Source organism: Sprattus sprattus, assembly GCF_963457725.1.
Source record: "Sprattus sprattus genome assembly, chromosome: 18".
NCBI lineage: Eukaryota > Metazoa > Chordata > Actinopteri > Clupeiformes > Clupeidae > Sprattus > Sprattus sprattus.
The window spans coordinates 5,475,919-5,620,097 of NC_137916.1; the positions used below are offsets into that span (position 1 = coordinate 5,475,919).

General features: G+C 40.9%; 3 protein-coding genes across 5 annotated transcripts in view; all 3 read right to left on the minus strand.

Annotated features, from left to right (window-relative positions):
• Positions 1–5,367: 5,367 nt before the first annotated feature.
• On the minus strand, positions 5,368–75,811 carry LOC308379280 (uncharacterized protein). 2 transcript variants are annotated; one of them, XM_080856358.1, is made up of 11 exons: positions 75,735–75,811; positions 75,406–75,465; positions 56,936–56,992; positions 56,716–56,853; positions 51,006–51,096; positions 49,766–49,789; positions 48,339–48,389; positions 24,475–24,540; positions 19,717–19,845; positions 10,266–10,331; positions 5,368–5,630 (listed from the first exon to the last, which is right to left on the minus strand). In XM_080856358.1, the coding sequence occupies exons 1-11, from the start codon at positions 75,804–75,806 to the stop codon at positions 5,608–5,610; spliced, it is 777 nt and encodes a 258-aa protein (XP_080712484.1). In that variant the 5' UTR covers positions 75,807–75,811; the 3' UTR covers positions 5,368–5,607. The 2 variants fall into 2 exon arrangements, with proteins under 2 accessions (XP_080712484.1, XP_080712485.1); XM_080856359.1 differs by lacking the exons at positions 56,716–56,853; positions 56,936–56,992.
• Positions 75,812–108,323: 32,512 nt separating this feature from the next.
• Positions 108,324–136,351, minus strand: cpt1a2b (carnitine palmitoyltransferase 1A2b). Its single transcript, XM_080857242.1, has 19 exons — positions 136,247–136,351; positions 133,659–133,801; positions 133,314–133,453; positions 132,446–132,617; positions 130,316–130,417; positions 129,716–129,853; positions 124,206–124,283; positions 123,127–123,234; positions 120,334–120,421; positions 119,826–120,021; positions 117,931–118,119; positions 117,641–117,746; positions 116,691–116,807; positions 113,981–114,145; positions 113,401–113,529; positions 112,185–112,340; positions 111,784–111,897; positions 111,574–111,666; positions 108,324–109,651 (listed from the first exon to the last, which is right to left on the minus strand). The coding sequence occupies exons 2-19, from the start codon at positions 133,797–133,799 to the stop codon at positions 109,535–109,537; spliced, it is 2,349 nt and encodes a 782-aa protein (XP_080713368.1). The 5' UTR covers positions 133,800–133,801; positions 136,247–136,351; the 3' UTR covers positions 108,324–109,534.
• A 3,792-nt stretch (positions 136,352–140,143) lies between these two features.
• The window catches only part of brsk1b (BR serine/threonine kinase 1b), a gene marked incomplete at both ends in the record, with an annotated part of 18,577 nt that continues 14,541 nt past the window's right edge, over positions 140,144–144,179 (minus strand). The window contains 3 exons of one of the 2 annotated variants that reach the window (XM_080855867.1): positions 140,144–140,313; positions 140,954–141,043; positions 144,010–144,179. The exon at positions 144,010–144,179 is cut by the window's right edge and continues 44 nt beyond it. In XM_080855867.1, coding sequence (XP_080711993.1) covers positions 140,144–140,313; positions 140,954–141,043; positions 144,010–144,179 — 430 coding nt within the window. Of the gene's footprint in view, positions 140,314–140,932; positions 141,044–144,009 lie in introns of both variants that reach the window. The other variant, XM_080855866.1, reaches the window with a different exon arrangement.

Below are 144,179 nucleotides of genomic sequence, written 5' to 3' on the forward strand. Positions count from 1 at the left end.
AATTTAGTGGGGCTGCCAGGTCTGCAAAATGGTCCACAAACTTGTGGTACCATCCCACTAACCCTAAGAAGCGCTGCAGGCTTTTGAGGTTTGTGGGGGTCGGATAGGCTGTGACTGCCACGGTCTTCTCGGGGTTTACCTGCACACCCTCCCCTGACACTACGTGACCAAGGAACTTAAGCTCTTGCTGGAAAAAGACGCACTTTTTTAGGTTTAGGGTCAAATTGGCCGCATGGAGTTTGCGCATTACAGTGTCCAGGTCTTTAAGATGTTGTTGGGGCGTGGCTGAATACACGATGACATCATCTATGTAAACACAGCATATCGCTCCCCTAAGCTCACCCAGGACCTTCTCCATCAACCTCTGAAATGTCGCCCCAGCATTCTTAAGACCAAACGGCATGGACTTGAATTGGTATAGGCCCATTGGAGTTATAACAGCAGTCTTGGCCTTGCTTTCTTGGGACATGACTACCTGCCAATAGCCGGACTTTAAATCAAGCGTACTGAACACTGCTGCTCCATGCATTGATTCCAAGAGATCATGTATGAGAGGCATGGGGTAGGCATCTGCATGAGTCTTGGTGTTGAGTCGACGAAAGTCAACGCAGAATCTTAAGGAGCCATCAGGTTTGTTCACTAGCACCACAGGAGCACCCCAAGGAGATTGAGAAGGCTCAATAATGTCGTCTTTGAGCATTTGCTCCACATGATCAGCAATGATCTGACGCTTGAAAGGGGAAACGCGATATGCCCTGCACCGGACAGGCACCTCATCTGTTGTCAAGATCTTGTGCACTTCAACAGTGGTCTTCCCCAGTTGTCCTGAGCACACACGCGGCCAAGCTTGCAGCAATTCTCTGACCTCTGGGGGAAAATCCGAGAACGAGGGTGCTGCCACGGTTATCGAAGGAGGTAGGGTAGCAGGCACCACAGATGGAACGGCCACATACAGTGTAGCCCTAGAAGTGGTCTCCGTGGTCGGCTTCAACCCACGCACAAGTGGGTGGGAGATGAACGGATGGAAGGTATACCCCCTAGGCCCTTTCACCCCATAGGTTTGTTCACCCAAATGCATAACAGTTGAGGTCTTACTCAGGAAATCTAAACCCAGAATGATGGGGAATGCCAGATGAACGTCAGCCATGATATACGTTTCAAGTGACCACATCATCTCATGCCAGTCATACAGGATCTGAGCTTTTCCTATGGCTACATATGTCTTCCCATCTGCGAGGGCAAAGCTTTGGTTGTCACATGGCTTCAGTTCTTCATCCTTCCGAGCCACTTCCAGCCACATGCTTTGTCTCATCAATGAGTAAGTACATCCCGTATCAAATACAGCATAGTGCTGCTTCCCTCTCACGCCAACTGGAACATGCAGGAGAGACAATGGATCCTTATTTACCTGTCTAACCACAGTTATCACATCAGCGGGCTTCTTGACCTTTTCCAGGGTCTTCTTTTGACTCCTGTCTTTTTCTTTGGCTTTTTGTTGATCCACCTTCCCCCAGTATTCCTTGAATGAGGTGCAGTCCTTCTCCACCATGCTACCAATCCGGACGAGTTGTTCCACGTCAGATACAGTGCCTCTTAGACATCCAGCGATCTTAGGATTACAGTTATTGAGGATCTTACGCACTAACTCTTTCTCTGTGATGTCCGGCTTCCACCGGAGACAAAGAGCTCGGTAATCATACGCAAAATCCCGCAAACACTGTTCAGGCAGCTGAACCATGACCCTAAGCTTTTCTTCTACCTCTAAAATGTAGTCAGGAGGTAGGAATGCAGCCGGAAAAGCTTCCTTAAACTCTGGCCAATTATGCACTTTATTCTTCTCCACACTCCACCAGCTGTGGGCTGGTCCTTTAAGAACACCAGACAGGGCACCAATAATTTCAGTATCCGCCAATGGTCGGACCTCAAGAAAGGTTTCACAGCGGTCAATGTAATTAAGAATGTCAGACACCTCCCCCGATCCATTGAAAGTGGGGAAATCCATCCGGATTAGAGGCTTGGAGAAGACGACATTAGGCCTGGCAGTAACCTGGCTGTAGGCACCGCCCCCAGGTGTGGAGAGGCTTGTACTAGTGGTCAATGAATGCATTAGCGGCTGAGTTCCGGTCACAGTGAATGGTGTCTGCGACTGGGTCACCGGTACTGAGAGAGAAGGTTGGCTTTGAACGTTGGGTGTGGTAAGCGGAGCAGGAAACTGGGAATCCCTAGCACCGGAAGGGGCTGCTTCAGGAGAAAGCATAGAGGAGACAAGATATGTTGAATCTCCAGTAGCTGTTGGTTGAATGGAAGAAAGAGGAGCAGGGCTGTGCGATCTACCCCCAGAAAAATCTTGGATGGTATGGATACCATGAGACACATGAGGAGGAAGGAGTGAATGGTGGGCTGGAATATCACCATAAGTAGCATGAGTGCCATAAGAAGCCAGGGAATGACCCTTAAATGAATGTTGTGGATGGAGAGGCCGGGAGACAGAAGCAAGACTGGCGCGCTTCAGGCCTTGTAGTTCTGCCTTCCATTTTTCATCTCTCCGTTGCAAGCACGCAACCAATTTCTCCTCAAATTGCTTCAGAGTTGAAATTGTACTTTGTTCTATGACATCTAGGCTCCTATCAATGTACTTCCTTATATTGGCTTCTCTGTTTAAAGCACTGTTAGCAGAATCAGTGAAATCTATTTCCAGGCTATTTAACCTATCGGTAATGGTAACTAATTCAGTGTTGATAGACGTTATAGCAGGTAGTGTGAGGTAAGAGGTGTTATTTTCCTCTGCGGTGCTTACGTCATTCTCCTCTGGGTCAGAGAGGTAAAGAGAACTAATTAATGAGGTCACTTCCCCAACAGGATTTCTTCTGGTGACCCATTCATCTCCCCTTGGCTGACTATTTGATTCTTCAGCATGCTCTCCAGGATTCGGGGTTGAGGCCCTGGTACTCCCATCTGCATCTTCTATCTCCTCTTGTGACTCTCCTAAATCCAAAAGGGGCAGTGCTCCCATTTCAGCCAGCTCCATTTTGTCTTATAGTTTGTAAATTTGACTACCCTGTTTAATGTTTTCCCAATACCAATTACATTTTTAAATGTTAAGGATGAATAATTCTGACTAAATAAAAAGCCTACTTAATGCAATTTGTTTTTCAATTATAAAGCAAAGATACTGCAATGGCAGATAATGAGGCCTAAATTCAAGACTCAGTACAACAGTTAAATGATAATGCAATGCACATACAGTGACATACTGTCTCAATATAGGGCTATTCAATAAAATAGTTCAACAGATAAATGCCTCATAGATACAAGAGACACAAAGACATCTCAATATATTCCGTGCAATTGTTCAACTCAAAATGAATGCAGGACGTCTAGAATAATGTTGACAGCAATGTTAGAAAAATAAACGAAATCAAAACAGCAATTCATCCCCGTACTGGCCACCATCTGTAACACTCTGCCTATTCTAATGTAAGACAAACGTTACTAAAAACCGCACAAGAGGTTCTTTAAGAGATGGATGAATTGCCGAAAATAAATAAAGCTCCGCCTTATTCGGAGTCACGCTAAATAACAAAGGGAACACCAAACTTAGATCATTGCGCGCGCATAAGGCCCTGTATTAGTCAACACAAATTATCACAATCATAATTACACACAAACCCCATACATTTCCCCAGCCCTTAGTCCACAAAATAAACTCAAAAAAGTCTAGCTCAACAGAGCAATGTCCATGCGCAACTCAGGCGCAGATCCGAGGAAGGAGGCCTGTACCTCGTAATTCCCACGGTGTGGTACAACGTGAGCCAAAAAAACCAAATAATCCAGCACACCGTCAAAAAAGGCAACAAGAGGAGCAATTGCACCCGCCGGGTATATCCACCACAAAAAAGGAACGAAAAAGTTCGGTCTCACCGGATCACAGGTAAATGAATCCCCCCAGATGAACGCTTCTTCTTCCTGACTCCCGCAAATGCCGTTCAGTGCTGTGTAATGATCTCCACACTCAGACGCGATCATATATTTTTTCTGCCGTCTGGAATGTTTTTACATTTCAATGGCTGCAACATTCAAATGCTGGCGCCACTCTCACGCACACACTTCCTACTCCAAACTTTGGAAGAAGGGGGCCGCCCCTAGTCAGACGCGCACCTCATATACACCGTCAGGTGCGCAACTATAGGTGCCATAGCAACAGAAAATAAAAGGAGCATTTTAAACGGACAGACCCCCCCACCTTATTATACATATACAGGTATTTGACAGACACCAAAGGCAATTTAGTACATACATTCAGTACTTTACATATACATCATATGTAATTTTAAAACCTTTGGGATCTTTTATATTTCTCATGTTGTAATATGATTCATTAATGTGACGGTGTCACAGTGTCTGTACACATATTTTCTGTTTCTGTGCTATGAATATTTACATCAGGAAATACGTCTGTTGTTACTTGGGTGTTCAAGGTATCGAAGTTGCGTTTCCGTCTACACCTGTGTAGTGGTTTGGTGTTTATGTTGGGTTCGTCTTCACATGGAATTGTTACGCTGATTCCAGTTACCTCAAAAGGTTTTTCAAAGGCATTCATTGAACTTGCAAGCCTGTTAATGTGCTGATTGTGCATATCCTCAAAAGTCTGAAAGAAACACACAATACTTTTTCCTCTTGAATGAACAAGGCCATCATTGCTGCGTGCGTGGGAATCAAAGACTGCGTAACCACTGGTGGCACAAGTACTTGTATGCATTGTCAAAAAACAGCTGTTATCTCCTATTAGGACCCTCTGCAGTGCTTCATAAAGGCTTATTGACATATCTGCCAACCCTGGATCATAATCATGAAGTTCTATTATGCCACTGAATGCTTGGCCAAAATTAATTGTAAAATCAACATGGCAAATCACTTACCAAAAGATGAGTATGATTTACCTGATTGCAGTTTTGCACTGATGTGTGAAGCTTGTTTCCATTCACAAGAATATTATCAACGTCACTAGATTGCCACGTGCACACATCTTTTAATTAATTCATCAAAATTGCTGTTAAACTGTTTGGCCCACATTGTACACCTGCATTTTATCCAAACATCACATGTCCTTGATGAAAAGATCCTTGTACATATCTTTTATTAAACTTTGGATACATGGTGTTGCATAACACAGCAGAAGGTATTGGTTCAATATTCTCAAAGTTGAGTTCAGAGCTCAGCTCACAGTGCAGTTCAGAGTTTTGTTCAAAGAATGTTTCAGACTGTTTGTCAAAGAATTGTGCATTGTTTTCACCATATGATATTTCATGATGAGAATCACCATAAGAACAGTGTGCTTGTGTCGCACACCTTACAGATTTAGGCAGAGGCGGTGTGGTGGCCTTTGAATGAGATTGCGGTCTTGTAGGTGTCTGGCAACTCGACAGAGGCACAGACTGTGAAAGAGAGTCACAGGGCCGAAAGACAGATGACTGAGATTTCGGAAGAGGAGGAAAATCAGAGTACATGAAGCTTGGGGTGGGGGATGAAGAAGAAGATGGGATATGACAAGGGGAAGAAGGGGGATCAGTGGATAGAGAAAAATCAGATAAGGCAGCATCAGTCTTCTCACTCCCTTTCGGCCTTGGTATCTGAAAAACAGGAAAACAATATCAAGAAACAATAACAACACATCTGGGTACTGTTCAGCGTCACTCGCTAAGCGGTTTAGCGAGCTAAATTCCAGGCTAAAAAAAGTAAACAACGCTTTAGCGGATTCGGCGTAGCAACTTTTGCTCAATTTCCATGGTAATTAATCGCTTAGCCCTAGCCTGCTCCAGGGCAGGCTAAGCAAAGTTTAGCTGGCTAAACTTGCCACACCCACGCCAAAAGGAGGGATCCCATTGACAAGGAGTCAGTTTGATTAGCGTAGGAAGAGTTCTTTGCGATCGCCAAGAAGATCCATTTTTCCATCATGATGAGTTCTTGTATGAGCGCTACCGATCCACCCGACAAGGAATAATTAATTTAGAAGACCTTCTTGAGTCATTTATTGCATACACCACCGTCAAACATTGAATTTCATCACTTTCTTGCGAGTGGTAGCCTTCATTTTTGTAATATCGGCGATGCGGAGAACAAAGCACTCATAATTATATGACAGTGGTAGCCTATAGTACAGTTGAGACATTGGTACAGTTGATAAACCCGAAATAACTTTCATGTGCAGCCTGAGACGTGATTTTTAGTTTGCACATGAATACTAACGTTTTCTTTGATCCCAGGAAATTTGAGCACATAACCCAAATAGATATTGGCTAAAGTTGTTTTACCTACTTTAACTTACATCATTGCAAACGTTTAGTTTTGCAAACGTGTCTAGTGTTTGTGCGGTAGTGAATGGTGGATGGTGGAGGTGGATGGTAAGGTGGGTGCATGATAAGAAGAGAGAAATAGACACAATTTCTTTTCATTGCTTAAATGTATTGAATCTCTTAATACATTCACATTTAGTCATTTAGCAGACGGTTTTATTCAAAGCGATACAATTCCTACGAGGGTGAGGGGAGTCGAACCAGTGATCTACAGCATGCAAGCCATATGCTAAACCCGCCGCACCATAGTACCATTCTGTTCAGGGAAAAGATGTCACGTATTATACATCTTATAGACAGTTTCTTATATTGCTGTGGTAGCCGCGGGAGTGTTGAATTTTGACATGATTATGGTCTTGAAATCTTCATAACGCGTTCATGATCATATCCTGCGTTATCGGTTATCTTTGAGTTTAGACCATTGTACCTTTCAAAAAAATCATGGTTTTGGGGATCGACCTTTCTGGCCTTTTGAAGCAAGACGTGCACGCGCAATTTAGCTGACGAGATAAATTAACTTGAGGTTAAAATAAATTAGCGCCCGTCGCCAGACCGGCTTGGCCTGTTCTCATTTAGCGAGCTAGTTAATCTCCAGTTGCGAGCTAAATTAATTATCTTAGCTTCAGTCGTACGCCGAACAGGGCCCTGCAGGACTAGTCTTCATAAAACAACATTGTTATGTTTCTGAAGTGTCCAAACTGCTATAAGCACTCAAAGCAATTTTGTTTTTCATATTGGTCATCAACAATACATGGTTCTTTACTATGGGGCAGAAAAAAGGTAAAAATATTTCATACACATGGTAGTGTTTAAATAAGTAACAACAACCTGAAGACAATTACATTTTAAACAATACAAAACAGAAACATTTGGAATGCAAAGTAGTGTCATAGTCTGTATTGTGTCCAATGTTAAGAAGAGTGCTCCACCAGCTGCATCGAAATACAATTTACACATGCAAAAAAACAAGCGTTAAGGAAATCAAGTGATGTCTCTGCACACAGTTTAATGACAAAGTGTAGTTTGTGTATTTTTATGGACTCTACAGTTGACATTAGAAAATACATCTGTAACCCCAACCCTTACTGCAGACATAAGTCAGTACCTGTTATGACCCTCTTTTCCTAACACAGAGGGAATGTCAATGCGTGACACATTAATTAGTTGTGTACCTAAAAGATGTTTATGTCATAAGAGAAAACAATATTAATTCAATTTTATATAGCGCTTTTCTAAACACTCAAAGACGCTTTACAAATGGCAAGCAAACAGGACAAGACAAGGCAAGCAAACAAGACAACACAACACAACACAACACAACACAACTGAAAAATAAGAAAGACAACAGATCAAACCAAAAAACAAACAGACAACCACAAGTTAGAAAAAAGAAAACGGGACATGTGAGTAGAGGAGGGGAGGGAGCAGGGGAAATTATCAGGTGAAGGCGAGGTTGAAAAGGTGAGTTTTGAGGGACTGTTTAAACAGTGTTATGTTGGGGGCCTGACGGATGTGGATGGGGAGGTCGTTCCAGAGGGAGGGAGTAGCAGCAGAGAAAGCCCTGTCACCCCAGGTCCGGCGCTTAGTCCTGATGGTCTTGAGAGTGGTTGCACTGGGGGACCTGAGGCAACGGGTAGGGGCGTGTAGGGGAGGAGGTCTTAGAAGTAGGGAGGGGCCAGGTTATTTAGGGCTTTGAAGGTGGTGAGCAGTATTTTGAAGATGATCCTGTGTTTGACCGGGGGCCAGTGAAGGTTTTGGAGGACCGGGGTGATGTGTTCATAACGGCGGGTGGAGGTGAGTAGACGAGCAGCAGAGTTCTGGACATATTGAAGTTTATTGAGGACAGAGGTTGGGGAGCCGTAAAAGATGCTGTTGCAGTGGTCCAGTCTGGAGGTTATGAGGCCATGAATGAGAGTTTGGGTGGTGGCAAAGGACAGGGAGGGTCGGAGGCGTGCAATGTTCTTGAGGTGGAAGAAGGCGGTTTTGGTGACGTGATTGGCGTGGGGTAAGAAAGAGAGGGTGGGATTTAGGATGACACCAAGGTTTACGGACCTGTGTGGAGGGGGTGATGATGGAGCCGTCAATGTTGAGGGAGAAAGACTGGGCTGAGTGGGTGAGGTGTTGAGGGCCGATTATAAGCATTTCTGATTTGTTGCGGTTGAGTTTCAGGAAATTTCTTGCATCCATGATTTTTTTTCAGCTAGACAGATGGTGAGAGTGGAGTGCTAAACAATACCAAACAAAAGCAAATGGCAAAAAATGTATCTAATGTAGTGAACACATGCACTAGGCAAGACTAAACATACATGGGGTGTCACCCATTCCTTCCCTCCTGTGTTACCAGAGGTTTGCTGTGTCATCAAGTGTATGTTGAACAGTTTACAAATTTCAAAATCCCCATGTGCAAGTGAACAAACAAAACACACTAACAAAGCACAATCTGTGTATCAACATGAACAAAATACCTAATGTAGTAAGGGAGTGCACTATGAAGCAAACCATTTTAACAAAATATTTACAACATTAACAATGATTTAAACGTGCAGTCTCTGTGAAAAACTGTAAAGAAGCAAATGTCTGCCCAAACACCAGACGACTGAGAATTTCATGTGAAACTACACAGCTGATTAGAAGAGGGCAGCTGATTGCCGGTCACAAAATTAGCACATAGGAAGAAAGTGGGGACAATAGAAAAGAAAAAACACACAACGACAACTATACAAACACTTACTAAAGTAGGAAAATTACACCTATGGATCTGTAACAATGAAATAATAATACAAAATGCTCATTCACATTAATTTTTCTCAATTAATCTTATTACTTATTTTCACAAGGAAGTCAAACCTTAACAGTGGCCTGTGCAGCGTTCATGTTCTTCGCTGCTGTCGATCGCTTGCTGGACCGTGGCATTTATTAATACATGACTCAGACAGTGACTGTAGCCATAAAAATTCATTTCCCTCATGCTATACAATTTACAAATGCACAAAAACAAGTGTAAGGACTAAAGAAGTGAGGTGTCTGCACACAGTTAAATGACAAAGTGTAGTTTGTGTACTTTTATGGACCCTACAGTTCACTTTAGAAAATACATCAGTAACCCCAACCCTTACTGCAAACATAACTCAGTACCTGTTATGACCCTATTTGGCTAACACAGAGGGAATGTCAATGTGTGACACATGAATTGATAATTGTGTACCTAAAAGACATGTTCATGTCACAATTGTCACAAGAGAAAAACAATGGAATGCTTAACAATACCAAAGAAAAGCAAATGGCAAAACATTTATCTGATGTAGTAAACACATGCATTAGGCAAGACTAAACATACATGGGGTGCCACTCATTCCTTCCCTCCTGCGTTACCAGAGGTTTGCTGTGTCATGGAGTGCATGTTGAACAGTTTACAAATTTTTTTGCAAGTGCACAAAAAATACTAACAAGGCACAATCTGTGTATCAACATGAACAAAATAACTGATACAAGGCATTACACTAGGAAACAAACCATTCTACCAAAATATTTACAACATTAACAATGATTTCAACTAGCAGTCTCTGTGAAAAACTGTACAGAAACAAATGTCTGGCCAAACGCCAGACGACTCTGTGAATTTCATGTGAAACTACACAGCTGATTGGAAGAGGGCAGCTGCTTGCCAGTCACAAGATTGGGAAACACCAACAACAACACCGTACCAATATGTAGCACATAGGAAGAAAGAGGGCACAATAGAAAAGAAAAAAAGACACAACCACAACTATACACACACTGACTAAATTAGGAAAATAACACACATGGGTGTGTAACCATGACGTGTTAAGAAAGCTCATTCACGTTCATTTTTCTAAATTTATCGTATTACTTAAACAAGCTGGTTGTGCTATTTTCACAAGGAAGTCAAACCTTGACAGTGGTCTGTGCAGCGCTCCTGTTCTTGGCTGCTGTTGATCGCTTGCTGGATCGTGGCATCTAAAAGCACATAAAAAAAAACACTATCAACCACTATATAATGTAACACACCACATGTGAAGAGGTTGGGTGTTGGCACAAGATTCATTTTGTTGTCACCATGGAATGTTGATAAGAACACAAAAGCAAGGCACGGGCATTTTTCATGTATTTTACTATAATAACTTGTCTATATGTTTGTTTGTCTGTGGTCTAAAACAACACAAATATACAAACTTTTAAAGTTTGTATAAAAACAGGAATACTTTACTGTCATCTCAGTTACACTATCAATGCTTGGCAATACAGTGACTTGCTTAAGTAAGTTTACCTTATCTAAGTGGGCAAAGACCATTTCTTTTCCACTTGGCCTAAAAAAAACACTTGTCCCAAACAAGCGGACAAACCGTAATAATGTCAACCGCTAAAAAAGATACTGCTCTGATCTATTGCCATTCCATACTGAATATTCTGTCAAGATCAAAAAATGTTGCGACATACCATGCTATTTCAGATGAAAGTTGTGTGGTAGCCTGGCTACACCAATGTGTAAACATTACAAAAACGGTGACTGCGATTGTTTGGCAGAACGCGTTAATTCACCGAACAAATACTTTCAAATTACTCTTCGGCCACTTGTTAGTCATGAAATCCATTCATATAGCTGTGAATCAATCAATTCCATTCATATAGCTGTGAATCAATCAATTCCATTCATATAGCTGTGAATCAATCAATATTAATACAACTTTAACTGTGATGTGTGAAATGAAACTAAAACACGTCATTTACTGTATAATCAACGGTAGCACATAACCGCTTGTCTATGGAGGACTGAAAGTGCCAAAATTCAATAAATAAATACACCATCAATAATTATTTAAATGTGTCATTAATTAATTTAAATTGGAATTAAATAAATAAATGTTTCAATAAATGTGTCATTAATTACTTCAAATTGGAATTAAATACATAAATGTTTCAATAAATGTGTCATTAATTTATTAAATACCAATTCATTTTATGTAAAAAAAAAAAACACATTTAATTATTTCACTATTAAATAAATTATGTCATGGTCCTGTGTTGCAGCGCATCAATAATTTATTTTATCTGTCAAACTCACCCATCAAAGTCAGTGGGCGGGGCTAACGCTGATTTAGTCTGATCCATTGCTTTAGTCTGAAGTGCCTGGAGAGAGACATTTTTCCACCGGTTCCAGCACCAAAACTTAACGTTATGGAATCTTGTGACATGTTACTTTGGTTAAAATTGTGAGTTATTCACGAGTGGTCTTCTTCCAGCGAGAACGCAAATTCATTTCGATAAAACTTAAATTTTGTTTAACTTTTTAATACCATGGACCTAAAGTTAAAGTTCTGTTTACTTGATCACTTTAGACTAGAGTTTTTGAGATGCTCCATGGACCAGCTCAGCAGTAGTTAATTCCTCTGAAATAAACCTTTCAGCATATTCACACCTATTTGCCTTGAGAAGTTTCTTGAGAACTCTTAGAATTTTCCACGACATATAAAAGTTCTGTTTACTTGGCCATGGCTTTCTATATTTTCTCACGTAGATCAGACGAGTGGCAATGCAGTTCATGACGGGAGTTGACTAGCTACTTAACAACTGTAGCAGTAACCTACAGCAGCTAGTGCTAGTTACTACACGAACGTGCTTAGTCAAGAGCTTCTTTTTTTTCAAGTGGCAAGTCTTCTACAGTACACACAATACAAAACCAGCACTACATCACGGTCTCAGTTAATGATGCAACTACGGGTTTTCTACGAGCAGGCAATGCAGCTCATGATGGGAGTTGACTAGCATAGTACCTCACGACAGCTAGCAGCTAGCTGCTACAAGAACTTGCTTAGTCAACTGTTAATATCAAGTGTAATATCACACAAAAACAACAAGCCAGATTGAAAGAGATAATGTATACAAAGCAGACAAACCAACACATTTTGATGGATGAAAGCCCTCTTTATTATTTGTAATGTGTTTGTTATTAGGTCTGTTGTCCTATTGAACCCTGTCCTTTTGAATCCAACTCTCCTCGTATTTCCCCATACATTTTAGCTTTCCTTACTGACTTTTCAATTTTGTTTTGCATTTCTGTTGATGGCTAAATTGCTTTCGAGGTATTTAATCCATGGTCCACTACTGGATCGATTTTCCGTTTTCTTCATCTCGCACGCTCTGGATTTTTAGCGTTTAAGAAAAAGTTTTGTTTGACACAGCGTTTAGGAATGAGGCCTGCGTCAATCCAAATATCTTGAATCGGTAAGCCTTGACTTGATGTGCAGGGTAACCAATCAGGTTTTAGGAATCCGCCCACTGACTTTGATGGGTGAGTTTGACAGGTAAAATAAATTATTGATGCGCTGCAACACAGGACCATGACATAATTAATTAAATAGTGAAATAATTAAATGTGTTTTTTGACATAAAATGAATTTGTATTTAATTAATTAATGACACATTTAATGAAACATTTATGTATTTATTTCCAATTTGAATTAATTAATGACACATTTAATAAAACATTTATGTATTTAATTCCCATTTTAATTAATTAATGACACATTTAAATAATTATTGATGGTGTATTTATTTATTGAATTTTGGCACTTTCAATCCTCCATACTTGTCAACATTCCACATTCAATTTAAACTAACTACGTCAAGATCTAGATTTGTCACTGCCATAAACCCTGAGATAGAGCAGTTGCCCCCCATGGATAGAGAACCTCGACTTTAGCCAATATCGGGTTTATGCCATCATGTAAACGTACTGAATGCTCAAGACACATCATCACTTGCCTATAACCAACTGAAAACAATAATTACCACGAGCATTAGTAACTATAAAACATCGCACACCAATTTACACACATCTGTTGCAGCCAATGTAACCAAACACTAATGCAAATAAATGTACTTATGGTAACTACCAACCGCATGTCCAAAGATTATCTCTGTTTTGCAAGATATTAATTATAGGCTTACATCCACAACACGATACGGAACCACAAAGCGATGCTGGAAGATGTCAATAAAACACTTACTTTTTATTCATCAACGCAGACGAACTGTGTCAAAGTTCTATCCTTTGGTTAAATCACTTTCTGAAAACAATTCATCACATATCTAGCTATCGCCTCTCTTTATTGCCTTCTAGTCGAGCCCTGCAACTATGCTAATATTTAAAGCTTACACAATTACCTGTGCAAACACATGAACATCAAAGCATGAATGGGGCCGAACTTTTCTGTCCAAGCCCGATCAGCGTCCAACAGAGTAATAACCAAGCCCGTCCCAAGTCCGCCAGCCACTCAAATATGATCTTCCCAACACAATTCTTCACACATCTAGCTATCGCCTCTCTTTATTGCCTTCTAGTCGAGCCCTGCAAGACTATGATAATATTTAAAGCTTACACAATTACCTATGCAAACACATGAAATTGCAGTATGGATGGGGCCGAATTTCTCTGTCCAAGCCCGACCACCGTCCAACATAGTAATAACCGAACCCGGCCCAAGTCCGCCAGCCACTCAAATATTATCTTCCGAACCGAGCCCCAGGGAATCCATTTCTCAACTGTTTACACTAATGCCAAATTTACGTATGGCTTTATGAAACTCAGGCAACCAATAAATGCTCACTCACACAAACAAGATCTGTTAAACGCACAAGCGTGCACAAAAACGCCAGTTGGCCACCTCGTGCTGGGTTTCTGAGGCATGCCTGGACATGCCTCTCAGCCCCTCTCTCACCTATATAAAGACAACCCTTCAGCACGTAAAGGGTGGGTATGGTACAGCAACAGAGAGATTATAGTTTGGATGTTGCGAAGGGAGCCAAAAACGTATGTGCTGTACAAGTGTGTCAAGAATACAGTCGCCATTTATTTACTAACCAGCAACAGACGGGAAGGAAAGAAATTAACCGCGAAGTTACAAACATGTAATACTCCACTGCTATCTCCGACTACGGCTAGACGCCAGGAAACTTTAACAAACGGAATTAAATAGCCTACACATTACACACGCCATCACCAAGTGAGAACAATAATTACTACGAACAATAGTAACAATAACATCTCACATGAATTTACACACATCTGTCACAGCCAATTTAACCAACCAATACCGCAAATACATGTGCTCACAGTAACTACTAACCGCATGTCGAAAGACTGTCTGTGCTAGCTAGCTAGCTACCATTTCGACCAAAAACACGTGCGCTGTAAGAACTACCGCAAATAAATGTGCTCACAGTAACTACTAATCGCGTGTCGAAAGACTGTCTATGCTAGCTAGCTACCATTTCGACCAAAAACACGTGCGCTGTAAGAACAGTCACAAAAAAATACTTGGAATGCAGAAATTTAAACAACACAATGAGCTACATGACGAACAAATAACCCATCCGTACAGGCACATACGTTACATTAACTTCATACGCCAAAATGTCAAAAAAGTCTAAATGTTTTATAGCTTGCTATGCTAAAATACATAGCCTATTGCTTACGAACACACATGAATTCAGTACCTCAACTTTACACAGTAACCAAGAATACAAACACAATACAATCGTATTGAATTTATCATACGAATTAAACAGTAGTAGGTATTCTTCCATTGCTTCAATGTAAACGAGAACCTTCTGGACTAAAACATGTTCCTCTCTCAGTGACAAAATGGATCTAACTTTCTGTTCACCTTCCAGCGTTGTCATGGGTACCATGTGACGTCACTGTGTCTACACCACGCGGAGCAAAGGCACACATTCCTTTGAAAATTACCCTAGCTATTTGTCAAGCATGCGTATTTCAAATATTCACCAAAAATCTACTTTACATCTTACAGTCAACTTTTTTTCAGATTTGTGTTATGAACATTCTCAAGAGTCTTCATATGAACTTGTCATTGAATCAGAGTATCACTTTTTGACCTGCGGATGTGTAAAGCATTATTTTAGCGTTAACAATGTATCCAATTTGCTTTATGTCAATCATTCTCAAAGATTATCTGAGATATGACTTCACTTCCTGTTTTGGACGCTTTTCTGCTGAATTTGAGTGGTTGTACCGGACAAACGGTTGTGAGGATCAAAATTCTGTTTGAAAACTGTTGTGAGGCTAGGTCTGAAGAACATCTCTGGTGATTTTGAAAAAGATTTGCCAAAAATTGTAGGAGGAGTAGGCTTTCAAAGGTTTTTGATAAAACCGGAAATTGCGGAAAATCTATAAACCGGAAATTGACGCCATAGGGTGGGTTTAATTTGTCTTGATCCAGGGAATCTAATGGTGGTGATATTTGAAAATCGGTCATACGGTTCAAAAGTTGCGTGTGTTAACACAAGTCCAACTTTGGCCTGTTGGTGGCGCTAGAGTGGTGTAATGAGAGCCATGAAACTGGGTGTGAATGAAGAAGGGACTGTCCTTAATGAGTGTGCCAAAATTCACAAAAAGTAACTTTATGGTTCTAGGCGCTGCCATTGACTCCCATGGTACAAGAATTCAAATAATAATACCCACAATAACAATAGGTTACCTCCTTACGGAGGAAACCTAAATATAGCTGCAAGCAGCGATGTGGTGGCCAAGCTGGTCAGATGACCCTGATATACTTAGCAGAGGCTGGATTCGAACCGATGACCCACACCAATCACCAACTCACTTACCTGGTGAGCTATTGTCGGTGATGAAATTCTCAGAGTTCAGTTACTGTGAAAAAAAAAAGTTTTTTTTCCTGTGGCAATGGTTGTCAAATTTGGACCAAGTTTAAACAGCTGTAATTCAGTCCTATTTTGACAAGTCGAGGTGATTGTGGTCTGAAGATAATCTGTGCCAAATTTGATGAATATTTGTTATTCACCAAAAACCTTATATTCATTCATTCAAAATGGCAGCCACATCAATTTGATTGACTGTAACTAACAAACAGTTGCGAAAATCAAAACGCCAAGGGATAACTTTTGTGAGGCTTGGTCTGAACCAATTTTGAAGAAGATTCGACAAAAATTGTAGAAGGTGTTGCGAAAAAATGCTTTTCCTTAAAATTCAAAATAGCGGAGAATCTATATACAGCCGCGGAAAAAATTAAGAGACCACTTCAAAATTATCAGTTTCTCTGGTTTTACTATTTATTGGTATGTGTTAAAGTAAAATGTACATTTTAGTTTTATTCTATAACCTACTGGCAACATTCCTACCAAATTTCAAATAAAAATATTGTCATTTAGATCATTTATTTGCAGAAAAATGACAATTGGTCAAAATAGCAAAAAAGATGCAGTGTCTTCAGATCTCGAATAATGCAAAGAAAACAAGCTCATATTCATTTTTAAACTACACAATACTAATGCTTTAACTTAGGAAGAGTTCAGAAATCAATATTTGGTGGAATAACCTTGATTTAAAATCACAACTTTCATGTGTCTTGGCATGCTCTCCACCAGCAGGACCCTTCTCAGAGTTGGGGAACATTGTCAGAGCAAAAGGAAGCAAGTTTTTCTTCCGGGACAACGTTGTACTTTGCCTGGCTGTAAAAGACCATAAGGATTGAACCAAAGCCGACTGGAGGGTCTCCTAGTTCTCCTTTTGCTCTGACAATGTTCCCCAACTCTGAGAAGTGTTTTTTCCAGCAGGGCAATGCTCCATGCCACACAGCCAGGCCAGTAAAGGTGTGGATGGAGTATCACCAGATCAGGACCCTGTCATGGCCAGCCCAATTTCGAGACCTGAATCCCATAAAAAAAACTCTGAAATGTGATCAAGAGGAAGATGGATGGTCACAAGCCATGAAAAGAAGCCGAGCTGCTGGAATTCTTGCGCCAGGAGTAGCATAAAGTCACCCAACGGCAATGTGAAAGACTGGTGGAGAGCATGCCAAGACACATGAAAGTTGTGATTTTAAATCAAGGTTATTCCACCAAATATTGATTTCTGATTCAATGGTTCAATCCTTATGGTCTTTTACAGCCAGGCAAAGTACAACGTTGTCCCGGAAGAAAAACTTGCTTCCTTTTGCTCTGACAATGTTCCCCAACTCTGAGAAGGGTCCTGCTGGTGGAGAGCATGCCAAGACACATGAAAGTTGTGATTTTAAATCAAGGTTATTCCACCAAATATTGATTTCTGAACTCTTCCTAAGTTAAAGCATTAGTATTGTGTAGTTTAAAAATGAATATGAGCTTGTTTTCTTTGCATTATTCAAGATCTGAAGACACTGCATCTTTTTTGCTATTTTGACCAATTGTCATTTTTCTGCAAATAAATTATCTAAATGACAATATTTTTATTTGAAATTTGGTAGGAATGTTGCCAGTAGGTTATAGAATAAAACAAAAATGTACATTTTACTTTAACACATACCAATAAATAGTAAAACCAGAGAAACTGATAATTTTGAAGTGGTCTCTTAATTTTTTCCGCGGCTGTATATATATAATTGATCTCTCTTATTTGACGAAGCAGTGAGTTAGCTGTCTTTCAATGTCTCTTGTTGAATGATCTCACATGTTTATGGTGGTATGTGTTTAAAAGTTTTAACTTAGGCTATGTGTAATGTTCCTAACTTATATATTATTATTTCACCTTAATGTTCTTGAGATTTGTTTCTGGCATGTAATTATACAGAGTCAGGCTTACTCTGATAACAGTCATTAAGAGTCGTTAACAGTCGATAAGCAACTTGGGCCATGGTTGCCACTAGTGGGGATCGAACCTGTGACTTTCAGGTTTTTGAAAGGGGATGATAAACAAATGCGGTCTGTTTTTTTTTTTTTTTTGCCATACTGAGTCTTTTCATTTAGCTCACTCTTTTGACAGAAACATACCTTGATTCGATTGAAATTCTACGTTAACCCTTCGTATTTGTGTGAGAAAAGTATATCGCTCGAGTCCAGACAGTTTTATTCTTGGTCATTAGTTTAATATTCTTCCTTTGGGGTTCCATATTAAGCAGGAGTGGATTAAAAAAAAATAAACATCACAGAAACGTACCAAATCTGTTGGTGGCGGCCATTTGTAAACTAAGAGCAGATGCAACAAGGTAACTTTATCCATCAACGTCAACAGTAAATAGTCTTCATATAGCGATCAAACACATTCCCAATCGCTTGTGCGCGCTTAAATAGATTACAATGAACCGAGCTTCCTTATTGGTTTCTGTGTCGTTGCAGCTATAATATCGACCAATCAGCGCAAGCATATCACGTCTGTCAATGCCAACAACAATGGTGGCCTCCGTGTTGGAAAGCAGGAGGCAAAATCATGACATATTTTTGCTTATTTCTCGAGGTACCGCAAATATTCTATTCATTGAATAATTCGTTTGAATGAGTCATTATATTAGATTATTTTCGTATTAATACGGATCAATTCGTACGAGTTGGCATTACTGCCAGGTGTCCTCTAGGAGTCGCCACTGATAAGAGGTGATACTATATAAAAAATAAAAAGCATTTGAGAATGTGTAAAAAAAAAAAATAGATATATGTATTTTGTCTTTTGTCTAATCCTAATAAGCAGCTTCTGGTTGATATGTTGCGTCTTCTTTAAGTTAGTAAACATTTGACTAACTTTAACTTCAGATGGTAGTAGTTAACCCTAATCCAACCCTAGATTAAGATATGTGGAATAATTGGGCAAGGCAATTTATCTAACAATTGTTTTAAAGTGAAATCAATTTTTGCTAATTTTCAAGTTTAATCAACTTATTTATTTTTTTAGGCAGTTGGTTTCCTAATTTTTTTAAGTAAATTTAACTCATCCAAGGTAACAGTGTACACTGTGTCAGAATGTAGTGATTTAAGAAGTGAATCTCTGTACGAATACACATGTGAAATGTACTTTCACATCACTATGTGTCAATAATGCACATAAACACAGTCCATTGAGAGCAAATCAAACTTACACATAGAAATAAGAAAACCTACCTGAAATAAGCACAAACATCTGCAAAACAACCACCCCTTTCAGTTTCCACACTGTTTCATTCTTTCTCCTGTTCTCTCCATCTTTGAACTTTGAACTCAGTCTTTACACTCCTCCCTCTCCTTCATGTATGCCTTCATGGTCCTTGTCTTGTAAATATGTAATGCCTCTCTATGCATATATTGAATTGCAAATGTTCAAATATTTATATTGATTTAGATGTTTTTGTTTTGCATGTACTGGTATTTCCTTTAATCTAGTTAATTAAAGATGTGTTCCTGTAGGTTACTTTTAATGAAAATAAAAAGAAATTCTGTCAGTGAGAAGGACACTCTTTTGAGGCTCGAGCTCCTGTCCCCAAAAATGTGTGTGCATGGCCCTGACATTCACATACTCACACACGGACGGACATAGTAACATATACACAATTGTATATATATACAAAAGAGTACTAACCATCGTCTAGACTTAGGTTTCTGGGTTGCTGTTTGTGGCGGCTTCTCTGCTTCAGTAACAGCCATAACAATGTTAGGTTTAAACCCAGAGATGTCAACAGTATGGACAGCATACCATATCCAGATGTCGCTGAAGTACAAAACACATCACACAGAGATAACAAAGGTCATGAGTGTGTTGGGAGATATTCAAAACTGCTGCAAGTGCCCTGCAACAGAGTCATTGCAAAACCACTTCCTCTTCTGTTAAGACGTTTGCTCACCATCTCACCATTCGCCTTAAAGTCACAGGAGCTCTGATAGAGTGTTTCAGACAGAGGTTAAATAGATACAGTGGGGGAAAAAAAGTATTTGAAGTTTGCCATCTTGCAAAGAAATGTGTGATCTATAATTGTAATGGTAGGTCTATTTTAACAATCAGAGTCAGAATATCAACAAAAACATCCAGAAAACTGCATTTGATAACAGTCATTAATTGATTGGCATTTGTTGCGGCAAATAAGTATTTGAACCCCTAGCAAAACATGACTTAGTACTTGGTGGACAAACCCTTGTTGGCAAGCACACACGTCAGACTGTTCTTCTTGTTGGTAACCAGGTTAACACACATCTGAGGAGGGATTTTGGTCCACTCCTCTTTGCAGATCCTCTCCAAATCCTTTAAGGTTACGTTTTCAATGGGAGGGAATGAGGTTCAAGCGCAATATTCCATGGTACATGGCCCTATCCATAATCCCCTCGATGCGGTGGAGTCGTCCTGTACCCTTGGCAGAGAAACAACCCCAGAGCATAATGTTTCCACCTCCATGCTTGACGGTGGGGATGATGTTCTTGGGGTCATATTCAGCATTCTTCCCCCTCCAAACGCGGCAAGTCGAGTTGATGCTTAATGTCGAGCTTGATTTTGGTCTCACCTGACCACATCCTGTCTCCCAATCCTTCTTAGAATCATTCAAGTGTTTATTGGCAAACTTCAGACGGCCCTGTACATGTGCTTCCTTGAGCAGGGGGACCTTGCGAGCGCTGCAGGACTGCAAACCATTACGACGCAGTGTGTTGCCAATGGTTTTCTTGGTGACTGGGGTCCCAGCTGCCTTGAGATAATTCACAAGCTCCCCCTGTGTAGTTCTGGGGTTATCCCGCACGTTTTGGATGCGGGATGCGGTATACTGCACAAGGCGAGATCTTGCCTGGAACCCCAGACCTAGGGCGATTGACAGTTGTTTGGTGTTGCTTCCATTTGCTTTTAATTCACTGCATGAAATGTGGGATTTACGACAGTCGCCGACCCTGTGTATTGCCATGGAAGCGCAACTGGTGTGAAAGGCCCCCCCTTCCCTTTGCCCAGCTGGCTGAGGTTTTCATATGTTAATTGAATTGACCTGGATTGAAAACAACGCCACCCCCCGATACTTTGGGCGTTAAAAAGAGCGCTAAAACTAGCCGCAAGAGCGTAGCCCTTTATATGTTGGTGCCACCAAAAAAACGTACTGAAACGTGTATGAAAGATTCCATCCTCTACCAGTCTTACTACCGTGGAAAATAGAAGCCAGGCGGCAATATGTGAGATAATTCGATAAGAGATATTGAAAGACAGCTAACTCACTGCTTCGTCAAATAAGACAGATCAACTATATATATATATATATATATATATATATGGAAACCACTTACAGATTCCGATTAGCTAAGTTTGCTTCTGGATGGAAAGATGTTATCTTTCCCCATCCCACCAAGCCATTTTTTGGGGGGGATTTCTAGCATAACCTGCGATCTACCGTGGAAAATAGAAGCCAGGCGATTTTCTATCAGTTCTCACCACACAACGACGTCTCATCTTTGCTCCTTGAATGTCGATATGTAATGGTATGGTGTTATTGGAACTTACTACGTGTAAAAAAGACTAGAAATTAAACATTTATTATTCGAGTCTCAAGCCTCTAATGTTGCCTCTGGCGCCTTTAAGTGAACATAATTAAAACTTCACATAAGTCCACTAAACAAGTCCCACTTAAACTAACTATAACTAGATCAGAAGCTCCAGTAACATAAGAGAAATACCCCAGGAGGGGGGAATGATATGATAAACCAGTGACTTGATCGCACCGACGCGCGGAAATCTGTACCAGCACGGTGGCTCAGCGGCTAGAGCACAGCACCATAAACCTGAAGAGCTCAGGTTCGATGCTCGCGCAAGAATTCAAAAACTACCTGTGTTTAAATACTCACGAGTGGCAAACATGTCCTAAGTTGCGAAATGACTACCCCAGTATCAGAGTAAGCCCGACTCTGTATAATTACATGCCAAAAGTGAATCTCAAGAACATTAGAGAGGAAGCTCTGGAATATGAGTGGAACAGCATTGAAAGCAAATTGTGATCCTCCACCTCTGAAAACGAAAGGCAAATCAAGAATTGTGGCAACCCCGGAGCAAAACCCTAAAGACAGAATATCAATTAGTATTATCTAAGTATTATCAAGTCAATTATTCATTTCGTTTTTATGGGGCAATAGCTGTAAATGGGAAGGGATACGTTTTTGTCAGTTGAAAGCTGACCAATAGACAGAATCTCATTCATAGACAGAATCTCATTCCGTCTCATCACAAGAGGTTTTAATTCAAATCCTTGTCGTTTTCAACCAATGGCTGCAGCAGGGTGTGTGAGGCTAGACTGCTGACAGTCAATATGCTAATATAGGTGGTGGGCCGAAGCCTCGTATCTGTTCAACTTTGAAATTACATTTTGGAGGACCTCAATTTTTAAAGTTTGGATGATCATATCATTTCTAAAGATAAACCGGTTGTTGCAACTATGTACACCATCACTCACGAATGAAAAAGACGGTTTAGAAAACAAACATGTTTTGAAACGGTCTAATACTGATCAAATTATTACTTACAGCACGTCTCAGTTTCAAAGTGTTGGAGCTGTCGCGGCAGCAGTGAAATGTCAATAGCTGATTAATCGGGGAAACGAGTGTCAATATGGCTGCATCTGATTGGTTAATAATGTTCTTACGCCAGTTTAACGTTGTGTTATTGGTACGACTGATTTAGTAGACAACTGCGTTTGCCAGCGAGTTTTACAAAACTTTACACTATGAGTTTGACAAAATGAAACAGACTGTTTACTGGCAACAACTGGTTTATCTTTAGAAATGATATGATCATCCAAACTTTAAAAATTGAGGTCCTCCAAAATTAAATTTCAGCGAGAGGTGAGAATGCTAAACACATCGCCCCGCCCCGCCCCGCCCCGCCCCGCCCTGCCCTGCCCTGCCTCCCCTCGCGCATTCCTTCCCGGGAATTTTCGTTCATATGCGGCAAACGGATATTTCGGGGGAATGTCCGCGATCGATCAGGAATGCTGATCATTCACTGCTGTATCACAGCGTGTACGGGCCCGATAATCTTGGTTTTCGTGCAGTGATTGCACCAACAGTTGTCTGCTCTCACCCAGCAGCTTGCCGATGGTTTTGTAGCCCTTTCCAGCCTTGTGCAGGTCTACAATCTAATCTCTGACGTCCTTATGGTGGTGAGGTTGAAGGCGTGTAGTATGATTCTTTGGACAGGTTTCTTTTATACATGTCACCAGTTGAGATCAGGTGTACCTTGTTAGGCCTAACGGGGACTTATCTGTGTGGCTGTTGGAGTCAGAATTCTTGCTGTTTGGTAGGGGTTCAAATACTTATTTGCCGCAACAAATGCAAATAAATAAAGTTTCTCACTGTGAAAATAGACCTACCATTACATTTAAAGATCACGCATTTCTTTGCAAGTGGCCAAAGTTGCGAAATCGACAGGGGGTCAAATACTTATTTTCCCCACTGTTTGTATGATGAAAAAAGTAGTTTTTGTAACACTGAAGCATGTAAATCTATTCTAAGAGACCAAAATTAAATTATGATGCATAATGGGTCCTCTTTAAACAGACAAAAGAGTAAGCTATGGGGGGCTTTCTATAGTCCTTCCTATGCAGGTCTTCACCTGGGTACATGGTAAGAAGACCTTGTGTTAAACCATGACAGAAACATCTTTTTGAAGTACATCTGGTGGGTACTGTAAATTGATTATGATCCATCTGTTTTGGTCTTGTTCAGAAACAGAGCTACCGGGTTTGAACTATATTAACCCCAACATCAAGTTGTCTCTGGAGTACACCAGAGAGAGCGTACATTTTTTAGATCTTATGAGGACACTTTATATCTTATCTTTAAATCGAGGGATTTTGTTTATAGGAGAGCAACAAAGAAGAAGCTTCAATACCAGTTGGCTAAAAGGGAACATGAAATATCTCAAACGAGTGGAGAATTTGTGACCAAGAGTTTGATGCCGAATCTAAAGACATGGTATCACGCCTTTAGGAATGGGGATATAAAAACACTAAACGGCCAAAAACATCACTAACACTCTGGCTTAGTGACCTGATGTTATTCCTAAAATTAGAACAAATAAGAGGATCATCTAAATCACTAAATCATTCCTGAAAATCTGGATCCCCTGATGTTGTACATAAGAGTCTCCCATCAGATGAAGAGAGTCAATGGTAAAGCAGTTGACCTGACTGTTTTGCCCACTACACAAATGTATTATCCTCCCGCTCTTAGTAGTGGGGGTAGTATGTGTTGGGGTGGGATGGATAACTTAATGTATCTTGAGTGAATGTTAAAACATTACAGAGCCATTCTTGATTTAAAAAATATGATAACAAAAAGAGAGTGTCTTGGAGTTGTTTGACTGCGATTGAGAGGTACTTACCACTAAATTGTTCTGAGGTGTGAGAGGGTTGGGAAGGCGTTGGGGACGTTGTACTATCTGTGATGGCTAATACAAACATCGATAAACACATCATATTAACCCTCTACAATCACAAACGTGAAGTCTTCAGAACTATTAACAATAAAACAATATGTAATGCCTTTCTAGCTCATGATTTTGTAGTAGCAAGCTAAGAAAACTAATACTAATGAAACAATGCTACAAAAATGCAACCAAGCCTCCAGTCAGTCCTGGAACAGTTCTGAGGCCATGGCGCAAACACACACACAAACACTGGAACATTATTTTTTCTCTTTAATCAGCCTGTAACTGCTGAAAATGTTCAAAAAGAACTGACACACAAACCTCACAAACAACCTCTTCCCTGCAGCTAGATTGGATCATGTGGCGAAGAGCAAAGAGTTGGGCTGGTTAGATGGACATTGACGGCCTTTTTGTTAGTTTCCACAAACTTGCTGAACATTTTTAAACATTAAACCTATTCCGATACTGTCCAGTCCGACCTTTAGTTCAACCATCCCCCATCTTACCAGCAATTTTCAGTTTTGGATATTGCCTTAAAACTAGGGCTGTGAAACGATTTACATTTTTAATCAAATTAATCACAGGTTTCTGTGGGTTAATCATGATTAATCACATATTTTTCTCTGTATATTTTTGTGAGAAAAAGATGTATGACAAAAGACTAGGGTGACCAGACGTCCGGATTTAGGCCGGACAGTCCGGATTTTCAATGCCCTGTCCGGCGCAGCATCAAGCAGGACGCATATTTGTCCTCCTTTTTGGAGTTGCACTGGGCCTAAAGAACCGCGCTCTAGAATATTTTGCTGGAACACAGTCTAACACATGATTTGCTTAAAGCGGTGTCTGATTAATATCTGATAGGCTTCATGTAAATTCTAACCCTATATCATTGGTTAAAAACGTAAACAAGGCTCCATGTGCTGGCTACGTCATACATATGCTGCTGGCTACATTGACTTAACACACATAGAAGAAACATGCCTAAACGCCAGACGTCTTTCAATCCAGAGTGGGCAAAAGAACACGACTTTATATCAAAAAGCAGTCGAGACTCCTTGCATGGCTTCTGCACTTACTGTCGCTGTGACTTTGACATAAGCAGTCAAGGTAAATGCGCACAAACTTTCCTCTTCTTTCTCGTGCCAGCTCTGCTACTGCGAGTGGACGTGCTTTCAATGTATCATGCTAGCATACACTTAACGTTGTGTTGCCGTGTGCGTTACTGACAATGTAAGTGTAATTCATGTATCTGCTAGCTTTACTTTCTTTATATTAATGGTTACAAGCAATAGCTGCTATAACTAGTCATTTCTTGCATACTTGTTCTAGACTGTGTATATGACGCTAATACGGAGATCCATTTGTTTTGATATTGCTGGTAGCTTAGAGTTCAGACTGCCAGGCCATTTGTGGTCTTAAAGTGCCACCTTGTGGTATAGTAATGTAACAGCATTGCAATTACAGTGTTGCTGATACACTGATATGCATAATAGTGAATTATATAATACATGATTCATAACTGATAGGTAATTGTGTATATTGTTCAGATATTTATATATTTACGTATATTAGTACAGATTGGGAGTTATGAATATTTGTTATATTCTGTATTTCTTTATTCTACAGAAACCACACAAACAAACAAATACTTCTTTTAATGTATGATTATTTCACTGCAAGCACTTAATCAACCCGCTAGAGGTTAAACACAAATAAACCTGTTTCTACTACACCTGAAGGTTGTGGCTACTCTCCGACCGGAGTACGTAGTTAGATAAGGGCAAACCAGTGTGTAACGCATACGGACTTCACATACATCATATATCAATTACACAAGTTTTATTGTAGAGGGGAGCACGCCAGAGTCCTAGGTAATTATTCACAGCACCACGAAATTCCGTGATTCCGAAATTTCGTGTTCCGAAATTCCGCATAGTGTCCTCCTTTTTGGTGTTATGGATATGGTCACCCTAGTTGGGGATGGTTGTCTCATAGCTTGCGGGGTTGGTTGTCACATGTGACAACCAACACCGCAAGTATTAGAATTTTTTTTTTTCAACTGAGGATGGGCAGAGAGTGATATCTTTTGTGTCTTTGTTGGTAGAATGGTCAGGAACTTCAAGAGAAAGACAGACAGGGGCAGCACACCAGCTGACATTATGCTTTTGGCTGTGAGGCAGGTGAAACTAGAAGGGAAAAGCAGACGTAGAACAGCTAAAGAATTCGCCATTAACTACAGGACATTGACACGTTACTGTCAGACAATGTCAAGTAATGACATCTATGGTGGAGCTATATCAATTACACAAGTTGTATTGTAGAGGGGAGCACGCCAGAGTCCTATGTAATTATTCACAGCACCACGAAATTCCGTGATTCCGAAATTTCGTGTTCCGAAATTCCGCATAGTGTCCTCCTTTTTGGTGTTATGGATATGGTCACCCTACAAAAGACGGATATATACATTTAAAATGTTTTCTTTTTTGTATTCAAAGCAGTAATCTTTGCTATTCCATATTGGACATCAATACATCTAAAATAGTGATCCTTATGTAATGATATGGCTTTGTATCAAGTCACCGGTTATTACTCTCAGGTTGTGCCTTATGCATTCCTTGGGATTCTCTGGAGCAGGTTGCCCTTTCACAAAATGCTACAAAGAATACAATTTAAAAAAGTGAATAATGGTCTTTGGGACGTTCAAAATTGATACAGTATATTAAGCTCCTTGCAACTTGATGGGGTTTGCTATCGCTAGCTAGGATAACTAAGTGTGCAACCTTACAGACGGTAACATTAACATTTTGACAGTAACATTAACATTTTTGTTTTAACATTAACACATTTGTTGGAGAGACTAGTTATGTACTTGTAGTCGTTACAATACTAGTTGACATGAACCATAACTGTTTGGGGGTGTTTTTTCAACTAGATAGTTAGCTAGATAGCAAAGTTTGCTAGCTGGCTAGCTGCAAGAAGCTACTTTGGAGCAGACATGTGTGTTTGTTGATCTTTGATGCATTGAGTTGGGAGCGGGGTCTCCCACACTGTTAAATCCACAGCCAGCTCCTTTCCTCCTTTGTTTTGGGCTTTAGAAATGCGGGGAAAAAACAACGTGTCACTCTAAAATCTCAGGGTACCTTGAATCAGATCTACAAGCCCCGTATGAACGTTTCACCATGCTCCTCAGACCTCAAAGTTGTCTGACGTTCTCTTAGAAGAGGTTGCTTAGGTAGGTTTGGACGAGGGCCGTTGTAGGGAGGAGTTTCGCAAACGGTCAATTGTGGGTTTATTGGAAGCTCATTCTGCACATGCGTTAAATGAGTTAAAAAAAAATAACGCATTAATCCTGTCATTTAATCATAACGCGTTGACGCGTTATTTTTCACAGCTCTACTTAAAACTCTTCTGCAATGTAAAGCAGAACTAAACTGGCTGAAGAGCTTTGGGTCCAGATGTCTGATGCAACATGGAACTGCACTCAAAATAGTTTTATGGAACAACCTTGTGTACCTGTCTCGAGGGGCGGTCTTGCCTACAGGCGGTATTCAGAGGGGGGAGCAAAAAACTGCGGCCAGACAAAAAAAAAAAGGGGCATGTGCCTCCTTGGTGTTGTCAGAACATGCTAGCACAGTGAGGCGTTTGGTTAGAGTGTGTGTGTGTCTAATGAAGAGGCTAAAGCCATCCGGGGCGCAATTTAAGAAGAAAAGAAAGCAAGAAGAGAAACGTGCCAAGGGAAAAAGTACATTTTCAATGTGTCATGAAATACAAATTTAAGTAATCATAACAACGTTAGTTTTGGTAGAGCGAGCTAGCCAGTTTAATTAGACATGATTTAAAAAAAGTATGGCAGGCTGTCCAAATACACCAAAATGCTTAATAACTACATAATAGCTACATTTAACAAATAATGATAATACATACTGTAACGTGCCGTGATAGTCGCCCCATAATGCAGTGCGGCAGGCGCATACTTTTCAGTGTGTGATGCACTAGCGCTCAACGATGTTCCCTAACAATGTTCCTTACTGTTCTTATTGATAGTTTTCACGTGACGTCAGAATGACCAGCTGGCGGGCAAGAAAAGCATTCCACAGCTGTCTAACACTGGCGTTTATACAGGAACCAACCACCTTTCATTCAAGATAATTAAATATCTCCGCTTTAACATTGTCTGACTTAGGTAGTAAAATGCTAGACAGTTGTTGCTCGGTTGGCTGTTCAAATCGCGAGGAGACAAGCCCGGATTTTGTTTTTATCACATTTAAGACCCGCCCACGTTGCTGCCAACTGATTGTAGACGTATTCTGGGTCAACTTTTCTCGGACACACAGTAAAGTAGCCTTACTTTTGGAGCTGCCAATAAAAGCAGTCACCCTGTTCTGGTCGTCTCATTTATCAGAATAACTACCAAAAACGGGAATAGATCAAGAAATAAAGCCAAGAAACATGATTCAAATTGGATTACCCGGTTTCTGCTCTGAGATTGCGACAAGTAGTATGATAACTAAGCAAGTAGGCTAGGCTAGTGAATCTTGTCATCCAACTGGTAATACTGCAATACCAGTAGAAAAAATATAGTAGTTGAGTGGAGGTGTGTGTGTGTCCATAGAACACTCTTTAGCCTACACACTCTCCACGGAGATCAACCGGTTTGTTTGTGCATAAACAGTTGAAAAGGCCAGAGCGTAGGTCAGCACAGCAGGCCTGACATTTTCTCAATGATTTTGTTCTTCAATTAATGTTTGTTCATCGTTGCGCTCGTTGTTGTGTTTATATGAAAGAAATGCAGTCTTTAAGGGCAAAATAGCGTTTGAAAGTTGCAATTCCGTTTTCGTGGGGAACTGTCTCAACCTGTTTAAAGTCTTTCATCGAATTTAAATTTATCATACTAAATCAAAACAGACAAAAATTTTCCCTGATATTGATGACAGCTGTGACTGGACATGGCCCATATGGGGTGGTGGTAGTAGGGGAGAGCGGGGTAATGTGAGACACCGGGTAATGTGAGACACCCCCTTTATCTAGGCTAAGGAACACATTTGTGGTCAAGTGACAATTATGTTTTCAAGCCATTCCCATTCCCCCCTTGCCATGAAGGAGAGGTTGGTGCTGGTGCTGTGGAAAGTATGTTTTTGCATAAAAATGGGTTTTATGCATGTAAAAGTACATTTTCTTGATGTGAACTTAATCAACTGTTGTGTCAAAGCAAATTGATTCAGGTAGAAAAACTTATATCATACATGTTTATGAACTTCCAACATATAAAACCATGTGATTGATGTTGGTGAAGATTAGCCTGAATTGCTTAGAGATGTTTGTTTTTTCTAAAAAAGTGGCTGCGGGGTAAAGTGAGACAAATGCTGTGGGGTAAAGTGAGACACTGTTTAGAGAGCTCTAACCCTGTCAAAACACTCCCCATCTACCAGATTGCAGGACTTGTGAATGAGGCCTTCTTGTCAGCAGTGACCCAACGGAATATCTCTTCTGGATTCAAGTCCACTGGGATTTTCCCATATAACCTAGCTATTTTCCCTGAGGAAGTGTTTGAATCATCTATGGTGTCAGACCGGCCAAATCCTGAGCTGCACTCCACTGGTCCATCCACTTCAGATGACTGTAACCTTTGCGTCGGGGTGCTGTTGGGGCTTATTTATCTCCCTCTGGAACGAAATACTGTTTTCTGATTGGCTAATGGGGTGTACATTAAGGGCCTGATTTACTAACATGCGACCGCTGCTTAATCTGCGTTCGCACATTAACGCACTGTGTTTTTGCGCATTTCCCGTGGTATTTATCAAACCAGATCGCGCTGGGCAATCTGTGTTTACCCCGCCCTATATAGGGCCTGATTTACTAACACTGCGACCGCTGCTTAAACTGCTGTCGCACATTAACGCACGGCGTTTTTGCGCATTTTCCGTTGTATTTATTTAGGAAGAGAAAATGAAGGTTCAGCGAAGTGGAGATATATATATATTGGTTCACGTTCGCTCAATCACTGAACCTGATTCAATGTGTGCGCTGCTATATTGTTGTTCTGCCCGCCATCATCTACAGCGAGATGTTTAAAAGAACACGATTATAAAGAATATGCTATTGGTGGCATTAATGCATAAACTGTCTATTATAACAATATAGATGTGTACATGGAGAGATTAATACTTTCTACAAGGGACATGGGTTCACTACAATATATATGGACGTGGGTGCAATCAATGGTTCCGATTACGTTCGTCCTGTTTGATGTCTCTAATTTCAGCTATGGCAGTGGGGAAATGTATTGACCAATGCACCGTAGCAATGCGTCGAGCACCTGGGTGAATATTTGGCTGAGTGAAGGCTGAGATATACCAACTGCAGATGCTATAACTGGTTGAAATTATCCGGAGGCCAATATTTGCAAATTAGTTTTAACAACTGATGGAATGGAATGTGATCGCCGGGTGGAGGGTTAGATGTCTCTCTGATCTGGTCCAGTAATTGAAGTATTGCGTGGCTGGTTAACCTGTGCCGTCTAATGATTTGTGGTTCGCTTAACTGAAAATGTGTTATACGAGTTGAAAAAAATTATTTCTGTGCGCTGACTCTTTCTGTGTGCGCTGTCTTTCTTTGCCTTGCTCTTATAACTGCTGCCATATCACGTTTTCAGACTCAATGGAAATGCGCTTCCTGGTTAAGACGTGCTTTTATGAGGCGGAGAATTAGCCCGCAAATCAGGGACGTGCGCTCGCCAGGCAGTTTAGTAAATACCACGCAATACTAGCCTGGATACCAGCCCAACCCCGCCCACAACATTTTTGGTCAGGGAGATTTGGTCTGGCTCTGGGCTAATTGGGAGAGAGTTTCATCGGTCGGATAAAACCAGACCAATCAAATTGTCAGGGCGGGCTTTATACGTTGATGGACAGATACCAACGCTTGAGTTGAATTAACCGGTAGATTCGAACTCCGACCAAGATGGCCGCGTCTCGGGTGCTTAGTGGGGAATATTTTATGTGAATTAAGCTATCTACACGACTTTTTAATGTCTACATTGACTCGGTTAGTTGTGCATGTGCAACACGAATGTTGCAGAGTATTGTTTGTCTTAACTAAAGCTCTCTAGACCATTATTGTTAGATCATTGCTAACGTGTACACAAAAAACCCATTGAAACAAACTGTAGCTTGTAGCCTTAATGCTAATTAATTAACGTGAGCAGGCATATCTCAACAGACATTGACAGCGCATTCATTTTGAAAGAGGAACAGAGAAACTCGATCAAGGCATTTGTCGATTGAAAAGATGTTTTTGCCGTCCTTCCTACGGGATCAGGTAAAAGTTTAATCTATCAGATGGTAATAGGCTACTACGTTGCTCTGATTGGTTCTAGGTATCCAATTCAGCGAAAAGGCATTTTCTTTCCTGGTTCGTTGAAACACACCCCATAATCACAGCCCAATGGTTCGGTATCAGACTCATATTCTGACTAAAATCATGAGTATGACATCGTCAGGCTAACGCAATACATCATTAGGCGCACTCCTCCCATTAAAGTGCGCTTCACGCCTACGTTACCACCCACGTCTCCGTGCCATCCCACCTGTTGGCAGGTACACACCCTAAAAGCGTTAATATGCGACTCTACTCAAATGCGCCCCCTTAGTAAATACCGTTTTATGTTTACGACCGCTATTTTACGCCAGAAATGGGCGCAATCCTGTTAGTAAATCAGGCCCTTAGTTCGTATAACCGGACACCTTGGACGTAGTCCCCGTAGAAAAATTAAATCGCCGTTCCATATCAATGCTCTTGAATGGTTACCATTGACAACCAACGTAACGTTTATTTTTTGACAGCTAGGATAATTAGAACAAAGATGGCGGGGTGTTGGGAGAAGTTAGTGGGAAATGTTTTATGTGAATTAAGCTATCTACACAACTTTTTATTTGTCTAAATTGACTTGGTTAGTTGTTTATGTGCTACACGAATGTTGCAGAGTATTGTAAGTCTTAACTGAATGTCTCGAATATTATTTGTAGGCGGCTGCTAACGCTTAGACCAAAAATCCATTCAAACAGATAGTAGCTCACACGGCTAACTCGCCGGCTCGATTGTGAGCCTTCGACCAAAATCAGCAAACTTGACCTCCTTGTTGCTCTGTCCAACTTCACCATCAACGGAAACATGGAGTTCAACTTTAAATAGTGAAACCTTATGAACAACACCTGTGTCCGTGTGTCCGTTTACAGAGGTGAGCTCATGAGTGTCACTTTGCAGCAATGCCCGGGGAAACTAAAGGTCATATGATAAGACCAGTTCCACGCACTACTTTCTCTAACGGGAGCACTAGGCTTCAAATCAAGAATTCATCAGGGTATTATGCAAATTAAGTTTCCTAAAGATAAAGGAAATTCTAAATAATAATAATAAATATAGCTGCAAGCAGCGATGGCGGTTTCCTCCTCCAGACATTGCAAACCAGGGAAAAATGTATTTTTGTGACAATTTGTCACTGTATAGAAAGATCCATGCTGCAGACTTGCCAATGGGATATTGCATTTCAAATGCATTACTTTGAAGATCCTCAAGGGCCATAGCTTCAAGCTAAGAGTGAGAAGGGGTGTGGTCATCCCTACATTTCCTTAAATGTGTGTGTGTGCTTGCGTGTGTCAAAGGAGCCTGTCCCTGTGTGTGTGTGTGTGTGTGTGTGTGTGAGAGAGAGAGAGAGAATCTGGAGCGCACGCGCGGAGGAGCAAAGGAGCAGAGAGAGAGACCTTCTACTGAAAATCACCCTAGAAATTAGCCAAGCATGCATGTTTCAAATATTCAGCAAAAATCCACTTTTCATCTTACAGTCAACTTTTTTTCAGATTTGTGTACTAAACACACTTTTTGACCTGTTTATGTGTAAAGCATTATTTTAGCGTTAACAATGTATCCCATTTGCTTTATATCAATCATTTTTCAAGATATGAAGTTGCCTTTGCACATGAGAACATGTTGTAGTGTCTTCCAGTGACATATCAAGTTTGGTGTTGATTTGTCAAAGATTTGCCAAGATATGACTTCACTTCCTGTTTGGCGACTTTTCGGCTGAATTTGAGTGGCTGTACCGGACAAACGGTTGTGAGGATCAAAATTCTGTTGATAACTTTTGTGAGGCTAGGTCTGAAGATCATCTCTGGTGATTTTAATGAAGATTTGCCAAAAATTGTAGGAGGAGTAGGCTTTCAAAGGTTTTTGGTAAAACCGGAAATAGCGGAAAATCTATATAACCGGAAATTGATGCCATGGGGTGAGTTTAATTCGTCTTGATCCAGGGAATCCAATGATGCCTCATTTTTGAAAATCGGTCACACGGTTCAAAAGTTGCGTGTGTTTCAAAAGTCCAACTTTGACCTGTTGGTGGCGCTAGAGTGGTGCTATGAGAGCCATGAAACTTGGTGTGAATGAAGAAGGGACTGTCCTTAATGAGTGTGCCAAATTTCACAAAAAGTTACCATATGGTTCTAGGGGCTGCCATTGACTCCCATGGTACAAGAATAATAATACCTACGATAACAATAGGTTACCTCCTACCGGAGGCAACCTAATAAAAACATTTTTGGATGTTGTAAACGGGAGATAAGAGGGATAACGGCCTCCGAGCTGTACAGTTCTACAAAGGTAATGGACTTCGCTGCGCGTCGTGGAGTTCTTTGCCCCGCAGCGTCCATTACCTTTGTAGAACTGTACAGCTCGTCGGCCGTTATCCCTTACATAATGACCGGCGTTCTATACATTATCCCTTACAAAATGAGTACGAGGCTGATCTTCTAATCCAGCTGTGTCTAGTCCTGTGTTCTGAGTCCCAGGCTGTTCTAGCTGGTTCTGATTATGGTCCTATGACTGTGTTCTAATCTAACTGGTTCTATCTGTCATTTGAATGTTAACAAAAACATTTTGAATTATATTATGTTGTATATGATTTTGTTCGGAGTTACTTTCAAGTGTTTAAAAAAAAAAAAATGCTTAATTTACCAATCCCCTTGATTCTGTTACTAGTGTTTTAAAAAAAAATGCTTAATTGACCAATTCCCTTGATTCTGTTACTAGTCCGATATAAGTTTTGGAATGTATAGTTGTCAATCTAGCTGTCAGGATTCTTACTGTTGCAACATGTGTTGTTATGGTAGTTTTAAAGTAGAAAAAGTAAGTGGATCACTTTACCCCTGGGGTAAAGTGAGACACAAGACCACTTTAAAAAAAAAAAACAATCATATTTTCACTGCCCTTTGTCTTGAAGACATTCTGATGATTTCAATTGCTAGGAAACATCCTGAATAAATGGGATATGTGTACATTTTACTGATGTATCAATTAAGCTCGCCTTGAGGAGACCAAATGTAAAAAAATGTCTCACATTACCCCGGTCTGTGTTGGGGTGGGATGTGAATCTTAATGTATCTTGTGTGAATGTTAAAACATTACAGAACAATTCTTGAATAAAAAGTATGATAACAAAAACAGAGCATCTTGGATTGGATGTCTTTGACTGCAGATGAGAGGTACTTACCACCAAATTGTTCTGGGCCCAGTTTCCCGAACGCGCACTTAGCCTAAAAAGCACTTGAAATCGCTCGTAAGAGGATTCCTACGTTGCAGACGGGTTTCCCAACGCCACACTTAGCTTAAGTGTATCTTTCATTGAGAGGAATTCTACGTGTGGTCAGGACCAGTAGTAACTTCACACTTAGCGATTTAATCCACCAGGGGCGTCGTTCGACCGTCGTTCGGAAGAAACGGGAATTTAAAAAAAAAAACATGGCTACTTGAAGCGAGGAATATTTTACATGAATAAAGCTATCTACACAACTTTGTATATGTTTATAATGACTCGGTTTGATCGGAAATGTGCTACGCGACCAATGCAGAGTATTTAGGTCTTGACTGAAGCTTTCAAACAGTAGTTTGATGGCACATTTAGCGCTTATGCCACCACTCCATTGGCTTATATGGTAGCTTCTAGCTAGATGGTTGTATACATATATATTTGCAATGTTCTTCATTGAAACTTTTTTTAAATCGCTAGTTTCATAGCTCATACAGTCACGCATGACGTACGCTTCAAACCCCTCGACACCTTATCCAGGGGTGTCGTTCGGCCTATTGTAGAAGAAATCCAAACGATGTTTCTGTGTATAGCACATCATGAGAATGTCATTGTTTCACCTGCCTATTCCCATCAAAATAGAAATAAAGAATATTGAGTAGGCCTATTTGAAAATAAAGATTAGGCTATACAAAACTAGTGCAGTGCCCGTAGGAATTATGCATTCTGTAGTGTTAGCAGACGTAGGGCTGTTGGGTAGTGTAATGGCAAGACATATTTGCACTCCACATAGGTACAGGTTACACTGAAGTATTATTGTGATGCATGTTTCCTTTTCATTAAGAAATGTGTTAATGGTAGCCTTTTTGGAGAGTTACCAACAAATAAAGTTTGAGATTATGTAGTGGATGCAGTTGAATATACTGTAGATGTCAACGTTGCTGTCTAAACTATAAACTAAATGTCAACGATGTCGCGAAAATCCACGTAGAACGTTAAGATACATCGTTATCGGGAAACGAGGCCCTGTGTAAGAGGCATGGGAAGAAGTTGGGGGCAGTGTACTATCTGTGATGACTCAAACAAACATTGATAAACACATCATATTAACCCTCTACAATCACAAGGTACAAGTCTTCAGAACTATGTACAATAAAACATCAATATGTAATGTCTTTCTAGCTCATGATTTCCTGTCAGATGCCATCTCCTTTGTTCATTTCAAATACTTTTTTTTTTTTATTGAATGTGAGAAACTTGTCTTCCTGGTGTTGTGCTTTTGAAATACTTTAACAGAGTTTCTAAGTGTTGTGTGCTTTAAAATACTTTAACAGAGTTTCTAACTGTTGTGTGCTTTTAAAATACTTTAACTGAGTTTCTAAGCATTATGTACTTTTAAAACACTTTTACAGAGTCTACTATCGCACGTTGGGCCCGTCGTATCTACGTTAATTACAGCTAGGTTCGCTGACCACATGCAGCAGGGTTATTCTGGGTTGTTATGACGGGCTTAATTGCGTCACAATTGACCCTTCCGCGACCACTCCCCAAAACGGTAACTGATCAATCATAGCATAGCAACGGTTACTAAGCTCGGGACCTCAGTCAAGCGAGCCATTTTGATGAATGGAAGTCAATGAGAGAGACGTCTACTCGAGAAGAGAAAATGAAACGTTGCGCTTATGGAGTGTGTAATTCTGACAGCCGATATCCAAAAAGGGTGGAGGGAGGGGTAACATTTTATCCCTTCCCGAAACCCAAGACCCAGAGAGAGAAATGCCTGCTGTGGATCAAACAATGTGGACGACCCCCCCCATCAGCTGAATGTCAGCAACGTAAACAGAAGCACCTACGTTTGTTCCAAGAAGCTATGTCGCTAAAATCTGCCCCCTGCATCGAAAATGGGAGAAAACCCTTGCTTAAAATACGATTCAGTTTTACCACCTTACATGTTTGCGTAGCGGCGACTGTGTGTAGATAATAGAACACATTAACATAGCTGGAATGAACCTGTTAGCCTTAGCATTTGTCTGTCTACAAACAAGGCATGTAATGTCGTGGTTGTAGCCTATATAAGCATATTGCAGACCCTTTTGCCTGCTTCGTTCTGAGATCTTGCCGTTTTTCCAAAAAATGCTTGTGATTTCTTTGGGTAGAGCTGAAATTGACACGGTTGAAAACATGTTGCCACGCCATTCATACCAATGCTGAGAACCTGGGAAACGTAAATGCTTGACTGATATAGCAACCGTTGCTAAGGGGGGCGGAGTTTGCGGAAGGGTCCATTGGATCAATGAATCTTCCACCCGCTCTTGAGGCTCCGGATGGTATATTAAATGAATAAAGTGTAATAGTGTGTAGAAAAATATATATATGTAGCATCCATGGACCATCTTCTTTTTGTATATACTGTATGTCTATGACAGAAACTGAACTGAAGTCAGAAAGTAAAGTTCTATTTGTGTGAAGTACTGTTTATTCTAAGCGGAATTCTTATTTGCAACAAAATAATTAAAAAGAGGTTTTTTTTGGTCTTTGGTTTTTGAAACTCTCTCAGAATGCATTGGTGAGGATATAACCATCAGATCTTGCCCGTTCATGGCCATTTTTGGTGCCTCTCCCCAGACCGTCTTAAATCGTCAAAGACACAGTCAGATTCCATTGCTTTTGTGTCTTTTATTGCCAGACGTTTAATCTTACTCAAGTGGAAAGATCCCCATCCTCCCACTTTTACACACTGGATCGAAGATGTGCTGTATTTTCTTAACTGGAAAAGATAAAACACTCTGTAAAGAGTTTTTTTGAGTTATGGAACCCATTTATCACTCATGTCAGAGATAAAATCCAGCCACCTACAATGTAAATCATCTTTACGTAAATCAGCTCAACTTAAAATTCACGCTCTGTAGGAACAATCATCCTGTGTACTCATTGCCTAGTCCTGTGTTGTCGTGCCCATTTAAAAAAAAAAAAAATACATATATATATAAATATATATTAGGGCTGTCAATAGATTAAAAAATATTTACTAATTAATCTCACATTTTGAAATTCATTAATCTAGATTAATCGCGATAAAATTATTAGTGTTTGACCCTGAAAACCGGCAAAAACGCTATAGTTTACATATGCACGGCGAATTTTAAATAAAGACGGCGCAGCCAGTATATTTGAATCAGCGTTTCCGTTGTCCGGTAATTGCCGGTCTTTGTCCGAAAAAAAAATGAAATGTCCGAAAATATTAGAGCTCACCGGTCAAATTGTCTGATTGGAATTTCTTAAAAATCCCGTCTCCCAAACACAATCTGAATTTGACAACAATCCTAATATTTAGGCCTATAAAGCAAACGTGCACTGCCCTTAGGCCTATGTTTTAAAGGAACAGGCTAATCTGCCGTTAGAACAACTACACGCATATGCTGCATTTTAAATAAAGCGCAAACCGTCGGTTTCAAACAAGGAGCGAACTGATGAGTATTCAGCACCCTCCGCGGCAGATGCACCCCCTGTGAAACGCCGTGTCAAATACATTCAACTTGTTCAAAACAAAATTAAGTTAATTCATTTTGTAGTCATGGCTGGGGTAGGCTATATTTCCACAGAACAAAAAGGTGTTCTTTTGCGTTCGCTATTATCCGAGTTTTTTGGAAGAAAAAAATCGGTTGTTTGTAGGCTACTCTTTAGAACAGTTTTAAAGACTGTAATCACTTGAGTTCTTCTCTCCCATCTCTTTCATAAATAATTAAATCGTAGTATAGTATTTTCCCCTGCGTTTGTTTAGGCGAACTGCTTTCCTTTCCAGTCAAGCGAGTGGTGCGTGCTCCCGCGAGGGGGTGCATCTGCTGCGGAGGGTGCTGAATCGGGTACAGCACCGGTGCGAGGTAATTGATAGTCACATTAAAATGTCCTGTTAGCACTGCGAAAAGGCAGGACGACGCAGCGGATTCACAAGAGGGTCGAATAATTTTGAAATCTCTACTCTCATTGAACATAGGCAGAGCAATGACCATGTTGCGGCGCTCAATTTAACGCCACAGCAGGTTGCGATTAAAGGCCACTTATTGACGCGCATCAGACATTAATGTTTTTTTTCCCCAATGTAAACTTTGGCAAATAAACATGTTGCATTCTAAACTACCTGATTATGTTATTATTTAAGCTACGCATGCCGTCAGTTTTCTTCAATAGGCTAATTTAGAAGCAGAACTAGATATTTGGCCGGCTTATCATTAAAATGTCCGGCAAATGAAAACTCTGCCGGTCATTTTGACCGGCAACATTTTTCTCTAGCGGAACCTCTGATTTGAATCCAGCGATATACATGTAATGCTTAATGCTCTGGTTTCTCTCATGTAAGTTCAAATTTCTTAAATCTGGGCTCTTTTTAAAGGTAATTCGATGGTGCATGGAGCCAGCTAGGTGTCAGTTTTGCTGTGTTGAATCTCGATTCTTAAAAATGAGTATATATTCATACAGTGTAATGTCAACAGATAGCTCTATTATAATTATTATTTCTGCATGCTAACTATTAGCACACTAGCTTAGTCAGGAGAGTTTAGCTCTGATAAGGCACAGCAATTGTTCACGATTGTAGTAACGTGCTGCATTTCACTTAACATGTCAGTCACTCCCAGGTAGAGGTCTGCGCGGGACACATTTTTCAGTCCCGCTCCCGCCCGCTCCCGCAAGATTATGTCCCGCTCCCGCCCGCTCCCGCAAGGAAAAATATGTTTTAGTCCCGCTCCCGCCCGCAGCTGTAGTAATATATCCCGCTCCCGCCCGCGAGAATCCCGCGCAAGACAGTCCATGCAAGATGGATATTCATTTCCGCTCTCTATTACACGAAGTGATTGTCACATGGCCCATTGGAAGTAAATGCACACTACTCCTTACCGTTTTAGACCAAATTTAATGGCAAGACCATTTAAACAAAGGCAATAGCCTTGGTTACAAAACAAAAAAATTTCCATATTAATAAAATAATAGTAGCCGTTTGCTGGAGAAATCTTGAAGACTAGGCTACCTCACTTCATTACCATAATTAACTAACAAAACAAAATGATGGCGACTTGATGAAGTTTTTACATATTCAAGCATCAGTTAGTGCTGCTGTAATCATAGAATTCCAGCATAACATTAATCATGTACACATACTTTATTACCTCCAGCAAGGAGGTTATGCGATCGGGTCCGTTAATTTATTTATTTATTTATTTGTCCGTCTGTTTGTCTGTCTGTGGACAAGATTTCTCAGAAACTACTGGGCGGATCTTTCTGAAATTTTCACAAGAGGTGGATCTTGCACCTGGGACATCCCCATTAAAATTTCAGATTTCAGGATGATCCGAATCTGGAGCAATCCGAGATTTCGCCAATGATTCACATTGTAGTATGGGTGAGGATTTTGGTTCGTGGAAAATCCCAATGAGGTTATTTGTCAAAACAAGGAATGATGTTTAGACTAATACACGATCTTTCTCTCAATGTCCCAATACGATATTGATCCTACCATTGCTTCGCGTGACTAACTAAACGTAGGCCTATGTGATACGTTGTCACTGTAATCGAAAACTGTGCATTGGGATCGAGCAAGTGCTTGATACAAGATTTACACTGAGTTTTGGGTGTATACAACGTTACTTTGTGAATACAACTTCGTTGAAACGCAGTACTGCAATAAATTAACGGACCCTTGCTGGAGGTCAGAAATCTCGGATTGCTCTTGTTCATTCATAGTTTTATTTTTGCGCGCATATTCAATTTGCGGGAGTGATGCATTTTTCTTTTTATCCCGCATCCCGCGGGAGCTCTCCCTTGTCCCGCCTGTTCCCGCACAGAGGTTTTCAAACTTGTCCCGCGTCGCACAGATTTGCATCGCAGCCCGCGGGTCCCGCGGGATTCCCGCGGGAGTGCAGACCTCTACTCCCAGGCTCTGAACACAAAATCAACATCTCCATGGATAGTGGTGCAGGAAAATACAAAGTGTTGATTGTACAATCGGGAGTTAGCTGTTGCGGCGCTATCTGTATTATGGTGATTAATTCCGCACACCGGAAGTAAACAAAGTTGCGTTAACGGCGTTAAAATATCTTAACGCGTTAATCACGGTCACATTAATCTCATAGATTAACGCGTTAACGCTGATATATTAGGGCTGTGAAATGATTACAAATTTCAATCAAATTAATCACAGGTTTCTGTGGATTAATCATGATTAATCACATGTTACCGCTTTTCTCTGTATATTTTTGTGAGAAAAAGATTCATGACAAAAGACGGATGTATACATTTAAAATGTTTTCTTTTTTTATTCATAAAAAAAAACAACGGTGCTGCAACTCAGCAGTTCTTTTTTGCTATTCCATATGGAACATTAATATAATATATATGATATACGTTATATTATCTAAAATGATGATCCTGATGTAATGCTATGGCTCTGTATCAAATCACCAGGTTATTGCTCTCAGGTTATTATAGTTTTGCATTTTTCACTATTTTTTATTTTTATTTCGTTTTAATTTTTTTGTTTTCAATTTCAGTTTAGTTTTTTTAATGGATTTGCTACTTTAGTTTAGTTTTTATTTTCTGAAAATCCTTAGTTTTAGTTTAGTTTTTATTAGTTTCAGTAATAGTTTTAGTCTTTAACGCAGAATGCAACAGACCAAGGGAGGGCCAGTCAGGGAAGCTTACAAAACAAAATGCTCAAAATTAATAGTAGATAGGCCTACAAGGTATAATAAATATTAAGTAATAAAAACTCAACAAAACATACCATTACCAATTTGCATGAATTGATAGCTAGTTATCTAGCTGATGTTATAGTCACCTCTATTTAACTCTTAAAATTATAATAGGAAAAGGTAGAAACCCTCAGGGTGCCTGTGCAACTTCGTATGAAAGAGTTCATATTCATGAGTAAATATTCACACAAATATTAACACGAACTCATCACAAGCAAACAGCTGCCAACTGTATGTACCTTACCTATGTTTGTGTAAAGAATGGTGATATGAAAAACAACAGTAGTCAATGTGCAAGCTGCCAATTGAATGGTGATTTAAGATACTCTACTGGGGTTATATATTTGTAAATCTGACTCTGAAAGAGTCAATGCCTCACCCGACACAACCAACCCGCACGTCACTGACAAGTCATTTCAAATAGGACTCTCGCTTTCTCCCGACTTTTGCCGCCATGATAGCAGGCGAGGGGCGTGTACTAAAAAAGGTATAGCGGAAAATAGACTAGGCTTCATATGAAATAAATTGACATCTATGAAATCCGTTGACAAAGACGAAAACTAAAGACATTTTTTCTGTAATTCTATTTTATTTTAGTAAGTTTTATAAAGACACAATACAGTTTCAGTTAGTTATTGTTTTTTTATTAAGCCTCGTTTTTATTTTTATTTCAGTTAACGGAAAAAAAAAAATCACACCTCGTTTTCTCGTGAGTTTTCGCTTACGATAATAACCTTAGTGCATACCTTGGGATACTCAGGAGTAGGTTGCCCATTCACAAAATGCTACAAAGATCAAAAAATCACACCTCGTTTTCTCGTTAGTTTTCACTTACGATAATAACCTTAGTGCATACCTTGGGATACTCAGGAGTAGGTTGCCCATTCACAAAATGCTACAAAGATTAAAATAAAAAAAAGTTAATAATGGCCTTTTGTTCAAGATTGATACAGTATATTAAGCTCCTTGCAACTAGATGGCGTTTGCTATCGCTAGCAGGGATAGCTTAGTGTGCATTTATTTTACAGATGGTAACATTAACATTTTGACGGTAACATTTTATTTTGACGTTAACACATTTATTGGAGAGACTAGTTATGTACTTGTAGTCGTTAAAAAACTAGTTGACATGAACCATAACGGTTTGGGGTTATTCTCTCAACTAGATAGCACAGTTCGCTAGATAGCTAGCTGCAAGAAGCCTCATTTACTTTTGGAGCAGACATATTTGTGTTTGTTGATATTTGATAGATCTCCCACACTGTTAAATCCACAGCAGGCACCTTTCCTCCTTTGTTTAGGGCTTTAAAAATGCTGGAAATTTTATTTTTTTTGTCCGCCGGTTTGGGTAGACCTATTTTGCATGCAAATGACATGAATATCTTTAAATAAAAATCCATATTGTAAATTAAATAATTTATTTATAACCAAATCCTACCAAACTGATGGGAAAGTGAAAACAGAATTAAAGAATGGAATAGAACGTGTGGCTGATATACGAAAGCTTTTTGTCGGTACTGCAAAAGCGAGATTTGCGCGCACCAGGAATCTCCCAAACCACAGCAAAACAGAGAAACATTCAAAATGCTGCTCCGTTCTCTGGTTGTCGAGTGTGTACATAGTTTGACAGTGGCATAACTACAGTGAGAATTGACCGCTCTGTCAAGTTACCCAAGCTCAAAATGGCAGCGCACATTGCTTGCCATTCCAGCATTTTGACCATGGATCACCTGGGACAGCTTGTTCGTGAAATTGCACAGGAGGACATCAAACTGCACAGTATAAAATGCTCTGCACTCATATTAACTACAGTAAATGCATATGAAGTCAAAACAGTACATTCATTTTGTCCAGGCAGGGAGGAAGAGGGAAAAGGGAAGAGAAAGCCAAAAGACAAAGCAACAGGTAAGTTTGTCCGTCAGTGAATTGGTCCACACGTTCACAGAACTATATTTGGTTTATAATAGGCTAATATACTGTGTATCTAATTGCACAAGGCCATTTTAGGACCAAGGTGAAATAACTGTTTAGGGAAAACTGCTTTAATGCTGGCATACTAAACATTTGGTGTTACTTTGTAGATATAACAATACATTTGGCAATGATAACAATGCTGTTGGACTTTAAAAGCAGTGTATGGTTTGGCAGGGGCATATTTTGAGTTATGATATTGTGCTGGTTTTGATTGGCCATTGGGCTGGTTTTGGGCTGTTATTGATTGGCCATTGGGCTGGTTTTGTCACACAGACCTGGCAACCCTGCTTGTGTCAGGTAGGATTGGACGAGGGCCGTTCTAGGGAGGAGTTTCGTGAACGGTCAATTGTTGGTTTATTGGAAGCTCATTCTGCAAATGCGTTAAATGCGTAAAAAAAAACATGTTATTTTTCACAGCTCTAATATATATATATATATAGTTATTTTTGGGTCGGGGCTGGGCATTCTGATAACCTTGAATTTATTGTGTTTGTTATTAAATGTTATGTTGATCTTGACTACACCAATTATGCAACAATGTGTATTGTGCTGTATAATTCTTTGAAAAAAATTAGGTATTTTGGAGGAATGTCTTCTATCGTTCTGGAAAGTAACTAATAATAAGCGGGATAATGCATGGCCCGGCGGTCATAATCGAAAAATAAACCTAGCTTTGTGTCAAAGGCAAAAGTTTCATTGCGTATTCTGTGGGTCTGGATGAGAGCACTGACATACTGTAAATGATTATGAGGGGTGTTAACAACCAGTTTGAAGTGATAGAGGAATTACTATGTGTAAAAACAATGCAAGGCCGTACCACATCTAAGGATGTATTTGAGCAACTGTGTGGCGCAATTGAGCAGGCTGGTCTGTCATGGAAGTCGAAATATATGTGTAGTTGTCGATAAAGACATTATCCCACTATAACTGCTGTATATGTAAGTCATGGGCTGTCAATGAGACAAAGTGATCCAAAAATGAAACTATAACAAACACCTTTATCCAAAGAACATATTGCATTGCCCAGGAATTGAAACTCAGGTCAACTACTTGTTATTCAACAACACTAAACACCATTGTACCACTGATCACAAATGGTACATTTGCCACACTCAAAAGTGGTATACAGTATTGTGATAGGCAAGCCAACAGATCAAAAATATCTGCCCATCTGGTTTGGATGTTGTTAAGTATAGAGTATGGTAGAAGCTAGACTGCCTACGGAAAAGAGAAGCATCCAGGAGAGAGAGAAGCAGCTAAAAGACGCAGCAAAGGGGAGCACATATTTGCAGAGTTGGTTACAAAGAAGCAAACCAGCAGGTGAGACAGAGTCATTGCATTGTGATAAAGATGACAGTGTGTAGGCTAATTAATTAATGTGAAACAGGCTCATATTTTCAGAATCATATTTTTACCATACTAATGGAAATGTATTGTAATAACAATATATTTAAGATAAAGAGCAACCACAAGCCTCCAGACCAGAGGAAAATGTGGACCAGGAGACACATGTTAGGATTGGTAGGCCTAAGTGCTGATCACCAAATATGAGATGAAAGGACCATGCTAGAAAGTACAGGGATAAAGAGCAACAAATAATTGTAATCTTAGAAAAAGTAAAGGCTATTTTAGAGATCCTTTCAAAGATCTTGCCTGAGCAGAACAAAAATAACATACCACTGTTTCTAATGGGCCTTATAATAGTAATGATAATGGTAATAACAATAATATATAACTGGACAGATGATGAGCCCAGTACATCAACTGCAGTCAAAGAGCCAGACCCGGATGAGAACAGAACAGACTTGGAAAACAGGGAAAGGAGAGACGACACAGAAAGTCAGGACAGGATTCCAACAAGGGAGGATATTGAGATGGCATAATCCATGAATACAGATTTTAGTACCATCAGGCCTTCATAAAATGTTCAATCAGGCCTTCATAAAATGTTCAATCAGACCTTCATAAAATGTTCAATAAGGCCTTAATAAAATGTTCAGTCGCAGGGTTTTTCCTGCATAGAGAAAATTTTGGCGCGCGCCTCAGACGTTTTCCCGAGCGCCTATGAAAAATCCAGAGCGCCTAAGAAAAAAAAAAGAGTCTGCGATAAAAAAAAAAAATCCAATTCAGTTTAATGGTGTTTTGAGCACTCACGTTGAATTCAAGAATCCAGCCTCCCACCCCCTCAGCCAATCATTGAACAGAGGCTTCTCCAAGCTTGCCAGTTTAGAGAACACGTTAGTTTGATTTTTTTTAAGCGAGCAGTTGCATACATTAACTAGCTAGCTAGCATGTGCCTACATTATCTTAAAAAAACAATACTTTGATAGTAGGCTTAGAGTTTTATTTATGCAGTGTGTGTGTGTGTGAACCTATATATCCTATGTGTGATGGTAAGAATAATATTAATGCCATGTATACAATAACTGACTTATGAGAGCTATCCAAAGACTCGTTGCTGCCGATTTAGCAGTCAACCTACCTTACTCTGTACGTTTAGATGCTTTACAGGTAGCTGTAAGCCATTAGATGCCTGGGAAATATTTATTATCTATAAATAACAGCTCACCTTTATCTTTTTAACCAGATTGGTTAACAGGTTGCGATCAACAGGCTCAATAGAAGGCTCAAAATAGAATACTATAGGCTACCTTGGGGAAAAATCGAATTACGGTAGAGTCATGCTAGCATTGCGCTAAATAATTAGACAGCTAACATTAATAAGTGGTGTTTACATAAAGTCACTTATTGTATGGCATAAATATTATTCTAAAACACCTTCACTAGTTGTTTTAAGCAGATTTGTAAGCAATTAATCACGTATGCAATGCACGTCAGCGAATATGTTCTGAAAAGTATGTTTCAAGTAGGCTACAGCCGAGCCCTTGTTCTGTTTTGATCAATAGTAATCGAGTTGATAAGTTTGATCTATACGCAACTGTGAGGTGCGCGAACGGACAGAGCGGCCAGCTGACAATCATTTAATTACTCAACCTGCGTACGCATCCTGACTTCATCAGTCGGCGGTTTCAATATTCATGGCTTTCAATTTATAAAAATATCTGCTCGGTTGAGAACTTACACAGGTGTAGGCTATTACTTGATTTGTCTACCCATTTGAACGAGTACCAGTAGAACGCGGGGCCTCTGGAAGGCAGACAACAGCATTGGTTAATCGATGAAAGCCCAACTCGTTTGTGTTGCATCTCGAATATAATAATATTAATATTATTATTAATAAACCGGTGCGGTTGAAAACTGTCGTTCCACTGCGAGGGCCAGCCCGACGTGCAAGAATACACCTGTACAAATGCACATTAAATGTCCTCAAAATGCTGTCAAAAGTTTGATTATCGATTTCCAACGCAGCCTCCATTGGTGAAAATAATGGTCTGTAGGTAAGGGATAATGTATAGAACGCAGGTCATTGTCGGGAAAATAAGCCCCGGCAGGGCGAACAGCACCCCGACGGGTTACCATTAGTATTAAAAAGCGGAGAAAGCAGAGACATAGTTCGTCAAAGACGTTGAACTTCAAACATTTAACAAACATTCTTTAGAACACAGCTGCTCAACCGTCCGCTGAAACTCCATTGATAAGTTATCGGACTACTTGCGGAGTGCTACGAAAGACGTGAATCAGAGGCAAAAAGGCCACTTTCCTTGACAGCGGTCATTATTGCATAGCAACGGTCCGCTATCGGTTAATAACGGACCGCTGAACTTTGGGAAGCCCCATTCAAGTGAATGAAGCATTCTACAGCATTAAGAAGAGCCGTGTAATACGTTTGTATAATAAACAGTAATAATAGATAAACTTGACTTTCATAATTCGTGTGTTCCATTTCTGACCACTGGTTAGTTCTAGATTCTATTGATATAGTTTTCAGTAGTTTGCATGTAGTATATGCTTAAACCTTGATAATCTTTGAACCATACATGATAGCACCATGGGGCTTGGACTATTGTCAATATATTAGCCTATCTATTTTGATTTAAAGTGGAAGTGATAACCTCAAGCATAGCCTCCATTATAATTTATTTATGAAATGTAAAAAAAAAAAAAAAAAAAAACTTTTTTGGGGGGGGGGGGGGGGAGCACCGAAGAGCCATTTTGACCCAGGAAAAACCCTGAAGCTCACTGGAATGATGATGTCCCCTGGCTAGAATATTCTTCACATAACGATGCAATGCTCAAATGAATTGCTGTATTTGAGTGTTTTATGTATTAATATGAATAAAGACCCTGTTTTTCTCAGTTTTCCATACAGTCCGTGTGATTTAAAAAGGTTTGCCCATCAAAATTCCTGTGCATGTCCCTGCACACACACACACACACACACATACAGGCACACTTAAACATAGACTTATTTCATGTCAGCCAGTTTACAACTGCTACACTAATCATGTAAGATGATGTGCAAGAGTATGTTCTTGAACGCAGTGATAAAATCAACAATACATTAGTCACCAAGAGAAACAGTCTATTTCAAATCAATTAAGCAATTTCAAATCAATTAGACTTACTAGGAGATGTTGTGGTGGTGCTCAAAGTACAGGTGGTGGATGCTGTTGTACCTGAGAAGATTATTGGTGATTAAAGATCATAGTATATTGATTGTGAATTGAGAGATCTGTAGATAAGTTAAGCTTAATATAGACATACTCTGTGAGCAGAGCAGAAACCTCTCAGAAGCTTTCCATATGTGGCAGGTCCTATTCTGCAATGCACTCTTTTGTCTTAACTATTATTAGTGAAACTTTGAAATTAAATTCCTTTCCAGCTCAGTGAGTCTACAAAAATTGAGGCTATCTTATTAACAGGTCCCTTGTGTATGCAGCCATGCATCCAGTCATTCCTGGAACAATTCTAAAGTCATAGAGCTTTGGTCACTAGATTGATGGCATATTGGTTCAGAGTTCAGAGATCTGGTAAAACAGAATCACAGCCACATGCAACAATTTGCCACTATCAGAGCTATATTTTTTATAGGTAACTAACATATCATAATCATGGCAACATGTCCACAGATAGAAGATGAACAGTACTATGTGTACAACTGATTTAATGGAACACAAATAAAACAGGTGCTGATAAACTACCTGCCTAGTATAGGCCTACTTTATGATATTTCAAGTTTCTTGCCAATGTTCTTGTTTTCTCATGCTTGTTAACTAACCAAAAAGGGCTCACTCCCTTGCACATGGTATCCTTGTCATCCCCTTTTTTTCTTTCACAGTCCAGTCAGAGCGAACAAAACTCAAAGGTGTTTGGCAAATTGTTCTAAAGAAATTGAGTGAGAGGAGGTCAAGTGGGTGTGAACCTAGTTTGTCCCCTCTTCAGCATTAAAGGACAATACTAAGGGACAACTAACGATCAAAATCGGTCCAGTATTGAGTAAGAACGGCAAGCGCAAAATGGGGCAAGCATCTGGGTCAAAGTAAACCGCTTGTTTTCACCACTGACATGCTCATGATATTAATATGAATATTAATATAGTGTCTGTCTGACAACATGATCCCTATAGAGACAGACCTGAGACTTCAATAACTAAAGAAACTGTAGAAAATGACTGTATGCCCCATGAATGTACGTGCAAGTCTACTGTCAAGCGATAAGCTGTCAATTTGACATTGAAAAGCTTTCCTGTTCCTACAAATATACTGTGCATCATCAACATTTATATATAATGATGTGAAAAGTTTCATTAAAGTTTATTTCACAGGTGTGTTGTTATTGCAATTTCCACGTCTCAAGTTTTTAAATCCATTTTTGTAGTCATATGAGACCAAAATAGAGCTATCTGGCTAATCCTCAATGTCAGATGGCATAAATCTAACACTGCCAATGCCAATTCCATCCCAATGGTGAAACATGGCAATAACAACGTCATGATGTAGGGATATTTCTTGTCTGCAGAAACTGGGAAAGTTCAGAAATAAATTAATCTTACCCGGCACCTTGTCCATGAGACAACCTGAAATGAAAAGACCAATGTTAATTATGAACTAAACCCCTCAAAAGAAGTTTGGAAAAGTTTTTTTCGGTCGATTATTCCTCCCCTTTGATAATACCAATCGGTATTGTATTGTACATCGTTGGAAAGCCTGATTAGTCACCTTTACAACGAGGTACGACTTGTAAGGATCGTGCATTCGTGGAATGAGCAACACAGCTAACCGTGTGGATAGTGGCCCATTTTTTTTGTTGCCAAAACCCCTGTAATATTCCTCTGTTGGTATTCACTCTTGTTTTGAGTTGCTTGGTGGATTGGATGATTCTTCCACAGTATTAAGGAAAAAACAACACATATTGACCATTTTTACACTTTATTCATTTTACACTGTCAGGGACCTCAGTAGCATGTTGATCGTGCATTCGTGGAATGAGCAACACAGCTAACCGTGTGGGTAGCAGCCCAAAACATTTTGCCAAAATCCCCTGCAATATTCTTCTGTTGGAATTTAGTGAGATATCGGAATGAGATTCTGGAGCCAGTGGCGATCCCATACCTCCAGAATCTGGGACCTAACTCCATCCTCCAGGATGACACCGCTCGCCCCACAGAGGCAGGATCCTCACAGATAACCTCCAGAACTTGGGAGTGGAGAGGATGGAATGGCCTGTCGTGAGTCCAGACCTTAACGCAATTGAATACTTGTGGTATCAGCTTGGGCGTGCTGTACGTGCCAGAGTGACCAACGCAACCATGTTGGCTGACTTGCTACAAATTCTGGTTCAGGAATGGGATGCCATCCCACGAGAGGTGCCAAGCTGTTGTGGCTGCGTATGGATCTTCCACATGTTACTGAGGTCCCTGACAGTGTAAAGTGTGAAAATGGTCAATATTTGTTGTTTTTTCCTTAATACTGTGGGAGAATCATCCAATCCACCAAGCAACTCAAAACAAGAGTGAATACCAACAGAAGAATATTGCAGGGGATTTTGGCAAAAAAATGTGGAACGCTACCCACACGGTTAGCTGTGTTGCTCATTCCACGAATGCACGATCCTTACAAGTTGTACCTCGTTGTAAAGGTGACTAAGCCGGCTTTCCAACGATATACAATACAATACCAATTGGTATTATTAAAGGGGAGGGATAATCGACTGAAGAAACGTTTCCAAACTTTTTTTGAGGAGTTTATTTAAATGAACAATGTCAGATCTGTAAATCCTGTTTGGTCACTAACCTTGAATCTTAGGGATAAAATCTCTATCATTTACTAACATGTATATCCTTTGGTTTTGAAACCCTAGGGCCTCCTGGCAGGAGATAGAATACTATGGAAGTCCAAAAGGTAAAAGAAAGGAAAGTGGTTAGCAAAAGTTGTTTGCACATACGCACATATCTGACAGCATCTCTATTCTAGCATCATTCAAATGGACCTACCAACATTTACCCTTATTTGATTAGAACACTGTACAGCAATTTATATCTGACCATCATTTTTAGATGTGATAGAACTGCATCAGTAATACCAGAAAGTGAAAACTAGTGGAGTTAATCATTTTTTAAATTAATGATTTATTTGATTACTGTAAAACATTCCGTAGGGGGAGCTGTGGCGCAAGCAGCAGCAGCCCTGTACCATGAATGGGTCAGAATACCCATAGGGACCCGGTTCGAGTCCGACTGGCAGTCATTTCCCAATCCCTCCCGATCTTTCTCCTGCTCACTTCCTGTCTCTCTCTACTGTCCTATCTGACTAAGGGCATAAAAGCCCAAAAACATTCCAGCTATTCCCATGAATACACGTTGCAAATTATCCCTAGGGTTTGGATGTTCTAATTACAGTGCATGAAATGCCCTGTATTGTTATTCCTAGGCTTCTTATTCTTCTTATTCTTTTTACTGACTTCTGCGCTTAATTTAGCTCGAACCGCTTAACTTAGAAACTTGGGCGTAGGTCTTGTAAAGGACACTTATGCTATGTATTTTTCACTTTTCTAAACTTTATACTTTTTAAGATATTAAATAAAAACCAATACAAATTTTCCCACTAGGTGCGTTTCCATCCCATGTCTTACTGCGCATTATCTCTATGCGAATATTTAATCCTGGTTGGAAACGCGTGCGATGCGCATTAACTTCTCCAATGCGCATAGAAATTCGATTTGCCAGAGGGAGGTGGATTAACTAGTTATTCGAATTTAGTTAATGCGCTTACCGTAGATGGAAACAGTTTATTCAAGCGATTCACGTCTTTTGTGTATTTGTTTATGTTGGGAGTTGGACTGTAGACTACGTCCTGTTGCAGTGAGAGACAACCGTGCTGCTGTCTGCCCGAATGTGATGTTCCTCTACTGCTTCTCAAACTGCCAGCTAATACACCACACCTCATGCAGCATATGCACTTGCTGTTATATACTATAATATGGTTGCTGTTTGTTGTTTCCCCTGAACATCATCATCATTACCTACTTTATTGTAGGCTAACTGATTAACTTGATTTACGTGCAAACTACGTGGACATGTTATCTCCCCAGACGTACTTTTTTGTTGTTGTTGTAAATTATTGTTTTTTTGTTTTGTGATCATTGATTTTATTCTATCTACCACCTGCAGACCTGGTGTGCGCGGTTGTTTTGGTGCGCAATGTCTTGCGCCTCGCCCAGGTATGGTAACTTAATATATTTCTTTGCTTGTACTCGGATGGCAAAGCATACTGCATATAAACATCTATGTACAGTGGTCTTGCTGACGCCGAACGTTTCGCCCACAACACGGTATTCTGCGCATTTCTGTTGCAAGTTTGTAAAGCGCAATTGCAATGCGCTCGTCGGTGGGGACAGGCTTTCGGCAGCAAATACTTTCAGGCAACACAGCAGGGCCTATCCATTGGCACAATTCTTGAAATCCTGACCTGGTCAGCCTGAAGTTTTAGACCCACAGCTGGTCAGTGAAGTGGGCCTTCACCAAATTAAAAAAATCCCTAGACCGTGTTCGTTCCCAGATGTACGGACGTCTGCGGGGTACGGAATTCCCTGCTATGTGAGTTTGTAAAACATTTAAAAACCTTCTACGCCTTCTCCTTCTAGCAACTATTAAGGCAAACAACTCAAATGATACAGCCTTAAAAGTCCTGACGGCAGAGAGGAGGGCGTCCATTCTAGCGTGCACAAAACTCTTCCTCCAAATTAGACTAAAGACTCGGGTGAATGGAAACGGTCGCTGATGCGCATTTGGTTTATGCGAATTACCGTGAATGCGAATCGTTAATGCGAACGAGCTGAATGGAAACGCACCTACTGACTTACAGCTCACTCACATTGTTGCGTTGGAATGCGTTGATGCGTCAGGGTTAACGCATCCCCATTCACTTTGAATGGGGTGACGTCACCCTTTGCCGAACTGAATTGTGGCTCCGTTTGGTTCGTGTGCGTTGCGTTTTATGCTTTGCTTGCGACAAGAGTTGAAGAAGGTTGAACTTTTCGACAGGCAATGCATACGTCAGCCAATCATATTGCCTTTCATGCATAACTGACAGCACAGGCACGAGCCAATCATATCCCGTATATGCTCATGTCTACAGAACGGCAAACTCAAAAAAAAAAAAAAAAAATTTTTTGTTAGATTTTTTAAAAGTTACCGAGAAATAGACACTGTACAATGTAAAAAACCCTTTATTGTAACTGAAAAATACGTATCATAGGATTTGCGAGGTGTCTGAGCACCCTATCTAATGATGGCATGCTACTACTCACAGGGTAAAAGCTTGCTAGTGACGTGATTGGTTTGTTGACCTGTCAATCTCACTATAACGTCTCCGGTATCAACAGAATCCCATGCGCCAGACTCCTCCTCCGCCTTACGTTGGATCAACGCATTCCAACGCAACAATGTGAGAGAGGCGTTACAATGGGCCATTATGACATCATAATAGGGTCATTAAACTGGCTTGCACCTGTGCTTCACTGACACCTGCGCCAAGGTTCCAATCAGAATCAGAATCAGAAAAGTTTTTACTGCCAAGTAGGTTTTCACCTACCAGGATTTTTTTGTGGTTTGTTGGTGCAAACAATAAACATACACAATAAACAATAAACAATACACATATTAAGTTATTATAGACATATTAAGTTATTAAACATGGGAAAAAAACTAAATATAAAATATATAAAAAAATGCACAGAATATGTCAAATAGAAAATGCAGGAGTGTGCAGTTTAGAGTTCAGGATTAGAGTCCATGTTGGGGGGCTGGGGTCCCGGGCCTTGTTGATGAGGCCAGCCGCAGACGGGAAGAAGCTGGTCTGGTGTCGCGAGGTTTTGGTCCTGATGGACCGCAGCCTTCTGCCAGAGGGGAGGGTCACAAAGAGTTTGTGACCAGGGTGGGAGGGGTCGGCCATAATCTTCCCGGCACGCCTCAGGGTCCTGGATCCATACAGGTCCTGGAGAGATTGCAGATTGCAGCCAATCACCTTCTCCGCTGAACGAATGACACGCTGCAGTCTGCCTTTGTCCTTAGCAGTGGCAGCCGCGTACCATATGGTGATGGAGGAGGTGAGGATGGACTCAATGATGGAGGTGTAAAAGTTCAACATCATTGCCTTTGGCAGGTTGATGGCTCCTCTCAAGGCTCCTCTTCTCTCTGTCCCTCTCCATTCAACTGTATAAGGAATATTAAGAGACACCTTCCATTCTCTACTTGTTTTCTATCTATCCCTCTCACTCTACTTTCTCTCACACTCCATCTCTGTGCTTTAGTCCATTTTCTCTCAGTCTTTCATTTTTTTCCATTTTTACTGTCTTTATCCAAAGCCACTTTTGTTTCCTCTTCTTTCTTTCTTCTTCCACTCTTCTTTCCTACTTTTACTCTTCTTTCCTTCTTCCACTCTTCCTTTCTTATTTTACTCTCCTTTCCTTTCTTCTTTCCTTCTATCACTCTTTTATTCTTCCTTTCTTAACTTTTGCATTTTATGCACTGGTATTTCCTCCAGGAAATGCATTTTCTAGTTAAGCAATAAGGTTCGAGAGGCAGTACTGTATCGTAAATAATTTACTTGTTCAAGGCCCGACACGCAGCGGAGGGCCAGCAAACCCTCGAACAAGTACAGTATTGACGATACAGTACTGACTCGAGTACCTTATTGCTTTTATAACACGGTTGCCAGCGACATTATAAATATTAAGTACAATTAAATTATAAATAGTAAGCTGCCTTTCAGCACAAAAAAGTTGTAGCCACCAAACATTGTGTATCGCATTTCAGTAGCCTAGAGAAAATAGTTCCCCTTTGTGTGGCTGTTGCTATGCAACAGACAAACAGCATTGGGAACTTCACGTCTGCCTAGAACCAACAGTTTGTTGATGATTAGCTAGGAGATCGACATTGATCTCGCACCATTTTATTCATTCACATTGCTCATTTTTTAAATTTGCCATTAAAATAACAAAAACGACAATGGGACACTGTCAACTTTGTTAATATTTGTTTATAATGATTTGGATATCGCCACTAACTCTGCCTGAGGGGGAGGCGTGTGAGAGCAACGTTATACTTGAGCAGCGAGGCTAGCTAGCTACTATATATTTCAATTGATTTTTGGTCTAAGCATTAGCAGCCGCCTACAATTAATATTTAAGAGCTTAAGTTAAGACATACAATACTCCGCAACATTCGTGTAGCACTTACCGAGTCAATGTAGACGTATAAAAAGTCGTGTAGATACCTTAATTCACATAAGATATTTCCCACTAACAGGCTCCCAACACGCCGCCATCTTGGTTCGTTTTTTTTTTTTTTTTTAATGCGCACTGATATGGAACGCTCGGGTAAATGTAAACAGGTCGTACAGTTACTTTATTGCTGATTAAAGCACACCCCGGAACTCCCTCTCAGAATGATTGATTTCATCTACCGTGATATAATTATCCTTAGGGTCTGGATGTTCAGTACAAATTCCAACCCAATCCAGTGAAAAATAAGCAGTTGGTGAGGCTACACATACAAAATATGGCAAAAATGATTCAATTCAGCTTCAAATGACAACAATTATTTTGGGTAGAGTTATATGATTTTGCATTATCTCATGAATTAAATTTTAGACGTTTTCACATAATTTGTTTTCAATAAAACCCATGACATGTATGGAATGACCCCAGGCCTGAGTGTAAGTCTTAACATGTACCTACATTTGACTTTGAAGGCAAACGTTTTCGATGTAAGTAAGTAAATCTCGATTTTGTATGCACCTTTGGTATATTGTTGGTGTCATACAGAAAGACAGCCAGAAGAATGTTCTAGAGCAAGGGTTTTCAACTGGTTTTGTCCCAGGGACCACTAGTCTGACTAGAAAGAATTTCGTTGCCCACTGATGTGACTGCACGTGCGTGCATGTTTGTAACCACCGCCACGATGCTCCCTCCCCCTATAGGATTCTGCCTATAACACTTAAATATGTCAAATTATCAGGGTACATCACTAGCTGCCGCCAGGCTCCCTCCCACTGCACAGATATTCTGCCTATAACACTTAAATATGTGCAATTATCAGGGTACATCACAAACCGCCGTTGCCACGCCCCCTCCCCTGTGCACAAATTCCGCCTGTAGCACTTGTCAGTGGGATTTCTTCGATATTTTTCATGATATTCAAGAGTAATCTGAAAATGTGTTGAAATATCAAAGCGAATTTATAAAAAAAAAGATATCAATGGTGAACTGATCAACATAGCCTCATGTGGCGGACCACCTGCAATGCCGCCGCGGACCACCAGGGGACCACGGACCCCCGGTTGAAAACCCCTGTTCTAGAGTCAAGTTCACTGAAACAATGTTAAGCATTCTATAAATAGTCCTACAGTTCCATGTATGATAGCTCAATTGTTGTCAAGTGCTGACATGTTTTTTTAAGGACACACATTGATCTAATTCTATACAAATTATCAAATAGCATACATTATCATTCAAGCAGTAAATCAACTTCTTTGTGTTTTCATTAGTTTCATTGCAAGACGTATTGGGCGTATCAGCACTGCAATTCCTGTTCATGCAGTAGCTGTTAACAAGGGCCCGTAGGAGATCGTCACAGCTGATCTGGAAATAAACAAAACCATCTGTAAGTCTTTTAGCTTCTCGTCTAAGTACATTGTAAAGCAGTTGCACAGAGACATATCACCTTATCACCACAGCCGAGTGGAATCTCTAATCGATAATCTTTGGGGATGCTTTTAGCCTGAAAATGATAGGACATAATCATGTCAAATGTATTTGTTTATTTATTTGTGATGGCCACAGAAATCCATTGTAGAAATGCATAGTTACATTCAGTGATGAAGAATGTTTCCACTGTGCAACACTGAAGCCTGACAAGCTTTAAAAAGTTTAATGTGCTTCCACACAACCTCATATAAGATTTAGATTTACTAATAAAACTAATAGATTATTTTAAATCACCATTCAATTGGCAGCTTGCACATTGACTACTGTTGTTTTTCATATCAGCATTCTTTACACAAACATAGGTAAGGTACATACAGTTGGCAGCTGCTAGCTTGTGATGAGCTTGTGTATACAGTCCTGCTCACCATTATTGGCACCCCTAGTGAAAATGAGCAAACAGGCTATAAAAAAAATATGTCTTTGCAGTTTATCCTCTTGGTCTTCCACTCAAAATATTCACAAAAATCATACCTTTTCATTGAAGTAAAATTATTGAAAGAAAAAAAAAAACTGCTGACATTAAATACATATTTTTCCCCAAAACATGTGTGCCACAATTATTGGCACCCCTAGGAAAATCTTATAATTGAAATCTAACTGAAGTATATTTCCAGTCATGTTTTACATTTTTAAGTTCACCTGTTTGATTAGGAACTCTTAAAAGGTCGACCATGACTTCCTGTTCCACTGGCGTACAAATATGAGGTGACACAGGCCAAATTCCATTAGTCATTCATCACTATGGGATAGACTCAAGAACACAGTGACGATGTGCAGTGAAAAGTTGTTAAGCTCCAAAAATCAAGAAATGGACACAAGAAAATCTCTAAACAGTTGAAAATACCCATTTCCACTATCATGGAAATAATAAAGAAGTTTAAAGAGACAGGAGATGTTAAGAATCAGCCTGGAAGAGCACGTGTGTTTACATTGACCCCAGGCACCGTGAGGAGGATGGTTCGACTGGCAAAATAATCTCCAAGGATAACAGCTGGAGAATTGCAGACATTAGTTAAGTCTTGGGGTCAGAAAGTCTCCATAACTACCATCAGACGCCACCTACATCACCACAAGTTGTTTTGGAGGGTTGACAGAAAAAAGCCTGCTGTCAATCAACAACAAACTAAAGTGCCTACAGTTTGCCAAATGTAAGTCAGACTTTCAAAGGGGCCGAGTTATATGGTAAGATGAGACCAAAATAAAGCTTTTTGGAAACAAACAACAAAGGTGGGTTTGGTGTAGACAGAAAGATAGCCATACAGAAAAGCACCTCATACCCACTGTGAAGTATGGTGGCAGATCTTTGATGTTGTGGGGCTGTTTTTCTTCCAAAGGCCCTGGACATCTTGTTACAATACATGGTATCATGGACTCCGTCAAATACCAGCAGATATTAAATGAAAACCTAACAGCCCCCTCCAGTAAGCTTAAAATGGGCCGTGGTTGGACCTTCCAGCAGGACAATGATCCGAAGCATAACTCAAAATCAACACAAAAATGGTTCACCGACCGCAGCATAAAGGTTTTGCCATGACCATCTCAGTCCCCCGACCTAAACCCCATAGAAAATCTGTGGGAAGAGCTGAAGCCGAGTCTACAAGCGTTGACCTCAGAATCTGAAGGATCTGGAGAGATACTGTATGAAGGAATGGTCTCCGATCCCGTGCCATGTGTTCACCAAACTCATCAGGCATTATAGGAGAAGACTCAGAGCTGTTATCTTGGCAAAGGGAGACTACACAAAACATTTAATTAAGGGGTGCCAATAACTGTGGCACACATGTTTTGGAGAATAATATGTATTTAATGTCAACATTTTTTTTCTCAATGAAAAGGTAAGATTTTTATGAATATTTTGAGTGGAAGACCAAGCGGATCAACAGCAAAGAAATTTTTCATAGCCTGTTTGCTCATATTCACTAGGGGTGCCAATAATGGTGAGCAGGACTGTATATATGTGTGAATATTTACTTATGAATATGAACTCTTTCATACGAAGTTGCACAGGCACCCTGAGGGTTTTTACCTTTTCCTATTATAATTTTAAGAGTAAAATAGAGGTGACTATAACATCAGCTAGATAACTAGCTGTCATTTCATGCAAATTGGAGTCTTCCATTTAAAGCGTTTAAGGTTATTAAGTGGCCTTAGCTAGCTAATTAGCTAGCATAGCAACTAGATAACCATAGCAACCAGGAAACACAACTTTAGCTGCAAATTAATTTCTCAAAATCAGCTCACCAATAAAAAGCAATCTTGGGTTTAAAGTGATCACAACCACTTGTGTGATGTTTAATGGCCTCACGTAGACATTAAACAATCCTAAGAGAAATAATGGGAAATCAACGGAGCAAGGGCTCTGATATCTGGGCCATTCTACCGAATTCGTGTAATATGCAGTCCCTCAACAATAAAAACTATTTACAAAACAATTAGGTATTAAGGCATAGATATTTACTAAGAAAATGTTATGGTCTATATAAACCCAATGCATTAAATGAGATAGTGATAAGCTAAACATATACAAAATCATCATTTATAGGGTACTTTCTATTGGGAAGTAGCTGTCCCCAACACTGACATCTAAATTTCAATACCTTCAAGTAACACTTTTCAATTTTTTTAAAAAAATTTCAATTATTTAATTTCAAAGATCTTTATGATTGGGTTGAAACAGAACTTGGAATATTTAGATTTATTGTGGGTTACATTTTTAAATCAATTAACTATACTCAAAAAATCATGTCCCTAGTTTTCATGTCATTACCGAATCACAAGAGTTTTAGTCCATTGGCTGGCCTGTGTTTTAGCCACGACCCTGCATTTTTGACCATGCAGTGACACTGCATCCCTGTCCCTCATGGTTGAATGGTAAGTAGCTAAATCCCATAGTTTTTATACAAATGTGTTCCAAAGTCTGAAAATCAATGTGTACAAGAATTGTCACTACCGAAACCCATGTTTTCTTCAATTAAGTAAACCGTTTGGGGTTTCATGCAAAATCTTATGTTTGTATGTGTGTACACCACTTTAAAGATTTGTTCGTAAGCCGTGTGCTTGCTAGAATTCTTTATTTATGCTTAAAGTTAGCTAGAATTGTCACTACCGAAACATATGGTAGTGACCAGGGGCCGGTATTTCAAAATGATCCAACAGGATTAATCCTCCTGGAATGGATTAAATCCTGATCAGATCCTAAAAACGGGTATTTCAAAGCAAATCTGATCCTGAAGATTCAGATTCAGGAATCCAATCCTGCCAATCTGGATTAAACACTGCTGTTGAGTATTTCAAAACTTTAGCGGGAAATCTGGATCAGTTTGATCCTAAAAATCAGGATTACCCTGATCCCACCTCAGAGGTGGATTTGAGGGAGATTACATGTAAATGTTTAAACAGCGTAAGTGTAACTGCTCCTAAAGTTCTTTGTTTGATACAGTGGCTACACTTTACTGCTGTTTGATCAATGTTTATTTATTTGCACATTCCTTTTTTTCCAGCAAACACAGGGAAAGTTTGAATATGAATGCCTTATTTAAGTAACAGTTTTTTGTTAAATTATACCCACTGATAAAAGCCTCCACTGAAAATCAGTCAAATGTATTTATTAACATGCATTCAGCACACACAATTAATTTTCATAGCCAAAGCTCAAAAGGTTATGCCATTTACAGCAGAACTGTGTTAACTGCCTGACTTCTCTTTCCACAAACATCTGTGTAAAGTAAAGCAAATATTAAGGTTTTAGGGCTGTCCCTTTGGTTGACAACTGTTTCCTAAAAAGATATGTACAACACATTTTAAAATCTACACACAATGCCTTGATGCATTAGAATGTGGTCTGTGGACCGAGACATACAGACGCTAGCCTATTTACCAACTGTTTAGCTCCTTAACACAGAAGTCAATGGAGCAGCGTTAGCTCGCATTAGCGCGAACTCTGCTTAATTAGAGATCGCCGAGCTCTTCTTTCAACTTTGTGCTGATTTACGTAATTGGTTAACTCAATATAATGATTGCCTTTCATCTAGTCTAAGAACGCATCAACACTGACCAAGATTATACTTTAATTTAGTGACAAAAGTTGTGTTAGCTTCTCCTTTTTCTAGTAAAAAGTTCGCTCCATTTCCTGTTTCCTGTCTGTGATCCAGGGGGCGGGACGGATTTGGACATCCCAATCTGCCGGTATCAGGATCACTCTGATCCAATCCAGCAAAGTTTTGAAATACCGGGATAGATCAGGTTGATCCGTGGCTGAGGACAGGGGGATTTGGTTATCCGGATCATTCTGATTACAAGTTTTGAAATACCGGCCCCTGATGATTTCGGTAGTGACAAAATGAAATGGTAAGTAGTTCAATCCCTTAATTTTTAAATAAATGTGTTGTGTGGACTAAAGGGCGGCCCAGAGCACCTTTTGGAAGATTTTGGGAGATAAATGAACATCCATCCAACAGTGCAGTCACTACCGAAACACTGGATGTCACTACCGAAACAGTGCAGCACTACCGAAACACTGGATGTTTTGTAAAAAATTAAGTATATTGAGTAATCAACTAAAATGTTATGATACTGATTGGATTAATGTATGTTCAATTTCATCAATCAACAACTCTGGAATCAATATGATCAGTATTTTGCATTTTACAAAGAAATATTGCACTTAGATTTTGATGAATTGTATAAATTGAACGTGAAAATTTGGTAAAAATTAAATTTTTATGGATTTCATTGTGAAAACCTTCAAGAAATATTTGTAAAAATACTCTTCAGAGAAGGGAAGGAAACACAATCTGAACAGGTCAATGATAATACTTTTTTACTATAGTAAATGTGATGTTTCGGTAGTGACCATTTTTGGAAGAGGAAAAACATTCCAACACATTCTGAAAATACAATATAAAAATTGACTGTTCTTTTACTAGATATGTGTACTTTAGATATGGTACAATATACATACAGACAAAGTTTTGGGAATAAAACATAAAAAAATTCAAAATATTTCCGACCTGACTTTGCACCAATTCGGTAGAATGGCCCATATAAGCATATTGCAGACCCTTTTGCCTGCTTCGATCTGAGATCTTGCCGTTTTTCCAAAAAATGCTTGTGATTTCTTTGGGTAGAGCTGAAATTGACACGGTTGAAAACATGTTGCCACGCCATTCATTCCAATGCTGAGAACCTGGGAAACGTGAATGCTTGACTGATATAGCAACCATTGCTAAGGGGGGCGGAGTTTGCGGAAGGGTCCATTGTCCTCTGCTCTCTGTATCACGCAAGGCGGAGTTCTGCCCCGGTGTGCACACGTTACTTTCTGTTTGAAGATAGAGTGCTCACTGACTTTCCTCTTGTTGTACAGAATTTTCATATTGTAAAATAAACATCTAAAATGCATATTTTGCACGCAATATATTTAGAAATACTGTCCGATTTGAATGGGGTATTTATTCATGTATATTTTTTCGTCACTCGATCTTGAGAGATGTCTTCAAGTAATGTTAATGTTCCAAACATGAAACATTCTAATGTGTGCACCCAGAGAGTTACTAGCCAGACTACCAGTAGCTACTGAAAGAATGCCATGGATCCAGCAAAGCGTAAAGCTAAACGAAAATATGAAGATGAACATCGGACGTTCTTGCCTGAATGGGAGGAATTATTTCCGGAGCGAAATGGAAAACCCCTCTGCTTAATATGCAGACGTAGGGCCAATAGTTTTCTGCGAAAACGGAAAACGGACGGAATTCGCGGAATGGACCATTGAAAACGGAATTGCAACTTTTCAAACGGAAACATCATTTTGTGCATCAAAATCGCCCAAAACCCCCTGTATTTTACCCTGTAAGACTGAATTTCTTTCAAATAAACACAACAACGATCGCAACAATGAACAAACATTAATTGAAGAACAAAAGCAGTCAGGGAATTTCACGTCTCTATCTATCACAGTAGTAACTTCATGAAAACCCTTACTTTCATTGGGTACGCACATAATGCCTAACATACAGGTCGAACAATGATGATTTAAGCATTGGAAATGTATGAGGCACATAGCTAGTACGGTCAACTACTTGGCCACTGAATTGGCGACAAACTGAACTTGTCACTATCTTAACTGAGGGAGTTGTACGCACGCAGACAGCGTTGCTAGGCAACATCACTATCAACAAAGAGTTTTTCATACAGTTAACGTGCGGAAAGGCATTCTACGGCTGGTCTCTTGATTCTCCGCCATCGTGCCACCCTAAATATTTGAATGCATTACGCGCCAGTATTTTATTCACCAAAATGTGCTTTTTTTTGACACGGAAAACAACTTTGTTTTGATCACAGTCATTGCAAAGAAGGAGGCCTCACATAAATATGAGGAGGCAAAGGGTATTAGCTGCTCCTCAGCTTTCTCTCCCAGGTCAGGGTGCTCCTGCTTCACACAAATCCAAAACAGCTATCGCTAGTTTCTACTGTTTTGAAACCAGCCTCCGTGATTTGTTGCAATTATTCAACCAAAGTTTGAAGCTGTAGTTTGAAGCCAAGTGTTTTGTATGTATTTATATGCATAATATACTTTAAACATTTAATATATTGTTCAATTTGAAGAAAATTAGCCTGGGCAATAAAAAAAGCCTTTCTTTAATGTCGTCAATCCTCGTTTTGTGCTTCTTTTTTTATAAAGTATCGGTTCAGGCACCGGTATCATTTTAAAAGTATCGGTTAAGCACCGGTATCGGAAAAAACCCAAACGATACCCATCCCTACCCCAGACCCCCCTAATTTTTGCTGGGTCACAGGAAAATGAATAGGGGTTATGTAGGGGCTTATCCCCCCCAAAAGTGGGAAGCTTCCACAAAATCGAAAACATTTAAAAAGCGGTGAACCTAGGGGAAACACTGAAGCTGCCAATTTAATGGTGATTTAAGCAACTCTATTGGGTTCAGATATTTGTAAGTCAGTGCACTGGGGCACATGCCTTCTCGCTACGTTCTTGTTCGGGAAACATGTGAAAACTTGTTCGAAAACAAATGTCCATGAAATCACTCGCTAGTAGGCCTAGAGAACGTAGTTATCAGGAAACTGGGCCAGTTTTTTTTTTATTGCATGCACCAGGGGTGTTTCTAGGATTCAAAGAAAGGGGGGCTTAGCCCCAAGGGGATTTGGATATTTGCATGCGCATAGGGCGCAGCAATTTTTTGGGGGCCGCAGATATCAATTGTATCAGACAGTTCATAGATGGATTTAATCAGAAAGATTGTGATTTGACATTCAGTATATGATAACACAAGAGACAGAATTTCAGGGTCACAGTGAAATTTGACAACACAAATATGAACCTTTCTCAAATAAAGAGAGAAATAATTGTCCTGCTTGTAAAGGAAAGACAGATAAACTAGCTTTCATATAAACACTCCCAAATCCTAATTCTTAAAAGGAAAGTATCAACTTTTGAGCTGTTAGCCTACTTGTTTAATTGTGAGCAGAAGGGAATATGATTTGACCAACATATACATATATTTTGCTGTCTGGGTACTTTTAACATACCAGTGATATTTTATGCTCATTTGGATAATTTGGGTGGAGAATGGACCTGACCGTGTCAACTTTTGAGTTGTTTACTTGTTTTTTATGGGCAGAAGGGAATACAATTTTGATCAACATTAATATCTATTTTGTTGTTTGTGTACTTTTTACATACCAGTGATATTTTATGCTTATTTGGACACTATCACTATGGAATCAGATCAATGCCCTAAATATTTTGTATCTGTAATAGATTTTGTATCTGTAATATAGATTTTGTATCTGTGAAACCATCTACACTTTCAAAACCTATCTACAGATACGGATTTCAAATACGAAATGTATCTACCCTTTCAAAAACTATCTTCACTTTCAAAATCTATTTACAGATACGGATTTCAAATACAAAATGTATCTACACTTTCAAAAACTCTCTACAGATACGGATTTCAGTTACTTCTTCTTCTTCTTCTTTGTTGTTTTATGGCAGCCGGCATCCGATAGGTTGCATTGCTGCCACCTAGGGTTTTAGCACCTAAGTGCACTATATTCGCTTGTACAGCCCAGTGTCCTTCAAGAACTTGAAAAAGAAACGCCTTCCCCTCCCGCTCAGCCCTACTTCAAAAATACCCTTCAGTGAAATCTCTTCCAATCCAATCTCTCCCAGTTCTCTCAGAAAATCTCTTCTCTGCTCCTCATATTTTCCACAAGAAAACAAAACATGTCGCACCGTCTCGTGTTCTTCACAAGAACACAATCCATTTTGGTGTTTTCCCATAATAACCAAGGTGCTGTTCAGGAATGTGTGACCAATCCTCATTCTAGAAATGATGACTTCTTCTTTACGTGTACCCCCACCTATTTTGCACACATTAACTGAATCTGTTACCCCTCTAGATAATGAGAATAAGTGTCTAACTTTTGTTTCCTGTTCCCAGAGCTGTTGCCATTTTAAAATTGTTTCCTGCCACACAATACTTTTCCCCTCTGCCTTGGAGAGATTTAGGTTCACATCTATGGTATCCTTTTGAGTAGCTTTCTTGGCCAATTTATCCACCTTCTCATTCATTGCAATGCTTACATGAGCAGGGACCCATATAAATGCAATTTCAATCCCTTTCCTTCCAACATCTCTAATTGCCAGCAGAATATCATATATAAGGTCCTGACGGCTCTTTGACGACCCTTTCCCAATACTATTGATAGCTGACACTGAATCACTACATACCAATACTTTCCGGTTCTGAATCTGATCAGCCCATTGCACTGCCATCAGGATCGCATATAATTCCACTGTGAAAACAGCTAAGAAATTTGAGGCTCTTTTTTATGCTTGAGCATTCCACCCCTGAACAGCAAAAGCTGCGCCTGTGACCCCTGTTTCCTGATCCTTTGACCGATCAGTAAAAATGAATATGTGTTCCGGATACCTTTCCCTTACATGACAATGGAACTCGCGCACTAAATCTGATTCAGGTCTTTCTGCCTTAATCCTAAGGATCTCTAAATCAGTCTTTGGGACCTCCAGTTGCCATAGAGGAACTGATGGCCACATTACTCCTGGACAAAAGTTCTTATCAAGTATTGACATTTCCTGTGCTAGAGCCTCCCCTGTCCATCCAAAGCTTGGAATTCTTGCCACCTGTCTTTCCCAGCTTGACTGAATTGTTATTTTAACTGGGTGATCACATCTTTGACCCATCAAGTTGACCCAATAGTTAGCCTGAAGCTGCTTTCTTCGCAAACAGAGTGGCATTTCTCCTGTCTCTACCTGCAATGAACACAGTGGTCAGTGGAGAAGAACGTACAGCTCCTGTACGTATTCTGAGCGCTTTTGTTTGGACTATATCCAATCCAGTTAACACTGACTTGGCTGCAGATCCGTAAACCAAACACCCATACTCAATTCTTGCTCTAATTAAATATATATAAATTTGCTTCAGGGAATTTACATCTGCTCCCCATTCTGTTCCAGCAAGACATCTCATTAGATTCATCACCCTTTTACATTTATCCACTAATGCTGAAATATGATCCCTCCATGCAAGTCTTGTGTCAAATAATACACCAAGAAATTTAAAACTTTTAACCCTCTCCAAATTCCTACTATATAGTTCCAGTTCCATATTTTCATCTATTTTCTTCTTAGTAAAAAACATAACCTTAGTTTTCTCAATAGAGAATCTAAACCCCCATTTCCTTCCCCAATCCTCCACTATGGTTAGAGGCTCTTGTACTTTCTTAAGGGTATACTTGACATTTTTCCCCCTTTTCCATAGGCTACCATCATCTGCAAATAGTGACTTTCCAATTCCTGCCAGGACATTGGAGAAAACATCCTTATTCATTATGTTAAACAATAATGTACTAATTACACTACCTTGTGGTGTCCCAATTTCTACAAAGCACCTTGTAGATGTTTCTTTCCCTATTTTAACCTGAATACTTCTGTTATTTAAAAAGTACATTACCCAGTTAAACATATTTCCTCCAACTCCAAGCATATGCATTTTAATTAGAAGGCCTTCTACCCAAAGCATATCGTATGCTTTTTCCACATCTAAAAATACTGCCACAACAGTCTCTTTCTTAACCTGTGCTTTTCTAATCTCATCTTCAAGGAATATGATTGAATCAATAGTACTTCTCCCCTTTCTGAATCCACTCTGACAAGCTAGCCATCAACCCCTTTTCCTCAATAAAATGCACAAGTGTCCCCTTCACCAACCTTTCCATTAACTTGCCTTAGTGAGAGGTTAACGCTATTGGTCTATAATTTGCAGGCTTACTAGCATCTTTTCCCGGTTTTCTTATAGGAACAATAACTGCCTCCTTCCATGCTGAAGGAATCGTTCCTTCCTCCCAGACTTTATTAAATGTATTTAGCACCTTTTGGATACCCTTATCAATCAAATGTCTACACATGCTATAACAAATTTCATCTTTCCCTGGAGGGATTTCAGTTACGAATTATGACAGTGTTTTTACGTTCTTTCTAAAGAGCCAATCAGCGCTTTTGGCAGATTTTCTAAAGCGCCAATCAACACATTGTACCCTGTACTGACTAGCCAATCAGCGCAAGCTTGCTGGGCCCTGGATGGCTCGAATATACTGGGTAGTTCAGTAGATCATCTGTTCCATCAACTTCCATGGATCTAACTAGTGTCTTTGCCAAAAACTCGCTTCCACAAAAAATACACAATAAAGCGTTTTAAAGGACTTCAGAAAATGGTTACAAATAGGCTACCCCAAAGTGCCATGAAAAGAAACAAAAATGACATTGCAAGGTGGTTTTGAAATCAGGTTGGTCATTATCCAGTTGTTGAGGATGCATATGCACTTAACGTTATACCCCCACCACCACCTCTGTATGTGTCTGGAGAACAAGACAATAGCAGTCTGTCTGCTAAATGTTCTCATCGTGATAATGGGTCATATGAATACTGTTCATGGTTAACTTCATTAAGTGTGAATAGGCGATCGGTCACAAAAATGCTAACGTTAGCTTTCGTTAGCTACCAAAGCAGGTCATAATATCTTCCATACAACGACAAGGATCTGAGAAACAGGTGGAACGAAATGTGGAGTGAAAACCACTGACTGTGATTGTGTGTTTTACAATGACCTTATTAACTCCAAATATAGGCCTTCTTACTTGTGCCATTTCTCGGTCTCTGTTCCGTGACTGCTGCATACACCATTTCACTCAACTCTCCCAGGCCAGCAGTTGCCAGTTTCAGTCCCGGTATATTCGAGCCATCCAGGGCCCAGCAAGCTAGCGCTGATTGGCTAGTCAGGACAGGATACAATGTGTTGATTGCCGCTTTAGAAAATCTGCCAAAAGCACTGATTGGTTCTTTAGAAAGGACGTAAAAACACTGCCATAATTCGTAACTGAAATCCGTATCTGTAGAGAGTTTTTGAAAGTGAAGATAGGTTTCGTATTTGAAATCTGTATCTGTAGATAGGTTTTGAAAGTGTAGATGGTTTCACAGATACAAAATCTATATTACAGATTGTGAAATAATGTGTTGAGTGGCAGAGGCAGTTACCAGGAGATTGTAGTTTTTGATAATCCAAAAAGTGCAGATGTATTAGGCTGCCGGCAGGTGACAGACAAGACGCACATTTAACATTTAACAGAACTAACTTTTCCAGGACAAACCGTTACACAAACAAAACAAATAGTATTTATACTGATTAGCAATAAACAGCTTAGAAATTCAGTTCAGGCATCCTCTCACCTCAGAGGCCAAAGCTAGACTCCCTGGCATTATTTGGTTTCAGGTTGTATGCACCCTAACTCCTCCTCCCAGGAGTTAACCATTATATTTTAAACAATCATCTAACCAGACACATTCTTTCAGTTTTAAACATGTATTATGCATACAATATTTAATAGTTGTCATCTTCCCATGCACAAGTAAGGGATAACGGCCGACGAGCTGTACAGTTCTACAAAGATAATGGACGATTCGGGGCAAAGAACTCCACGACACGCAGCGGAGTGGAGTTGCTCCGCGAAGTCCATTATCTTTGTAGAACTGTACAGCTCGTCGGCCGTTATCCCTTACTTGTGCATTATTCCGCTTATCTCCCGTTTACAACATCCAAAAATGTTTTTATTATTATTACTAGTGCAGTGCCCGTAGGAATTATGCATTCTGTAGTGTTAGCAGACGTAGGTGTAGGCTAGCTGTTGTTCAGTGCAGAACTGGGAGGATAACATGACGACGTGGCCCGGCATAACTTACAGCGAGAATTGCGCGTATTTCGTGGACTCCATAGCAACAGATGGGAAAGCAATGTACAATCTGAAAGCCTCCGAGGCTTATCAATATAAGCTACCATTTGTAGCGGCCACTCTTGCGTTGTGATTTTGATTGGCACCCAGCCGTTTATTCATACACTCTGACAGGTTTAATGAACACAGAGCAAAGGCGATCACACACAGTATCTTCCAAATGACAGCCTCTCCCAGCCAGGGTAAATGCAGACTGAGGTTTATAATATTGCAATAATGAGAAAACAAAGTCTACACACGAATTACAACAGATACATCGGGACACATCTGAAAACCTCTCATTGCGTCAGTAGATGCATGAACGCATGGTCACTGGTCTAGGCTTACCATCAACATTGAATAGAAAGCTAACTCTTATACAAATACATCAAATTACAATATACTACTTAACATGGTAATGAGAGTTGGTTCCATGCGAGGCCCATACGCATCAACTTTGAAACGTAATATAAAGAAGCTTAAAAATAAACGAAACGAAATCAATCACTGTCTTTAGATTATAAAGAAGCTTAAAAATAAACGAATAGATAAAATCAATCACTGTCTTAAGATTACCTGAGCAAAAGTCTGTATCTGTTCACCAAGAAGAATTTGAATGCGGACCTCACCTCCTCTATCCAACGGTATTCTGAACTTTGAGTGAAGGCAGGATAGTTTAATAACGCTACGCGTTTGATTGTGACGTCACTACCCATAGTGCCGACGGGACGGGAGACGATAACCCATTGTTTCCTACGGGAAACGGTAAAATACAAATATCTCGAAAACTATAAATTCAAAAATCTTCAAAATCAAGGATGCACAGGTTCATGACATGCGTAAGCTACATGCGAAATCTCATAACTAACGGAACTACCGTCAGTGAGGAACGCCCTAGACAGACAGACACACAGAGTTCCTGGATTTATAGATAGATGTATGTAGCCTACTGTACTGTATGACTTCGATGATGCTAGCTTTGACAGCCCACTCTCAGACAGACAGACACACAGAGTTCCTGGATTTATAGATAGATGTATGTAGCCTACTGTACTGTATGACTTCGATGATGCTAGCTTTGACAGCCCACTCTCAGACAGATCGTAAGCTAATAAATGTCCTTACAATGGGAACACAGTTTAAATACTCTGACTGGAGATGGCGTTACTATCCCCCACCCGAATTCAGTGCAGGACTGGGAGGATAACATGACAACGTGGGCCAACATAATTTACAGCGAGATTTGCGCTGACTGGAGATGGCGTTACTATCCCCACCCGAATTCAGTGCACAGTGCACGTTCGATGCACGTCAATAGGCTAGCTAATTTCACAGCAATTAACGTGAACAGGTTAATTTTACTTACAGATGAGCAGGCCTACTCCAGACGTCGCCAAGAAGAATTTGAATGCGAACCTCCTGTATCATATCCATATCCTCCTGTATCATATCTGTATCATATCCAACGCTATTCTGAACTTTGAGTGAAGGCAGGATAGTTTAATAACGCTACGCGTTTGATTGTGACGTCACTACCCATAGTGCCGACGGGAGGGGAGACGATAACCCATTGTTTCCTACGGGAAACGGTAAAATACAAATATCTCGAAAACTATAAATTCAAAAATCTTCAAAATCAAGGATGCACAGGTTCATGACATGCGTAAGCTACATGCGAAATCTCATAACTAACGTAACTACCGTCAGGGAGATACGCCCTAGACAGACAGACAGACACACAGAGATTCCTGGATTTATAGATAGATTAAGAATTTCCTTTATCTTTAGGGGACTTAATATGCATAATAACCTGATGAATTATTGATTTGAAGCCTAGTGCTCCTGTGGCATACCCCCAATTTTGTCTTTTCTTTGGTCCCATTTTATGATTTTGTGGCCTTTTATTTTATTGACTTACGATGCTGTTGCATGTTTTTGCCTGTAGATGGCGCTGTTAGACCACAGTTGATGCAGTTTGCAGGACTGTTAGGAAAGAAAAAGAGCTAACCGGTGGAGAATTGTCGAGAGAGAAAAAGGAAACAGTCGTAGATTGTGAAGTGAGCTGGAATATTTGGAAATGTATTAATAAATGAAGACAATCTTTCCCAGCACACTGTTGAGAGTGTTACTTTCTTCAAGTGTGCAACACTCCCTTTAGAGAAAGTAGTGCGTGGAACAGACAGATTGCTGCAAAGTGACACTCATGAGCTCTCCTCTGTAAACGGACACACGGACACAGGTGTTGTTCATAAGGTTCATAAGGTTTTACTAGTACTCCACGTTTCCATTGATGGTGAAGTTGGACAGAGCAACAGGGAGGTCAAGTTTGGTCATTTTGGTTGAAGGCTCACAATCGACAGCAAGGAGTTGAGGAGCAGGCGAGTGAGCTGGACCACTGGCCGTTAAAATTACACTCCATCGCTTCCTCTCAACTACACTTGGGGTCCAATAGTTTTTCAGGCTGGACTCGCACCGATGCCCAGTGACTGCCATTAAAAAATAACAAAAACTACAATGGGACACTTTCAACTTTGTTAATATTTGTATATATTGATTTGGATATCGCCACTAACTCGCGTGTGAGAGCAACGTTATATTATTAGCAGTGAGGCTAGCTAGCTACTATGTGTTTCAATTAATTTTTGGTCTAAGCGTTAGCAGCCGCCAACAAATAATATGCGAGACTTTCAGTTAAGACTTACAATACTCTGCAACATTCGTGTAGCACATAAACAACTAACCGAGTCAATTTAGACATATAAAAAGTCGTGTAGATAGCTTAATTCACATAAAACATTTCCCACTAACTTATCCCAACACGCCGCCATCTTGGTTCGATTTATCCTAGCTGTCAAAAAATAAACGTTACGTTGGTTGTCAATGGTAACCATTCAAGAGCATTGATATGGAACGGCGATTTAACTTTTCTACTGGGACTACGTCCAAGGTGTCCGTCTATACGAAGTTAATGTACACCCCATTAGCCAATCAGAAAACAGTATTTTGTTCCAGAGGGAGATAACTATACTTAATAGACTTTTGGCAGCCAGATAAAATGTTAGTATTTCCAAACGGAAATCACCCGTCTTAGTTGGACCAGTCCAGTGTTTGGCGCGAGTGCGTGAATAAAGACGTTGTTTCAGATGTGCTCTGCTTCGGTTAGGAACTGGATATGCTGCAGGTGAGCTCCGCGATTTAAATGTCCTTTCAGTTTGGTAGTCCATACGTGATCCTTCTCTCAGGCTCACCCAGCAGGGCGCCATGCCGGTTCACCCGCGAATTGGGTTCACGTTGGTCCTACAGTTCCGCACGCATTTACCTTCAACCCACTGCACATTCATTTAGCCCCGACAATATCTCCAGCGCCTCTCACTATTTGTGACGGCGCAGAATTAGCTCTGTCACACAGATACAAAATATTTATGGCATTGATCTGATTCCATACTATCACTAACATAAAGATGAACTAGTTCAGTCAAATATACCATTCAATGGGGGGAAAAAACATGAAAAAAATATTTAAAAAAACAATTCAAGTACATCTTAATTATCAAGTGATAAATATTGTATGATGGGCTGAAATGGAAGGCACCCAATGCATTCACTATAATCAAGACAAACAAGGATTCACTAGCAGTAACTGATTATAAACAACAACATTCTATAGGGACTGATATTACTGTTTTTCGAAAAACTACAAAGATATATTAATGCAAAGAATAGAGAGGTGTCGATAGTTATTTCTTGTATTTCGAATTTGCTCGTTCACACTCACTGCGACAGTTTCTAACAAAATAGCTGGCTAGCTAGCTAGCTTAGTGTTAACATAGCCCACTACAATATTCCCTTCCATTTACCTCAAGTAAACCTAAATTTAAGCAGTTAACAATCGTTGACAACTACAGATAGCCACATTTTGTAACTCCCTTTACTTACAATTTCACTCCTTGCATCATTTACTTTGAGCTAAACTCCTTGGCTATAATCATGGATGGTGTTGAAGAAACCTTACTTGCAGGGGTTAAATTGGGATTTTCTATGTGGGGGGGCTCTGATCCAGAGGGGCAAATTTCACAAATCTTTTGTGGATTATGCAGTAAATAAATTGCCAAATTAAACAAAAAACACATCACCGTTAAAGTTGTATTAGTATTGATTGATTCACATCCATATGAATGGATGACATGACAAACAAGTGGTGGGAAATGGAAAGTATTTTTTAGTAGGTTACTTTTCTCTAATCACATTTTTTTTATTTAAAAAAAATATTCACAGGGTCAATGCTAAAATACACTACTCACCCAAAAGCCCGATATCCCTAACTTTTTGTGAGTAGTGTATGTTTAAGGACCAATGCATAGCCAGGAGGAAGATTCAGATGATGAGCAACCATCCACAAGCAGTGAAGCAAGCAGCCAACAACTCCAGCATTTTTTATATGTTGCTTAATATGTACTCTGTAGATTTTGAGTGTGTTTGATGAGGTCACATTAAGAGCTGATTCATAGATACAAATACGTTTGAAATTCATCCAGCTAGGAATGAGAAATGTGATTCGGAGATCGCATAGACTAATTGCTAAATCATTTAGAATTAGCAGCATTGTTCTTTTTAACTAGCGCTTGCGAGTTGACACAGCAGGCTATCCCTGCATGTCTAAGGTTAATAATCCTGCTTAATGAAAATGCAAGCCCATATTTAATGATATTAGCCTATTGGTGATGATCGACCTCTTTCAAAATACCGTGCCCCTTTAATTGTGTTTCTCTTACCTCGCCATTCACCTGTCTACTTCGATATGTCTGATGATGACCGATTGACGTTGTGTGTCTGATCGCGAAGGAGGAGCTGCTGCGCAAGTTTCGTGCGCGATATGCCTACTTCTCAAACTTGCTCCAGATGTCTAGGCCAGCCTTTCCCTACCATTATTTAGATTTGTGTTTTAAAACAACATAGATTTGGCAATGCAATAGCAATGGAAAAGTTGTAAATGAGTAGGACAACATTGCTCGTGAATGGACTAGGCAGACTGCCAAAATCGGCTGGAGCTGCTGAGCAGATCTGCTTTGCAGAACTCCAGACCCGGCAGCTTATGTGCCGGGGCTCCGCCCCGGACAGCCCCGGCCCAATTTAACCACTGCTTACTTGGCAGAGTGAGTAAACCAGCGCAACAGCCTCTGCGAGATCCCCAGGGTTTGTAGCGTTAATGATATGCTATTGCATTGTTTTTTGAAGGGGGAGAAAACAAACAAACCAGAATGCACGCACATATGTAGCATTTTAGAGTTATAAATAACGTGTCCATGTGAGAAACAATAGTTTAATTTACTATACAGCTCTTCAGAATGTTCCAAAAACTACCGTTGATTTGAATGGGCCATCCCTACGTCATACCCTACATTAATTCCTGCTAACAGACCGCTGCGAAAAGATAATGACCGCTGTCATTGGCAACGGGTTTTGTGCTTCTAATTCACTTCTTCCATATCATTCCGCAAGAAGTCCAGTCATTTTAACGTAACAGACTCATGGTAATTTGAAGTCAGCAAGTAATGGGTTGCTATGCAACACCTGAAACTTCAAAGTTCTAGTTGCTTGAAGAACTATTTATTTCTAAACGGGACTCATGAAACGGCAACTAAATCTTTAAAAAGAGGTATGTTGGAGGAATGTCTTCTATCATTTTTGGCAAGTAACCATATAATAAGCAGGATAATGTATTGTCCGTCGGTCATTCTCCAAAAATAATTCCCGACGGGGCGAACAACACCCCGATGCACAGCGGAGGGTGTTGTTTCGTCCTGAAGGGAATTATTTTGACCTCCGGACAATACATTATCCCTTACTTTATCCCTTATCCCTTACTTAATGTCATCACCAAAAAAATAAATAATTATTTAAAGCCAATCATGCCAAATCATGCACGGCATGCACGGACAGCTAGAGAAACATCTGGACATTTTTGGTGATGAGAAGTGTAATGGATTATAATCAAGGACAGCACCTTTAACGTCATTACATTTATTTTACAGTGTCCACTGCTGAATTTCATTTTTTATTTTACAGTGTCCACTGCTGAATTTCATTTTTTGTAACAGCACCTTTATCAGAACATAAAAGCTTACCCACTCCATGATGATTCTCCTATACGGACAGTTGTCTACAAATCGACAATGTAGTATTATCTGTGCAACATATTATCAATACATTAACACCCCAAAACACTATATTAGACAGTGCATGTCAAAAAGATAAATATAATAAAAAAGAATAACAACATAATGTATAATATAAGTTATAATGAAGTGAAACAAAAAGAAAAACAAGTTTGGATTGTGTGGCATACAGTTGCAGAACCTGATAAACATGATATTGCTACAGATAAATAGCGTTACACTTTATGAGACTGTCGGCTAAGCATCAGAAATGTTCAACAATTTGGCAATCTACTCACAATTAGCAGTGTTTTTATGGTGGATGATTTCCCACTCATCACGTGATGTGACACATGTAAATCAACAATCATCTCCTCATGAAATACCTTACACAGAGAGAAACGCATGGGATTCAGTGAAGAGTTTTAAAACATACTGTATCAATATCAATCTGATGATGACTTCATATCATTCAATCTGATCTTCTGATCAATCCAGTTCAGCCAGCCTCTTTCCGAAAGAAGAGCTGGATCATAGTCGGTATTCTTTTATTGTATTAATTATAAATGTATTATTTATCAACCATAGTAGGGGGGAGACATGCGTGACAGTAAATTATGATCAATCGTTGTAGCAAAAGCAGTCATATCATAACTTTATGGTTTATTGCTGACTTACTCCTCATGTGATTCATTGTAGTTTTGTGGTCAACCCCACAAAAGGGCCACTGTCTCAGCAGTTTACCATTTTTATTGTATACGCTCTCAGCCAGAAGGGAAAGGGGGACAGGGTGGGAAAAAATGAATAGGCTTAAATATGGGAGGTACATTGCGAAATCTGATCGTTTTCAAGATTTTAAATTTAAGTTGGCGTGCGCAGCCCTTCAGGCATGCGGTCTACTGCCCACTAGAGGCCACATTGACACACTGACAACACAAAACTTGTTAGGCTGGGAAAACAAAAATCTGTATCCCTTCTATGTATGCGTTGAATATGTTTGTTAGAAGGTGTTGTGATGAGACATAGCTTTTATTTTGATACGGTCTCAGTCATTACTTTAACTGTCTAAGCTCTATATCCCTCGTCCGGGATATTTTTATTTTTTTGTCAAAAAAAATGTTAAGCTCCGCGAGTTTTCGTCTTAGAGACATAAAAAGAACAACCACGGAAACATTGAACCCTTTTCTTTTATAATATATACAGTTCAAAATTTTAAAATAAATAAGCACTTTGTCAGGGGAATAGAACTGATGTGTTGCACTTTCTAGTATCTGAGTGGGGTTTCTGCTGCTAAGGACCCACCCATTAGCAAATGACAGCTATTCATATGATAAGGGAATGGTGATTCAGTGATCTCCATTGGGTCATGGTGTGGCAAGATTCACTCCGGGGGTTTTGGGCCACAAAGACATTCTAGGGCCATTAGGATATGGCCTTTGTCTTTGCGAGAGGTGTCACAGGTTTGTTCACACCAACTCATCAATATGCATTTGTAGGGGCACAGATTTAGGAATGGCACAGGACACTCTGAAATTATAAATATGTGGTGGTGAAACAAGACATACTTTCTGAATGCTAAACTAACATGTGTTTAGCCAACACCTATGTTTACAAGGCTCAGAAATAAAAAGTCTTGTGAATAAATCTTTACAATGTGTTTTTGTACAAAGTCTGAGCACCTCTGAAACAAGGTTTTTCCAAGGGTATGTTTACATTTGATTTAAATTAAACTACATTCCTTTTACTTACATGCTATTATTGCTGAGGTCTTCTAGAAAAGAATCATATATTCCATTTGTGCATCAATGTTTTCAGTTAAGCAAAATGTACAAAAACATCAAGGCATGTCAGACAACTTAGAAAAGTCTAAAAGGCCTTGGACCTTATTAGAGTGTTAAGGATACGTCACACGCACTGCACGTCAGTTAGTTGATATTCAGTTCAGCAATGAATAAGCTGTTATGTGTTAAGCTCCTTGAGTAAATTACATAAACCACACTTCTTGTCCGTCCATTTCGTGACAGGTGTAGAACTATGGAGCTTTATTCCTATCTTTATTCGTAAGCGTGTTCTTTCAGTTTGCAAGCATGAAACCCTGCCCTCGCACTCAAAAAACCAGTCTTTGCACGCAAAATGTGCTCTGCTTACGCTCAAACTGTGTGCTCGCACTCAAAAACCGTCAACTTTATTTTGCCCCTTAAAGTCTGAAACGCACTGAAACCTCCACGAGTTATTCTTGGGGCCTCTGAACTTGAACATGTCCTCAGATGAGGCTGACTCTGAATCCATGCTGAAAAGTTGTTTGTTAGTCAGGCTGTTTGACGAATGTTAAAGCAAAACAGGCAAGCCTACCGTAGTGCTGCTGCCAACTACACACTCTGCTGTCATTGGAGCTGATAGAGCCACCTGATTGGTTGAAACGTCCTAAAGCAACGCAATCCATATTTTCGTGTAGGCAAAATTTTGGCGAAACTGTGTTCATAAAATGTAACGAATAACGACACATATTGTAGAAATGTAGCGGAGTAAAAGTATAGATAATAGCTGCAAAATGTAACGAAGTAAAAGTAAAAAGTATGCTCTATTATTTTTACTTAAGTAAAGTACAGATACTTAAAAATGTAACGAAGTACAGTAACGAAGTAAAAATACTTCGTTACATTCCACCACTGGTGGTGGGTAAGAGTGTCAATGTGGGCTAACTAGGTGTAGCTAAAGTCTTTAGAAAAGTTCGCTAGCAGCATGCTAACTGTTAGCACACTAGCTTAGTCAGGAGAGTTTAGCTCTGATAAGGCACAGCAATTGTTCACGATTGTAGTAACGTGCTGCATTTCACTTAACATGTCAGTCACTCCCAGGCTCTGAACACAAAATCAACATCTCCATGGATAGTGGTGCAGGAAAATACAAAGTGTTGATTGTACAATCGGGAGTTAGCTGTTGCTACTTGTCTCTTCTAATTTGCAGCCAACCATTTATAGCTAACGATTTATTCCGCCGATCTAAATCTTTTAGTGTACAATTAAATTGCTCATTTGGGTTATTTTCGCGACTGGTGTCGCATCCATCTGCAGAACATATGCCGGGCATTTTTAACTTTCTGTGGGTTTGGACCGACTTTGTCTATGTTGTGAATGGCGCTCAGCTAGACTTTCGGTCACAAAGATGGCGGGGCTTAGACACAGTGACGTCACTTGGGATCTATGAATGGGTTACAGAGTATGGTGCATTCCAGTCCCAATCCAAACTAGTAGGATGTCACACTTATCCAACCTCCTACTACGAAATTTGCTCTGGAACGCCACTCGAAGTGGGAGCTCCAACTTGCGAAATCGGAGGGACTCGCACTACTCCCACATCAACAAATCGAAGTCGGATGATAATGGCGGCGCCCAGCGACTCCCGGTTTGTGACCGGTAAAATGTCACGGATTTGCCGATAATCTCCAGTTCTCTCTGTGTATGGTTATTTTAAACAGAGTATTTACAAAGAATCATTAAAAATATAATTTTGTCACCAAGAATGGTGTCCAAAATGGTTTCAGTCGTTAGATTCGTAGCTTGGCAACCGATAAGAGCAGCTGAATTACCGGTATGTAATACATAATGTATCAATGATTCACTTAAGCGCCTATTAGATTTTCATTCACGTCCATTTTTTTTTTTACAAACCTCCCACTTCAACGGTTTGGAACGCCTTGAAGTGGGCACGGGGATAATGAGGTTGGATAAGTGCGATCTCCTACTAGTTTGGATTGGGACTGGAATGCACCAGTCCTGAACTAAAGCGAACGCACCATCAACCAGGCGAGCGAGCATTTCATTGGTCAACACTACATCTGGCATTCTATTGGTTGCAGTGGCGGTCCGTGCATTTCACGACTGGGCCTTCAGCGATGTCCTACACGATGTTAAACTGAGTGAATCCACCTCCTAATACTATCATTATGACGCCATGGCTCTCGAACCATTATATTTATACAGAAAGGCAGTATAAGTGAGCATTGCATCACCTTAACATAGTCGAGTACAACAGACTTTATTAATATTTCCGGAGCATTTAAAATCAATACACCCGTATTTACAATACATTGAGAGTAGTAAACTCTCAGTTATATGATCGCTTGGATATTACTGTCACAACTTAAAAATAAAAGGCGATTTTCAGGGATTAGTCTACAAAGTTTTATTAAGTCTACCGAAAGTAGCCTATGAGAGCTTAAACAAGTTTGTCCACTAAACATCGCATTGTCCCACCTGCAAAGCAGTTTCATTAAACTTCCCATCCTCACGATATCCAGTTTTTCTTGAAAGTTCCGTCTTGAAAATGGCGTTGTAATTGTATCAAAAACTGGAATTATCAAGTTGGTGTAAACTAGTTTATTTGAGTTGGTATGTTATTATATTTAGTCTTACCAATTGAAACAACTAGCATAATAAGCATTGAAACCGATGTACGTCATTTTCCGTTTTCGCATTAGCCAGCTAAACTGAGCACTGAAGCACTGCACCGGTCTGCCTCAGTATCCAATCAAAGGACGTTTACGTGTCACGTTCAACGCGAGGAAAGAAATATTCCGGGCCTTCTAGAAGGCCCAGTGTCGCCAACTCGAAATCTGATTGGTTGTCACAACTGTCTGTTTCAGTTCATTCAACTTAAATGAACTGAAACAGCCAGTTGTGAAAACCAATCAGATGTACACGGGCCTTCAATGTGAATTCTGAAGGCCTCAGGGAAGAATTCTGTTCTCAGGGAAGGTTTCTCGTAGCGTGGCAACACATGATAGCTGAAATATGATTGGATGAAAGCTCTAACATAAATTAACAACGCTGGAAGCTATGAAATGAAGATAATGGACTATGAGGAATAATTGAATACATATTTATGAAAAGAAAATATTAAAATTAAATGTATTTATTACATTTATTTTCTGATGATGTTTAGGCCAGCAGAGAAGGCCTTGAAGGCCCTGACGGACCACCACTGATTGGTTGCCCACGAAAAAATCCGCAAGCAGGAAAAATCTGCAAGGAGACTTTTCGCAAGCACGCGGAAAATATGAGTGCGAGCAGGAAATGTGTGCGCGCAACGGTGTATCTGAGTGCGAGCACACAGTTTGAGCGTAAGCACAGCACATTTTGCTCGCAAAGACTAGGTTTTTTTAGTGCAAGCACACAGTTTGAGCGTAAGCAGAGCACATTTTGTGTGCAAAGACTGTTTTTTTGAGTGCGAGGGCAGGGTTTCATGCTTGCAAACTGAAAGAACACGCTTACGAATAAAGATAGGAATAAAGCTCCATATAGAACAAGATTCTGAAATGCAGTATAGTGAGGAATTGTCGTTCCGCGTCCGTTTGTTGAACTCTATAGACCGAGTTGACATACTGATACTGGACCGTTAGCTTTATTAAACTCTTCCATATATTTAATCAATGGAGCTTTTTTGGCAACATTCTGAAGAGCCGTATAATTAGTAGGGGGAAATGTATAGTCCTTTCAGGACGAAAGAGTCGCATGCCATTGAATGGGCTACCACAACGTTCGGAGGTCTGGTATTTCTTAATATTTTCCACCGCCGGGACCGGTGCACTTTACACGATCCCTTACATATTCCACTGTGTTAAATTAGAATCTATAATCACACAAATACCAAGCAGACATGCAAAATATGATCAAAATGACGTTTACTTTCAACACTCACCATACCGAGCGCCTTTGAGCCACTGTTTTAAATCAAGACTGACTAGCCTATGACCTGAGATTGAGAATTTCTCCACTGAGGCTGCTTCAACATTTCCTGAATCTATGGCACGTTGACGCCAAAGCCGCGCCCCATTACGAGCGAGCTGGTTTTGTTTTGCAAAGCCCCCTTATGCATGCCCGTATTAAGACTTCATGACTATCTGGTGCCCACCTATCCCCACCCCGCAGAACACAAACCATATCCTATCCACAGGGGTGTATTGGTCCTTGAGTAGAAATACTTTATTTTTTTTAAACTGTACTCAAGAATTATGTCTGAGCAGTGGCGATTTTAGCCTGACATTTCTGGTGGGGCAATTTAGTTTGACGTCATGTTATTGTCTTAATAATAGAGGTAGCTGATTATTATAAGCAGTAGGCCTATATAGACCAGTAAGATGAACTATGGTCTACATTTTGAGTGCTAGCATTTCACATGCTTTAACGCTCATCGCGACACAAAGATGTTGCCTATAATACAGCATTAAAGGCACCCAGTGCAACTTTCGAGGCTTAAAAATAAACATTCAATTTCTAGTCTTTTTTACACGTAGTAAGTTTCAATAACTCAATACCATTACATACCGACATTCAAGCAGCAAAGATGAGACGTCGTTGTGTGGTGAGAACTGATAGAAAATCGATAACAACAACAATCTTTATTTTTTGTAACCTACAATAAATAAAGCAGGCTTCCAGTAAATGGAAAAATGGCTTCTCCCCACCGGCGATTGTTGTTGTTTACGATTTTCTATCAGTTCTCACCACACAACGACGTCTCATCTTTGCTCCTTGAATGTCGATATGTAATGGTATGGAGTTATTGAAACTTACTACGTGTAAAAAAGACTAGAAATTGAATGTTTATTTTTCATTGAATGTTTACATAAAGTTGCACTGGGTGCCTTTAAAGTAAAATGATTGCAACACATTTAAAAGATAAGACAGACACATAGCTCAACTAACTTGAATAATGTATTAAGCTTGGGCACACGTGAAGCATACACTATGAAGCAAAAGGCACAACTGAAACAGATAACAGCAACAAAACATGCTGCTAAATGAACAACACTTTTCCATCAGCTCTAAAAAAAAAAAAAGGTTAGCCTCACAGAATCGTAGTGTCTTTGTAGGCTGGGGTCGCCCTCGCACATCTTCTCATTACTCCAAAACAAGACTATAATGCTTGTGAGTCAAGGTTATTCACACAAATATTTACGCTACTTTGCATATAAATATATATATAGTTTGCCGCGAAGTACGAATGTTTTGAGCTTTCTGCTCAACAGTGACACCAGGTGGGGCAGTGTAGAAACGCCACTGTGTCTGAGTATCTGTACCTCACTTGATTGTTTTTTTTATACATACTTTTTGCTTAATACCGATCCACTACATTTTCCATACATTGACGTAACCTATGTAAGGAATAATGCACTGGGAGCAAGTCAGTTATGAGAAAATTACCGTACGTCAGGGGGATGCTACCGTTTACCTCCCTGAAGTGCCGTTATTTTCCATAACTCACTTGGTCCCAGTGCATTATCCCGCTTATATCACAGCTAACTTGCCAAAGTAATTAATGCATATGCTGTAAATTATGTTTAATGTGAATTTATGTTATTAGAAATCATAACTTAATACAGGTCAGAACTATTGTTTCATCTTTTGTTGACCTTAATGAAATATCATTACTAATCTCAACAATTATTCGTCTAAATCATAAGACAGTTTATACTTTTACTTTTGGTACTTAAGTAGGATATACAGACTTAAATCTGCTACAGTGCCCTCCACAAATATCGGCACCCCTAGTGAATGTTACCAAAACAGGCTATGAAAAAATATGTCTGCTGTTTAGCCTCTTGGTCTTTCACTCAAAATATTGAAAGATTTTTTTTTTTTTACGTTAATTAAATATTCTTCTCCAAAACAGGTGTGCCACAATTATTGGCACCCCTTAATGTAATGCTTTGAGCAGCTTCCCTTTGCCAAGATAACAGCTCTGAGTCTTCTCCTTTAATGCGTGATGAGGTTGGTGAACACAATTTCATGGGATCTGAGACCATTTTTACATACAGTACCTCTCCAGATCCTTCAGATTCTGAGGTCAACACTTGTAGATTTGGCTTCAGCTCTTCCCACACATTTTCTGTGGGGTTTAGGTCTGGGGATTGCGATGGCCATGGCAAAACCTTTATTCTGTTGTCGGTGAACCATTTTTGTGTTGATTTTGTAGTGGGCTTCGGATCATTGTCCTGCTGGAAGGTCCAACCACGGCCCATTTTAAGCTTCCTAGAGGGGGCTGTTAGGTTTTCATTTAATATCTGCTGGTATTTGATGGAGTCCATGATACCAGGTATCCTAACAAGGTGTCAAGGGCCTTTGGAAGAAAAACAGCCCAACATCAAAGACCGGCCACCATACTTCACAATGGGTATGGGGTATGGCTATCTTTCTGTCAAACGCCGAACCCACCTTTGATGATTGTTGCAAAAAGGCTTAATTTTGGTCTCATCTGAACATATAACTCTATAATCACAATCTGACTTACATTTGGCAAACTGTAGGCACTTTAGTTTGTTGTTGATTGACAGCAGAGGCTCTAGGCCCAATCTCAATTCTTCCCCTTGCCCCTTTTTCTTTGTCTTAACCCTAGCACTTGCAAGTGCAAGGGCCAAGGGCTGAAAACTTTCCCCTATGAAATGAGACTCCACTCGGTTTCGGGTATGTCACTTGGTTTCGGGTACATCATCATACATCGTCGCCAGCTGGCTGCTAAGTCACCAGAGCGCCGAAACGATCATGGTTGCAAATATATATGTATACGACTGTATAGAGCACGAAACAAGACTGTCGTCATTTTTAAATTAATTTTAAGCTAAAAAGACTCCCTCTGAGCTGCTGCCGCCATCCTTGAAGATGTAGCATCTAGCTAGCAAGCTACCATATAATCCAATGAAGTGGTGGCATACGCGCTAGCTGTAACCTAAAACTACTGTTTGAAAGCTTCAGTTAAGACCTACAATACTCTGCATCGTTCGTGTAGCACATTTCAGATCAAACCGAGTCATTATTAACATAAAAAAAGTTGTGTATATAGCTTTATTCATGTAAAATATTCCTCACTTCAAGCAGCCATGTTTTTTTGAAAATTCCCGAGCTGGTTTCGCTGTGTGCTCTGGGATAGCCCTTGGAGAAGCAAGTAAGGTCTCGGATTATCTTAACGCCAAGGGCCATATAGCCCTCAATCTTATCCCTTAATCTTGATCAAATTGGGTATTGAGACACCACTAGCTCTTACATGAACGCGCAACTTCAAGGGTACGGGGGAAGATAAGGGGCAAGGGGAAGAATTGAGATTGGGCCTTATTCTGGCAACCCTTTAAAACAACTTGTGGTGATGTAGGTGGAGTCTGATGGTAGTTTTGGATACTTTCTGACCTCAGGACTCAACTAACCTCTGCAATTCTCAAGCTGTGATCCTTGGAGATTATTTTGCCAGTCCAACCATCCTCCACACGGTGCTGGGGTCAATTTACAGACAGGTCCTCTTCCAGGCTGATTCCATACATCTCCTGTCGCTTTAATGTTCTTAACTATTGCCCTGATTGTGGAAATGGGTATTTCCAACTGTTAAGATATTTTCTTATATCCCTATATCCGGGTTTCAGCAGCTTAACATCTTTTTGTCGCACTTCGACACTGTGTTCTTTAGTCTTTCCCATCTTGATGAATGACCAAGGGTATTTGGCCTGTGTCACCTCATATTTATACCCCTGCGAAGCAGGAAGTAATGGTTGACCACTTAAGAGTTCCTAATCAAACCTGTGAACTTTAAAATGTAAAACATAACTGGTAATATACTTCAGTTAGATTTTAATTATAAGACTTTCTAGGGGTGCCAATAATTGTGGCACCCATATTTGGGAGAAAAATATTTTATGTAATGTCAATTTTTTTCAATAATTGTACTTCAATGGAAAGGTAAGGTTTTTGTGAATATTTTGAGTGAAAGACCAAGAGGATAAACAGCAAAGATATATTTTTTCATAGCCTGTTTTGGTCACATTCACTAAGGGTGCCAATATTTGTGGAGGGCACTGTATAATCTACACAGAAAAGGAGCACATGTACAAAACAAATCAAGCTTTATTAAATCGAATATTAAGCTTTTATTTAATCGCCCAAAAACAAGAAGCCTGCCACGTAGCCTACGTCTTTCAACAAGTAGACATTAATAGCACTTTCTTAACAATGCATAGTATAGTTATCAATCTTCAGTGCAATTATAGCACACCAAACAATGAAATCTGACATTACAAAGTAAGTTGGATTCAGTTATCATAGGGTGACCAGATTTGAGTTTGTGGAAAAGAGGACACTTTGTCGCGGGACCCCGCCCCCGCGACAGAGTTTTTACATCTTTTTTACATACAGATGTCCTCAGGGCTGTAGTGGTGAAATTAGAGGTGGGTGAACTATGGATTTTTGATCTGACAGACCTTGACGCGAAGCAACACAACACATGGCGTTGCGTCTCTGTAAGGCTGTCCTGGCTATATTCCATTATGTTATCAGTTAAAGTCATATTTAATCAATGACAGTGAATAAATGTGTTTGCAGTTTATTACATTTCAATAAAACAGTAAAGAAAGGTATGTGTAGTCCTCACAACAATGAAGGGGCTGGAGGGGGGGACAAAAGAAAGGACCTGATCTGTGCTATAAATCTATTTTCTGCATGATTCCAATCAGTGCGAGAATTTTTATCAGCATTTTCATCAAAATCGCTAAATTTGTGCATGTCCTGTCCAAACTGAAAGGAGACAGTGAGGCAGCGACGAGCTGTGCCTCATCTCAGATTGCGCAATACCTCACAAACTGGGTTGAGCGCATGCGTAGAACCTACTTAGTCTTGCTGATCTGCCATAAAACCGCAGTGAAAAAACACGGAGAGGAGGCAAACAGTACCTCTGTCTCACCGTTCGGTTTTGTGCTGTTGCTCTTCTTCTAGACTTATATTTGACCTTGATAGAACTGGAAATACTGCTATCCTGTTCACTTTGGATGTGTTCTCTGTCTGTCTCTCACTAAGGTCTAAATTCAAATGACATGTGACCCCCTCTTCCTGCTAGAACCCTTTGTAACTTGGGATCACCCCATCCCCCCATAGGTGAACCCCTCACTGTACCCCCCCCCCCCCCCCCCCCCTTCCTCTCACCTAAAGGGTGTGGCCCTCCCCCCCTCCTCTGTTTTGTAACCTGAACTGTGTAAATGCCAACGCATTTCTGCAATCAGGTAGACCTTTCTTGAAGCAGCAGCTGAGAGGGGTCTCCACGCTGAATTAAACCTCCAGAAACATGACTTCGTCCTCCGGTCCATTCTTCAACTTTAGCGTGCTTAGTAATATTCCATTAACCTTTATAGAGAAAATGGAAGATTCTATATCTAAGCTTAAACATTTCACTTAGCAAATTACTTAGATATGTCCAACTGGCTTGCAAAGAATCTGTCTACAATTTTCAATGAATAACCCTAATCTACAGCGATATGCGTGAGGATAATCACTCATGCATCTTCAATCGCTGAAAGAATTTACGTTTTATTAGGCCTATTTAGATGGGACCGGGAAGGCTGGGTTGTTACCTGCATAATCGTATTGGCAAGCTTGTTATCAATAGAGTTTGTCCCTGTCTTAATGTGATGCTGTCCGAACTAAAACAACATTGTTAAAAACGTGAATTGATCTTCTTCAGTCTTACTTTGTACTTGAGGCCTTTTGCGGGCATCTGTGGGAGCGGGAGCACTCTATGTAGGGTGACCAGACGTCCTCTTTTTCCCGGACATTTTCGAGACCTAAAAATTGCGTCCGGCAGGGATTCCAAAAACGTCCGGTATTTTGTTATAATATTTTTTTGCCTCGTCGCATATTTGTGTTTCTGGGTTTTTCACATAGCTTACTAGTTATTACCATTACCGTATATATGTCTATGGTTATTACGGCCAGGGGCGCCTGCAGATTTTTTTTTTTTAGGTACGCACTGATTGTAGACCCATGTACATTTACCCCAGATGCTGCCAGAGAGGTCCGAAACTCTTTAGAGGTTATGTGTGGGTTGACTTTTACCTGATTTATTCTTCTTCTGGTGCTTCTTGGTGATGGTCTTGATGGGCGTCCACTTCTAGGCAGAGATGCGGTCATGTTGAATGCCCTCCATTTCAAAATTATTTGTCTTGGATGGATGGATGGAGCTGGAATCTTTTGGAGATGGTCTTATATCTTTCCCAAGACTGATGGGCTGTCAGTACCTTCTTCCTGATGTTCTCGGATATCTCGTTTCCTCTCGGCATTGTTGATCTGTGTGGGTACACCTTGGCACTACAGTAGTTTGGCTGGTTTCCTCTCTCTTTTAATCTGTGTTGCCCAAACCTTTCCCTAAGGATGTCTCAGATGATCGGTTTGCTCAATTGACTAATTAATCACCCAAATAAGTTTCACTGAATCTGTTACTTGCTTGACTTTATCAATTCAGCTGGGGGTTCACTTACTTTTGAAATGGACTAATTCCATGTTTCATGTAGTTTTTCGGCTACTCAAACAATTTCCTCTAAACAAGTACATACAAATGATAAACATAAACCTGACATTTCATCTATGGAAAATTGGTGATAAAAAAATGAAAAATCATGGTAAAACAACAGAAAACGTTTAAGTGCTCAAGGGGTTCACATACTTTCAAGTGGCACTGTATTTGTGATTATTCCAACGGCAATACAAGGCCCAGGGAACTTTGACGTGCGTAAACGAAATTTACAGGTGCGTAAACGATATTTAGAGGTGCGTAAACCCTACTTCCAAAATTCCAGAGGTGCATTAACGCCGTTTACGTGCGTTTACCCTTCACTTCAGCCCTGGGTGTCATGCACTATTGTAAATGATGCAACTAGTGGAGGCTGCAAGGTGCTCAGTGTTGCCAGATGGCGTATCGTGTGTTGTAGCGAAAATACAACTGTTTCCATAAAACTTATAGATAATATTCAATCAGAGTCAGAAGTCCGGAGTCCGATAAACTTTTATTCCATAAAAGAAGTTTTATTCCATCCTGCAGACAGATTTATCCAAAAATAAGCGTGGGGGTCCCTGGGCAGCTCTGAATCTAAGACCCAATGCATTGTCTTTTATACTCATAATTCGTCAGTTTATGCATCATGGACATCACCTTATCTAAAAATGACCAATCAGAATATTCCCTCATATTTTCACACATTATATCCTTATTATTAGCCACTCAGAATATTCTCGCTCACCTTTTGCGAGGAGACTTTTGCTTTTGGGGAAGAAAGATCTCCTGCCAATTTTCTTGGTTATCACATGTTGAAAGGCTTTGTTGGCCTTGAGAGGCCTCATCATTTGTGTGCATTTGTATGGTTGTGTGCGTATGCGTGTATGTGTGTGATTGTGTATCCATGTGTGTAGGTGTGTGTTCATCTGTGTGTGTGTGTATGTGTATGTGTAATTGAGTGTTTGTTTGAATGTGTGTATGTGTATATGTGTGTGTGCGTGTAAGTGTGTAAGTGTGTATGTGTGTATATAGAAGTGTACATATGCATGTGTGTGTATGTGTAAGTGTATCTCTGTATGTGTGTGTATGTATAAGTGTGTGTGAGTGTGGGTGTAAATGGGTGACCCCCTCCTGACTGCTTTGTAACTTTCCACTGCCCTGCACCTGCACTCTGGTTTTCATGCTTGACCTTACAATACATGATACCCATCCCTGCGCACGGGCCTAATGACAATTGTAGCTGAAATTCTGCTCTATGACCACCATGGCACTGTTTGACAATGATGTTTGACAATGATAATTTTCAACACGTGTCAAAGGCTCAAAATGATAAGGAGGCTAATTATCCTATCTGGCAACACTGGGAAGGTGGTCGACCAATGACAGTTCTCTCTACAGTCAGAGCTCATGCAAAAGGTGGAATGTAAAGGAGATACCCTTTCAAAACTTGTAAGGACGTAAAAAAAAATCTAGTTTGTGAAAGACACAGAGAAACACAAATATCCGACGAGGCAAAATCCCGGACGTTTTTGGAATCCTTGCCGGACGCATTTTTTAGGTCTCGTAAGGAGGACATGTCCGGGTAAAAGAGGACGTCTGGTCACCCTAGTTATCATTAAACCAACTCACAGCACCGCAAATAAGCATTGCAGTTCACAATGCTTTCCAAAACTTAAATAGCTAACAATAAGTGATGACGGCTATCAAAAACATCGGCGAGGTTATGCATTTAGTGACACACACCTACACTGTTCAAACCTTTGCAAGCGCAGTGAGTCTACTAACGAACTTTCATTTCAGAACCATTATGTCACTAAATGCGTAACCTCGCTGATGTTTTTGATAGCCGTCATCACTTCTTGTTAGCTTTTTAAGTTTTGGAAAGCTTTGTGAAATAATAGCTTTGTGAAATAAATAGTTGCATCATTTACAACAGCTAACTACGCCTCGCCCGATTGAGATAGAGACGCCGTTCAAACACCGAAACGTCCGGCCCGAACCGGTGCACCCTGCTATATCTTTTCGTGGCGGTACTCCTTGCCACTCTTTTTTTATTCCTCTTTTTCCATCACCTTGTTTCCCCATAGACTTGCATGGCAGAACTCTGTGGCATTATGACATCATAATGGGGTCATTAAACTGGCTTGCACCTGTGCTTCACTGACACCTGCGCCAAGGTCCCAAGGCTCCTCTTCTCTCTGTACCTCTCCATTCAACTGTATAACTAGGAATATTAAGAGACACCTTCCATACTTTACTTTTTTTTTTCTCTATCCCTCTTACTCTACTTTCTCTCACACTTCATCTCTCTGCTTCACTCTTTTTTTCTCCTTCTTTCAATATTTTCACTCTCTCTTTACTGTCTTTATCCAGAGCCACTCTTGTTCACTCTTCTTTTCTTACTTTGTTTCTTCCTCTCTTCTTTACTTTCTTCTTTCCTTCTTCCACTCTTCTTTACTTTCTTCTTTCCTTCTTCCACTCTTCTTTCCTTTCTTCTTCCCTTCTTCAACTCTTCTTATCTTTTACCTTTCTTCTTTCCTTCTTCCACTCTTCTTTCCTTCTTCCACTCTTCTTTCCTTTCTTCTTCCCTTCTTCCACTCTTCTTATCTGTTTCCTTTCTTCTTTCCTTTTTTCCACTCTTCTTTCCTTTCTTCTTCCCTTCTTCCACTCTTCTTTATTTCTTTAACCCTTCTTTTCTTTCTTCTTTCATTCTTTCACTCTTCTTTCTTTTCTTCTTTCCTTCTTTGACTCTTCTTCCACTCTTCTTTTCTTTCTTCACTCTTCTTTCCTTCTTCCACTTTTCTTTCCTTCTTCCACTCTTCTTTCCTTCTTTCCTTTCTTCTTTCCTTCTTCCACTCTTCTTTCCTTTCTTCTTCCCTTCTTCCACTCTTCTTTCTTTCTTTTACTCTTCTTTTATTTCTTCTTGCCTTCTTTTCTTTCTTCTTTCATTCTTTCACTCTTCTTTCTTTTCTTCTTTCCTTCTTTGACTCTTCTTCCACTCTTCTTTTCTTTCTTCACTCTTCTTTCCTTCTTCCACTTTTCTTTCCTTCTTCCACTCTTCTTTCCTTCTTTCCGTCCTTCTTTCCTTCTTCCACTCTTCTTTCCTTTCTTCTTCCCTTCTTCCACTCTTCTTTCTTTCTTTTACTCTTCTTTTATTTCTTCTTGCCTTCTTCCACTCTTCTTTCCTTCTTCGACTCTTCTTCCCTTCTTCCACTCTTCTTTCCTTTCTTCACTCTTCTTTCCTTTCTTCTTTCCTTCTTCCTTCTTTTACTGTTCTTTCCTTTCTTCCTTCCTTCTTTCACTTTTCTTTTCTTTTATTCGTTCTTTCTTAACTTTTGCATTTCATGCACTGGTATTTCCTTCAGGAAATGCATTTTCTAGTTATTACAGTGCATGGAATGCCCTGTATTGTTATTCCTAGGCTTCTTATTACAGTGCATGAAATGCCCTGTATTGTTATTCCTAGGCTTCTTCTTCTTATTATTATTCCGTTTACCGACTTCTGCGCTTAATTCAGCTTGAACCGCTTAACTTAGAAACTTCGTTCAAACTTTGGCGCGTAGGTCTTGTAAAGGACACTTATGCTATGTATTTTTCACTTTTCTAAACTTTATACTTTTTAAGATATTAAAGAAAAACAAATATAAATTTCGCCCATTGACTTACATTGGGCCATTATGACATCATAATAGGGTCTTTAAACTGGCTTGCACCTGTGCTTCACTGACACCTGCGCCAACTCCAAGGAACCTCTTTTCTCTGTCCCTCTCAATTTAGCTCAATGGTGTTTTGATCCCTCAACTTCGACTGCCAGGCAGCGGCTGCGTGGAAGGTGGTCCCGCCCCCAAAACTCTGATCCAATCAATGCGCTACCCACTTGGAGCGCATTCAAACTTTCCGTTTAGCGCTCTCACTCAACCAACGGTGAAACCAACGGTGAAAGTCCCACATTTCGACGGTGAAAGTCCCACATTTTCAAAAGTAAGTAGCTAATATATTTCTATTTTAAACATGAAATCGCTAATAGTGTTTGCTTTAGGCTTGTACATGTAAGATGGGCCGGCTAATGTTATCTTTACCATGCAATATGTTAACCACATTTAAAGATAGATTATGCTAATCTTACGTGTGGTAATGTAATTTCAACCTGCTAGCTAGCTAAATCTGGTTAAAACATTAGGTAACAGTAAACCTACAAAGTAAGATTTATTACTGTAGATTAATCACTGTATAAAATGGGCCGGCTAATGTTATCTTTACCATGCAATATGTTAACATAAAGATAGATTATGCTAATCTTAGCTGTGGTAATGTAATTTCAACCTGCTAGCTAGCTGAATCTAATTTTAGCTGTGGTAATGTTATTTCAAAGTAATATTAATTACTGTAGATATGTATTTAAGTGATTAATTACTGTAGATATGTATTTTAGTGATTGTTAATGGTTAGTGGTTATCTTTCAAATGATGTTGAGACTGGCTGACTTCCAGGCTGCTTACTAACACTGGGTAACTCTCAAATTGGCTTTGGGTGCCTGAGAGGCACTCGATGTTGAGACTGGTTGACTTCCAGGCTGATTTGGAATAAGGGTAACTCTCAGGCAGCCAATTGGTTTTAGATACCTGTATTGTTCAGGATATCCCTTAGTGATAAATTTAAATTGTCCTCATGCCTCCTCATACAGATAAGCCTACTGAATAAATCTGCCAGATTATTTTGAACATTTTTAACATAACAGCTGTTTTAAACCACTTCATGTAGCTCACTTTTACCAAGGGACTTTACTTCAAAAAATGTCGTTTTCAACTTGCTTACAAATCTGGTTAAATCAACTAGTGATGGTGTTTTAGAATAATACTAATACCATATTAATTAGGTTGCTAAATTACAGTACAGAAAGCCAGTTGGCTTTGGAAGCCTGTAGGTGGGTTTCCATTCAGCTCGTTCACATTAGTTATGCGCTTTACAACCTTGTAGCCATCTGTTGCTTGATAAATGTAACACAGCCAGGACAGAGCTAGACAGACAGACTGATATCCAACTGGCTTTGTAAGCCTGATTACCTCTGAGGCAGCGTGTTGAATTGTAGATAACTGGGAGACAGTGGCGACAATCTTTGTTATACTTGGTAGCTCCAAGGCAGCCATTTGTTGCTAGATAACTGTAAGTAAGGCATCTCGACAAAAATAAGAACGGACAGTCTGACTTCCAACTATGTAAGCTTCCAACTATGTAAGCAGCCACAATGTAAATATCTGTCTGGGAGGAATCTAGTCATAGGTAGCGGTAAGGCACACAGCCTGCTTCATAACACTGCCTTCTTCTGAGGCAGCTTGCTGTACCAACAGACTTCCAGGCTGTTTTGAAATGCAGGCTTACTCTGAGACAGTCTGATGAATTTTATATAATGGCAAAGCAGATATGCTTTGGGGTAAGTAACTCTAACTCTAAGCCAGTTGTTAGATAACTGGGAGGCATGTAGACATACAAACTGACTTCCGCTGCTTTGTAAAACTAGCTTCATCCACATGTTAATTTCAGATAACTGCAAGGCATTTTGAAAGATTGTCTTCCATTGACATATCTGAGAGGTAGCAGTTATTTAATATTTAACTGTATACCCTGCTTACCCTACTGTTTTGCCTCTCTTTTCATTATGTAGGTTTATTTTTTGAAGATGGTGCTCACACGAAATAAAGGTAAACCTGAATACGTTTTAGTGTCATTTTGAATGACGCTATCTATTTATAATTTTATTATTTATCATTTTAAAGTCCCTTTTGATTTTTTTATGGTACTTGGCGAGAAATGTACATTCATCATTCACATCATAAATGTGTATTCCTTATCCCTTACATATAATGACATAAATGTACTAATCCATACCTTGTAATGTCCTCCAACAGCAAGGAGACTTAATTAAAATAGCGGTAAGTAAGCAATTCTGCTTATTAATACAGGGACTCAAACAACTTGCTCACAAGGCAGGGGTGAGGGATCCTTCAACTATTCATCGTTTTTGACCACATGTGTTTGCATCCCGGTTAATTGTTCTTTAACAATGATTCATTATCCCCTTGTTCCACCCATGCGTGTGCCCCATCAATTATTAATCCATTCATCTACCGTTTATGTCCATCCATCTAAACTTTAACAAGTTAAAAGTTTAAAAGTAATTAGTCACTTCCATTCATCTGTTTTTTTTGTTTAATTTAACTTCAAGAGCAAGAGAAAAGGGCCAGATTGGAATTATTTCATAGGTCACCTTTAATGACCACTACACCAGCCTTCCAGCCCCCACACCCTGACCCTGACACTCACCAGGACAAACAAGACCCCCCCCAGACGAACCCCAAGATCCCCCCCATCCCCCCCTAGATGAACCCCTGGAAGCCCAAGTCAACCCCCAAAACGAACCCCAGGACAAACAAGCTCCCCCCCCCCCCCCCCCCCCCCAAGACGAACCCCAGGACAACCAAGATAAAAAATAACACATTACGTTTCATAACTACAAAATCATCTGGCATCTGTCTGGCATGATGATAATGAATGTTAAAACGAATTTATGGGAGAGACAGATGAAGCTCAATAGGAACAACACAAGTGACACTCTGGGCTTTCAAAGAAAAATAGAATGTCTGTAATTTTCTAGAACAACCTGCCAATCATAAGTTTGTGACAACATCTCGTCTCATCTAGTTTTCATTTGTTAAATATAGGCTAATCACTCATTACTCATTGGCCTCTTAAATATGTCTGACAAAGGTACCCTGTGACCAGGGCTGGACTGGGACAAAAAATCGGCCCGGGCATTTTGAACCAGACCGGCCCACTTAATTCGATAACACACCCTTTGGTCTCTCGAATGTCTACACACCAACCAGGCTTTTAGCTAGCAGGGCGTCTGCCCTATCGTCTACAAAAAAATAAGAAGAAATGGGACGCCCTACTTTTAGGCAGGACGGCCTAAAGACGCCCTATTTTTCTCCCGTTTTACCTGTTAACTTTCGCTCAATGTGATCAAAATTCACCGTTTCAGTCGCTTCAGCGAAGTCTAGAATCATATGCCCTGCCAATTAGAAAATAGCATTGCTGTATTCCCGCTACAACAACGTTACATCATGATTCCAACGAAACATTGATTCATGGGCTCGCAGAAGCTACAGAAGACAGCTGTCTCACCGCACGTCACTGAACCTACTACTTTATGAGTTCAACAAGAGTTTGTGTGTTAAGGTGGTGGTCTTAATTAATCTAAATTCAACACAATACAATACAATATACATCATACACTTTAAAGCTTTGTTCAGAATACGGAGGTTTAAGATCGGTCGATATTTTCCGTCCTTTTTTGGAACCAGAAAATAGCGACTGAAGAACCCCCTGTTCTCGTCTACGAGAGGTGCAGACTGTATTGCTCCCTTTCCTAGAAGGGAGTCTATTTCCTCCTGTAGGAAACGCGCTTGATGAGGTGGCACTAACGTTTGTACCACGCCCCTGAACTTCGGGGGGCAAACTGGAGCGTATAACGGGCTATCATAATTCGCTATCTGGACAAATTGGCATATTTTCATAGGGTTTGGGAATACTGGGCTTTCGGAACATTGACATGGCACCGCGCACCAATAGGCTAAGGGGCTTGCCCACCACTCAAACACACAACATAGAGTGTAGGCTAACGGCTGGCTGTTTCAGAGTAGAGTAGGCTGAGGGCTAGCAACAGCTACAGACTTGTCTTGTATTTACAATGCAAACGAACTTGGCCATAGAACATAGGTCCTAAGTCAAACATATTTTAGAGACGTTTGAATTCATGATCAGTAAGCTTACTGTAGGTCGTTGTATCGTATCTCCCTGGCTGTCGCCACCAGTAGGCCTATCACTTTCATCCACGGTACCTGATGATGGCCCTGCCGTGGCAAACATTTCCGATATTTTGGCACATTTGGCAGTGTAGGCTTGAAAAGCAAGCCTCTTCTTATCTCGCAGTTTCTCCGCACCCTCTTTTCGCTTTCTCTCCATTTTGGACTGGAGGATTCTAACAAAACGTGCGTTTCTGTGCACCGCCCAAGCCAAAGGTAGAAGGTGTTTGGTGATATGATTGGACGAGCCCCTTGTCACTAAAGAAGACAGCCAATGGGCCGCAGACTAGCATGCGCTTGTCAAGCATGTCAAGGCCATGGGCCATGCTGAGTTTGTTTCCCGTCCTAATGCATTATGTAGGCAGGTCCAAACCGAAAGGGGTTGGTGTTGGGTCAGCCCAGGGGATGTGATTGGGCCAGCCCAGTGTCAATAGGGCCGCTCATGAACTACTTTCGTGGGCCAGCCGGTCAGACCATTATATGGGAAAAAAAAATCTAAAAAAAAAAAAAAAAAAAAAAAATTTTTTTTTTTTTTTTAAATAATAAATTCGGGACTCTCGGCCCATATTGCACCTCGGCCCACCGGGAAAACGCCCGGTATGCCAGATTGCCAGTCCAGCCCTGCCTGTGACTGTGGAGGAGCTGCAGAGAAGGACCAGTCCTCCAGAGGCCATGTCAATAAACAGCCTGACATCCCTGTTAAGGACAGACAAAAATGAAAAACATAAGATCAAAGAGGAGCTTAAGAAAGTTGGGGTGATTCCGGGGCCAGTCACCAGGGTGACATCCCTTTGCACCCGACTGACCGAGGGTAGGGTTCCATTAAAACCAGTTTTACATTACATTTGGTCATGTTACTATGTAGTTTTAAAGATACATTGAAACATTAAAGTAAATAGAAAGCTGTGGTAATTTTTTTCATGTTGTTCAAGGAGAGGCAAAGGACCTGTGCCAGTCAGTTGCCACCCTTGCCACCAAGGGCATCGATTTTAAGGCGGTGACTATGTCCCTGCCTGGTGATGCAGCTGTTGCTGCAGGAAAGGCAACAGAGATTAAGTAAGCATTTACCAAAAATGTTTTTTAACTTAGCACAAAAAGTAAGGAAATTTGTGTCTGGTAGATTACATTGTTGTTGTAACAATGCTACCCAACACAAATATCCTTACTTTTTGCACTAAGTTTTTATTCTTTATAAACCTGTGTGCTCAGACGGGGATACTACTATTTAATTTGTAGGGATTTAAGTTTCTTGCTTTAAGGCTCTGACAGACTTGTAATGTAACTCAACTCAGTCATAAACAATAGGTTAGAAGTTTTACTATGTTGATATAAATGCAAAGATGAAGCTATAAGCTGCGCACATTCAATTTCTCCCTCCAGGCAACAGTTGCAACATTTGGCTGAGGAGCTGAAGAAGAACGGAACAGTCTTCCAGAACCTTAGCCATGGTCTAGGGCCAGGCATGGTAGACGTTGTGGTGGGCATTCTGACAAAATGCATAGATACCAATATTGGTAAACTATAATGTTTTAGGGTTTTGCACTGGTCAGGTTTGGTTTTTGTTTAAACAGTTTCTATAAAACAGTCTTTATATTATGCTATGTTATATGTTTTTATAAAGAGTTATCACATCTTCCTGAGTGTGTGTTTTTTCATTTATCCTTTGCTTAACTAGGTACTATCGAGACACTAGCCTCGGGCACCAAAGAGCCCTGGCCAACCAAGGCAGCACTTAGTTAAAAAGATTACATTATAAAGAATGCACAACATACAGTACATCATTAAGCCATATACAACCCCAAACTAGAAAAAGTTGGGACGGTACGGAAAAGGCAAATTAAAAAAAGAAAGCAGTGATTTATACATGTCCCTTAACTTGTATTTCATTGCAGACAGTATGAAGACAAGATAATTCATGGTTTGTGTGGGCAACATCATTTGGTTTGTAAATAAACATCCATTCTTGCCATTCAGGCTAGCAACACATTCCAAAAAAAGTTGGGACGGGGACAGTTTAGGGGTAGTAATGAGGTTAATTAAATAATGATGTGATTTGAAGCCAGTAAAGTCAGCAGGTCATTGTAATCATGGTACAAATGCAGCATCCTGGAAAGGCCTAGTCCTTTAGAAGCAAATCAATGACCATCAATTTGCCAACAAATGTGTGGGCAAATTATTGAAATAATATTTAAAAAACAATGTTTCTCAAAGAAAAGGGATTTGGATATTTCTCCTTCCACAATGCATTACATATTAAAAGATTGAAGAAATATGGTGGAATATCAGTTTGAAAGGGCATGGGTACAAGCCTAAGCTGATTAGTCATTTTTTCATTCCTCAGATGCCTTTAATGATAAAGCAACATGGGCTCAGGATTATTTTAGAAAACCTTTTGTCAAGCATTACAATACGCAGTGACATCCACAAATGCCAGTGAAAACGATACTGTGCCAAAAGGAAGCCTCATGTTAACCATGTCCAGAAGTGCTGTGACTTCTCTTGGCTCTGAAGCATCTGGGATGGATCATCACAGAGTGAAAACGTGTATTGTGGTCAAACAAATTAGTATTTAAGTAATTTTTTGAAGAAATGGATGCTGTGTGCTCCAGACCAAAGATGAAAAAGACCTTCCAAACTATCATCAGCGACAAGTCCAAGAGCCAGGGTCTGTCATGGTATAGGGTTGTATCAGTGCCCTTGGCAAAGGTAATTTACACTTCTGTGAAGGTAATCTTAATGCTGAAAAGTACAGAGATTTTGGTGCAACATAGGCTGCCTTCAAAGCGACATCCTTTCCGGGGACGCCTATGTCTTTTTCAACAGGACGATGCAAAACCACATTCCGCACAGATTTCAAAGGCATGGCTGAGGAAGAAGAGTGTTTGGGTGTTGGACTACCCTGCCTGCAGTCCCCAAAGGAGAATTTGTGGAGCATTTTAAAAATGCAACAATGGAGACCCTGCACTGTTGCACGCCTTAAGACTTGTTTGCTGGAAGAATGGGACAATTTACACCTGAAATGTATCCTCACTTGGTGTCTGCAGTCCCTTAACTACTTTTAAGTGTTGTGAAAAGGAATGGCAGCATTATAAAGTGATAAATGCTTTGCTGTCCCAACTTTTTAAAAATGTGTTGCAAGCACTAAAAATGGATTGAGCGTTTATTTTGAAAAAAAATAAAAAATAATCAAATTCATCAGTTAAAACATCAAATAATGTACTGTTGCATTGTTTTCAATGCTACACAAGTCAAAGAGAAATTACAAATAACTGTTTTCGGTTTAATTTTCAGTTAACATAACCGTCCCAACCAACTTTTTCTGGTTTGGGGTTGAACAAACACAAACAGGAGACGGATATGAGCAACGACAACAACCAAAAAATGGTAGATAGATAGTTTATTCATCGCAACGGGAAATTTTAGACATTCAACAGCTTAAACATTAACACATCTCAGGGGTGAGTATCCCTCCTGTGTGAATTTATGCGATCTCAAGTAAAAAAAGTAATATCTGTTAAAATATTTTTACATAAACAAACAGAAACATGAACAATAATCTAAACTAATACCCCACTCTAAACCCTTATTCCAACCAACACATCTCTAGCCTGAGCAGAGTTCAGAACTTGCGACCCCTTTTTCTCTTACTACCTTTAGGCTTAAATGTCCCGTCATTATTTACTGTGTGGATTTGTTTTTCTGCCTTGTTTGTGGATTTGTGTGCAGTTGCAAATTTCCTTTTTGTGAGTTCAATTGCCTTCCTGTATTTATGTAGCCTCTCTATCTTCCTCTTTTTGCTCTGTGTTTGGAACTTACCAAAGGCAAGCTGGTGAGCTGCTTTAATGTTGTTATACAGGGCCAATGAAGGATTATAACTTTCGCTGTCACACCAACCACTCAAATCTTGGAGCATTTTACGGATACAGTGCCTCTGCTGTGCTGTGTCTGTGTGCTGTGTTTGTGCTATGTCTCTGCTGTCACTTTGTGGCAGTGCATCATCTGAATGAATGTGCTCTGTCTCCTCATTGTTGTCACTTCTGACTATCTGACATCCATGGACTTTGTTTGCCACCATCAAACACACACATAATTCACCCAAACTGTTGGTTAAACAACAGCACTGTTGTTTAGACAGAGAGACTATGCCCACATTGTCATTGTTGTGGACCACAATTGTGTTACCATCAACCAAGAATTGCTGGGTTGCACTTAATATTTCTGCTTTTTGTTGTCGCAGTGCAATTGTGTCCACCTTATCTTTTGCCACCTCTTGAGCTAATGCTAAGTGCTTGCACTTTTGACCCTGTCCATTGACTGGACATTGGCACAAACAGTGCAGCAAATCAACCTCATAAAAAATACCAGGTTTGTTTTCTGAGGGGACACGAAAGAGACCTCCAGACAGATGACTGACACTTTGATGAAGTCCATGAGACCTCATCCTCTCAGCTGCTTCATCACTGTCGTTGGGATGGGACGCTTGGGATGGGACTCGGCCAGCAAGTTTAAGCTCGTCCAGATGGCTTAAGACATAAGGACATAGAATAAATGGGAAGTCAATGTGTCATAGATTTAGACTAACCACCAGCCACCTAACCATCCACTTATACAATTTCTGGCTATACTTAATATGAACGTTTCAATGAACTTGAACTTGTTAATGTTCTTCAGTGTTAGTAGACACCTTCATTCTGTTTACAAAGCTGCATATTTTAACCAAGAACCCATAAAGGTATAGATATACAAACTAACCTGTAGTATTTCACAACATGGTTATGGAGGATGAGTAATAAGTCGTCCAATCTCTTGTTGCAATATCCCCCAAGAAAATTTTACTTGATCCCGAAGAAGAACCTTTAAAAGTGGAGATATCTGTGTTAACTTTTGGATTATACAGTTTCAATGTACTTGTAGACACAGATAACATAACCTGCATATCCTTAAATTATTCACTTTTTCAAGAACAGTTCTCCCTAGAATTCGTTGTTGCATAAAGGCACATAAAAAGATTTCCCCACCTCTCCACAACATTATTTGTCTCACTGAAAAAACATCCGGCCAAAATTGGACCACATGGCCCAACACTGTATCCAATTGTCCTTCAGGTAGTTCAGCACTCTGTCAGACCCTGTCACTTTTTGAACATTTTCAAGAACCGTAGCAGCTGTCTGGTGAAAGTCTTTCTCCTAGAAATTTAAGTGAAATTAGTACAATGATTACAGCATTTTTTAATTACAATTTATGCTCACAAATGAAGAAGTTTATAAAGACACCATGACCCTCTTCCTCCATTACTAATCATTTGCCTATTGTGCACACACAAATGCAGCCCATCAGAAGCAAGGGGTATGAACGCAGCTCACTTTTACACAGACACATTCCTGTTGAATTCTGAGTGGGCTTGACTGTGAATAATGGCTGACAGAACACACAGTAGTATATGTGAGCAAAATCCAATTTCAAAAGGAAAACCACTTAACTGTACGGCATTGCTTCAGTGAAAATACTCCTTGAATTATGACATTTCTCACTGCTTGATCCTGGAGATGGCCTCCATCTTGCTTGACAAGCCAACGGTTGATTGCCTTCATGTAAACAAAATTAACAATGAAAATTACTGATGACTTGTGATATCTTTTTACCAATCCTAGCATTATTGTATGACGTAATCTTTGAAATGTTGGAAAAAGCAATATATTGATTATTGCATTAATCCTATGCTTCATGCTTACTTGGAGAACATGAAACCAGCAAAGCAGTACAGAGGCATGCGGGAAGACAGTCTTTATTGCCTTTATTTCCGTTTGGTCCTTGTCGACCATAACACATCTAGGAATGAAAATTGAAAATCAGTGGTCAGTGCTGTGATTGGCTGGAACTGGTTGTTGGGTGCGGGGAGTGCCTTCCATGCAGCGTTACCTTGAAGGGGGCATAAAACACCAACGAGCCTTTGGGCTTGTGTAAATAACAATTAAAGTATGTTTTCAACCAGAAGGGGGAGTCTTTTACAGAAAATGACTTACCTTGGTGTGAGATCTGCTGCCTCTTTAAGCTTTGTCAGACAAGTCTCCAATGTTGAGGATGTCTCTTGACTCAAAATAAAAAACGACACTGGTATTCCTTTGCCCTGCTCATTTTTTACCATGACCGCATAAAAAGCAAAGCCATATTGGGTGACACCTTTATAGGTTGCTTCCAAAAAAATCATCCTGCTGAAGCTGCCATGCTGAACTATACACAATGATGAGGGGTTGGTCTTCACTATGACAGTGGTTGGTACAGTAAAACACTGTCTTTCAAGTCAGTCTTGATGAGTTTTGCCACTGATATAGAGTCATTGCCATCCAAACGTATGTATTTGTTAAAGCTTTGTCGGATTCCGACAATGTCCTCTGGAGTGACAAAGTATGTTCTGTCCACGATGTTAGTTTTTCCAAGCCTCTGTGACCAGTCAGTGGCTTTCAATAAAATGGCACTATTAGAAAGCCCTTTGGAAATGCACTCGTTAATGAATTCAACCAAATCTTCATTGATGCGATTTATTGCATTTTCTTCGCTGTTGGTGAGGTCATGTCCACTGTGTTCGCACATTTCCCTGACAATACAACCTTGAAAACTTCCTGAGCTCACAAACTGAAAAGACACATACGCTGGGCAAGAATTTGCCCGTGTCTTCATAGGATCTCCTCTTGACGATCCCGTTGCACGGTGGGATCGCTCACACTTCCACTGGATGACATTAGGCCTTTTTTTTATATAAAGGAATCTTCCTCTCCCCATCGCCTTCATCCTATCAATGCAATTCCTCATAAAAACATCCTCAGTAATGTTTTCTTCAAGGTTCTGAACGGATTGCTTGATTCTCGGGTCCCTCTCCTTCTTTAATCCATCTTCAATGGTCTTCAGCCAATACTTCTCCATTGCCTGAACAGGAAAAACGTATGAAAACATAAGCCTATGACTACCTGCTACACACATACTAAACTATTTTATCTTGTGATGACTTCAACTATAGGCTACATGGTAACATAGAATGTTATCATAGAATGTTATGAGGACAAGTTGTAAGGTTATACTGGATTTTACAACGGCATGGAATGCAATTTAGCCAATCACAATCAAGGATTGAAACGTTCAGTTTTAGAAATCAAGTTATGAGCTTTTCAACAAAAGTTCTTATCCTCACCATCTGCCTTCGAGTAAACTATTAGCAATCTCCCTGAAAGACAAAAACCCTGGAGAGCCCCTGGAGACCCCACAACAGTTATCTAAAACCAGGTGAAAACCACAGTTAACCACAGTTTTCTAAAACCTAACTGGATGCATGTGAGCTAACCTGTATACCGACTAGGAAGCCTGACAGTCAATACAACTCAAGATGCCTCAGAGTTATAAAAAGACAGGTAGCTGCCTCAGAGTTATCGTGAATCCAAAGCAGCCTGGAAGTCACCCAGTCTCAACGTCAAGTGCCTCAGAGTTATCCAAAGACAGGCAGCTGCCTCAGCGTTATCCTGAATCCAAAGCAGCCTGGAAGTTACCTAGTCTCAACGTCAAGTGCCTCAAAGTTATCCAAAGACAGGCAGCTGCCTCAGCGTTATCGAGAATCCAAAGCAGCCTGGAAGTTACCTAGTCTCAACGTCAAGTGCCTCAGAGTTATCCAAAGACAGGCAGCTGCCTCAGTGTTATCGAGAATCCAAAGCAGCCTGGAAGTTACCTAGTCTCAACGTCAAGTGCCTCAGAGTTATCCAAAGACAGGCAGCTGCCTCAGCGTTATCGAGAATCCAAAGCAGCCTGGAAGTTACCTAGTCTCAACGTCAAGTGCCTCAGAGTTATCCAAAGACAGGCAGCTGCCTCAGTGTTATCGAGAATCCAAAGCAGCCTGGAAGTTACCTAGTCTCAACGTCAAGTGCCTCAGAGTTATCCAAAGACAGGCAGCTGCCTCAGCGTTATCGAGAATCCAAAGCAGCCTGGAAGTCACCCAGTCTCAACGTCAAGTGCCTCAGAGTTATCCAAAGACAGGCAGCTGCCTCAGCGTTATCGAGAATCCAAAGCAGCCTGGAAGTTACCTAGTCTCAACATCAAGTGCCTCAAAGTTATCCAAAGACAGGCAGCTGCCTCAGCGTTATCGAGAATCCAAAGCAGCCTGGAAGTCATCCAGTCTTCAGTAAGTAGCCTGGCAGTCAATCGCTCTTAATCTATGTCTGGATGCCTTATAGGTAGCCTACCTCAAATCAACTGGATGCCTGTGAGTTAGCCAGTCTACCAATGACTTAGCAACATGGTAGTTAACGACACCCAAAATGCTCTCAGAGTTATCCAAAGGCAACTGCCTGCCCCAGAATTATGTGTATTAAAAAACAGCTAAAATCCACTGAATGCCTGAGGAATAACTAACAACAGAAACAAAGCCGCCTAAGCCTAATGGCAACTGGTTGTGGCTTGTGAGTCAAACTGTTGGCTTTTTAAACCATTTGAAAGATAAACACTAACCATTAAGAATCAATAAAACACAGTGAATAATCTACAGCGCTGACTTTGTATGCTTACTGTTACCTAATGTTTTAACCAGATTAAACTAGCAGGTGGGGTACTTTGCAAAGAAATAACATTGCCACAGCTAAGATTAGCATAAACTAAGATTAGCACAATCTATCTTTAAATATGGTTAACATATTGCATGCTAAACATAACATTAGCTGGCCCATCTTACATGTACATCCCTAAAGCAAACACAATTAGCCATTTCATGTTTAAAATAGAAATATATTAGCTACATACCTTTGTAAAGTTGGAGCTTTCACTCGTTGCTGAGTGGTGGAATGAAGTTGGAGCTGGAATGAGAGAACTATACAGAAAGTTTGAATTTGGGCTCCAAGTGTTTGGATTGGACCAGAGGTTTGGGGGCGGAACCAGAGGTTTGGAGGTGGGAAGCACATTGATTGGATAAGAGTTTTGGGGGCGGAACCACCTTCCAGGCAGCCGCTGCCTGGCAGTCGAAGTTGAGGGCTCAAAACACCATTGAGCCTCAATTTAACTGTAACTAGGAACATTAAGACAACTTCCATTCTTTACTTTTTTTCCTCTCCATCTCTCCATTTTTCTCTCTATCCCTCTCAGTCTACTTTCTTTCAGACTCAAACTCTCTTCATCACTCCATTTTTATCTATTTTTTTCAGTATTTTCACTCTCTCTTTATCCAGAGCCACTCTTGACTCTTCTTTCCTTCTTCCATTTTTCTTTCCTTCTTCCACTCTTCTTGCCTTTCTTTTTTCCTTCTTCCACTTTTCTTTCCTTTCTTCACTCTTCTGTCCTTTCTTCTTTCCTTCTTTCACTCTTCTTTCCTTTATTCTTTCCTTCTTTCACTCTTCTTTATTTTCTTCTTCCCTTCTTCCCTTCTTTAACTCTTCTTTCCTTTCTTCACTCTTCTTTCTTTTCTTCTTTCCTTCTTTCACTCTTCTTTACTTTCTTTTTCCACTCTTCTCTCCTTTCTTCACTCTTTTTTTCTTTCCTCTTTCCTTCTTCCATTCTTCTTTCCTTCTTTCTTTTCTTCTTTCCTTCTTCCACTCTTCTTTCCTTCTTCCATTCTTCTTTCCTTCTTGCACTCTTCTTTCTTTTCTTCTTTCCTTCTAACACTCTTCTTTCCTTTTTCACTTTTCTTTCATTTCTTCTTTCCTTCTTCCACTCTTCTTTATTTCTTCCACTCTTCTCTCCTTTCACTCTTCTTTCTTTTTCCATTCTTTTTTCTTTTCTTCACTCCTTCCACTCTTCTTTCCTTCTTCCACCCTTCTTTCCTTCTTTCACTTTTCTTCTTCCTTTCTTAACTTTTGCATTTCATGCACTGTTATTACAGTGCATGAAATGCCCTGTATTGTTATTCCTAGGCTTCTTCTTCTTCTTCTTCTTATTCTTCTCACCTTTTTCTGCGATTAATTCAGCCCGAACCGCTTAACGTACAAACTTCATTCAAACTTTGTCGCGTAGGTCTTGTAAAGGACACTTATGCTATGTATTTTTCACTTTCACAACACTGGAGTACTGCAGGAATTCAGGACTCTCCGTGCGCCGACAGCCGACACGCAGTTTCATCAACGTCAGCACCACCGTCACCATTTGGGCTAATGGTGAAAGGCCAAATTAATGTTTCGCTCAATATAATCAAATAAACTATAAAAATAATTCACACATGAATGAGATTCACATCTTATAGGTATTCCGTTTTAATTTCACAAGTGTAAAACATTTCGCTCAAACTTATAGCCTATAAAACGACTAATAGTGGCTTAGTTTTCAGTAGGAGATATGGCTGCATTGGCGTTGTTAGAGGATATTGCCAACTGTGCAATAAGGAGAGAGAGGATTTTTTTTTGTGATTGCACAGACTTTTTTACACAGGATGATGTATGTCTGATAAGCAGGTAGGCCTACCGCTTGCCGAGAGCGTTGTGTCCAAATGGCCTCTCGTCTAGAGAGGCGCACCAGAGGCAACCAGGCCATACACGTTCAGGTATTGTCCGTTCTTGGATTCCTGGCTACAGGAAGTTCCGATGAGGAATTGGAGACCAGTCGAGCAATCCTCGTCATCATTAGGCAGAATTTTGCCCGATGTTCTTCGCAGTATACTATCCCATATGCCCGCAATTTATTAGATTTCCATACAGTGCCTAGCAAAATGTGAAAGAGGATTTCCTGCGTATAACAGGGTTCCTTATGTTTTCTCATCCAGATTTCGCACACTCAGACAGCTTAGGAAGCCCACTTCAATACAGCACAGGTCGGTAGTGGAGCGCACCAAAGCCTTGGTGCTGCTACCGCAGATGCGGCTTCTGGTGCTGTTCATGCTGGTGCTTCGGAAGGGTGTCAACTACATGTCAAATACTTTGCTTTTGCAATTACGCCACCAGACAGGCTTTCTAACGATGTTTTGGCCCGCATCTGCTCTTCCATCAGCAGAAGTCGATGTCAGCCTCAATTGAATTCTTCTGTTTACATGTTTCTTTCTCGCTTGCCACCGTCACAGAGAGTTTGTGCATTGAGGATGTGCTCTGTTTGTGCATTGATAATATGCTGATTAGATTAAATAGGGGCGTTTTGAGGGCGGAGATTCAGTTGCGCACAATTTCACGACCATTTGTGATTTATAACCGAAGGATTGGCGTATAGCATACGCGTTTTTTGGGTGTACGTCTGTTTTCTGTGGATCTCACTTACGCTCATTTCAGGAAATGTCTTAGACAAAATGTAGGATGGTTTCTACGCAACTTTTTATAAATGAGGCCCATAGTCTGGAATAATTGAGTATTTCATTTTTACAGTATCTCAAAGTTGGGAAAAATGCCTTTTTAGGTTGTAAATACGATGTTTGGAGATGAATTTCTCCAATTTTGTACAGTAAAAATGTCTGATATTCAGTGTGTGTGTAGTCAGGGTGGTGGTGAACACAAGTGTACCAGTCATAGTCGGGAATAATTGAGTTTTTCATTTTTACAGTAACTCAAATATGGAAAATACATCTTCTCAATGTGGAATATGCGATCTTTAGAGATTAATTTCTCCAATTTTGTACAGTGAAAATGTCTGATATTCAGTGTGTTTGTAGTCAGGGTGGTGGTGAACATAAGTGTACCAGTCATAGTCGGGAATAATTGAGTATTTCATTTTTACAGTATCTCAAAGTTGGGAAAAATGCCTTTTTAGGGTGTAAATACGATGTTTAGAGATGAATTTCTCCAGTTTTGTACAGTACACATGTTTGATTTTCAGTGTGTGTGAGGTCAGGGTGGTGGTGAACTCAACTGTACCATAGATAGTTGGGAATAATATATTTATTTTACAGTAACTCAAACATGGAAATGATCAAAATCAAGGAACAAAGCAGAGTAACTTCAGTCGGACTAGTACTTCGTGTACATGCAATTACCGTAATTCTTAGAATACGGGTGCATTTGAAAGAAAGGAAACGCGAGTGTCGGCTGGCTTGACCAAGAAATCGCGAGTGTCGGCTGACTTGACCGCAGTAGCATGCCGCACTTCCCGAAGTTAGCCTACACCCTCACTTACAGACTCATTCAAGTCCCTTTGTGTCTGTAGGACGGCCTCGGAAAAACCCCGGTGCAGAAGGTGCTGCTGCCGCAGATGCAGCTTCAGGTGCTGCTCGTGCCGCTGCTGCGTCTACTACCCTGTCAAATAGTTTGCTTTTGCCGTTACGCTTCCAGACAGGCTTGCCAACATTGTTTTGGCCCGCATCTGCACTTCCATCTGCAGAACATCGATTTCGACCTCACTATAATTGCTTTTTTCAGGTGTTTCCTTCTTACTTTCCATTGTCACAGAGTGCCTTAAAAATGTGCTCAATTTATATGCTAATTAAATTAAGTATGGGCATTTTGAGGGCGGAGATTCAGTTGCACACAAATCCACGATCATTTGTGATTTATGACTGAAGGATTGGCGTACACCTGTTTTTTTTGTGCGTGCGTTTGTTTTCTCTGAATAATACTTTTCATACAATCGTTCAGAAAAGTTCAAGATCAGACGAAGGGAGGTTTCTACGCAACATTTAATAAATAAGGCCCCTGGAGGAATACAAGGAAAGGTACAAATGCTGTGGGTTTAAAAGTTCTACAGACATGCTTAGAAAAGCTGTCTAGACAGTTGACAGACTGTTCATCCCAAATCCATCTGAGAATGTGCTGTGAAAATGATGATGCTACAGGCAATTTTAAAATTACTTTTATTTTATTTTGTTCAGGATATTTGTATAAAGAGGAAGAAGGTCAACCAGAGCAGTCACAACACTGGATTTCTTCCTGTGAGGGAGTATCCACCGAGCCAGACTGCTCAAACCACTAGGACAAACCAATGCCATCTCACTCCAAAAACTTAAAAATAGAATGGATATAGAAAGAAAATGCATTTCTAAAAAATGTTTTACATGTTCGTTTCACGGTTAAAGGAAAAACCACTTAGCATAATCTTGACATGCAGGTTTGTCGTACAAAACAGATTTTTCGACTACTCCAAATAACTCCACTAAATGAACCTCAAATTACATTTACATTTTAGTTCAAAGTGAGAGAATGACTGGCTTTGCTTATCCATTCATATGGAGGTGGCTGGCTTCACATCTCCTTCAAGCTACTTCTAGACTGGTGTGTATTATGCTCTTCTCCTTACAGTCTGTGAAGGACACTGAGACAATGATCTGAAACCATGGTGGTATTCTAAGTGAAACCCTTAAGTGCTGGAGTACAGATTTGAATTCAAAAGGCCAACTGACTTTACCCAATCCTCTAATCTGGGTAACTTGTATTGTTTAATCTGTCCCACTGAGAGCACCATATGTACATACAAAAACACATTAGGAATACCAAATAAATTGTATAAAAAAAACAACTGCATTGATTATGTGCTCACTTACTTCTTCATATCTCTCTCTCTCTCTACCTCTCTGGTCTGGTGGATACAAAGACACACAGAAAGGCTGTCACCCACTCAAGCTACTCAGGCCTACTCATGAGGCGCTTCACCAAGCCGTGAGCTGGTAGAAAACGGTAACTGTCCAGTTTCAGTGGCTCCGCCCATTGGCTTTGGCATGGATCAGTTTACATCCAGAGACGTGGAATGCCAGGGAACAAGTTTGGTTCGTTCACAGTAGCTCAGACTCCAGTGTTATGGGCTTCTGTGCGCTTCTGGCTGCTCTCCACGTCCGACAAGATAGGACGAGCCTTCTCTTGGTACTTCACCCTGGTTCATTTAGTCACCTTTCGTCGCTGTGTTTCCAGGTACTTTTTCTTTCTCTCTCTCACACACACACACACACACACACACACACACACACACACACACACACACACACACACTATTTCACTCTTGCTCTCTCTTTCTCCCTCTAACGTGCACACACATATTACACTCAGAGCTGTGGCCACATCCCTTCACATCCGTTTCTTATCTTCTCTTGGTGCCTCTGCTGTTCCTTTGGGTTCTGTAGAGAACACTATCAGGAGATCACGCAGAGCCTGGCTAATGTGCACTCCAAATTCATGGGAGTCCTGAGAGAGACAGACCACAAGGAAAAGAAAGGGAAAGAGAGAGAAAGATGGATGGAGGAGGGAGAAAACAGGCATCATGGATCAAATAAAGAGCAGTCTCCAGCCATGTTTCCACAGCATATCATTTTGTTTACAGACTTCTACTTTAAACTTTACTGTAAAAATCTACCTTAATTGACAACAAAAATCTCTTAACTACCCCTCTCCATTACAGCTTAGAACAAAGGTTAGTTTAATGCATTTTCTTGTGAAAATGTGTGCCCCCATCCCAAACACCAAAGTTGTTGACTTAGTTTAGAAACACTGTTCATGACTTAAGAATGTTTTAATCAAGTGCCTTTTATTAATAATTACCTTGTATGAATCATGTGCTTATGTAAGCAGGAGCATGGCTTTTCTTAGTTTCTTTCAAAGGGTTCTCATAAATCAAAATCACCATTCAATGACGGCACAAAACAGCAACCCAACATTAAGTGCAACAACTATCATGGTTGTAGTGCATTTTTTACTTTCATTCCACTTTTAAGATTCTATTCACATTTTACCCATATACCTGCTCTACCTCACACATACATCAGTATTGGGCAGTTCGCCCTGTTGGAGGAGCCCTGCCAAACCGGTGTCTCCCCTGCATCGCGGGTGGCACACGGTAACAACATCTGACAGCTTTTCAAAGCCACCATACGCACTTGGAAGACTTCCGGTTATGGCGCGCTGCTAGGCAGACGTGTGAAAGAGAGCTCCCATGCACAATTCATAGAAAAGTCATCAGGAAGCCACTAAGAATTACCAAACAGTTACTACTGATCCCAAAACACAACAAACAGCCAAAATGCCACCGAAACCGCATCCAAAGACTTTAAAGTCCACTAAACCAACCGGTGGCTCCTCCAGCCCGACGATGCTTACTCGTTCCGATACTAGCGACGACGACACAATTAGCCGTGGTCCAATTCTCAACGCTATCCACATAATGAAAGAAGATTTTGTGTCGAGGTTTGATGGGCTATTGGGCGCTATTCAGGGAGTGCAAGGCGAATTAAAGGCATTGACGGGCCGAATGACCGAAGCTGAAGACCGAATTAACAGCTGACAGCTTGTCAAAGCCACCATACGCACACAACATTATTAACGGCATTGAAAATGTCTGTGCCCTTAAGTGGCATCATGCTAAGACACCAATTTGAATAACTCCTTGCACACTTCAAATGAACTGTCAATAGTTCTTGGAAAAATCAGTAGCTGGCTACACATCTGTAGTCTCATCAAAGCCCAAGAAGAAGTACTTTCCCTTGACATGATAGTGAATGTCACTCTGCGACTCAACGTGCAACGGGACAAGGAGGCCGTTTCAAAGTTCAGGTTGTCGTCACCAAAAGCTTTGGCCATTTCTACGGCACTCCTCTTCACAATTTCGCCATCTGACAAGGGCTTATTTGCTTTGGCAAGCTCAAGTGCAACAGCAAAAGATGCCTTGATTGAAGACGTTCCCTTTTTGTGGTTGTGGCTCTGGTAAAAAGTCGCTGTTGTTTACTTTTGATTTGAGGTCAGCAGCTGCTTTGAACTTCTCGCACAAGGTGTTGTAGTGGCGACTTATGTTGAAATCTTTCATCGCTGATAACATTTCTAAGCAAACTAGACACATGGGTTTGCCTTTAAATTCTGTGAACAGATAATCTGTTTCCCATCTCGCCTGAAAGACACGATTCTCCACCCCCTTATTGTTTGCATAGGAAGTGCTATCTATCGGTGAACTGTTTAATTACAATTTGGAACTGATTCGGTGCCGTAAAAGAAGCTTTTTTAAGATTTTTGAAAGTCTTATATCTGAGGGCCGCATGCCTGGCCCATCCCTGGTCTAGGACATGGACTTGTGTTTAGTTCTGGACGTGGACTTGTGTTTAGTGATGTGTGCTTCTCACCGTGTCTGAACAGGAGTGCTTGGACGAGACGTGGAAGTTGATCATGTTGTCTCCGACGATGATGTAGGACACGCCATATCCATCGTCAGCCACCTGACACATAACAAATACACACACACACACACACACACACACACACACGTTAACAACTGATTGTTCTAAAGGGATGGAGTAGCCCTTACTGGGACTGTGGAATAGAGGTTCACTCACAGGCCCAAAGCCCCCTCCCAGGGAGATGAACTCTGGGTGGTTCACCAGATCAAACAACTCCATTTGCTGGACAGGGGTCTGAGAGGTAGACAGGCGCCAAGGCTCGGCAAGGACCTGGACACACGCACGCACACACGCACACACACACACAAAGACTGTTAATGAAAACATATTGTCGTAATAGCAGCTGCACAAGGCTTTTTCAGAATGGAATGAATGGATCCATACATCGGTTATAAACCCACTGCTTCACAATAGCACCTTGTTATTCATTTATCGATGTACTCAGCCTTCACAATCAATAAGAATAGGATTTTCCTTGATATTCAGATGCCTTTCCCAACTCTGATATTTTTTTAGAAAAACTGCCGACCACTCACTTCACACCACCGTGTACTCACTTCTTTGAGGAAGGGTGACTCCACTCCGAGGTATTTAGACACCACGTACAGACAAAATAGGTGACGATCGATACCAGAGCCGGTCATAGCCAATCGGTAGAGGTTCTGGTGCCTCTCAACAGCCAATCGGAAGAGATTCCTGCAATGCTCTGGTGGCTGAGAAATGGACATGATGACAATCAGATAGATGATAGATGGATACTTTATTAATCCTGAGGGGAAATTAAGGTCATTAGTGAATGCTTCCACCAGATGTCTCGTCATGGAAACACCCCTGGACTAGGTGCACGTTTACATTTACATTTAGTCATTTAGCAGACGCTACAAGGGAGAGAGCAATCAAGCTACGAGCAATAGAGACCTAGTGTAACAATAAATTCTACTTAACATAAGAAATAGAAAAAAAGTGCAGGAATGTAACTGCTGTAAGTGCAAGTTAAGTACTAGTAGAAGTGCAAGGAAGGAAAGGGGGTGCTCTTTGAAGAGTTGGGTCTTCAAGAGCTTCTTAAAGGTAGAGAGAGACGCCCCTGCTCTGGTAGTGCTAGACAGCACGTTCCACCAACCATTGACAATTTGACTTGAAAGGCAACCACAGCACTGGTTGCAAGCAAAGAGTATGGCAATGAGAATGGCAATAGATCAGTTTCATCTGAGGTTGTACTATGAAAGCTCTTGATGAAGGCTACAAACTTGTCCTGTTATGTTAATGGGTCATTTTGATAGACTGTGTGTGTGTGTAGGTGGTTGGGTGGGTGAGTGTGTGTGTGTGTGTGTGTGTGTGGGTGAGTGAATGTGTGTGTGTGAGTGAGTGTGTGTGTGTGTGTGTGTGTGTGTTTTTGGGTGAGTGAACATACACATCCCATCCTGCCTTCCCTCCCCTGCCTCCAGGGCTGTGTGTGTGTGGGTGGGTGAGTGAATGTGTGTGTGTGTGTGGGTGAGTGAACATACACATCCCATCCTGCCTTCCCTCCCCTGCCTCCAGGGCTGTGAGTGTGTGTGTGTGTGTGTGTGAACATGCATATCCTTACCCCCCCTGCCTCCAGGGCTGTGAGTGTGTGGGTGTGTGTGTGAGTGTGTGTGTGTGTGTGTGTGAACATGCACACCCTTACCTTCCCTGCCTCCAGGGCTGTGTGTGTGAGTTTGTGGGTGGGTGTGTGTGTGTGGGTGGGTGTGTGTGTGTGTGTGTGGGTGGGTGTGTGAACATGCACATCCTCACCTCCCCCGCCTCCAGGGCTTGTACAAAGGCACTGCTCTCATTGGAGCATGAACGCACCGTTTCCGTCCGGCCCTCGCGGAAGAGCCTTGTCATCGAGGCCTCATAGGTCAGGCAAAATCCACCTCTATTCTACACACCCAAAAAGAAAGAGAAAGAGAGAGGTGGAAGACAAAAATCAATAAATGAATCACCCTTTTTCACTCTTAACACTTTTATACCCCCCTTTCTAAATCAGACTAATATGTTGTGATGATGATCATAGCAATTTTTTTTAAACTTCTTCATGTGCATGCTTTATAAGGTGCTAATTTAATTTAGGTGCAGTCCCTGTTCTTCAACATGAAAATGTTTCTATGTGAAGAAGCATTCTAATTCCATTTATTAATTCATTCACCGTTCACAATAAGTAGACATAGTACCAAAGCACTTCACAGCACCTAAGGGGTTACCATATCTCTAAGTGTGTTTCTATTATAAACTATACTACTTTTATATTGTTTACTATATCTCCTTTAAGTGTGTGTGTGTGTGTGTGTGTGTGTGTATGTGTGTGTGAGAGAGAGAGAGAGTGGATCCATACCCGGTAGTAGGCTAGCTGGAGGGCAAGCTGAATGAAACCATCTGGACTCATCTTAAGCTTCTTTATCCGTCCTTTCCCAAAGTCCCGGAAGGGGAAAACATGGCAGTCAACGTCGTCAGCCAAGGCCTGTGCCACAGTCAGAGAGGCCGTCTGCTGCTCTTCCACCTGAGGGGGAGACGGAGTGTGAGAAAGACAAACAGAAAGCGTTCAAGTCTCAAGAGAGAACACAGGTGCACAAAAATAACACACAAAAACCATGGCTGTCAACTTTCACCACACACACCACAGCACCCTTACACACAATAAGATCCACATCAGGCACATTAAGAGCGCACAACATTTCACAAATCTAGGTCAACAAGACGAAGCAGGCCCTCCCTCCCTATATGATTTCAGCAACATTCCCTTCTTTAGCCGATCAGTGCAGTAATGACTGAATGGCCACCACTCCGTCCTCTCTCACCTCTCCTTGACCTGAAAGGGCATTCTTGAGTCACTGGAGCGAAAAAAGCACGCCAAAGAAAGGGTGCCGCCAAATACATAAGCCCACACTGTCAATAATATTTGTTTTAATCACTAATCATGACAACTGAAGTGACAGTTACTCTATTTTACAGAGCCCCGATCTATTTCAGAGAGCTGGACTGAATTTCCAAATGGACCCTAGTAATAGGCTAGTAGCAAATAGCTCAGCAGCAAGCCTAGCAGTTAACAATAATGGTTGTGCTAACAGCTAGCTCAAAAGCTCAGGTGATTAAATGAAGACCTACAGGGGTCTGTTTGCCTTGACTAAGTAAATGGAACATATAAATATCAATTGATGTTGACTGAGACATTATGGTAGCCTATATATCTATCAAACTTTGAAACATAAAAATGTCCCAACCACCCCCAACCAAATGCTCTCCACCATATGATAACAGTGTAGATAGGCAAGAACACACAAAGATTACAGTGCCATTTAATAGCTCAAAAGATAAAAGCGTGAACACTACAACACCTCCCCCTCATACTTGAACACACTCTGCTTGCTTAAGCAGTGAGACATGCTGAAAGGGGAAACCCAGAGGGTTGATTTATTTCCTGGTGTGCTGAATGACCTCACAATCTACCATGAGTATGTGTGTGTGTGTGTGTGTGTGTGTGTGTGTGTGTGTGTGTGTGTGTGTGTGTGTGTGTGTGTAGAAGTTGTCTTCTCCTTTGCAAGTGAGGGGCACTTCTGCTTTTAGAGATCCTTCCTTCCTGTGGAAAAGCTCGCCTGCTGGTTCTCCCAACTAAATACAACTTAGCACTGGGGTTTGCCCTCCAGCCATTTACCCGTCTGTATGCTGCATGACCCTATCCAACATCAGGAGTCTGAAGCCCATATCATGAACTGCTGTAGCTATCTTAAAGAGCTGTATATTGCCAGATTGGACAGACTTGTAGACCTGATAGCTGCACAGATCCCATGCTGATGATCAAATGGAACAATGCAGTTCTGGAATGTTGTTAGAGGAACAATCTAACAACGACTCACCCACACCTAATGAGTAATTGTGTGTTTGTACACTCCAACCATTTCCATCCTGCCTTACCTCAAACTTTAACTCAAGAGCTGGATGGAATGCTGTCAGGAATGCAAGGGACCAAGGGGGAGGTGTTTTGGTCTTGTGCCTGGTTTTAATACCATAATAACATCAACATTACCAGATACTGCAGATAAACAACCAATACTGAGCAAGTCAACTTCAACTGCTCATAATTCCCATTGCTTTTGATTACATTTTTTTGTGTTCTAATTGTACAGCACTTTGGTCAGCGTGAGTTGTTTTTAAATGTGCTTTATAAATACATTTGACTTGACTTGAATGTAGGCCTAAGATAAGCAAACACCTCCAATCTCTCTCATCACATCTCTATGGTGTGCTTACTGTTTGTAGGCCTAAGATAGGCAAACACCTCCAATCTCTCTCATCACATCTCTATGGTGTGCTTACTGTTTGTAGGCCTAAGATAAGCAAACACCTCCAATCTCTCTCATCACATCTCTATGGTGTGGTTACTGTTTGTAGGCCTAAGATAGGCAAACACCTCCAATCTCTCTCATCACATCTCTATGGTGTGGTTACTGTTTGTAGGCCTAAGATAGGCAAACACCTCCAATCTCTCTCATCACATCTCTATGGTGTGGTTACTGTATGTAGGCCTAAGATAGGCAAACACCTCCAATCTCTCTCATCACATCTCTATGGTGTGGTTACTGTTTGTAGGCCTAAGATAGGCAAACACCTCCAATCTCTCTCATTACATCTCTATGGTGTGGGTACTGTATGTAGGCCTAAGATAGGCAAACACCTCCAATCTCTCTCATTACATCTCTATGGTGTGGGTACTGTATGTAGGCCTAAGATAGGCAAACACCTCCAATCTCTCTCATTACATCTCTATGGTGTGGGTACTGTTTGTAGGCCTAAGATAGGCAAACACCTCCAATCTCTCTCATTACATCTCTATGGTGTGGGTACTGTTTGTAGGCCTGAGATAGGCAAACACCTCCAACTTCTCCCATCACATCTCTGAGTGAACATGCACAAGCAACACAAAAACCCACAAGGGAGTTTTTCATTTTTGGGCCATGCATGTGCACCCGTGTGTAAAAATACATACATACATAAGTATGAGCAAACGTGTGTGTATGCGTGCGTGAGTGTGAGTGAGCGTTTCCCACCTCTACTGGAATTTCCCAGGCCAGTCTCTGAGGAGGGGGCAGAGAGCGTTCCACCTCTCCTCTGCAGTTTCCATCAGTCGTGTAACCAAGCTGAAAGGCATCTGTGGCCAAGGCGTACTACAAGATGGACAAAGATTAGGAAATGATAAACTATTCAGACAAAAAGGGCCTAATGTCAGCAGAGTAATAATTAACTGACCATAACAACATTATAGAGAAACACTTAGGAGGAAATCTGCTTGCACTTGCGAAGAGCTCTCACACTCTCACAAAGTTGAAGAAAGTCCACATTATCTTTGTCTTGAGCTGTCCTCAGACCTGTGGAAACGCTACAGAGCTGTGATTCAGAAGCAGTTTCAAGAGAGAGGTAAAGGGAAACCCCTGGATTACCAGTGTATCTAGAATCAACCAGGGTGCTTTCCCCCAAAGCATTGCTCAACTACTTCCACATTTAAATGATGGTCTCTCTGTCATTTTGAAAACTCTCTCCACGGTTCCCACGGTGGTTACTCAACAACGCTTTTAGGAAACGCAGTCGGGGACAGTTCAAACTCAGAACAATATATCGTCCCATTTGGTGATTTTAGCACGATTCATCACTCAAGCTACTTGTGACAGCGAACACTTTGACTTGTTTCAGTAGACTGGTTCCAATCCGCCATTTAACTACACCACTAAACCATTAGAAGAAAATGCTCAAGCTCTCTAACATCAGTTATGGACAGAGTATAACCCTGTATAATTAACACATTACCCTGTTAATCTGGTACAATGTGGATGAACACATAACCCTGTTAATCTGGTATAATGTGGTTGAACACATAACCCTGTTAATCTGGTATAATGTGGATGAACACATAACCCTGCTGATGCTGAGGTTAAAATGAGTGATGCTGTGTAAGGGTTAGACGCTCTGAAGTAGGCCAGAGGTGCGTGCCAGTCAGACCCACCTCCCACAGGTGAGCCACGGTGGGGGCATCAGCCCAGGAGTGCTCCGCGTTCAGGCCATTCTTTCCATTCTTATAGACCACCACTGTCAAGGACTTGTCAAACCATCTGAGAGAGAGAGAGAAAAAAAAGACGGAGAGAGAGAGAGAGAGGTTGAGGGTGAGAGTGAAAGTGAGAAACTACCAGACAGACTGGAGATTAGCTGGACACATGGATAGGGTGACTGAACCCAGAGGGAATAGGCAACTGTGCGTTACCGCACCTGCGGCCTGGGGCTCATGTGTTACCTCACCTGTCGTAGCATTTCCCGTGCAGGATGGACTTGGCGTAGCGGTCCAGATTGCCCTTGGGGTCGTCACCCATCATGCCCTCCTCCTGGTCGTCCAGCGTGACGAAAAAGGCGGCCTTCTCAATGCAGTCTAGCGAGCGTTTGTTTACGCCCGAGCTGAAGTACTGCTTCCGTACCTGGGCCCACGGCACCCTGAGGCAGGGAGGAGAATAGGAGGGGAGGGGAGGTGAGTGAAGGGGAGGAAGGAGGAGAGAGAGAGAAACATGAAGAGAGGATGATATGATGAGAGGACGAGATAAACATCTAAAAAGGGCAAGCGATGCAACATCTGGGCATTTGGCGACGCAAATTCAACACCAAAATGCTGAACATCTTCTGGGCACAAAACCACTAAACAAAAAGTCTGGGATTCTAATCCAATGCACTTTTGGTCACATTCAGCAAATTGTTCCTCACAGTCCTCTAGCTGTTCATTGTGTGAGTGCTCAATCATTACGCCAGTGTCCATCTCTAGCTGTTTATTGTGTGAGTGCTCAATCATTTCTCTAGTGTTCGTGGCTCTAGAAATGGTAACTAGACAAAGAGGCTCAGACCGAGCCGTATTCTACTTCAGCCAATCAACACGTTGCTTTAGGAGCATGGAAGGGAGGGAGGAGTATAATTGGCTGTTGAGCTCAAATATCAACAGAACTCCTATCACTAGAAGAACAGACTATACCTTTAAATGGGGAACAGGAATATACCACGTGAACAGGGGCTCCTTTCCCACAGAAGCACTTCAGTCACATGCAATGACGAAAATGCAATTCAACAGAAAGACACTGACCATAAAAGGCAAACCTCAAGTGAAGAAGAACTCTTAAGGTTTCACATTAATATTCATTGGAATTAGAATTCTGCCCTTTTTGATGTGGGAATGCAAACACAAAACAGGATCTTGAAACTGGACCAAAAAATACAGGCGAATACAGGAAGTTGTGGAGGGAAGTGCATAGAAAGCAAACTGTCAGCATCTCTTTTTCTGTTACAAGCTATCAGGCCTTCATCAGTTCACCAGTCATTTGAGCGCCAAAACTGAGCACAACAAAGATTTCCTTTTTCATCTTCCTGGGCTGAAGTAGCTAGCATAGCATTGGCCATGGACATGAATGGAAGGGGTAATCCGTTGCTCTCTCAACATCTGTTAAATAGCTACATGGGTTGGACTGGGCAGGTCCTGGAGCAGTCTCTACTATAAAACAAATCCAGAACAAACCATGCAATCTATACGGTGTGGTGGCCATGTGATGTGACATCTAACACAGAGCAAGACAGCACATACAAGAGGACCAGTGAACCTTCCAATGATAACCTTACATCAGAGACTTTCATGTCTCTTGGTATTGTACGATAGAGCCATCCAGTGCTTTTGTGAAAGGAAAGAACAAATCCAGAATTACAGTGTCCATGAAATGGAAAATTGTTGCCATTTAAAGCTCAAATCATCAACAGGGCCCAACATTAATGGTTGCCCGGTTGCCCTTGGCAACCAAATTGAGACTTGTTGCAACCATTTCCTCTTCTTTCTTGGTATGAAGACAAAAAACATAAGGAAATGTATAACAAATCACTAGGTAATTAGGTCCTGCTGATCTTATCTTCCTTCCCAGTCACTCAGTCTCACGCCACCATACTCAGCTTAGCAAACTTCTGGCACACCCATAGATTTCCATTACAACCTTAACAAACAATGTCTAGATCCATGCAGAGTTTGTGTGTGTGTGGGTGTGTTGGTTTATATAACAGAGTGTGAGTGAGAGTGAGTGTGTTTGTGAAAGAGAGAGAGAGAGAGAGAGACATACACAGATGGGAAGTCCAACATTCCCTTTCAAAGACACAGTCACAAGTGTTTGGCTCACCGGTTTCCTGCTGTCAGGGCCCCAAGTTTCTCTTCTCCGGTGAGGGGTAGCGACGGATCATCAATGATGCGCTGGATCTGGAACTGGAGCTCTCGGGGGGACAGGAGCCGGCCTGCACGGTACACCCACAGTCTGAAGAAGCGGCCCTTGTGGTACACCGCCACAAACTCACTGTCCTGCCAGTGCTGCAGAACATCTGGAGGACAGACATACGAAATATGAGGGATATCCCACAGTGCTAAGTCATTCAGGTCGATGACCTACACTGACTTCACAATGTGGGAGACCTATTCACAAGTCTGAAATAGCTGGCTCATTGAGATATACAACTTCTGTAGGAGCTTGAATGGTGAATGAGCACCCCCCAGTGGTAGAGTGTGGTGAAGTGTTTTTATGGAAGTGTGGAGGAGGTTCATGCTCTGTTATTTTCTGAAATGAATTAAGGAATGAATCAATTCATCCCAACAGGAGATGCGTACCGGAATGTTAGTGGTTGTGTGTGCCTTACCAGTCTCCTCTCCTGGGGTCCGTGTGGTGTTAAACATTCGCTCACACTGAGCAGCACATAGAGGGATGACGGTGCCAGGAACTCGACTCTGGGAGGGAGAGATGGAGAGAGAAAAGGCAGAAAAAGAGGGAGAAAGTCGAGCAGACAGGGCGACAAAAGAAAGAAAACACAGATTGATGGAGGACTGTGAGGTTTGGCGTCAGGAGGCTAAACACTGTCAGTGTTAACTAAACTCTTCAGGTTATCCCTTGTCTTTAAGCCCCCTACAATTGAGTTCTTAGAACGTACAGATTGAAACTTTGAGACATAATTTCATAGGGCAACGAGCACCAATAGGCAGGGATCCCTATGTTTGTTAATTTCATTGACACAAAGCAGGGCGCCATCAAGCATACATTACTTATATTAACATTCACAAGGAGCTCAGTATGTCTTAAAATATTGAATTAAAGGTTGGCCCTGATTAGTCCCATAGTAAGCACATTTTTGACAAATGTCTTCTCTGTTATAAGCATATAAAGAGACCCTTGGGTTATTGACTGTGCTAGTACACACCTCCCTACCCACACAGGAGAGTGAGCTTTACACGACAACGATCTGAACGTAAACCGCAAAAGTGGCGTTGCGTTCCCACTTTTTATTTCGCGTTTAGACGAGAGTCTTTGGGTGGAAATCTGCATGCAGACGGTGACGCAAAAGTGTGTGAAATTGAACTTAACGGTGCAGACGTGGAGGTACCTACTGCATGTATATGTGTCCATTCTATTCCACTATGGCTATTTTAACGCGATTGGGTGCTTATTTATTTATTCATTCACTTACATTTGCAGTGTTCGTGTACATTTACATTTAGTCATTTAGCAGACGCCTTTGGCCAAAGCGACGTAGGCTACAAGGGATAGAACAGACAAGCTTCGAGACCTAGTGTAATTAATGCGCCTTCTCTGTTCTGTTTTATCTGTGATTACTCGGCTTATTTGCTGAAATGACTCCTGGATAGATATCAAAGCAGCTTGAATCTCCGACTGATGGAAATAATCCGACATGTTTGTTGTTGTTTGGCTGTATGCACATGGATATGATGTCAACGCGTATGCGAGGATAGCCAGCGTGAGCAGCTCAGAGCACACTTTTGCGTTTTCAACCCTTTAGACGGGAACGTGACGGTGGAGCGTTTTTAAGATTTCCACTCTGGAGGGTGGGTTCATTTTTTTGCGTTTTTAAGCCCCAAAAACGCTGTCGCCGTCTAAACAAAAGGCACATCTGATAAAATATTTTGTCGGTTTCACCCGGGAGCGTTGTCGTGTAAAGCCACCCTAAGGCCCTGTTCACACCTGGCATTCACATTGGGTCTCGGGTAAGCTGATCACAAGTGGACGGCTCTAAGTACAGGTGTTAATAGCCAGGTTTTCAGCAGTGTGTACACGAATAGTTGTGTACACCTTAGTCTTTAACGCAATGCATGCTGGATGTAACACAAAGCATGTTGGTTAGACATTTTGTCCGACTTTCACCGGCAGAGCAGAACATCACCATGTCACTGGACATTACAGACTCACAAGATGTTTCGGCTGCCATGATGGTCAACATGAGCTGCCGGTCTCAGTCCGGGAGGAACTTCACAAGCGTCTGTCAAGACGAGAGTGTCTCCTTCCCACTGTAGTTTGCAACTGATAAATGGGAGGTCTTGAGGAATTGTGTTCCTTATTGCAGTGGATACTATACAATCGCACCCACCGCCACTGCATTGCCGTACACCTACTCTACCCAATACCCTATGCCAGCATTTATATACAATATACATTATTGCCACCACTGAAATGTTTTTTCGTCCCTACAGCCATTACCCCTGTAACAGTAACCCTATTGGTACAGTAATCTGGTCTTGCCTGTATCATGTATTTACCACCAGATGTCTGTATACATATTATGTCCAGCGACCAAATGCTGGCTGTGTATAACCCCTGTCGCTTCCTTTCCCCTTCTGCAACACAACCCTTCCCCTTCCCCCTTTCCCCCCTTCCCACCTTCCTGTCTCCACCCGGCCGACCTCAAGCAGATGGGTCCCCCCTTATGTGCCGTGGTTCTTCCTGCCCAACAGGGAGTTTTTCCTTGCCCCTGTTGCCATTGTGCATGCACTAAGGGGTTTTAGGCTCTGGGCTCTGTTAAGCGCCTAGAGGCAATTGTATTGTTATGGCGCTATACAAATAAAATTGAATTTAATTGAATTGGATACAGTGGAAAATCCCCTTTACTTTTCTTAAAAAATAACATGATGACTTATTAAATGAACACTAATTAATTTTGTCAATCGTAGATACATCAGGCAGTTAATGGAGATGTATAGCACTAAAATAATAGAGTAATGAAAGTTGTCAGTGCCAGCTGTCAGTGCCAGAAAACACGTATGAGATCCACGTATTTCTTAATTTTAAACCTATTCACGAATTCAAGCATAGGGAAACACATGTCATGTTTGTCATCGGAGATTCCAGCCAATGAGACTGATTTTCTGACATCATGAAGGCGTGTTCTAGCTCGTGCAGTGGATGGAGAGCCCCTGCAATGCCTGACTTCAAAAAAGATAGCCTAGCCGCCTCGCTCCCACAAGGCTTTAATGACGTGACATGGCGTCGTTCTGCAGTGCCGGTGAAATGCGGCCAAAATTTCAAATCGACATGCGTTGTGTTAAGTCCAGCACGCATCACGTTAAGTCAGCATAGCACAGCGCCAGATTTAGTCCTAAATTAACAATCACCAAACATCCTTAGGAGTATGTGATTGGCCACTCACAGGTTTCAGCTCCTCCCGGTTGACCTTGCGGCGGTAGAGCAGCAGTGCAGTGATGGTGTTTCCAGCCCGGGCGGCCTGGATTGGCGTGGGCGTCACGTACAAGAAGTCCTGTGCCAAAGAATGTGACAGTCACAACATGCCATGGCAAGCATTCCACGTTTGACAGACAAACTTGGGTGTGGGTTAAGATGGGCTATAATTGGGATTTCTTGCAGAATTACAACAGAGTTGGAATTGTGGCATTACATTAAAGCAGCCAAAAGTAGTTATGTTCCAAAACTAGCAAGCTAACTATCTAAAAGGCATGCAAAACCTTGCAAACACCACCATCAGCTCAGTTGGAACTTATAGAAGCTTGCCAACACACTACCTGGTGTCTTTTGGCAGTATAGCTGGCAATGTCATGCTGTGAAAGCTTTTCTTCCATTTTTGCAGGCTGTTAAAGCCTTGAACACAGAACTACATAGTGCATATCCTGGAGGGCTAGTGGGAAAGACACAGGTGTTTGTCTGTCCTTCACAGGCCATATGCTATCACAATAAATTTGAGGATGGTACCAAAACTAGTTGCCTATAAAACCATACCTCAAAAAGTGTAAAATTGTTGCATATTGTGTGCTAACGTGTGCTATTTAACTATGGCCTAGCAAGGGCATGTGTGTGACACAAGTTTCTTCTTGCAAGGAGATAATTGATTGATTGATTGATTGCTTCATGTTGCTACATCATGTTGCTACACACTGATTACTCAATCGTTACCTACATTTTGCTAGGATTCTCTATAACTGAATACACAACATGGACCCATTAGCCAACTGAAGGGTGAGGGTTAGAGGGTGACTCGTGTATATTTGAGAGGACAGCTTGCTGGCACATGCTAAAATTCCCTGCATTCTATTCCTCTAACCTCGTTTAGACCTTAATTCAGGAATCTCTCAGTACAGTGCCACAGACAGACAGACAGGGGTATGAATAGAGGCAGAGAGGCAGCAGAGGGAGAGGGGGAAATAGGGGTTCATGGAAAATGATGAGCAAAGGGCAAAGGAATCCTGAGAGAAGTGATGTGGAAGAGGCTCTTACCATGCCATAGTAATTACTGTTCACCATGATAGGGTTACGGCCCCTTAAGTAAATATACTCCTCCCACCAGTCGCTCACCTAAGAGAGAGAGAGAGAGAAAAAAAGAATGTGTGTTTGAACTTGTTGCTTAGTTGCCTGTAACATTTCAAACATAAATAGTTTCAAGCTGCGGCATGTCAAGCCGCCTGCCTGAGGCGTGTCCCAGGCTGCTTAAACATGGGGAACTAAACACACAGAGCAATGCAGTCCTTTCAGATTGGCAAACAAGCCGTCTCAACAAGAATTATATATAAGAATAATTATAAATGTAGACATGGTATGTGGCTCTCCTTCTGAAACTGAGAAGTTATTATTAAAGATAATTTTTGTATATATACAGTGCCTTGCATAAGTATTCACCCCCTTGGATGTTTTACCCTTTTATTGCTTTTATAAATCAGTCATGGTCAATTTAAGTTGGCTTTTTGGACAAAAAAAAACACAAAAAGCCCTCTTTAATGTCAAAGTGAAAACAGATTTCTACACAGTAATGTTAATTAAATACAAATATATAATGAAAATAAGTGATTGCATAAGTATTCACCCCCTTTATCACACCCTTTATATAGACTGACCTAATTCTAGACCTAACAGAGGTCCAGCCAATTGGTGCTAGAAGTCTCACAATTTGTGAAATGGGGATCAGTGTGAATGTGTCTCAAGTGACTGTAGTATAACAACACCTGTGTCTGGAAGGTCCATTCACTGGTCAGTATTCAGTAATCAGTATTCCTGGCTATTGTTAAACCATTAAGATCCAAGATCACTCTAAGCAACTCAGAGAAAAGGTTGTTGAAAAGTATAAGTCAGGGGAAGGATACAAAAAAATGTCCAAGGCACTAAACATCCCCTGGAATTCTGTTAAATCCATCATCAAGAAATGGATGGATTGTGGCACATGTGTAAATCTGCATTGTCAGAGCAAAAGGAAGCAAGTTTTTCTTCCGGGACAACGTTGTACTTTGCCTGGCTGGTCTTTTACAAACCTCAGCCAGGCAAAGTACAACGTTGTCCCAGAAGAAAAACTTGCTTCCTTTTGCTCTGACAATGTTCCCCAACTCTGAGAAGTGTTTTTTCCAGCAGGGCAATGCTACATGCCACACAGCCAGGCCAGTAAAGGTGTGGATGGAGTACCACCAGATCAGGGCCCTGTCATGGCCAGCCCAATTTCGAGACCTGAATCCCATAAAAAAACTCTGAAATGTGATCAAGAGGAAGATGGATGGTCACAAGCCATGAAAAGAAGCCGAGCTGCTTGAATTCTTGCGCCAGGAGTAGCATAAAGTCACCCAACGGCAATGTGAAAGACTGGTGGAGAGCATGCCAAGACACATGAAAGTTGTGATTTTAAATCAAGGTTATTCCACCAAATATTGATTTCTGAACTCTTCCTAAGTTAAAGCATTAGTATTGTGTAGCTTAAAAATGAATATGAGCTTGTTTTCTTTGCATTATTCGAGATCTGAAGACACAGCATCTTTTTTGCTATTTTGACCAATTGTCATTTTTCTGCAAATAAATGATCTAAATGACAATATTTTTATTTGAAATTTGGTAGGAATGTTGCCAGTAGGTTATAGAATAAAACAAAAATGTACATTTTACTTTAACACATACCAATAAATAGTAAAACCAGAGAAACTGATAATTTTGAAGTGGTCTCTTAATTTTTTCCGCGGCTGTATATATAATATATATATATACAGTCATGGACAAAAATATTGGCACCCCTGCACTTCTGTCAGATAATGAACCACTACTCCCAGAAAAGTGTTGCAATTTCAAATGCTTTTGTATTCACATGTTTATTTATTTAGTATGCATTGGAAAAACACAAAAAATCTGAGAAATAATGTCAAATCTGACTTTATTTCACACAAAACTAAAAAAAATGGTCTGGACAAAAAGATTGGCACCCTCAACTTAATAATGGGTAGAACACCCTTGAAAATAAAGAAATACAAATATCTGAAATCAATTGCTTCCAGTATTGCTTCCGGCATTGCTTCAGATTTCCTGATGCCATGCACTCAGTCAAGGCATTGGGTTCCAGAAGCAGCAAAGCAACCCCAAAACATCGGTCCAGCTCCACCATATTTGCCTGTAGGGACCATGTTCTTTTCTTTGAAGGCCTCATTTCATTGTCTGTAAACTGCTTTACCAAATAGCTCTACTTTAGTCTCATCTGTCCACAACACGTTCTCCCAGAATTATTTTGGCTTCCCCAGGAAGGTTTAGGCAAACTCCAGTCTGGCTTTTTTATGATCTCCTACCTTAGCATCTCATTTCATTCAAAAGGCGACGGATAGTGCGAGCTGACACCGTTGTACCCTGTGTCTGCAGGGTACTTTGAAATTATTTGAAAGTTGTTCTAGGTTTTTTATCCACCATTCAAACAATCTTTTGTGGCATTCTGTCATCAAGTTTTCTCTTCCTTCCACATCCAGGGAGGTTAGTGACAATGCCATGGGCTGTAAACTTCTTGATGACACTGCTCACAGTGGACACAGGAGCATTAAAATCTCTGGAGATGGACCTGTAGCCTTGAGATTGTTCATGCTTTCCTACAATTTTGGTTCTCAAATCCTCCGTCAATTCTTTGCTCTTCTTTCTTTTCTCCATGCTCAGTGCGGTATACACAGACACACAACACAAAGGTTGAGTCAACTTTGCTCCATTTTAACTGGTTGCAAATGTGATTACTATATTACCAGCATCTGTAGCTTGCCACAGGTGAGTTTAAATAAAGATTAAAGGAGCATTACATGATTGAAATACAATTATTTCTTACAATTTTGAAAGGGTGCCTATAATTTTGTCCAGTCCACTTTTGGAGATTTGTGGGGAATAATGTCAGATTTGTCTTTTCTTCTCTGCTTTTTCGTGTTGTTCCAATGAAAACAATAGATATCAACATGTGAATACCAAAATATTTGTATTTGCAAAAATTTTCTGTGAGAATTGGTACATTATCTGACAGAAGTGCAGGGGTGCCAATAGTTTTGTCCATGACTGTATATATACCATGTATACAGTGGATTCCTCTTTTGGGTTCAAAAGGAGTTTACATATCCAAAGGCTTACCAAAGGCACCCCCCCCCCCCCCCCCCCCCAAAAAAAAATCCTTGCTTAATGATTTGACCCATTGTTTCTAAACGAAAAAGTCCAATATCTAGGCCAATGTATGCTTCAATCGGAAAAGGCACTGCACACATCTTGGACAGATGGGTCCGTCAGACATTGATTCTTCTCTTCACTGAAGCGTGATAGTTATATGGCAGTTTTTCAGTTCTTTACGCAGTCCTTTGCGTTTTTGTTGAATACTGCAAGGTGTTTTGGGCTGCAAGCGTTAGGTAGTAAAGGGGCAGACAAGGCAGTGCTCCATTGTAGACATTGATTGGTAGGACAGGTTTAAAAAGTCCCGCTCATCATCAGAGCTTACCAAATTATGGATGAGAACTTAGTCTGACAATTAGACAGCACTGCAGATGTGTCGCACATAAACCTTGTGGAAACCGTTGAGTTAGTAACCAAACTCATTTGTTTTGACCAAATCAAAACAACCTATGCAACCACCTAGAGGGCAGCCTGTTCGCCTATAAGGCTTTCTTCACCCTTGCAGACGGGGTATTGGATACACCAGATTACACACCTGATTACATTGTGTGGAGATAAAAAAAAAAAGGAACCCAATACCAGGGTCCTGTTTCATTCACTAAACCTGGGCAAGTCTACTTCCTGTGTCTACTTCCTTCATTGGTAATGCCACAGTAGGACTGTAATGCCTGAGACTGCTGATAAGCACAAAAGCAAAATGTTTGTCAGAGAGACGATGCCATAGAGACACAACAATCTACTCCATCAAAGGGTCAGTTTTGTCTCCAACAGGTTTTCCTGGCTCCGAACCTTCTGTGATCTATTGAAAGGTCAAGTTTTGGAACATGAGGCTTCAGTTTTAAAGAGACAAAATAAAGTGTTTTGAACTCTGTGTGTGCCTGCATTGACTAGTGGTTCTTATGACGTGAAGGATTGGATCAGGTCAACACAGAGATGGTGCACAAGAAAATGTAATACATTTGCGATCAGCAAAATGTTTTGGCACATCCATTCTCTTTTGTATCCCATGCAATAGATTATTTCTCTTTTTCAACTGCATTTATTTATTATTTGGTAGAAACTACTGCTGTCAAACGATCAAAATACCTCATCGTGATTAATCGCATTTTTGTCATTGTTAACTCAAAATTAATCTCGATTAAATGAAAATTAAACGCGACCGCAAATTTTTATCTATTCTAAATGTCCTTTTAATTATTTTTTTTCATCATTTTTATTTGATTTTAATGCGCTTATCAACAGGGAAAAGTGGATTGGCTTGCTTTAAGCAATGTTTTATTTTATTGAAAAACAACATTGCCAAACAGGGCGGTACAAAATAAAATTATGAAGTTCACATTTCAGATAAACAAGGACTCAGCCTATAGTGCAGTTAAACCATGGCTTAATATTTTTTTTTCCAAGTTTGCTGTGAACATAGAAGACATGCCTCTTATTTCAAAAACAATGAACCGTAACAGTTAGGTTACCAATAAAAGGTAAGCCAACTACTTCTGTGCTTTCAGCCAGTTGCCTGTTGACATTTTCAGACAACAGTGAAGCTCGCTTCTTTTGCACAACACAACTTTTATAGGTAAACTTTCTATTCAGAAGCTTTTTATCATCTATTTCGCTGTATCGCGCTCAACATTCACTCAAACGTGACGTTAGCCAGCCTACTACACAGTTTGGGAGGGCAAAAAGAACGTTAATCTAAAAAAAACGCGTTAATAACGCGTTAAACTGACAGCACTAGTAGAAACCCCATTTATGTGTGCCATATTCAACACCAAGACCCACATACAGTGGGGAAAGCCTTGTGCAGGTCTACAATCTTATCTCTGACGTCCTTGGACAACTCTTTGGTCTTGCCCATTGTGGTGAGGTTGAAGGTGTGAAGTATGAATCTTTGGACAGGTTTCTTTTATACACGTCACCAGTTGAGATCAGGTGTACCTTGTTAGGCCTAATGAGGACTAATCTGTGTGCTTTGTGTGCTTCTGTGTGGTCTGTGGGAGCCAGAAATCTTCCTGTTTGGTAGGGGTTCAAATACTTATTTTCCGCGATCAAATGCTAATCAATATATATCTATAATATATATTTTTATAATATACTGTTATAAAATCCAGTTTTCTGGATGTTTTTGTTGATATTCTGCCTCTCACTGTTAAAATAGACCTACCATTAGAATTATAGATCACACATTTCTTTGCAAGTGGCCAAACTTGCGAAATCAGCAGGGGGTCCAATACTTATTTTCCCCACTGTACCTGAGGAGTCTGAGTCAAACTGACTGGCATCCCATGTGCTCCATGGTCTCCAGCCATCTGAGTATGTTTTCTAGTGGACTCTTCACATTACTGCTCAGGACTTACGTAATTGGTGGACCACAGGGCTTTGAGCTTGAGGTAGCGCTGCAGTCGGTTTCCAAGATTCCTCTCAAACTCAGCAGCCAGCTGAGTCAAACGCTCAAACCCTTCGTCATCGACAATAGGACGCACAGAGAGCAGGTACTAAAAGACAGGGAGAATGAGACCGAGAGAGAAACGCATAGAGAGATTTAATGAGGTTTCAAAGGTAAAGGCATTTATTTCATGGACTAACCCATCCAATAACACACACAAACACAAGCATCCATGCACACAGAAATGTTCGCACACACACACCTCATGCACTAAGCCACTGGCACATTACTGAACTGCTGAGTCATTCAATGACCATCAACAGCAATCCTTACTCAGCCTTCTCTTTGGTGAAAATGGCTTCTGAAGAGTAAACATGGAACGTGTGTTTTTCAACACAGGAGTATTTGACCTTTGTCCCAGAATGCAGAACCCATTAGCATCTGCACAGAACAGGTGTGCATACACACACACACCCTACATACACCCTTCATACACACACACACACACGCACATGCACACGCGCACGCGCACGCACACACACACACACACACACACACAGGCTACACTCACCCGCTCCAGTGTGTCTTTGATAGGTGGGACTGGCAGGTGTGGGAGAGACATCTGATAGCTGTACAGCAGCGGTTTCCTCCCAGACAGCAGCCTGACCAAAGGCTGAGAGAGGTGGGAATGGAAGAAAGGAGGTTGAGAAAGAGAGGAGAGATACTAAGAACATTTCCATTAAAGTTGGTTTTAGTCTGTTGCCTTTATGTATGTTTACATGATGCGGAGACTTTATTTTCAATATAACAGAGGTGAAAAAGAGAGACAGCCTTTGGCTTGCCATCTTTTCTGGTTATTACCAGTGAACATACTAACCAAAAAGCCAAGGTTATTGACTTTCAGCTTTCATTAAGTTTCCTTTATGAATTGTGGAGGACTAAGGGACTAGAGACAAGGGTCCATGACAACTGTCCATTTTAGGAGGAACAGAATACATGGAATGGCGTTACGTAATTAGGATACAAATAAAAGGTAACTGTATTCCGGTACAGTTACAGAAAAAAAAGATTACAGACACCTTTAGCAAAAATTGGGATTCTTACCAGGATTACACATTTAAAATAGATTTTAAAAGGCAGAACATTATAGTATCATCCTCATGCGCAGTTTACAAAATGTCACACGACAAGACAACAGAGAAAACTAACATATGGTGAAGTTCAAAAAATGCTTTTCCTGGCTGGAAATATCAGCACCATATTGTCCTCAAAGCTGACAGTGGGAAGAGCAGTGCAGTGCACCTTATGCCTCCCTGCGGTGAAAATACTGTCCATGTCAAATTTAATAAAGCATTTACAGGCAAGACCAACACTGCGAACATTTACACAGACTTCCAGTTAGCCAAGTTGGTCAGCTAACCTTTTAGTATTACTTGCCTACTAAGGTAATGAAAAAGGGGGACAGTGATAACTGGGATGATCTTGTGTGGACAAAACACAAGCCCCTGACAGGAACTATGTTTGTGGCAAAAGCAAGTTTGGTTACATGTAAGTTAAATACGCACCGTTACCGCAACTATCAATTGCACAACATTCAAACAACATATTTAAACTATACTACTATACTATACTACTCTGCAGGTCCGCCCTATATTTTTTCATTTAAAATACTGTGGATGTTCTAAATCTGTGTTGTAACCAAAAAAGAACACATTTTCTTTTTTGTTAAATAAGCTGATTTTATGCATTGTAAACTGGGGTGTTGTGAACTTTCATTGTAGGTCTTTAGGCTGAATTTGCATACATTTGAAAGATTTTTCTCTAAATAACACTGACCAGGGGGCAGGTTTAATTCTTAAAACTTGGGTTCCTCAGGTAACATTGTGCTGTTGACTTACAGAAAACGCTTCAGTAAAAAGCCATCTTATTGATGTCTCTTTTCTGCTTTCGTTTGGCATTGAGGTCTTCCAAAAGTAAAGGAAAGTAATCAAGTTACATTACTTTTAATATTGTGATACTTGGATTAGGTTACAGAATACAATTTTGAACAGGTAAACAGTAATTGTATCAGAATACATTTTTAAAGTAACCCTCCCATCCCTGCTGGCTGGCGAGCTGTCTAGTGGCTACCACTTTGTTTCATATAGAATGTTTGGGTGGACAATACAAATATGGATAAAAAAAAGAGAAAAAGAATGTTTGAGTGGCGTGAGAGCAACAGATGCTGAGAGCAGTATCGCTACGTGGGAACCACACACCCCTGTACTGTCTGGGGCTACAGCTGAGAGCAGTATCGCTACGTGGGAACCACACACTCCTGTCTGTAGCTACAGCTGAGAGCAGTATCGCTACGTGGGAACCACACACTCCTGTCTGTAGCTACAGCTGAGAGCAGTATCGCTACGTGGGAACCACACACCCCTGTACTGTCTGTAGCTACAGATGAGAGGCTGCTAGTGATGTCCATTCCTACCACAGCCCTGAGAGCACTCAAAACTAAGAAATCCTCCCAAATGAGCTAACTATACCCATTCAGATGAAGTCACCCTTCCCCAGGTCTAAACTTTGAATTTGGAGACGAGAGGTAGAGAGAGAAAGAGGAGAGGAGAGACTGAGAGAGATAAAGAGACAGACACACACAGACAAGTCAGAGACACAGAAAGAGGATGGGGAGAGAGCGGTGTGTGGACGGGGTACTGACCACCCAGACTTTAGTGGCGGTGGAGATGCGCCCGTGCTGCTCGAACATCCAGCGGTGGTAGGAGAGCAGCAGCTTGAGGCAGAAACGCAACGTCAGGATCAGCGAGAGCCACAGCAGTGTGCTGAAGACCAGTGCAGACAACATGGTCTGGCCCTGGGAGCTCAGAGACAGGCTGAGAGAGAGACCAAGAGAGGGGGGAGAGAGGGAGAGAGAAACACAGAGATGATGTGATTGCATAATACAGAAAAAGGTGAGACAATGATGGATGGTAGACAAGAATGGGGATGGGGTGAATGAGAAGGATTAGGCAGCAGAGAGGAAGAAGGGCGTGGTAGACACATAGGAAGAAGGGCGTGGTAAACACATAGGGAAGATTTACAGGTTATCAGTGGGTGGGGGAGTGAGAAAGTGTGATGTTGCAAAACAGGATTAGAGAGGGAGGTGAAAGAGTGGGAGGAAGAGAAAAGATGGGAGGATGGTAAAAGACAGAGGGAGAGATGAGGATAGAGAGAGGATATAAATAGAGAAAAACAGAAAGAGGATGTGAAACAATCCAGGTAATTAGAGAGTTAGAGGATTTGCTCTATTTAAAGCATCTCTCAATTCAAATAACAAGAAAACCTGCCATTTAACTTTTCTGAAGCACGACAGCCATGTTTGCCTCACAGAAAAAAAAGCCTAAGTTGTGCTCAGGATGACAAAACACCCTTGTGAAATAAAACTGTTCAGTTATACATCAACATGATTTTGAACTATCTGACTGTCAAACGGTGGGTCATATCATGGAGCAGAGACAGGGATTAGTTTGGTAGCCATTTTAGAGCAGGGTACGAATCCCCCTGTGGCGGGGAAGGAGACGGCATCTCACCTCAATGGCAGGTTTTCCTGGATCTTAGCGATGAGACCCATGGAGGGGTCCGACTGCATGTATAAGGTGCTCAGTATCGCTATGACAACAAACAGCCAGGAGGAGGGGCTGGCGGGATAGACACCCTTTATCACACTATTCTATGGAGAAAGACAGGGAGAAATATCAGCCACACTCACATAACATCGACATAGAAAGCTAGGGAATACTTCTGTATCTATCTTTCACACACACATACACACATATGCAGATACACACACACAGACACAAATGATTTCAATATTCAAGTTCACACGCTAATAGATACTAGATAGAATAGACACCAGCTAAAACCCAAACACGCACTCTGATGCGGCTGATTCTCTTCTTCCAGGAGCGTAGGCCAGAGCGGTAGATGTGTGCCAGAGCCTGGTAGGACAGCTGCAGGTCCACCCCCTCCGGTGTGATGGTGAACTGGAAGGCCACTGCCTGGTGGGCCTCCGCCATGACTGGAGAAAAAAAAACAGTAGAGAAGCCTCTGGAGTCACACTGGAGTCACATGGAGTCACATACACATTGTGGCTTCATATATTCAGACCTTCATATGCGTTGGACACATTTTGAAGCAGAGAGAATGTGCCAGAAAGATCATTGAACACTCCCCACACCTGGGTCTAAGCAGCCTGTGCTAAGAGACTCAAAGAAAGGTCAGGGAACACTCCCCACACCTGGGTCGAAACACTCCCCCCATCTGGGTCAAAACACTCCCCACATCTGGGTCTAAACACTCCCCACACCTGGGTCGAAACACTCCCCACACCTGGGTCGAAACACTTCCCACACCTGAAGTCTAAACACTCCCCACACCTGGGTCAAAACACTCCCCACACCTGGGTCGAAACACTCCCCACACCTGGGTCGAAACACTCCCCACACATGGGTCAAAACACTCCCCACACATGGGTCAAAACACTCCCCACACCTGGGTCAAAACACTCCCCACACCTGGGTCGAAACACTTCCCACACCTGAAGTCTAAACACTCCCCACACCTGGGTCAAAACACTCCCCACACCTGGGTCGAAACACTCCCCACACCTGGTTCTAAGCAGCCTGTGCAAAGAAACTATAAGAGGCCTCTAAGCTGTGACTGCTAGCAAAGGTGTATTTACAAAGTAGCTTATTAAATCAAGAGTCTTGGCACTTTCGTAAACAAGATATAAGTGGATATTTAATAACTGGGGCAATATTTTTAAAATGCATTTTTGCCTTGCCATTCCACGTCAACAGACACTGGCTCAGTGTGTCCTCGAGGGCCATCAGGTGTGTTGGTCTATTCTGAGTGACTACGCCATGTGGCAAGCTCACCTGGAGACCAACCACGACAGCAACGGCACAGTTTGATATGCAAACCCTGTGGTTTGGGACGCATGGCACAGCTGAGCAGGAGAGGCTGAATCACTCACAGGAGCAGATCATAAGCTAACAGAGGCCTCTCTGTTGCATCTGGCTCCTGCGTCTAGCAGCAGTCAGCCATTCTACTAGCCAACACAGAAGAAGAGAGGAGAGGAGAGCAACCCCACCCCTCCACACTCACGCACGCACGCACCCACACACGACTCTGCAACAGTGGGGGAAAGCATCTCACACTTTATGCATTGCAGTAGCCATCCTATCTGTCTTTTCTTCAACTAATGAAGGGTTCTGGCAGCATGCAGTGTATGCACCTACGTATTTGCCCTGTTGTCACTGTTGGAAGTAGGAATAAGCCGCTGTTGTGCAGCACAGAATACACAGAGAAGAGAAGCATTGTATGAAATAAACAGCCCCACAGCCCATTGCATCTGCCACATGCCCACAGAGTGGGGGCGAGGCAGAGAAAGAGGGAAAGGGAGAGCACATTGCACAATGCCTTCTCACACTCGGCTAGGAGGCCGACCAGCGAATGAGAGGAAGCAAGGCAGGAACTGTATAGCTGGTTGAACGTGGGCCACTAGAGAAACTTGCTCTACAACAAATGGATTGAAAGAAAACTTTTGAGGGTTTTTGTTTATATAACCCTCACTCTCTTTCTTTCCCTGTGTGTGTGTGTGTGTGTGTGTGTGTGTGTGTGTGTGTGTGTGTGTGTGTGTGTGTGTGTGTGTGTTTCATTTCAATCACGCAAGAAACTTGATCTTATACATAATGCTATATATAAAGCCAGAGCCCATATTACTTCCGCTCTCGACACATTTACAGCGATGTTGTGACGTATTTTGGTCTCTGACGAAAGTATGTGAAGCCGTTAAGGCGGTAGCCTGTACCTCAGCCCGTTTAAACCAAATTTAAAAGCACATGTTTCTATGCGTTAGGCTGTGTGTTGTTGAAGTTTTACACAATATACAGACCGGTGATAGGACTAAGGATGGAGGAAAACGGCTAAGAGGGCAGAGGTGGTTGTAATCATACACTGAGATAGAAGAGGAAGCGAGCGACAGGTTGTGTTGACATTCGCCATGTTAACTTCTCTTCAGAGACAATATCACCCTGGCACCTTACCTACATTTCCTTCACCCCTTCATTTAATTAAAGTGCACAAATAAACAGGAATGAGACAAAGCTACCGCCTACTGCTGAAAAAAAAATTAATCAGCGAAAGATGACACTCCAGCACACAACCTTAGACAAAACTAAAAATGTCCCTCAAAACTGTCATACTCCCTGCCTCCACATACAGGAATGCCATGAAAACTACACGAAGGGCTATTATTCATACACAATACGCCCTTTAACAGAGCTATATAGGCACACATTAATTTGCTCTTTCCATCCGTTCAACATCTCTCACCATCTTGCCTTGGGCTGCTACACAAAAGCAATTAACCCACGATGCATTGGATGACTGTTTCTTTTGAAAGCAAAATACGCATTAACGTTTCGTACGACAAAAAGAGCAATCAGTAGAGTGAACATACCTGAAGAGTTATCTTATGTATCCGCTAGATCTCGAAAAAAGCAGAGACGCAACGGCCAGTTGTCCAACACAGATGTGCAGCTCTCTGAATCGCTCGCACCCTTTCCTTACCAGATACAGTAAGCAGGGCAGCGCCCCCCACAAACTAGCCGCTATTATTTTACATACGTACGTGATGACGTCAACGACATTCGTGCACGCTCACGCAAGGCTAGTATCTTAAACACTAGAAGGTGGGTTGGAGCCTTCAAGCACTCAAGTATTGCTTGCATCTTAGGGAAATCTTTTAAACATTTAGTTTATTCTAAATATTTAGTTTAAAATTAAGTTCAAGGTAAATTTGAATAACTTAAACTCCAATTCTGATAAGAACACACCATCAAATTGTGTATTGTGACAAATAAATGGCCCTATAGAAAAGACAAACTGAAAACACACCGTCCTTATTATGTTGTTTATTGTTTTTATCACAGGCAATAATAATAGTGCACTTTCATTTTTAATTATAATACAGACATTTTTCTCTTTTTCATCATTATAATGCTTTCCCCAATTAATGTCAATCTTTAATATGGGAAAAAGTTTCTACTGTGCATGAGGGGGGAGAGAGTATAATCTTACAATCTTAACTGGAATAGTCAATTATGTTGACAAGAATGAGTCAAGGTTCATAGCATGAGCACAGAGATGACTAAACAATCAAGGCATGGGTTACAGTGCGTACAGAAGCGCATACATGAGTGTGAGGTATATAATGTATGGTGGGGAGGGGGGGAAAGATGGATGTACAGAGTGAAACATGGAAAAAGGAGGGGGAATAAGAAAGAGGAGTTTTAATGTGTGTGTGTGTGAGGGGGGATGTTCCGAGAGTGAAACCTGTGTGTGTGTGTGTGGGGGGGGGGGGGGGGGGGGTGAGAGAGTTTTGAGGAATGACAGATGGAGAGGAACGAAAGGATAAGAATGTTGAACTTTCAAGACTAACTGACATTCCCCACGTCAGTCTGGATGTGAGCACAGAAAGTCCAGAAGGGTTGTAGTCATTCCCACTATGAAAGTGTGTGTGTAGGCATGTGTGTATGTGTGTGTTTATCGGCATGAACCCTCAAGGCGGTGGTTGCTTACAATCCCAAATGTGTTTTGTAAATGTAAGTGTGCTCTGGCAAATGATGATACAGCCAGACAGTGCTGGGAGCACATGATGAAGCATGATTAAGGCGATGTCAGTGTGGTGAAACCAGCTCCAGCCAGCAGAGAGGACAGACGTGGTTGGGCATGCAGCGCGGGCGGACATTCAGCACTCAGAGACCCATGGCCTCAGCTCAGCTCTGACATGCAGGGTCCCGTGGACAAACAACAAGGCTGAGCACCAAGGGAACCTTCTCGACGGGCTGGTGAACAAAATATCAGGCTGAGTAGCTTCTGACTGGTTGATGGCCTACTGATGGCCTCTCGACAGGGACTGTTTGGAAACTCCAAACGACCGAAGCCATAAACCAATCAGCCTGGATGGCTACCAAGTACATTGCATTATGGATGGCAGCAAAATATCCAGACTACGAATAAAAAACATAAATAGGTGTGGATGTGACAAAGAGGAGAAGGGCACAGTTGTGATCCTGTTTTTAAAGTGTTAATGCTCTCTGCTGTAACGAGTGATGGAAGCAACTATGTACCCTGGATATCCTGTGCTTTAAGGTGAGTTTGTCTGTTGGAGACAGGGTAAGGGGTTTCTCTGGACCAAGCGTCTTGAACGTCCTGATCCCATCTTCAGATCTGCACTTGAAGCAGTTGTTTTGGGAGAGCACTGCCAAGGTGGTAGGGGTGTGGTGGGGGTCCTACTCAATGTTTCCTTTTTTCTTGTTGTGTGTGTATACAGTGCTTTCCTGTTTAAAATCCAGTTTTCATTCATTTCACTATTCTTTTCCTCTGTTAAGATGAGAAGAGTGTCTCACAGACAGTTCATCAACACTATCAGTGTGTGTGTGTGTGTGTGTGTGTGTGTGTGTGTGTGTGTGTGTGTGTGTGAGTGTGTGTGTAAATACTGGTTGTGTTCAGTATGTGATGTGATGCAACACAGAGTTCAAAGCTTTAGGCTCTTCTCTTGAAGAACATTCTGGAAGGAGGAGAGGTGTGGCTTACATCCATTTTCTCTTCTCATTTTGTGTCTGTTCTCCACTTTAAGTCTTTTTCTATTTCTTTCCCTTCACGGAAAGGGTTCTAGAAAGATCAATGTTTTTGTTGAAAATTCTGCTCACTGATACCAAATAAGATGATAAACACCAAAAGAAATCAGAAGTGGTGGCTGGAAGGATGTTTGCAGCATTGATTTTTTTTTTTTAAATGTTTCAACAAGGTCATTTCCCCCCAACATTCCATCAGGTCCTGTGAGAAGACTCCAGTAATCCAGTCCAGAATGGGACAGCCATTTTGAAACATATCCATGTGTCTTTGAAGTCGTGCTCTCAATTGACAATTTCAGCTTATTGTCTTACTGACAATTACCAGCAGCAGTTTATGTTACAGTATTCTCTTCCAGTAAGACAAATAAATACACAAATAAATAAAATGAAAAAATAATTCCAAATTTACATCAATAAACAAATCAAATAGTTTGAAAATAGCTTTCTTTTTTTTGACGTTCACTACATTGGCTTTCTTGTCTCATTTCACTGTCAGCAAACATGTCCTCCTCATTTTAAATGAAGAACAGAACACAATGAAACAAAAAAGTTTTCAGAACTCTTTCTATTTTTGTGCCATTGATGCCCCTTCCTCTTTTTTAAGCTAAGGGGCGCTCCTGCTCCCTGCCCCTGGCCCTGCCCTCTTTCATGTATAGGACTTACCCAGCAGCCCTAGTGCATCTGGACCTGGAATGAGCCATTTTGGACCAGGAAATATGTCTGGTTCTCATCCCCATATAGACATGTTGGGGGGTGGTGGGGGGCAGGTGCAGGCATGCACTTTTCTGTGTCTCATTCTAACAGAGGCTCATGCAGCCCATGGAGCTATAAGAAGACGTAACACATTTCTGCGCTCAGTTATTTGGGATTTTGTTCTGCTTTGTTTTGTTCACTTCATCAACCAGACTCTGGTGTCTTCACTAAGAGTTAACAAGACCTAATGAGATGGAAACAATTTGCTGTATTAAAAGGCAAAGAAGTGTAACATTATATCCTTTCTGAGTGAGGTCACAAAGATTGTGTCCTTAAAAAGCTCAATAACATCCATATGATTTAACTAACCAAACGTCAATTTGTGGCAAACTATTAAGAATTTAGGTAGTTAATCTGTCTCTACATGTCCACAGCAGAATTCTTCCATTTTCTAAATTAGGCCCCAATTCAATATTTTCTTTTTGGTACCACTTCTTTTGAGATTTGAATTTCACCTGGACCCAAAGGATTACCTGCAGGTTGCCAATTTGGGTTATCTGTCCCTGTGCCCCCAGGAGACGTAATACATTCTCTCCTGGTCATGCACAACATTAACACTGCTGCGTTTACCCCTGCCCTTCACCTAGAGAACACATATATGTATACATACACCCACAAAAACAGCCATACATATATATATGTATGTGTGTGTATATATATGTATATACAGTATGTATACATACACATATATATGAACCTTAACAAAAAGGTAAGCTCTTAGCACAAATTCATCCTCTTGTTTCTTCGGTGACGGATAAGGTAAAAAATAGAACTCCTGGTTTCCAAAAACAATCCAAGTTTCTCCGTGGTGCTTCTCGAAGCTTCAGACTACTGCTGCAGTGGTGGATCTCGGGATGGGGGAAGGGCGGGGGAGTTTCTATGGGTCTGTGACGGGCCTCTTTTGGGGGCGGGGGGTCTTTGGGAGGGGTTGTAGGGGGTGTGGGTAGGCATACTGTCAGAAGCTCTCAGGGCTGAGACTGGGTTCCATTGGAGGAGAGCAGGCGGGTCTTATCTTTGCTGGAGCCTCGGCGCTGTAGGCCTCCCCCGTCACGATCGCCCCCACCCTCTGAACGGCGAGAGTTCTGTCGGCTCAGGGAGCCTGGAGGATGAGAGGGCAGCTGCCCATTCTTCTCATCTGACAGAAAAACGAGAAAGAAGATAGATAGATAAATAGATAGAGAGATAGATGAAAGATAGATAGATACATACATAGATAGATAGATAGAAAGAGAGATAGATATATAGATAGATAGACAGACAGATAGACAGACAGATAGATAAACACATAGACAGACAGACAAGCAGATAGATAGACATACAGACAGACAGATAAATAGACAGAGGTAAATCTTAAGATGTGTGTGATAAAAATGAATTCAGCAATGATGTGTTTGTCCAGTGAAGGAAGTACATTTCATGATATGGACTACAGAGTTCTTCATTATGTTTATGTCACCATGACTACCGAGTTCTCCTTTATGTCACCATGACTATAGAGTTCTCCTTTATGTCACCATGACCATTCACAAACTACAATTTGCTGGATCATTGTTAGCACTAGAAGATACCTTAATTTGCTCACACTATCCCTACGCCTGCTCTGGTGCGGTACCACCTCCTTTCTGCACCAAACTTGCAAAGCAATAAATCACATCTGTGTACCTACTTGCTTGTATGTGTGTGTGTGTGTGTGTGTGTGTGTGTGTGTGTGTGTGTGTGTGTGTGTGTGCGTGAGCGTAAAAGAGAGTCCATACCTGTCACTTTGTGAGACTCACCAGCAAGTGCCTGCACAGAAGGCTGATCGTGAGTACTGAGCAACTGAGCTTGAATGGATTCTACCACCCGTTTAAACCTGCGACTTGGACCTGAGAAGACACACACACACACACACACACACACACACACACACACACACACACACACACAGACACAGACACAGACACAGACACAGACACAGACACAGACACAGACACACACACACACACACACAGACACAGACACAGACACAGACACAGACACACACACACACAGACACAGACACAGACACAGACACAGACACACACACACACACACACAGACACAGACACAGACACAGACACACACACACACACACACACACACACACACACACAGACACAGACACAGACACAGACACAGACACAGACACACACACACACAGACACAGACACAGACACAGACACAGACACACACACACACACACACACACACACACAGACACAGACACACACACACACACACACACACACACACACACACACACACAGACACAGACACAGACACAGACACACACACACAGACACAGACACAGACACAGACACAGACACAGACACAAACACACACACACACATACACACACACACACACATATATATATATGTACATAACCATTACATCCATGTAGATTATTTAAATCAGAATGTGTAACATGCATTAACATGCATCTTGAGTGATCAAAAGCCAATTAGACAGCTCTAAGTACAGGTGTGAATGTGCCCAATATCCAACCCCATCAGTCAGTGCGGTTACATGTGTCCAGTTTCCGAGCGTAGTCGGGGTTCAATCGAAGATCCAATTCATGTAACTCCCCAAATCTAGATTTCCTGTGTCCAACTGAAATCCGATTTACACCCCCAGATAAGTGATCGGATTACGCTGGAAATCGGACAAAGCGCGCATGTAACTCTCGAAACTAGATTACAACTGGACAACAACAACTTTTGCGCATGCTTGAGATCCTGCCCATAGACATACAGTGGGGAAAATTAGTATTTGAACCCCTGGCGATTTCACAAGTTTGGCCACTTGCAAAAAAATGTGTGATCTATAATTGTAATGGTAGGTGTATATTAACAGTGAGAAACAGAATATCAACAAAAAAATCCAGAAAAATGCATTTTATAACAGATATGACTTTATTTGCATTTGATGCAAAAAATAAGTATTTTAACCCCTAGCAAAACTGACTGACAAAAATGACTTAGTACTTGGTGGAATAACCCTTGTTGGCAAGTTAGTTGGTCACCAGGTTTACACACATCTCAGGAGGGATTTTGGTCCACTCCTCTTTGCAGATCCTCTCCAAATCTTTAAAGTTCCTTTTTTAATGGGAGGGAATGAGGTTCAAGCCCAATATTCCACGTTGCATGGCCCCATCCATAGTCCCCTTGATGGGGTGGAGTCATCCTGTACCCTTGGCAGAGAAACAGCCCCAAAGCATAATGTTTCCACCTCCATGCTTGATGGTGGGTATGATGTACTCTTGGGGTCATATTCAGCATTCCCCCCTGTCAAACACGGCAAGTCGAGGTTGATGCCAAAGAGCTTGATTTTGGTATCATCTGACCACATTCTGTCTACCAATCCTCCTTAGAATCATTCAAGTGTGCAATGGCAAACTTCAGATGGCCCTGTACATGTGCTTCCTTGAGCAGGGGGACCTTGCGAGTACTGCAGTACTTCAAAAAAATGACGGCGTGGTGTGTTGCCAATGGTTTTCTTGGTGACTGTGGTCCCAGCTGCCTTGAGATCATTCACAAGCTCCCCCTGTGTAGTTCTGGGGTTATTCTGCACCTTTCGAATGATTACTGATACCGCACGAGGGGATATCTTGCATGGAGCCCCAGACCTAGAGCTATTAACATTTGTTTGGTGCTGCTTCCACTTACGAATAATCGCACCAATAGTTGTCTGCTTCTCACCAAGCTGCTTGCCAATGGTTTTGTAGCCCATTCCAGCCTTGTGCAGGTCTACAATCTTATCTCTGACGTCCTTGGACAACTCTTTGGTCTTGCCCATGGTGGTGAGGTTGAAGGTGTGAAGTATGATTCTTTGGGCAGGTTTCTTTTATAAAGTCACCAGTTAAGATCAGGTGTACCTTGTTAGAATTAATGAGGACTAATCTGTGTGCTTCTTGGGCACATAACTGGTAATTGTGAGCCAGAATTCCTGCTGTTTGCTTGGGGGTTCAAATACTTATTTTTTGCATCAAATGCAAATAAAGTCATAAATGTTATAAAATGCAGTTTTCTGATTTTTTTTGTTGTTGATATTCTGTTTCTCACTGTTAAAATACACCAAACTTGCGAAATCGGTAGGGGTTCAAATACTTATTTCCCCCACTGTATATACATGCATCATATATGTCTATGATATGATAATCACTACTAGACGCTCACTGTTCTTGTGCTCCCTCTCACTGCGACTGTTTTGAACAGAACGCGCTAATTCACTGAACAAATATATTCATATTACTTTTCCACCACTTGTTAGTCATGTAATCCATTCATATCGATGTGAATCAATCAATACTAATACAACTTTAACTTTGATGTGTTTTTGTTTCATTTCACAACTTATTTACTGTATAATCAACGGTAGCAGATGCCCGCTTGTAAACATTCCACATTTGATTTGAACTGACGCGGCCAAGATCTGGATTTGTCACTGCCATGTACCGTGAGATAACGCAGTTAACCCCCCCTGGATAGAGAAGTCGGGCTTTGGCGGAAATCGGGGTTATGCCATCATGTAACCGCACTGACTCACACCACATTTGGAGTTGGTTTTGCATATAAGGTGGTTAAGTAAGCTCTGGTCACTAAGGGGTACTCATACTCATACTCACTCATTCATACTCACACTCACACTCACACTCACACTCACACTCACACTCACACTCACACTCACACTCACACTCACACTCACACTCACACTCACGCTCTTCAAATTTGGATTCATTTGCCGTCAATCATTCAATACGTGAATGGTTTCAAACCAAACCCCACTGTTCTGGCGCCCACCTAAGCTGTACCTGATATAAGAGTGAAGGTGACGCTGTAAATTCCCATCTCCCGCTTTCCCTCCTTCTCTTTTTCCCTGTCCCTCTCTCGTTCCCTCTCTCCTTCAGAGAAGGCGATGTCCACCTGGAACTTGACAGGCTTTTGGAAGACGGATGAACTTCCGGAGGATTTATATTCCGCC

Excerpts from the sequence above, each read along its gene's own strand:
- LOC308379280 (XM_080856358.1), bottom strand. The coding sequence starts at position 75,806 with ATGATTGTTGATTTACATGTGTCACATCACGTGATGAGTGGGAAATCA. Across the intron at positions 75,466-75,734 it reads CCATAAAAACACTGCTAATT|ATAATACTACATTGTCGATT; the intron begins GTGAGTAGATTG and ends TATGTTGCACAG. Across the intron at positions 49,790-51,005 it reads TTTTATCCCTAAGATTCAAG|GTTGTCTCATGGACAAGGTG; the intron begins GTTAGTGACCAA and ends TTTTCATTTCAG.
- cpt1a2b (XM_080857242.1), bottom strand. The coding sequence starts at position 133,799 with ATGGCGGAGGCCCACCAGGCAGTGGCCTTCCAGTTCACCATCACACCG. Across the intron at positions 114,146-116,690 it reads CCTGGGAAATTCCAGTAGAG|GTGGAAGAGCAGCAGACGGC; the intron begins GTGGGAAACGCT and ends TCTCCCCCTCAG. Across the intron at positions 111,898-112,184 it reads AGTCACCCTTCCTCAAAGAA|GTCCTTGCCGAGCCTTGGCG; the intron begins GTGAGTACACGG and ends GCGTGTGTCCAG.